A 127,529-nucleotide genomic window follows, 5' to 3' on the forward strand; every position below is an offset into this window, starting at 1 on the left:
CTCTCTCTCTCTCTCTAGCTGGGTGCTGTAATAAGATCAAGTGGCTGTTAGCCTGGCCTCTGTGCCTGCTGTTGTTCTTCACGGTGCCTAACTGTGCCAACCCTCGCTGGGAGAGATGGTTCATGGTCTCCTTCGTCAACTCCACCCTGTGGATTGCTGGCTTTTCCTATGTCATGGTCTGGATGGTGAGGACAGACAGACAGACAGACAGACAGACAGACAGACAGACAGACAGACAGACAGACAGACAGACAGACAGACAGACAGACAGACAGACACTGATGTGTGTCTATTCCCTTCAGGTGACAGTGATCGGGTTTACTCTGGGTATCCCTGATGTTATCATGGGCATCACCTTCCTGGCAGCTGGCACCAGTGTCCCTGATTGCATGGCCAGTCTTATAGTGGCACGGCAAGGTGAGGACGCACAGAGTACTTTCTCTACCAGGGCTGTTTGCATTGCTGCTCACCTGCCCCATGAACCAACACCCAGGATTCAAAGAGCTCCATACGGTCTGTGTACATGCTCAACAGAGAGAGGGGAAAGAGAGAAGGGATGAGGCAGTCTGGGTGTCACCCAGGACCCCTCCCAACCTCTGTGACAGAGTCGTGTGGCAGTGACTGAAGAAAACACAGTGTGGTTCCTTCCTCCATTTTCTTTTTATCTGTGTTTATTCCCACTCCCCCTGTCAAATATTCATCAGTCTGTCTGAGAGGGGGAAATGGGAACCACATTCCCTGACAGTCTGTTTGTTGTTGTTGTGTTTGTTGTTTGTGGCAACCTGAATACCTCAGCAAGGTGGAATTCTTTATTGATGTTACAGATGTTTACCAACAACTCTCTCTCTCTCTCTGCCTCCCTCTCCCTCCTCCTTCTGTCTTTTGATTTCTATTTCTCGGCCTATGCCTCATCTCTCTCTCTCTCTCTCTCAGGTCTCGGGGACATGGCTGTTTCTAACTCTATAGGCAGTAATGTGTTTGATATCCTTATTGGACTGGGACTACCCTGGGCCCTGCAGACCATGGCCATCAACTACGGCTCCTACGTAAGTTGTAAACACCATTTCTCCTAGCCCTGACTGGGTAAGGTCTTTAGTAAACCTCTACTAGCAATACACAATAAAAACTGGCATGTGCAACCCCTGTGACACTTAGACATGCTCGGCCTATTCTGAGAAGGTCATTTTGACGTTGCTTTATCATGTGAAAGATGACACAATTGATCTTCTGTCCAGAGCCCTCTCTGCTCATGTCACATGGTACCAATGTTAGGTAGGTTTCTATACAATATTAGTCACGCCATGCTAATATAGCCATTGGAGCATTTGTGATCTCTGTAGATAAACATATCTTCCAGCTTGGCATGAGAGGGAGATGGTCCTAACAGCTGAAAGAGGGAGGAGAAAAGTAGCTGTCGGCAGTCCAATTGAAATATAGAGCTGAGTGCACCTGTAGCCCATAACCCCACTAGATCAAACACACGTGGGGGGTGCTGTGAAGGAATGCCTACATACGGCTTTGCTGCTTTTGGAGCGTAACATGATTATTCTGAATGAAGGCTTTGACTGTGTGTTAGAGAATTGAGCTGTGTATTGAGGGTGTAGAATAGGATCCACAGAGAACAGCTGATATACTGTATTCATTTCAGGAGGGCTCGAATTCAAAAGAGATGGCGTCCTTCTAATGCATCCGTTTGGTCGTGTAAAGTTGGTGGTGTTTTTGAAACTGTTATGCTCTTTTGGAAATAGCAGGTGTACACTTTACACTGGTACAAAAGTGTTGTAAATCAGTTCCCAACCCCATTGTTTATCTTCTTCTGTTTAACCTGTTCTTCTCTTAGATTCAACTGAACAGCAAGGGGCTCATCTTCTCTGTGGGACTTCTGTTGGGGTCTGTCTTCCTCACGGTGAGTGACTTTTGAAGTACTTCTTAAAATACTCAAATGTACTTGTGTTTAGTATTTTACACAGTTTATGCACAATTGAATTTGAATTGAGCAACTATAGATATAATTTCTTCATCTCTTCCCACCTCTCTCTCTCTCTCTCAGGTCCTGGGGGTACATCTGAACGGGTGGAGACTGGACCGTCGTCTGGGCCTGGTGTGTCTGTTCATGTACTCCATCTTTCTCTGCTTCTCCATCCTCATAGAGTACAACATCTTCACTTTCGTCAACCTGCCCACCTGCAGAGACCGCTGAGGCTCGCTTCTCTCTCCTCTTTCTCCTCCCTGTCGCCCCCTGTCTGTCTGCGGCTCAGATCATTCTTTTTATTATTCAAAGCATTCGTTTTTGAATTTCGTCTCTTTTCTTTATGGTTAGTGTAATATGGAGCAGCCCTGGTGTGTGGGGGGTTTTTTTAAACAGGAGAGGAGATGATTGGGCACACACATGCGGGAGCACAAACTGACTTGTAAAAAGCTCTCACATGAGGACTCGTGAACAAAGCTATTTTTGTCGACTACTGCCTGCTTTGATGTGAAGATTGTTTTTGTTTGGGATTTTTTTGTAAAGGTGATCGAAACGCCGTTATATTCTACAGTGTGATCTTGATTATATTTTATAATGTAATGTGTTTAATAGCTGCTAACTGGCTTAGAGGATAGCCGGTCTGAAGAAAATTGATAGTCTACTGGAATAGTGTTGTTCTTTGAACAATATTAGCAATGGTTCTTACGGTTGATCATGTCAATGGAAATCATTTAAGGTGAAAGTGCCAGGTGACTTGATGTAAATAGTTGACAGAGGACATTTAGCTGAATGACACCCCAGACTTCTTATCATGATCTGTGGGCATTACCCCCCCCCCCCCCCCCCCCCCTCTACAAACACACACACAGACACTGTTGTTGAGCAGCAGTATGTACACAAAGATACTTTTTAAACATTGCTAAAGCAGCTTTTATTGAATCTGTCCCTTTTGATTTAATGTATAGAGTCGATTTCAGGAGAGGACAGGATAAATGGAGGGCATTTGGCTGGAATAGGCAACAGCAATATGAGGTCAGATATGCTATACTGTTGGAAAGTGAAAGGTATCTCTAAAAAATAATGAAATGCATTAAATTAGGGGTTTTGTAAATTCTTACCCTTTGTAAATACACCCAGATGACAGATTATTTTATTTATTAACTTATTGAACATTATTTATGCATATTTGGAGGGGGGGGGGGGGGGGTCTGCATTTTAAATCCAAACCAACCCACATTGGTCTCAAAGATTAGTTCATTTTGGAGATACTGTCTGCAGAGCTTAGTGACACCAATACTCCTTGGCATGTTGTGAGACTCAAGTCAAAAGTCACTTTTAGGAAAAACATCCTTTCAACCCTCTTTTGACTCTTGCAAGAGAGGAATTTCTACTTAAGTTATTCTGAACATTTACTTTATGATAGACTTGATTGAGATGGTAACAATTTATGGAAGAAAATGTATTGTTCCTTAGCAAGTCAAACCTCTTCAGTGAGAATTTATTTGCACTGAGGTATATTATATGTGGTACCTATCCAAGGTGGGAGACTCTGTTTCAATGACCATGAGTGTCCCTACTTGCTGATTGTTAGGACAATCTCCTGGTAAAATGAAGCAAGCGGTTGTGACAAACAGTGAACTCCTTTTTTTCCACTCATGTAACTCCAGAGAAGGAGATGTGCTGCTACCTAGGGGAACAACCGTGAACAACAGCACAATATTGGATTCCTACAGACTTTCTCTTATTCAAAGTAACTTTTACCAAATGTACATTGCCTGGAAGGACTTCCTGTTTAAAGGATGGATTTTCTGTTCCGCTGGCACACAGAGGAAATGAGGCGTATCTGTACGAATTACTCCTAGTGATATTATTCATAGGAGTAGAGATCATTGAGAATGACAGAGGCCTCTAGTGGCCAAAAAGTCATATTAGCATGGGCAGCGCCATTGAGGGCTTCCACCATTTCAATATAGTGAACTGGGTGGGACTTCCAACTTCATTGGCTGATCCCTCCTTGTGACCCTGTTGGCATCATGTCCACCCAGGTCATCAGGAGGGATCAGCCAAACATGAAGAAGAAAATGTACTACTTAAACATGGAGATGCGCTCATGTTGTCACAGATGCTATAATGGCACAGATACAAAGATTAGTCCTCGATCTATCTCTATGGTAGAGATGCACTTTGAATAAAGCATCTGAAATTTGACCTGGCCTGGTGTTGGTTGGGCTGTGGTAATTTGTGTTTTGTAATGCACAATGTTTAGATGTTGTGCTACATTTAAATCAATGCTTATGTCCTTTACGCCTTTAGTTTAAAGGGAATATATCAGACATCATCTGTTGACCTACAGGGGATTCTGAGAGACTGTTGCTCAAGGCAAGCCAACCAGCAAAGCACCATAATTACATTGGCCCTACAGAAAGTATTATATTTCTCTCTCTATCCTCTCCTGAAAGCAGGGGAACACTGTTAAAACACTGTTAAAATGTTGATGTTTCACCTGATGGATTTATTTCATAAATGCAAATAACACATTTATTGGAGGAAAAAAAACATTGTTTTACAAACTGCTCTGAATTACTTATCTTGTGAACACTCATTTCATGGACCAATAGCACAACATCTCAAATGCATAAGTTATAATGAAAAAAAGTCTCAGAATGTACAAAGTCTTAGGGTTGCATTTCTTTTTAAAGGAGGTTTGTTTGTTTTTGTTCATGTCATATTTATCATATTTTCTCGGGAGATTAGTATAGATAGAGCACAACTCTAATGTCAAAGGAAAACAGGGTTTATCGTTAAAATGTCAAATTATTTATAATGCAATAATTATGAGCTTTACAATGTAAATATGTTGTTTGTTTGAAGGCACATATGACAGTTTTCTAGATGGTACATACACGTACACAGTAGCACATCTCTCTGTCATAGAGGAAAATCTATCTTGTAGGACAGGCTAAGGCTAAATGGTTTACAGAAATCTGCACTGGAAGCTTGTTATGAAAATGGGAATTATCTAAATATCTACCAGCCTATAAGTTAAAGGCTCCCAACTCTCTTTTTTTGGCAAATATCATACAAATATCCCCATGCAGCATTCAATATACAGGTATTTATGTTGGAAAAAAAACTATATTCAGTGGCACATCTACTGTAACTGAAATGTAAACCAGTGACAAGTTCATCATATTAGCGTGGACAATATGGTCAGATGTCATGTGTTGCTGTTAATTTATCCCTGTATTACAGCTTCTACGGTACGTTTGAGGATTATGTTCTAAAAACATATACTATACGATCATGTGCTTGAAATGAACCAAACTATTGCCAAGAGCTCATCTGCAGATGTGAGTGTCTTGAAGAAAGGAATATTTTAATAATTGGTGATATAAACATGGTGATATATTGCTGATGTACATAGATATACATACATGTAAATGTATTTATATATTTAGTCAATCTATCTGTTGAATATATTTTCATAGATGTGATCCTACGTCCCCCTTGTTACCCTCCTTAGTCCTTGTTTTGTGTTTGAGATTTTATTGATATCACTGTATCCTTTGTTAACTCGCATGGATATATTTTAATATAATACATTATCTATGGTAATTATAATGTAATTGAATCATAGTTATATACAGTACCAGTCAAGTTTGGACACACCTACTCATTCTAGGGTTTTTCTTTATTTTTACTACTTTCTACATTGTAGAATAATAGGGAAGACATGAAACTATGAAATAACACATATGGAATCATATAGTAACCAAAATAAATAGTTAAACAAATCAAAATAGATTTTGGGTTTGAGATTCTTCAAAGTAACCACCCTTTGCCTTGATGACAGCTTTGCACAGTCTTGGCATTCTCTCAACCAGCTTTATGAGGTATTCATCTGGAATGTAGAAAAACCCTTGAATGAGTACGTGTGTCAAAACCTTTGACTGGTACTGTATATATATAAAAAGATGGACTAGACGCAGCTGTTAAACTGGATTTCCTAGATGACTGCATTGTTGCTGATAGGATTGCTGAGTTTAATGACATAATGTTAATCAAATGGCCCAAGGCATGCCTCCTGAACAGGGAGATCTAGACAGAATGGTTTACTTTGTGTTCTAATGTTTCAGATGTTTAGAATAATTTTGCTACTTGAGCATAAATAAAGTCATTTTTGCTTAAGGTAATGCATGTATCCTTGTGTTGCTTTTGAATCCACACTAGCTCCAGAAAAGCTGTTTTTGTTCAACAAAATCCATTATGTACCTTTTAGATGTGACCGAGAAAGGTACAGAGAGAAACTCACTAAAACTGTATTTTTGTGAGTCAATTACCTGATGTATAATTAAGCAATACGGCCAGAGGCGGTGTGGTATATGGGCAGTATACCACGGCTAAGGGCTGTTCTTAGGTGCAACATGAAGTGCCAGGATACAGCCTGTAGCTGTTGTGTATATTGGCCATATACCACAAACCACAGAGATGCCTTATTGCTGTTATAAACTGGTTACCAACGTAATTAGACCAGTAAATATTTTTTTTAAATGGTCATGCCCATGGTATATGGTCTGATATCTAGAAAAAAGAAACGCACACCTATAAAGGCGAGGTGCTGGCTAGCGGAGCAGAACACTAGAAAATAAAGGAAAGCCGCACACTCTAAGAGCTCAGATGCAAAAATGTAATAACCAACGTTTCGACAGCGAAGCTGTCTTCATCAGGGTATCATCACAAACACTGCGAGATGAGTCATTTATATAGTGTCAAGAGACACACAGGTGTTTGTAATCATGGCCAAGTATGGCCTAATATCATTGGTTAACTCAAATATTTAAAAAAATGGTATACAAAGAACATACAAAAAGACAAACAAATGGATAACATACGATCATAGCATTTGTAGTCTAAAATGTATCTAACAAACAATTACAATGGCAAAATCACAATAATCACAAGATTATTAGGTGCAAAAACCTGACTTACCCAGTTGCGGCCCACTTTTTGGAAGCAAACCATTCGATTTCGTCTCTGCGTTATATTGGCATCGAACATGTCACCCTCCCGAGGAGAGGGGGTGACCTTGATAATTTATTGTTAAAACGAGAGGCTGCCTGGATCTTTAATTTAAAGACCCTTGCTCCCTTCGGTCTCAACATAGACTTTGATCTGAAGCCATTCTTGTGATTATTGTGATTTTGCCATTGTAATTGTTTGTTAGATACATTTTAGACTACAAATGCTATGATCGTATGTTATCCATTTCATATGGTCTGATATACCATGGCTTTCAGACAATCAGCATTCAGGGCTTGAATCACGTGGTTTATAATTTCACAATACATACTGCCTCCTATATTGTGTACAGAGTTTTGGGGCATTCACAACTTTTGGAGGACACACTGGGACACATTAGCACAAAGTAGTGACCATCACTCTAGTCTGCAAAAATGCTATCAGACTCTCAAAATGCAGAATAGTATGTTGCTACTCCCACACTCAAGTAGATGTACCCCCAAGTAATCACTCTCAGCATATTATAATGTTTTTAACATTCCATCAGAGCTATGTGAAAACATTATAGAACGTTGCATCAACTAGTCCAAGCCAGGGGGGTCAGTCGGGCTCACTTGGGCCGACGATGTCTCATAGGGATTTTCTTGAAGGTCTATGTTCCTTGAGTTGTAAAATTTGTGATAGTCCCATCATTTTTCCCATAGGGATTTTACCCTATAACAAACAATGTCAGCATACAACAAGTTATTGCTCACGTATTCCCTTTATTGATATATAATTGAAAAGCTTAGAATCACAGCTATCAATCAAATACATTTCTGGAATTTGACCTCTAGAGTACATCTACACTACCGTTCAAAAGTTTGGGGCCACTTAGAAATGTTCTTGTTTTCTATGAAAACATAAATGAAATTACTTGTAAAATGAATAGGAAATATAGTCAAGACGTTGACAACGTTATAAATAATGATTTTTAATTGAAATAATAATTGGGTCCTTTAAACTTTGCTTTCATCAAAGAATCCTCCATTTGCAGCAATTACAGCCTTGCAGACCTTTGGCATTCTAGTTGTCAATTTGTTGAGGTAATCTGAAGAGATTTCACCCCATGCTTCCTGAAGCACCTCCCACAAGTTGGATTGGCTTGATGGGCACTTCTCATGTAACATACGGTCAAGCTGCTCCCACAACAGCTCAATAGGTGTGAGATCCGGTGACTGCTGGCCACTCCATTACAGACAGAATACCAGCTGACTGCTCTTCCCTAAATAGTTATTGCATAGTTTGGAGCTGTGCTTTGGGTCATTGTCCTGTTGTAGGAGGAATTGGCTCCAATTAAGCGCCGTCCACAGGGTATAGCATGGCATTGCAAAATGGAGTCATTGCCTTCCTTCTTCAAGATCCATTTTACCCTGTAAATATCTCCCACTTTACCACCACCAAAGCACCCCAAGACCCTCACATTGCCTCCACCATGCTTGACAGATGGCATCAAGCACTCCTCCAGCATCTTTTCATTTTTTCTGCATCTCACGAATGTTCTTCTTCGTGATCAGAACACCTCAAACTTAGATTTGTCTGTCCATAACACCTTTTTCCAATCTTCCTCTGTCCAGTGTCTGTGTTCTTTTGCCCATCTTAATCTTTTCTTCTTATTGGCCAGTCTGAGATATGGCTTTTTTTTTTGCAACTATGCCTAAAAGGCCAACATCCTGGAGTCGCCTCTTCACTGTTGACATTCAGACTGGTGTTTTGCGGGTACTATTTAATGAAGCTGCCAGTTGAGGACTTGTGAGGCGTCTGTTTCTCAAACTAGACACTCTAATGTACTTGTCCTCTTGCTCAGTTGTGCACCAGGGCCTCCCACTCCTCTTTCTATTCTGGTTAGAGACAGTTTGCGCTGTTCTGTGAAGGGAGTAGTACACAGCGTTGTACGAGATCTTCAGTTTCTTGGCAATTTCTCGCATGGAATAGCCTTCATTTCTCAGAACAAGAATAGACTGACGAGTTTCAGAAGAAAGTTCTTTGTTTCTGGCCATTTTGAGCCTGTAACCGAACCCACAAATGCTGATGCTCCAGATACTCAACTAGTCTAAAGAAGGACAGTTTTATTGCTTCTTTAAATCAGCACAACGGTTTTCAGCTGTGCTAACATAATTGCGAAAGGGTTTTCTAATGATCAATTAGCCTTTTAAAATTATAAACTTGGATTAGCTAACACAACGTGCCATTGGAACACAGGAGTGATGGTTGCTGATAATGGGCCTCCGTACGCCTATGTAGATATTCCATTACAAATCAGCCGTTTCCAGCTACAATAGCTACAATTTACAACATTAACAATGTCTACACTGTATTTCTGATCAATTTGATGTTATTTAAATGGACAACAACAAAAAAATCTTTCAAAAACAAGGACATTTCTAAATGACCCCAAACTTTTGAACAGTAGTATATATAACTCACATAAAAAAGGAAACGCTGATACATTTAACCTCTGTTTGACAAGTGGTTCTGAAAGGTCAGGAAATTACTTTTCAAATGATATATTATATAACCAACTTTGAAAACTTTGTTTAAAAATAACAAATTGTGCCATTGACAATAGAATGTTGGTACACTATATATACAAAAGTATGTGGACACCCCTCAAATTAGTGGATTCAGCTATTTCAGCAAAAGCTATTGCTGACAGGTGTGTAAAATCGATCACACAGCCATGCAATCTCCAAACATTGGCAGTAGAATGGCCTTACTGGAGAGCTGTGACTTTCAACGTGGCACTGTGATAGGATGCCACCTTTCTAACAAATCAGTTCGGCTAATTTCTGCCCTGTTAGAGCTGCCCCGGTCAACTGTAAGTGCTGTTATTGTAGAGTGAAAACGTCTAGAAGCAATAACGTCTCAGCCGTGTAGTGGTAGGCCACACAAGCTCACAGAACAGGACACCGAGTGCTGTTGCAAGTAATGTGTAAAAATCGTCTGTCCTCGTTTGCAACACTCACTAACGAGGTCCAAACTGCCTCTGGAAGCAACGTCAGCACATGAACTGTTCGTCGGGAGCTTCATTAAATGGGTTTCGATGGCCAAGCAGCCGCACACAAGTCTAAGATCACCATGCGCAATTCCAAGCGTCAGCTGGAGTAGTGTAAAGTTCGCCGCTGTTGGACTCTGGAGCAGTGGAAACGCGTTCTCTGGAGTGATAAATCACGCTTCACCATCTGAAGCTCGACGGACAAATCAGAGTTTGGCGGATGCCAGGAGAATGCTACCTGCCTGAATGCATAGTGTCAACTGTAACGTTTGGTGGAGGAGGAAAAATGGTCTGGGGTTGTTTTTCATGGTCAGGGCTAGGCCTCTTAGTTCCAGTGAAGGGAAATCTTAATGCTACAGCATACAATGACATTGAGGCAACAGTTTGGGGGAAGGCCCTTTCCTCTTTCAGAATGACAATGTCCCCATGCACAAAGCAAGTTCAATACAGAAATGGTTTGTCAAGATCAGTGTGGAAGAACTTGACTGGCCCGCACAGAGCCCTAACCTGGGGCAGCTATGTTTTTGGATTGTAACTTTGGTTATAGGCACCACATTTCACACACAGCTAGAACAGGATTTAAAAAATATTTGTAGATATAGGGCATCACAGGATATACATATTAACCCCACAGAAACCTTTTGCCATCAAACAACTCAATGGTGTCTTATTGGATCAATTTAGCATGACCATACCTGTGTGAAATATAATTGTAGTAGGCTCAATTATGTCTTAAGATGTTCATAGTGATGTAGAATACACAACCAAATGAGACAGGTGTGTCAGGTATGTAAAGATGATAAATTATTCACATAATTTAATCAATCTTCAAACGTTAAATGTATTTGTACATTTAAATAGTCATGGATGTGGGCAGATTAAAATGATAATCAATGTAATCCTTTAACTGTTTTCATCATGGGGACTATAAACATGCCCCGTACATTCCATTATAATGTAGTAAAATGGGACTGTTGAGGCCAATTATATTTATTTTAGTATTTTAGTAACCGGCCCATGGTAAAAATACATCTTAAATAAGACTAACTATGTGTAATGGTTTGCTGCTCTCATTAGGATATTAGGTTAAAACGTATTGTCATTCTTATGGAATTTTACAAGTTTCTAGTCCTCTGTTTTATGAAAACAGTTAATGGGATAACATTGAATACAATTTTATCAGCTCACAACTATGACTATTCACTTGTACATATCCATTTCACATGTTTAAGATGATGCTTGAAGAGGCCCGAGTCCCCGACTTGGAATTCCGAGTTGGATGACTGTTCAAAACGACTTTTCCGAATCTGAGCCCATTTTTTTTCTAGAGTTCCCAATTGTCTTGAACGCACTGAAGTCGGAAGTCGGAGATTTTCAAGTTCCCAGTTGTTTTGAACGCGGCAAAATATGCCGTCAACCCGTAGGAAATGATTGTTTTGTTGGTGCTATTGGGTAATGTAGTTATTCTGGCCTTCCCAACGAGGGGGCTCGATTAATCTGGCCCGGGGTACACCAAGCTATGGCCCGGTACGTCATCAGGCCTTCTCAAATTGAACAGTAATCTGCGCACCTTGGTAATGTTGTCAACAAGGCAGCATGGTGCATTGTCCAGAAACATACAAGTATTGTATACAATATATGTTTGAATTTTCAAACTAGTTTTAATTGGGAATGCCATTAAAGCAATCACTTTAACATGAGAAAACACAGTATCTTACTCATTACTACACCATTTTAATTACATGTCTTTTGTTTTGAACCGACTACGACGTCGGACAGAACGAGGGCACCTGGCTCACGCTCGAGAGGAAGCCCGATTCCAAATCGAATGCAATCAACTTTCAGCCGCTAAACGGACGCCCGGGTGAGATTAATCGAACTCCCTCAATGTTCTCGCAACATTACTGTGACGTTGTTGCAACGTGATATCGTGCTCTGGCTGTGGACTGTTTGATAACCACTTCCGTTTTTTCCCCTCACTAGTCCACATTTGCGTTTACCTTGAAAGATAGAAAGACATTGTAGAAAGGTTTTTGTTGGTTTAAACTAACGTTTAGGAGGTCGCCTGCTTGAGGAATTTTATGGAGCATAATAATGGAGATACTTCTAGCTGGGCGATGCAGCGACGTATGGAAGGTTTGGTCAACAAACACATGGCAGACATAGCTCTGGAAACACTCCAGCAGAGACTTTCAGCTGTGTCCGACGAAATGAACAATCTTGCGGAACATGTTTCGAGACGCTCGGAGGATATTCCCAAAGATGATATTTCAAGACGACCTGATGTCAACTTTGACGTTGAGTCGCTGAGTGCGACGTTTAGCACGGGTGGTGTTGGGGAAAAGTTGTTGATGCCAGGCACCTCGTCATCAGCAGGTAACGTTTTACCCTGATTAAATGTAGTTTTAATATTACCGAATTTCTCACTTTGTTTTGTATCTAGCCTACTTGGAAGTAACAAGCAGCGAAAAACCCCCGAAGAATTACATTAATTATTCAGCTGTGTGACCAATCAGATTCGCAGGATTAATAAAATCGATCTCAGGCTAAATGTTTTAATTGCTACAGTTTGTACGCCAGAATGTGATATAACCAAAGATGTTTGTTGTCCAGTACTGGAAGTTACAGGTTTGCCTATACAAAACGTCACCATCGATTTTTCAACTGATCAGGTGTTGCCGACACTCAATTCTCGATTCTGGAAAACATTAGTCTTATAAATGTCCAGTTGCAGGTGGTTCTACAAACGCCAGATAACTCTGAAAGATAATAAGTCCATGTTTTGAACCGCGCAAAGAGGTTCCTGACATGAACTGCTGCACGTCTAGCATTTCCCAGCATCTTTGCAGGAACTAGTCGTAGCAACAAAAGAAAAGTTGAATGAAGAGTTAGCTACAGTAGCCAATGACGCTTACACTCTGTTTTAGATTGATGGGGGAAATGACTAACTACACCAGGTCTGTTACTGTTCTAAAATGTGACACAATATGACAAATCAACAAACTAACTGACCAACACAACTTTTTGGGGCCCCTACCTTGACCCTGGTGTCACCCCAAATCCGTTCCGATCCACTGTTCCTCAGAGACGGCTGCCCAGCGTAAAATAATCTCCTTGCTGGTGGAGATCAAGGAGGAGCAGCAGAGACAGTGGGCAGTGTTGAGGGAGCTGCAGGCCAGGGTTCAGGGCCAGAGCTTTCCAGAGGTCGAGGAGGAGGTGGAGGCTCTAGACATCGACATCCCTCTGAGGACCATGGAGCAGCTAGATGACATCGAGAGGCACCTGGAGGATGCCGGAGCACAGAAGAGAATGGTAGGTGGACCGAGTGACCCGATAGGGCTTGAACCAGCAACAAGCACACTGCCTACTGTGTTATAATACTGTTACATAATGGTAAGTGATTGTGTTATTAATGGCGTGTGTATATATATATATGACAGGTGTCTCACCTTTCACGGATGGGCGGGGCCACGGTGGATGATGCGGTGCGAAGGCTCATGCAGGCTGTGCTATCTTTCGCTGTGGGCTCTGAGCTCAACTGGGTGGGCCGCGGCCAGAAAAGGAGCTTCAGAAACACCCGCCTCCAAGGGGTTCTCTTCCGTAAGACTCTATAAAAGATATATGTACACTACCGTTCAAAAGTTTGGGGTCGCTTAGAAATGTCCTTGTTTTTAAAGAAAAGCTATTAAAAAAAGGTACATTTAAAAATAACATCAAATTGATCAGAAATACAGTGTAGACATTGTTAATGTTGTAAATGACTATTGTAGCTGGAAACGGCTGATTTTTTTGTGGAATATCTACATAGGCGAATGGAGGCCCATTATTTTTATTTATTTATTTTATTTCACCTTTATTTAACCAGGTAGGCAAGTTGAGAACAAGTTCTCATTTACAATTGCGACCTGGCCAAGATAAAGCAAAGCAGTTCGACACATACAACAACACAGAGTTACACATGGAGTAAAACAAACATACAGTCAATAATGCAGTAGAAAAATAAGTCTATATACAATGTGAGCAAATGAGGTGAGATAAGGGAGGTAAAGGCAAAAAAGGCCATTGTGGCAAAGTAAATACAATATAGCAAGTAAAACACTGGAATGGTAGATTTGTAGTGGAAGAAAGTGCAAAGTAGAAATAGAAATAATGGGGTGCAAAGGAGCTAAATAAATAAATAAATACAGTAGGGGAAGAGGTAGTTGTTTGGGTTAAATTATAGATGGGCTATGTACAGGTGCAGTGATCTGTGAGCTGCTCTGACAGCTGGTGCTTAAAGCTAGTGAGCTAGCTATTATCAGCAACCATCACTCCTGTGTTCCAATGGCACATTGTGTTAGCTAATCCAAGTTTATCATTTTATAAGGCTAATTGATCATTAGAAAACCCTTTTGCAATTGTGTTAGCACAACTGAAAACTGTTGTTCTGATTAAAGAAGCAATAAAACTGGCCTTCTTTAGACTAGTATCTGGAGCATCAGCATTTGGGGGTTCGATTACAGGCTCAAAATGGTCAGAAACAAAGACTATCTTCTGAAACTCGTCAGTCTATTCTTGTTCTGAGAAATGAAGGCTATTCCATGTGAGAAATTGCCAGGAAACTGAAGATCTCGTACAACGCTGTGTACTACGCCCTTCACAGAACAGCGCTAACTGTCTCTAACCAGAATAGAAAGGCGTGGGAGGCCCCGGTGCACAACTGAGCAAGAGGACTGAGCAAGTACATTAGTGTCTAGTTTGAGAAACAGACACCTCACAAGTCCTCAACTGGCAGCTTCATTAAATAATACCCGCAAAACACCAGTCTCAATGTCAACAGTGAAGAGGCGACTCCGGGATGCTAGCCTTCTAGGCAGAGTTCCTCTGTCCAGTGTCTGTTTTCTTTTACCCATCATAATCTTTTATTTTTATTGGCCAGATATGGCTTTTTCTTTGCAACTCTGCCTAGAAGGCCAGCATCCCGGAGTCGCGTTTCCACTGTTGACGTTGAGACTGGTGTTTTGCGGGTACTATTTAATGAAGCTGCAGTTTCCAGCTACAATAGTCATTTACAACATTAACAATGTCTATTTCTGATCAATTTGATGTTATTTTAATGGACAAAAAATGTGCTTTTCTTTCAAAAACCAGGACATTTCTTAGTGACCCCAAACTTTTGAACGGTAGTGTGTATGTGTGTGTATGTATGTGTGTGTATATATATATATATATATCTTTTTGTTGCTTAATTCCGTTTAGTTTTAACTTTCACTTTTCTCTGTTTTGTTTTTCCAGGTTTCAGTTTTTCAAAATAAAATCTGGTTTTCACTTCCAAAGTCACATTTAAAAAATATATATTTAGATGCAAAGAAATTCCACAAATAACTTTTAACAAAGTTAAAAGGTTACTATATGATTTCATAGTTTTGATGTCTTCACTATTATTCTACAATGTAGAAAATAGTACAAATAAAGAAAAACCCTTAAATGAGTAGGTGTGTGCTTAAATCACATCAGGAGACCACTTTTGAGGTCTGGGAAAAATTGATTAAATTTAGATTTTTGGGTGTAGTTACCCTTTTTAATGCAAGTGAGCACCAGCAAGAGACCGTTGTTTGGTTAGCAACGTTTCTGTAGCGCTTGTGATTGCAGAGTTTGCGAAACAAATGGCAACTGGATTGTTGTAACTACTCATGATATAATTAGGCCAGGTAGGCATAGGCTACTTTGTAGTTAACATTTTATTGAGAATGTTTTGGGTAAAGCCTTTCCATCTACCAGAAGATGGTAGTCATTACGTTAGCATCATCATTAATGGCTACACAAAGTGGTAGACAAATGCGCACGCACAGACGGGCATTCCTGTGCCATTGCCTCTTCAGAAAGTTGAAGGAAAATATATGAATCACTGATTTATTTTTTTATTAATATCTTGTGATAATCTTGGGAAAATTCATGAATGTTCAATACATTTTTGAAAATATTGTTGCATTTTTTTGTCTCTGGATTCTGTGATTCTGTCTGCATTCTCCACAATGCAAATGTTATCAGTCCATACTATCATACCTTACACATACTGGGAGGGATGCATGGATAGATAGATAGATGGATCATTACAAGGATTCCGATCAGTCTCCATACAGACAAAAAGAGACATTTGGAAAGTAAACCTCGGAAGTTAATTTGGATGCAGCACTGACCTCTACTTCTCTGTCACTTTAGGTGCTCTGAAAAGAACCCCTGTGGGCAAAGAGGCCACACATCATCAGTTTGCAGACGTGGTGAAGAAATGGCTGCGGTACACCCCGTTCAGACAAGGAGGGAGTGGTCGACGGCTTTACAAACCACCTGTTGAGTTCCTGTGTCCAAATGAATGTGTAGGTCTGCCTACACATCCACAGTAACGCTCAACCAGCTTACCGTAAAACTTCAATTACATAGCCCGGGCATTTATTTGCTTAAATCACTTAACACAACAGGTGCTTATTAGAGACAGGCATTTATTTCCTTAATGCATACTGAGTTTTTTTTATTTATTTTTTTAACCTTTATTTAACTAGGCAAATCATTTTTTACAATGACGGCCTACCCCGGCCAAACCCGGACGACGCTGGGCCAATTGTGCGCCGCCCTATGGGACTCCCAATCACGGCCAGATGTGATACAGCCTGGAATCGAACCAGGGACTGTAGTGATGCCTCTTGCACTGAGATGCAGTGCCTTAGACCGCTGCGCCACTCGGGATCCCAACTAGCAGTTTCTTATTTACATAGTTAATTGTTTAATTTCAGCATTAATTTCCATCTTTTGAATAAATTTCAGCATTTCCTGCACTGTTATCATTTACACACCATGTTTTTTTTGTCTTAGTATACCTCTACAGTCGTGGCCAAAAGTTTTGAGAATGACACATATTCATTTCCACAAAGTTTGCTGCTTCAGTGTCTTTAGATATTTTTGTCAGATGTTACTATGGAATACTGAAGTATAATTACAAGCATTTCATAAGTGTGAAAGGCTTTTATTGACAATTACATGAAGTTGATGCAAAGAGTCAATATTTGCAGTGTTGACTCTTCTTTTTCAAGACCTCTGCAATCCGCCCTGGCATGCTGTCAATTAACTTCTCGGCCACATCCTGACTGATGGCAGCCCATTCTTGCGTAATCAATGCTTGGAGTTTGTCAGAATTTGAGCGGTTTTGTTTGTCCACCCGCCTCTTGAGGATTGACCACACGTTCTCAATGGGATTAAGGTCTGGGGAGTCTCCTGGCCATGGACCCAAAATATCGATGTTTTGTTCCCCGAGCAACTTAGTTATCACTTTTGCCTTATGGCAAGGTGCTCCATCATACTGGAAAAGGCATTGTTCGTCACCAAACTGTTCCTGGATGGTTGGGAGAAGTTGCTCTCGGAGGATGTGTCGGTACCATTCTTTATTCATGGCTGTGTTTTTAGGCGAAATTGTGAGTGAGCCCACTCCCTTGGCTGAGAAGCAACCCCACACATGAATGGTCTCAGGATGCTTTACTGTTGGCATGACACAGGACTGATGGTAGCGCTCACCTTGTCTTCTCCGGACAAGCTTTTTTCCGGTTGCCCCAACAATCGGAAAGGGGATTCATCAGAGAAAATGACTTTACCCCAGTCCTCAGCAGTCCAATCCCTGTACCCTTTGCAGAATATCAGTCTGTCCCTGATGTTTTTCCTGGAGAGAAGTAGCTTCTTTGCTGCCCTTCTTGACACCAGGCCATCCTCCAGAAGTCTTCGCCTCACTGTGCGTGCAGATGCACTCACCCCTGCCTGCTGCCATTCCTGTGCAAGCTCTGTACTGGTGGTTCCCCGATCCCGCAGCCGAATCAACTTTAGGAGATGGTCCTGGCGCTTGCTGGACTTTCTTCACAACAATTGAACCGCTCTCCTTGAAGTTCTTGATGATCCAATAAATGGTTTATTTAGGTGCAATCTCACTGGCAACAATATCCTTGCCTGTGAAGCCCTTTTTGTGCAAAGCAATGATGACGGCACGTGTTTCCTTGCAGGTAACCATGGTTGGCAGAGGAAGAACAATGTTTCCAAGCACCACCCTCCTTTTGAAGCTTCCAGTCTGTTATTCGAACTCAATCAGCATGACAGAGTGATCTCCAGCCTTGTCCTCGTCAACACTCACACCTGTGTTAACGAGAGAATCACTGACATGATGTCAGCTGGTCCTTTTATGGCAGGGTTGAAATGCAATGAATTTGTTTGGGGGGGGATTCAGTTCATTGCATGGCAAAGAGGGACTTTGCAGTTAATTGCAATTCATCTGATCACTCTTCATAACATTCTGGAGTAAATGCAAAATGCCATCATACAAACTGAGGCACCAGACTTTGTGAAAATTAATATTTGTGTCATTCAAAACTTTTGGCCACGAATGTAATCTCCTGATTGCATTTTCAGTTCTTACGTTCGCCACTAGAGGGCAATCAATATTTCTGGAGGTCTACTCCTGAAGTTGACTGTTTTTGTGCTTGCCAGTTAGCTAGCAGCTGTTTCTTACCAGCGATAAAAATGTATGATTACCATTTTTAAAAGTCATTTAAAGAATGATGTAATGTAACAAATCCAACGAATCCTTGTAAACAATTCATGGTAACCTCCATAAACAATTACATTTAAACCCAGCGTTTATTTGAAACAGGTGTTTATTTGCTGAAATGTGTCTTTGCCCTGCTATTTAAAGGGACAGGCGGCTGTTTGAGACTCAGCTTTTAATTGAAGTTTTACGGTATTTAAATATATTCCAGTGTTTAAAATTGATGTATTTTCTCTAAGTTTGTTACATTTCGTAAAATAAGACATAAATGAATACATGCAGGTTGGCCCATATTACTTCATACAGGGCCGAACCTGTGATCTACTTAAGTAACTTGGACCCCTGCATGAATCATGCATTGATATAAATTGAGGATTTCATCTCAAAGTCCAGTTTCTCACACAGTTCTCAAGATTCTGCCCACAATGCACAGTCTCCAATAGACACACCCCATGAAGCTCCTCACCATCACAGATCTGTCCGGTGTGGTGTGCTGTTCGAATCCCCGAGCTGACAAGGTACAAATCTGTCGTTCTGCCCCTGAACAAGGCAGTTAACCCACTGTTCCTAGGCCGTCATTGAAAATAAGAATTTGTTCTTAACTGACTTGTCTAGTTAAATAAAGGTAAATAAAATCCCTGTTAATACCTGTATAATTAATTCAAACCAAATATGCAGCAAAACCTGTTTGATAAAAGTTGTATTGCATTTAATGTTTTGAAGGTACTGATTAGTAAGCTTTCCTGCAGATTTCGACTAATTCTTGTAATGAGAGTATTGGCAAATATATAGTTAACCCAATTGGCCTGCATGGCTCATAATATGCCATGGACGTTACAGTTTGTAGTAGGCATATGTTTTCATCCTCATGAAAACCCAGGCTTCCAGGTTATTCAAATCACCACCTTTCTGCACATTGTCACTCAGTGTTATGATTGAATGTCAGAGACGCGAAAGCAATTTACTATATGTTAGTCATATAAATGTCCATATAAGCTTTCTTGTAACAAACATAATACATTGTAAATGTCCATAAATACATTTTTGAAAATACATATTTCTCATTCACTCCTGTTTCCTTGTTTTTGTAATGAAAATGTGGGTCTTTTGCTAGAAAATAATACAATCCCAACAAAGCGGGGTGAACGACCCTATCCGGAGCAATGGCATCAGCAATGTTTTTGTTATTCTGTTTGTAAGGAGTGGACGAAGGTGATAAAGAATAATGGAGCTAAAAGTTGTAAATTAACATCAGTTTATTGTTGGAGTGCGGTTCATCAAACTTTTTTTGGCTGACCTGTATGGAGTGAGATTTGTTTATTTTGCAAGTATGACTTCCAGGATCTGTGTGTATATTCAACATAACTCACAAATAAACTAACGATTCAACAACGCACAAATAAAACTACAATTTGAACGATTTGTGAGCAAATGATCAGAAATCCCTAACATTTACAACTGCAATGTTCATTTGCACATTCAAAAAGTGCTTGTACATTTGTATTCTACAGAATTGTGGAAAAAGTACTCAATTGTCATACTTGAGTAAAAGTAAAGATACCTTAATAGAAAATGTCTCAAGTGAAAGTCACCCAGTAAAATACCACTTGAGTAAAAGTGTAAAAGTATTTGGGTTTTAAATATACTTACATATCAAAAGAAAATGGAATTGCTAAAATGTACTTAAGTATCAAAAGTAAAAGTATTAATCATTTCAAATTCCTTATATTAAGCAAACCAGATTGCACAATTTTTATTTTTTATTAACGATAGCCAGGGGCTCACTACAACACTCAGACATCATTTACCAACTAAGAATTTGTGTTAAGTGAGTCCGCCAGGTCAGAGGCAGTAGGGATGAGCAGGGATGTTCTCTTGATAAGTATGCGTATTGGACCATTTCCCTGTCAAAATGTAACGAGTACTTTTGGGTGTCAGGGAAAATGTATGGAGTAAAAAGTACATTATTTTCTTTAGGCATGTAGTGAAGTGACAGTAAAAGTTGCCAAAAATGTAAACAGTAAAGTACAGATATCCCCAAAAAACGACTTAAGTAATACTTTAAACGATTTTTATTTCAAGTTTACACGACTACCTGTCGATGTTTAATGAACATAAATATGAACGCAACGTGCAACAATTTCAAAGATTTTACTTAGTCACAGTTCATATAAGGAAATCAATCAATTGAAATAAATTCATTAGGCCCTAATCTAATCTATGGATTTCACACGACTGGGAATGCAGATATGCATCTGTTTGTCACAGATGGAGTTGAAGTCGGAAGTTTACATACACCTTAGCCAAATATATTTAAACTCAGTTTTTCACAATTCCTGACATTTAATCCTAGTAAAAATTCCCTGTCTTAGGTCAGTTAGGATCACCACTTTATTTTAAGAATGTGAAATGTCAGAATAATAGTAGAGAGAATTATTTATTTCAGCTTTTATTTCTTTCATCACATTCCCAGATTATTTGGAACCAAAACAACATTTGTTGTTGAAGTAGAAGTCCTGGGAGTGCATTCTGACGAAGAACAGCAAAGGTAATCCAATTTTTCTAATAGTAATTCTGAGTTTAGGTGACCCCGAAGTTGGCGGATGTCAAAATAGCTAGCCTGTGATGGCCGAGCTATGTACTCAAGAATATTGCAAAATGTGCTTTCGCCGAAAGCTATTTTAAAATCGGACATAGTGATTGCATAAAGGAGTTCTGTATCTATAATTCTTAAAATAATTTATGTATTTTGTCAACGTTTATCATGAGTAATTTAGTAAATTCATCGGAAGTTTTCGGTGGGTATGCTAGTTCTGAACATCACATGCTAATGTAAAATCTGGTTTTTGATATAAATATGAACTTGATTGAACAAAACATGCATGTATTGTATAACAATGTCCTAGGAGTGTCATCTGATGAAGATCATCAAAGGTTAGTGCTGCATTTAGCTGTGGTTTTGGTTTATGTGACATATATGCTTGCTTGGAAAATGGCTGTGTGATTATTTGTGTCTATGTACTCTCCTAACATAATCTAATGTTTTGCTTTCCCTGTAAAGCCTTTTTGAAATCGGACAATGTGGTTAGATTAACGAGAGTCTTATCTTTAAAATGGTGTAAAATAGTTGATTATTTGAGAAAATTGAATTGTGGTATTTTAGTTGGTTTGTATTTCGCGCCGTGCGATGCCATTGGCTGTTGGCTAGGGGTTCCGCTAGCGGAACGTCTGTCCTCAACAGGTTTAACAGTCTGATGACCTTGAGATAGAAGCTATTTTTCAGTCTCTCGGTCCCAGCTTTGATGCACCTGTACTGACCTCGCCTTCTGGATGGTAGCGGGGTGAACAGGCAGTTGCTTGGGTGGTTGATGTCCTTGATGATCTTTTTGTCCTTCCTGTGACATCGGGTGCTGTAGGTGTCCTGGAAGGCAGGTAGTTTGCCCCCGTTGATGCGTTGTGCAGACCGCACCACCCTCTGGAGAGCCTTGCAGTTGTGGGCGGTGCAGTTGCCGTACCAGGCGGTGATACAGCTCGACAGGATGCTCTCAATTGTGCATCTGTAAAAGTTTCTGATGGTTTCTTCAGCCTCCTGAGGTTGAAGAGGCGCTGTTGTGCCTTCTTCACCACACTGTCTGTATGGCTGGACCATTTCAGTTTGTCTGTGATGTGTAGGCCGAGGAACTTAAAACTTTCAACCTTCTCCACTACTGTCCCATCGATGTGGATAGGGGGCGTGCTCCCTCTGCTGTTTCCTGAAGTCCACGATCATCTCCTTTGTTTTGTTTACGTTGAGTGAGAAGTTGTTTTCCTGACACCACACTCTGAGTGCCCTCACCACCTCCCTGTAGGCTGTCTCGTCGTTGTAAGACCCAATTGCACAGGGCGGGGTTGAGACCTAAGGCCTCCAGCTTAATGATGAGTTTGGAGGGTACTATGGTGTTGAATGCTGAGCTATAGTCAATGAACAGCATTCTTACTTAGATATTCCTCTTGTCCCGATAGGATAGGGCAGTGTTCAGTGTAATGGAGATTGCATCGTCTGTGGACCTATTTGGGCGGTAAGCAAATTGAGGGGGTCTAGGGTGACAGGTAAGGTGGAGGTGATATGATCCTTGACTAGTCTCTCAAAGCACTTCATGATGACAGAAGTGAGCGATACAGAGCGACAGTCATTTACTACGGAGCGATAGTCATTTAGTTCAGTTACCTTTGTCTTCTTGAGTAAAGGAACAATGGTGGCCATCTTGAAGAATGTGGGGACAGCAGATTGGGATAGGGAGAGATTGAATATGTCCGTAAATACACCAGCCAATGTATAGAATACTGCCTTATTCTAAAATTGATTAAATACTTTGTTTCCCTCATCAATCAAAAAAAATATTTGATCAAATAAACCTCAAATAGCAAATAAGCCATACTTTTTTTGCTGACCAAATTCGAAATTGTCTCATTGACGTCCATACAAAAATTTATGAAAAATAACTCACTTTTCTGTTGAGTTGGGCCTAACCCTCTCTCTTCCTCTTCTTCTCTGTCTGATTAAGGTATAAAATAACGAGTACCCCTGCCTAAGTAATTCCAGAACGTGGCTAGAATGGATACAGCTTTTGTCAAATTAAAGTCAAAAGTTAGATTTATTTTTTGCATTTTAGCTAACCTTAATCTAATTATCCTAACATGCTACAAAAAGTCAAATAGTCTGACAAAAACGATGTATTCCATCGAATCAAAACCACAATTCCAGGTGAAGACATGTGACGTGAAAGGCAACAGAGATTAAACTCTGGCCGTGCCTACGGATCACCGAGATATGCTACGATATGGAGTTTTCACATGACTGGGAATACAGATATGCATATGTTGGTCACAGATAGATAAAAATAAATGGGCCTCAGGACCCCTGTATATAGCACCCGCTATTGTTATTTTACTGCTGCTCATTAATTATTTGTTACTTTATTTATTTTTTGTATTTTTCTTAACTTCATTGTTGGTTAAGGGCTTGTAAGTAAGCATTTCATTGTAAGGTGCATGTTGTAGTCAGCGCATGTGACAAATACAATTTGATTTGATCTTGTCACAGTATTTCTGTGCATTGAAATTGCTATTGATAAAATGCAATTGTGTTCGTTGTCGCTTATACCTTTCACCATGGGGTACTCTGTTAACAACATTGACATCAGCAAATCGCTCAACTCATACACGTGGTCTGCGGTTGTGAGGCCAGTTGGAAGCACTGCCAAATTCTCTAAAACGATGCTTATACTAGAGAAATTAACGTTAAAGTCTCTGGCAACAGCTCTGGTGGACATTCCTGCAGTCAGCATGCCAATTGCACGCTCCCTCAAAACTTGAGACATCTGTGGCATTGTGTTGTGACAAAACTGCACATTTTAGTGGCCTTTTATTGTCCCCAGCACAAGGTGCACTTGTGTAATGATCATGCCGTTTAATCAGCTTCTTGATATGCGACACCTGTCAGGTGGATGGATTATCTTGGCAAAGGAGAAATTCTCACTAATATGGATGTTTACAAATTTGGGCACAACATTTTTGAGAAATAAGCTTTTTTTGCATGTGGAACATTTCTGGGTTCTTTTATTTCATCTCACGGGACCAACACTACATGTTGCGTTGATATTTTTGTTCCGTTTTTTAATATAGTTACAACCTTCTCTTTCTGTCTGTTGTAACGCATATTGCAGTTGCACAAGCAAAACACATTCCTTACACGGGACAAAAACAATCAGCGTTTTGTCTGATGATGTAGGCTAATCTTTATAGTTGTTACCAAATCGTAGTTATCGTAGCCCAGTGCCATATTTATGCCATATACGCTGATATCATGGCAGAGAAAATAACTAACACAGCAGCTAAGAACATGTATTCAATAGATTGCCTGTTTGACTCGTGCTTATGTTTGCAATGCTGAGAACTGTTTGTATAAACATGTTGATAATGTATGTTGTGTAAAACATGTGAATAACTTATCCCCTCATGAAAAAAAGAACATGAAATCGTTCTTATGCTTAATGAGGCATGGAATGCAATAGGTAAGAACAGTTTTGTGAACAACATCAAGTTTGTTGGAAATCGCACTTTTGCTTAGTAGCTTACTGAGGCAAGGCAATAGTTCGAACAGTTTTGTACAACATGAAGTTCTGTGATGAGACAAAGGCAATCAAGTACGTGGGCGGCAGCGGAGCACTAAGTGCAGCAGCTACGTAAAAACAAAAAGCATGCACATGCGCAGAAATCGCGTTTGCAAATGAACATACAAAACTCCTTATCCTGCCACTCCGTCAGGCTTTTGTTTTGTTCTCCAGACGTTGATGCCTGGAGAGGTCGCATGCGCGGTGGATGAAGGAAAGAAAATGGAAAGGCACTAGGGCAAATCTTGGACGGAACCGACTCGGGAAAGGAGCGTAGCCCAACTTTATACGATGAACTACACCGTAATTTCAATGAAACAGAAATAACTTTTTATTTATTTTTTACTTCATAATGATAGGCTATTATATAGGCCTACATACTGCTGGGTTGTCGGTTTAGGAGCTCAATTCTGCCGATTGGTCGTGCACCTATGAAAGAGGTAAGTTTTCAGTGTGTTGACAAATGGGGTTCAGCTCACACAACTTTTTTCTCATATTATTTCTCAATTTCCATGCTAGCAAGCCTGTCCGCCAGTCTAAAAGTGCAAGTTTGGACAGTAATAGGTCCTACTGTATTTGTTTGCCAGTATTGTCCCTGACAATCCTCCATGTATCCCCCTCTGAGTCAATGAAAACTGAATATTTCCTCCGTTACTGTCGAGACACTTACGAAATGGCGTGAAAGTGTGTTTATATATTTTCCATATAAAAAATGGCTTGTGGAAGCTGTAGGTTAGGACACAGTGGCGCGAGGCCGAGCAAGCCCCCCTCCCCCAGCTAATCTCATGCTATTTTGAAAGCGAATTTCACGCTATTCTACACATTTTGCAATGAGGCGGAGAATGAATTTAGCCGTTTTAAAGCTAATTTCCTGTAATATGAAAACAGCTAGGATGTGGTTATTCACCACCTATTGCCTGCTGTTTTAGCTTCGATAGAGAGATACAATGTAGTGAGCGCTGAGACACTTCGGTCAGGGATAGAGATATTGTAACTGTAAATTGAACAGTGGCCAACTTCATGTGCTCAATTACAGTGCCTTGGAAAAGCGTTCAGACCTTTTGGATGTCTTTACATTTGATTGTTGCAAAGTGGAATTAAAATGTATTTAATTGTCAACAATCTACACAAAATACTCTATTGTAAAAGTGGAATGTCAACCATAAAAATGGTTGACATTATTTTTTATTAATGACTAAACCTTCCTCTGTCCCCCATACATGCAACATATGTAATGTCACTCAGTCAATTATTGAATTCCAAGCACAAATTTGACTACAAAGACCAGGGAGCTTTTCGAAAGCTTCATAAAGAAGGGAAGTGATTGGTAGATGGCTAACAATAACAGATCAGACATTGAATATATCTTTAAGCATGGTCAGTTAAATAATTATGCTGTGGATTAAGGCTGGACGATATGGCCAAAAAGTCATATCCCGATATAGGTCATTTCATATCCCCATAATGATACATATCACGATATAGCACATTTTCTGTAAATTCAATTAATAAATAGTTTATATAAAATGACCACATGTAAAGGCCTTTTTCTTATTACATGTTGAATTATACTCAACAAATAAAAGGTACTTACTCATTTGATTATTTCTTTTTTATTTAGAACCTTTGGGCAAATTTTCAATTAAGCATGTAACAAAATCTAAAATATTAATGTATAAAAGGTAAATAGAAAACACTTCAACTATAGTTGCAAACAAAATAAATATAGGCCTAAAATATATATTTTTGGGGTCTTGCCTGTTTTGCATGTTATTTTGGCATTAAAACATCATACAGTTGAAGTCAGAAGTCTACATACACCTTAACCAAATACATTTAAACTCAGTTTTTCACAATTCCTGACATTTATTCCTAGTAAAAATTCCCTATCTTATGTCAGTTTGGATCACCACTTTATTTTAAGAATGTGAAATGTCAGAATAATAGTAGAGAGAATGATTTATTTCAGCTTTTATTTCTTTCATCACATTCCCAGTGGGTCAGAAGTTTACATACACTCAATTGGTATGTGGTAGCTTTTCCTTTAAATTGTTTAACTTGGGTCAAATGTTTCGGGAAACATTCCACAAGTTTCCCACAATAAGTTGGGTGAATCTTAGCCCATTCCTCCTGACAGAGCTGGTGTAACTGAGTCAGGTTTGTAGGCCTCCTTGCTTGCACACTCTTTTTCAGTTCGGCCCACAAATGTTCTGTAGGATTGAGGTCAGGGCTTTGTGATGGCCACCCCAATACCTTGACTTTGTTGTCGTTAAGTCATTTTGCCACAACTTTGGAAGTATGCTTGGGGTCATTATCCATTTGGAAGACCCATTTGCGACCAAGCTTTAACTTCCTGACTGATGTCTTGGGACGTTGCTTCAATATATCCACATACATTTCCTCCCTCATGATGCCATCTACTTTGTGAGGTGCACCAGTACCTTCTGCAGCAAAGCACCCCCACAACATGATGCTGCCACCCCCATGCTTCACGGTTGGGATGGTGTTCTTCGGCTTGCAAGCGTCCCTCTTTTTCCTCCAAACATAACGATGGGCATTATGGCCAAATAGTTTATATTTTTGTTTCATCAGACATTTTTGTTTCTTCCTTGCTGAGAGGCCTTTCAGATTATGTCAATATAGGACTCGTTTTACTGTGGATATAAATACTTTTATACCCGTTTCCTCCAGCATCTTCACAAGGTCCTTTGCTGCTGTTCTGGGATTGATTTGCACTTTTCGCACCAAAGTAGGTTGATCTCTAGGAGACAGAACGCGTCTCCTTCCTGAGCGGTATGACGGCTGCGTCGTCCAATGGTGTTTATGCTTGCGTACTATTGTTTGTGCAGATGAATGTGGTACCTTCAGGCATTTGGAAATTGCTCCCAAGGATGAACCAGACTTGTGGAGGTCTACAATGTTTCTTCTGAGGTCTTGGCTGGTTTCTTTTGATTTTCCCATGATGTTAAGCAAAGAGGTACTGAGTTTGAAGGTAGGCCTTGAAGTACACCTCCAATTGACTCAAATTGTCAATTAGCCTATCATAAGCTTCTAAAGCCATGACATTTCTGGAATTTTCCAAGCTGTTTAAAGGCATAGTCAACTTAGTGTATGTTAACTTCTGACCCACTGGAATTGTGATACAGTGAATTATAAGTGAAATAATCTGTCTGTAAACAATTGTTGGAAAAATGACTTGTAATGCGCAAAGTAGATGTCCTAATCAACTTGCCAAAACTATAGTTTAACAAGAAATGTGTGTAGTGGTTGTAAAATGAGTTTTAATGACTCCAACATAAGTGTATGTAAACTTCCGACTTCAACTGTATATCAATTTGCATTTGGTACTTTGGGTCGAGTGTTAGCACCAACTCATGAAATCCCTGTTTCTCGAACGTGTAAATTGGGGCCATGTCTTTGCAGATGTAAGTTGTAAAGGCAGCTGTTATCTCTTTCCATCTTTGTGATTCTTTGCCATATGGTGTGCCGCAGGCAAAAGCCTCTTGCAATGTCTGAGTTGGGGGTTTGTATTGAGCACTCAACTGTATTTTTTGGGGTCTCATCTGTAGAATCTCTACATATTTTTTCACATGATTCTTGCGTAGGTGGGAAAAGAGGTTAGTGGTGTTTGAGCCTCTTGTCGGGACCGGCCTGCGGCGTATTTTGCAGAGGACTATTTTCTGGTCCCTGTCAGACTTTTCATACCCAAACCACGTCCATGCGACGGAAGTAGCCCCTCTTTTAGGTACGAGCTCCACGTCTCTGTGCTCTGTGTCACTTTCACTCTCCTCCTTTTTAGTTTTTTTTTGTTGCAAATTGCCATGTGGAAGAACAAAGTGTTCGAAATAAGCGATAGAGCATAATATGAAACAATAGACGTTTTTCTATCATCACACGATATATACTGCTCAAAAAAATAAAGGGAACACTTAAACAACACAATGTAACTCCAAGTCAATCACACTTCTGTGAAATCAAACTGTCCACTTAGGAAGCAACACTGATTGACAATACATTTCACATGCTGTTGTGCAAATGGAATAGACAACAGGTGGAAATTATAGGCAATAAGCAAGACACCCCCAATAAAGGAGTGGTTCTGCAGGTGGAGACCACAGACCACTTCTCAGTTCCTATGCTTCCTGGCTGATGTTTTGGTCACTTTTGAATGCTGGCGGTGCTTTCACTCTAGTGGTAGCATGAGATGGAGTCTACAACCCACACAAGTGGCTCAGGTAGTGCAGCTCATCCAGGATGGCACATCAATGTGAGCTGTGGCAAGAAGGTTTGCTGTGTCTGTCAGCGTAGTGTCCAGAGCATGGAGGCGCTACCAGGAGACAGGCCAGTACATCAGGAGACGTGGAGGAGGCCGTAGGAGGGCAACAACCCAGCAGCAGGACCGCTACCTCCGCCTTTGTGCAAGGAGGAGCAGAAGGAGCACTGCCAGAGCCCTGCAAAATGACCTCCAGCAGGCCACAAATGTGCATGTGTCTGCTCAAACGGTCAGAAACAGACTCCATGAGGGTGGTATGAGGGCCCGACGTCCACAGGTGGGGGTTGTGCTTACAGCCCAACACCGTGCAGGATGTTTGGCATTTGCCAGAGAACACCAAGATTGGCAAGTTCGCCACTGGCACCCTGTGCTCTTCACAGATGAAAGCAGGTTCACACTGAGCACGTGACAGAGTCTGGAGACGCCGTGGAGAACGTTCTGCTGCCTGCAACATCCTCCAGCATGACCGTTTTGGCGGTGGGTCAGTCATGGTGTGGGGTGGCATTTCTTTGGGAGGCCGCACAGCCCTCCATGTGCACGCCAGAGGTAGCCTGACTGCCATTAGGTACCGAGATGAGATCCTCAGACCCCTTGTGAGACCATATGCTGGTGCGTTTGGCCCTGGGTTCCTCCTAATGCAAGACAATGCTATACCTCATGTGGCTGGAGTGTGTCAGCAGTTCCTGCAAGAGGAAGGCATTGATGCTGTGGACTGGCCCGCCCGTTCCCCAGACCTGAATCCAATTGAGCACATCTGGGACATCATGTCTCGCTCCATCCACCAATGCCACGTTGCACCACAGACTGTCCAGGAGTTGGCGGATGCTTTAGTCCAGGTCTGGGAGGAGATCCCTCAGGAGACCATCCGCCACCTCATCAGGAGCATGCCTAGGCATTGTAGGGAGGTCATACAGGCACGTGGAGGCCACACACACTACTGAGCCTCATTTTGACTTGTTTTAAGGACATTACATCAAAGTTTGATCAGCCTGTAGTGTGGTTTTCCACTTTAATTTTGAGTGTGACTCCAAATCCAGACCTCCATGGGTTGATAAATTGGATTTCCATTGATTATTTTTGTGTGATTTTGTTGTCAGCACATTCAACTATGTAAAGAAAAAAGTATTTAATAAGATTATTTCTTTCATTCAGATCTAGGATGTGTTGTTAAAGTGTTCCCTTTATTTTTTTGAGCAGTGTATATCGTCGTATCGCCCAGCCCTACTGTGGATGATTTATTAAACCACCCAGACACATCAAAGATAGTCATCCCTATGAAACAGGTATGAAACTGCTCAGGGATATTACTCCAAAACATGCATCTTGATTGCACCAAGGCACTAAAGTAATACTGCAAATGAATACACTTTTTGGCCTAAATGCAAAGCCTTATGTTTGGGGCAAACACAATACATCACTGCCCTCTTTTTTTACATTTTTTTTTATTGTTATTTTTTAGCATGCTTGAGATCGGCAAATACTGTGGTGTTTTTTAGTATAAAAAGAAACAGGATAGAGCTAAACACAGGTGAAATCCTAGAAAACCATTCCTCTGGGAGAGGAATTAATCTCTCAGCAGGACAATAACTTACAACACAAGTCCAAATCTACACTGGAGTTGCTTACAAGAAGACTGTGAATGTTCCTGAGGGACCAAGGTACAGTTCTGACTTAAATCTGCTTGAAAAGTTATGGAAAGACTTGAACATTGCTGTCTAGCCATGTTCCCCCAACATAATGACAGAGCTTGACTTTAAATAAAAAAAATTGTAATGAGCAAATATTGCACAATCCAGGTGTGTAAAGCTCTTATAGACTTACTCAAAAACACTCACAGCTGTAAAAGGTGTGTCTAACATGTATTCACTCAGGGAGCTGAATACTTATGCAACAACTATATTTTAGATATTTAATTTTTATGAATCTTTGAAAAATTAAATTTTTTCTTCCACTCTGACATTAGAGTATCTTCTGTAGATTGTTGACAAAAAAAAAGACAATTAAATCTATTTGAATCCCACTTTAACACAATAAAATGTGAAGAAGTATGAATACGTTTGCAATGCTGTGCAATTCAGGAGTATGGACTGTCATTAATGTGCTACAGTATAGGCCCTAAGCAAAGTTCAAAACGCTTGCCTAGCAAGGCAACGGGAATATTGTGTGAGTTGTTAAGCAAGGTGTGCTGCAATCAACAAGTGTAAACTGTACATTGGAATATTGACGTAAGCCTACTGTAGTGGGCCTGATAAGATATATGAAGACATAGCCCTCAGAAGGCTATAACCAACTTTTACTAATCATATAAATCGAATATAGATATTGTGTGTACTTATCCCAATTTACGCTCTTATCACCCTCTAAATTGCCCCTAAGTGATCAGTGGTGTGTTATTTCACCCTGTGAATTCAGAGAAAGTATGGAGAATACAAAGGAGTTCTACAGGTGGAACAAAGCTCATTGTGACTCAGTACTGGGAGGTTAGCTTTCTGTTCAGCTGGGTGAGTCATAAGAGGGAGTCACAGGTAAGTCCTTCAGTTGAATGTGTGATCTAAGGAGCGGTTCAATTTTTACAGAGGTCTTTTTTTTCTTTTTTTTAAGTAGTCCAGAGTTGGTAGCTGTCACCCTATAGATTTCCAAAGTAGACTGAAAACCTGTTTTCATTATTTTTCCACAGTCTTCTCAAACCTCTCACATTCTCTGCAAAAGAGTTACCTTTTTTTTTGACAATTACATACTTGCCAAGGTGCCAGTTTTCCAGTCTGCTCTAAAATATGTTAATATGCTTAAGCTTAGCTTTGGGGGAAAAACAGACTGGTGTTGTTTTGTAGAACTTCCGTCACCGGTTAGGAATTTAAGAAGTGTGCTAAGACTGGCTGTTCATTACTTAGAAAATAGTTTTTTTACCCTCTCTCCTTTAGAGACTAGCAGGTTCCCTGTGTTCAAAGCTCCCTGCATGGGCAATTTGTTTTAAATCATGTGTTGTCAAGGTTACAGTGTAGCTTAGGAGCAGATTGTGTGAGCCAAAGTGTGTGCTCTCGGGTTTCCTCAGTTGGCCAATGGCAAGGCAAGCTACGTAACGTTTCAAATATTGGAATGCACTGAACATTTTACAAAAACAAAAAGGTTGCTAACATAATTACGGTTTCCTTTGTATCTGCACAGAGACTTTGCATCTGCAGTTTTTCCAGCAAATGTTTTTTTGTCAATTGTTCAAAGTAGTCATTGTGCATAGAGTTGTATGTTTTTTGTTTTGGCATACATTTTTAAAGTGAAAAATGTGAGTCTGTGTAAATCCATTAACGTGGAATTGCCCAACTGCATAACATAGCCAGCTGTCTCTACGCATTGTTCCTGTCACTGTTGGACTGTTGCCCTATAACATTCTGACATATCTGCCCCTGGAACAGTTATTAGTGGTTATCTGCTCCCCCAAAACAGGCCACATAAAAAGGCACACTCAGCCTGATAGAGGCACACTCAGCCCCATATTACCCTCTAAGACAGTATTTATCCCCATCACCATAGTGTAACTGGCTGTAGCTTTCTTTCCCTTGTCTAGCACTCTCCCCCCCCCCCCCCCCTCCCCATCAGTCTGCTGTGGTTGTGCAGACTGATGGGGAGACTCCAACCACAGAAACCCCAAGATATACTTTACAAAACACACGCTTTATGGGAGACTCGGTCAAAAGTTGGAGTTTCTCAAGTTAGGATTCAGCCCTGAGAGAGGAAGAACGTTTCAACTTCTGAAAATAGTAGCCATAAATGCTGTCATACGGAGTTTGGTTTAAAGCCTACCATAACAAGCCGTGACAACACTCACAGCTCATTAACCTGTGGTCTTTCACCTCACCCATCTGTCCACTTGCCCCAACTAAGTATTACTGTAGATGTGCAGGAAATCTGTTGCTATCAGAGCAAGAAAACCAATCTGTTCACATTAGTTTGGGGTGTGGGTTGTTGGGGTGTGGGAAGAAGAGAGGGGTGGAGGGAGTTGGGTCTGGAGCTGAGATTTTAGGGTGTTGCATGGGATGCTTTGATAGCTGAAAGTGTCATCAGAACTTTAGAACGGGGGGGGGGGGGGGGGGGGGGGGGGCTCTTCCCGATCAGTAAAAATGCTAAGCTTTTGCATCTACTCTTTCAGCTTCTGAAGGAAAAGACTACTCTGTTGAATTTCAGTGATGAGTGGAGAATGGTGCTCGTCTAGTTAGGTCAACGCTGAATCAGTGTCTGCAAGTTCACATAATGATAGTATTCTACTTAACAGAACCGAATTAAATGGCATAGTATAACGTTACTGTAATTTCTCATGTGTCAAACTCAACAGCTCGCACCACTAGACAAAATGTGTTTTGATTGAAAGAAAACAGTTATGCTACAGTCTGTTAACACCATCTGCTCTAAAAGTGTGTGTGTGATTCCTGTGAATCTCTTTGGCTGTGACCTCCCATGCAAGTAGGTACGCACCCAAACCAAGTGATAAGATGCTGAATGCAACTTTTTGAGGGAGATGCATTTGGCTAAAAGCTTTGACAACCCAACACACAGTAATTATCAAACAGTTCCACATAGTTTCTTTATTTCTGTTTTTATTTATAGAGTACATCATATAGATTTAATGCTGAAGCACAGTGGTATTCAACTGAGGATCCACTCGGGTACTGCAGGGGTGTGCAAATATATGCAGTACCAGTCAAAGGTTTGGGGACACTTATTCATTCAAGGGTTTTTCTATATTTTTACTATTTTCTACATTGTAGAATAATAGTGAAGACATTAAAACTATGAAATAACACATGGAATCATGTAGTAACTAAAAAAGTGTTGAACAAATCAAAATATATTTTAGATTCTTCAAAGTAGCCACCCTTTGCCTTGACAGCTTTGCACACTCTTGGCATTCCCTCAACCAGCTAGTCACCTGGAATGCTTTTCCAACAGTCTTCTTGGTAAGCAACTCCAGTGTAGATGTGGCTTTGTGTTTTAGGTTATTGTCCTGCTGAAAGATGAATTCATCTCCCAGTGTCCTGTGGAAAGCAGACTGAACCAGGTTTTCCTCTAGGATTTTGCCTGTGCTTAGCTCCATTTGGTTTATTTTTTTTATCCTGAAAAACTCCCCAGTCCTTAAGGATTACAAGCATACCCATAACATGGGTGGTAGGTAGCCTAGGAGTTGGGCCAGTAACCCGAAAGGTTGCTGGTTCGAATCCCCCAAGCCGTATAGGTTAAACATTTGTCTGTGCCCTTGCTCCTGTAAGTCGCTCTGGATAAGAGCGTCTGCTAAATTACAAAAAATTTTAAAAAATGATGCAGCCACCACTATGCTTGAAAATATGGAGAGTGGTACTCAGTAATGTGTTGTATTGGATATGCCCAAACATAATACTTCGTATTCAGAATAAAAAGTGAATTGCTTTGCCGCATTTTTTGCTGTTTTACTTTAGTACCATATTACAAACATGATGCATGTTTTGGAATATGTATTTTTATTCTGTACAGGTTTCCTTTTCACTCTGTCAATAGGATTAGAATTGTGGAGTAACAACTGTTGTTGATCCATCCTTCCGTTAGCCTCATGGTGAAATCCCTGAATGGTTTCCTTCCTCTCCTGCAACTGTATTGATACACCATCCAAAGTGTAATCAGTCCATTTAATTCATTTGTAAAAAAAAATGGACAAAAGTTATTCCACTTTGATATTATCGGGTATTGTGTGTAGGCTATAGTGACCAAAAAATCTAAATTAAATCCATTTTAAATTCAGGCTGTAATTCAACAAAATGTGGAAGAATTCAAGGGGTGTGAAATATTTCTGCAGGCACTGTACATCTCAATGATAAAAAGACAGCACCAAGACACACTATCACATTATCAACCATATTGCTAACGTGTTGTTCATTATCCCATTTTCGTATTCTTCCTAAATATTTTACATGAAATATTTAACTTGTTCGGTCACAATTACTTCAAAAATAAAAATAAGCTCATAACATAATGGTACAGTCAACACAAGGTATAATCAAAAGACAATATTTTCAAATGTTTAACACATATGCAATGTCCGTTTATAGATTTACACAATATATATTTAATGTTGTAGAATTGAGACAGAACTAAACCAAAGCAGTGAAAACACAAATACATCTCAGTGATAAAGGAAAGGCACAGCACCAACTGTGTGCATTTGCTTTTGTGCTGCGAGTCTTTTCTTTATCATTGAGATGTCTGTTTTGGTTGAGTTCTGTCTCCAGGTTAGGTTATGACTAGTCTTGGTAATCCTCGACCTTGGAGCAACAGCACAAGGTCTGGAGAAGATGTCTGATTCTCTTGGGAGGCTTCAAACGACTTGCTACCAATTTTGTGTCTGGTGGTAGGCTAATGTTTACACCAGGACATGAACTGAAAGTCTCTGGACTGATTTCCTGCGTGAGTGTCATTTCCGCCTCCGGTCCAGCCGATGCAATGGATACATTATGGTAGGCAACCCGTCTGGTCAGTTTATGACTGGCAGAAAAATGAAGGGGTTGATGGCCTCCCCTTTAATTGTGGTGCTTACTTTTCCCGTCAAGGTAGGCATACTCTTAAAGAAAATGGAAGGATGAACTTCTTGATTTAAAAAGCCTTTGTCTTGGGATTTCTGTAGAAAGCATTCTTTTAAAAAAAGCATATTTATACTGAAATGCCAAGACAATAAAGGCTTAGCGAAAATGATAAACAAAGCCATAAATGGATAAATGGGGGGGACACATGTAATATTACAACAGTAAAACATTGAATCCAGTGACAGCCAGGAGAAAAGGTAGAGGAATCACATGGTAGGACATCAGAGTGGATGGAGAATGGATGGATCCCTGAGTATGGTGGTTGGATCGCAGGGGAAGCAGCCAGGTGGGTGGACTGGTGGTTGGATCCCTGACTGGGTGGCCCCACAAGCGGGGGATAGTGAGACAGGAAGGGTGTTATGGAAGCAAATGAAAAAGACTAAACAAAATAGATAAAACAAAGATGCACATTCTGACCGAGTGACAGCAAACTCATCTGCCTGTTTTAACAACACTCATACTCTAGACTCTTGATCTGCAGATTTTGTGCTTTCTACAAACGTGTGCAGATATTTTTAAGGCATTTTAAAATACGTACGTTTTTCAGATGATGAGTATTATCCGATCCGACTATCAACTGTCAATTTACGGATACGATTACGAGTATGGCCAGATCCGCACAACCCCATTACGGATCATATAGGCCAGCGGTTCCCAAACTTTTTAAAGTCCTCTACCCCTTCAAACACTCAACCTCCAGCTGCGTACCCCATCTAGCACCAGGGTCAGCGCACTCTCAAATGTTGTTTTTTGCCATCATTGCAAGCCTGCCACACAAGCTATACGATACATTTATTAAACATAAGAATGAGTGAGTTTTTGTCACAACCTGGCTTGTGGGAAGTGACAATGAGCTCTTATAGGACCAGGGCACTAATAATAATCAATCATTTTGCTCTTTATTTAACCATCTTACATATTCACAATTTTTGATTAACAAACAAGGTTTTATAACTCTCCACAGGTTAATGAGAAGGGTGTGCTTGAAAGGATGCTCATAACTCTGCAATGTTGGGTTGTATTGGAGAGTCTGTCTTAAATCATTTTCCACACACAGTCTATGCCTGTATTTAACTTTCATGCTAGTGAGGGCCAAGAATCAACACTCACATAGGTACTGTGGTTGCAAAGGGCATCAGTGTCTTAACAGCGCTATTTGCCAAGGCAGGATACTCTGAGTGTAGCCCAATCCAGAAATCTGGCGGTGGCTTCTGATTTTAAATAAAATTTTCACAGAACCGCTTGTTGAAATTTCAATGAGGCTCTCTTGTTCAGATATCGGTAAGTGGACTGGAGGCAGGGCATGAAAGGGATAACGAATCCAGTTGTTTGTGTCATCCGTTTTGGGAAAGTACCTGCGTAAATGCGCACCCAATTCACTCCGGTGCTTTGCTACATCACATTTGACATTGTCCGTAAGCTTGAGTTAATTTGCGCACACAAAATCATACAATGATGGAAAGACCTGTGTGTTGTCCTTGTTAATATAGATGGAGAAGAGCTCCAACTTCTTAATCATAGCCTCAATTTTGTCCCACACATTGAATATAAACTCAGCAAAAAAAGAAACGTCCTCACTGTCAACTGCGTTTATTTTCAGCAAACTTAACATGTGTAAATATTTGTATGAGCATAGCAAGATTCAACAACTGAGACATAAACTGAACAAGTTCCACAGACATGTGACTAACAGAAATGGAATAATGTGCCCCTGAACAAAGGGAGGGTCAAAAGTAACAGTATCTGAAGGAGGATGTCTTCCCTGTAACACACAGCGTTGAGGTTGCCTGCAGTGACAACAAGCTCAGTCCGATGATGCTGTGACACACCGCCCCAGACCATGACGGACCCTCCACCTCCAAATCGATCCCGCTCCAGAGTACAGGCCTTGGTGTAACTCTCATTCCTTCGACGATAAACGCAAATCCGACCATCACCTGTAGTGAGACAAAACCGCGACTCGTCAGTGAAGAGCACTTTTTGCCAGTCCTGTCTGGTCCAGCGATGGTGGGTTTGTGCCCATAGGCGACGTTGTTTCTGGTGAGGACCTGCCTTACAACAGGCTTACAAGCCCTCAGTCCAGCTTCTCGGCGTATTGCAGACAGTCTGAGCACTGATGGAGGGATTGTGCGTTCCTGGTGTAACTCAGGCAGGTGTTGTTGCCATCCTGTACCTGTCCCGCAGGTGTGATGTTCGGATGTACCGATCCTGTGCAGGTGTTACATGTGGTCTGCCACTGCGAGGACAATCAGCTGTCCGTCCTGTTTCCCTGTAGCACTGTCTTAGGCGTCTCACAGTACGGACATTGCAATTTATTGCCCTGGCCACATCTGCATGCCTCCTTGCAGCATGCCTAAGGCACGTTCACGCAGATGAGTAGGGATCCTGGGTATCTTTCTTTTGGTGTTTTTCAGAGTCAGGACACCAAAGAGGTCTTTCTACTAAGTTTTCTTAACTGTGGCCTTAATTGTCTACAGTCTGTAAGCTGTTAGTATCTTAACGACTGTTCCACAGGTGCATGTTCATTCATTGTTTATGGTTCATTGAACAAGCATGGGAAACAGTGTTTAAATAATTTACAATGAAGATCTTTGAAGTTATTTGGATTTTTACGAATGATCTTTGAAAGACAGGGTCCAGAAAAAGGGACGTTTCTTTTTTTGCTGAGTTTAGTTGCGGAGAGTCCCTGTAATTTTAGATTCAGATCATTCAGGCAAGAAAAATATCACCCAGATAGGCCAGTCGTGTGAGAAACTCATCATGCAAGCGGTCAGACAAGTGAAAATTATGGTCAGTAAAAATAACTTTAAGCTCATCTCTCAATTAAAAAACGTGTCAATACTTTGCCCCTTGATAGCCAGGACACTTATGTATGTTGTAAAAGCGTTACATGGTCGCTGCCCATATCATTGCATAATTCAGAAAATACGCGAGAGTTCAGGAGGCCTTGCTTTAACAAGGTTAACCATTTTCACTGTAGCGTCCAAAACGTCTTTCAATCTGTCAGGCATTCTCTTTGCAGCAAGAGCCTCTCGGTGGATGCTGCAGTGTACCCATGTGGCATCAGGAGCAACTGTGTGCACGCACGTTACCATTCAACTACAGTGGGGGGGGAAAGTATTTGATCCCCTGCTGATTTTGTAGGTTTGCCTACTGATAAAGAAAGGATTAGTCTAATTTTAATGGTAGGTTTATTTGAACAGTGAGAGACAGAATAACAACAACAATATCCAGAAAAACGCATGTCAAAAAGGTAATAAATTGATTTGCATTTTAATGAGGGAAATAAGTATTTGACCCCCTCTCAATCAGAAAGATTTCTGGCTCCCAGGTGTCTTTTATACAGGTAACGAGCTGAGATTAGGAGCACACTCTTAAAGGGAGTGCTCCTAATCTCAGTTTGTTACCTGTATAAAAGACACCTGTCCACAGAAGCAATCAATCAATCAGATTCCAAACTCTCCACCATGGCCAAGACCAAAGAGCTCTCCAAGGATGTCAGGGACAAGATTGTAGACCTACACAAGGCTGGAATGGGCTACAAGACCATCGCCAAGCAGCTTGGTGAGAAGGTGACAACAGTTGGTGCAATTATTCGCAAATGGAAGAAACACAAAAGAACTGTCAATATCCCTCGGCCTGGGGCTCCATGCAAGATCTCACCTCGTGGGGTTGCAATGATCATGAGAACGGTGAGGAATCAGCCCAGAACTACACGGGAGGATCTTGTCAATGATCTCAAGGCAGCTGGGACCATAGTCACCAAGAAAACAACTGGTAACACACTACGCCGTGAAGGACTGAAATCCTGCAGCGCCCGCAAGGTCCCCCTGCTCAAGAATACATATACATGCCCGTCTAAAATTAATCTGAATGATTCAGAGGACAACTGGTGAACGTGTTGTGGTCAGATGAGACCAAAATGGAGCTCTTTGGCATCAACTCAACTCGCCGTGTTTGGAGAAGGAGGAATGCTGCCTATGACCCCAAGAACACCATCTCCACCGTCAAACATGGAGGTGGAAACATTATGCTTTCGGGGTGTTTTTCTGCTAAAGGGACAGGACAACTTCACCGCGTCATTTGACGGGGCCATGTACTGTCAAATCTTGGGTGAGAACCTCCTTCCCTCAGCCAGGGCATTGAAAATGGGTCGTGGATGGGTATTCCAGCATGACAATGACCCAAAACACACGGCCAAGGCAACAAAGGAGTGGCTCAAGAAGAAGCACATCAAGGTCCTGGAGTGGCCTAGCCAGTCTCCAGACCTTAATCCCATAGAAAATCTGTGGAGGGAGCTGAAGGTTCGAGTTGCCAAACGTCAGCCTCGAAACCTTAATGACTTGGAGAAGATCTGCAAAGAGGAGTGGGACAAAATCCCTCTTGAGAAGTGTGCAAACCTGGTGTCCAACTACAAGAAACGTCTGACCTCTGTGATTGCCAACAAGGGTTTTTCCACCAAGTACTAAGTCATGTTTTGCAGAGGGGTCAAATACTTATTCCCTCATTAAAATGCAAATCATTTTATAACATTTTTGACATGCGTTTTTCTGGATTTTTGTTGTTGTTGTTATTCTGTCTCTCACTGTTCAAATAAACCTACCATTTAAATTATAGACTGATCATTTCTTTGTAAGTGGGCAAACGTACAAAATCAGCAGGGGATCAAATACTTTTTCCAGCCACTGTATGTCTCCCAGTCATGGATTTTGTGCCATCAGTGCAGATATCAGCACATCTTGACCACCAAAGTCCATTTGATGTCACAAAGCTGTCCAGTACTTTAAAAATAACCTCTTCTGCTGTTCTGGTTTCCAGTGGTTTGCAGAAGAGGATGTAGTCCTTTATTGACCCGCATAAACGTAACTGACATATACCGAGTCTGTTGACTCATCCAGCTGTAACGCATAGAATTCACTGGCTTGTATGTGAAGCAGTAATTGTTTCACTATCTCCTGCCATGTCATTGATGCATCGTGAAACAGTGTTGTTTGATGAAGGCATGGTCTCTCTAGTTTTTTTGGGGGCCTATTCCCCCAGCATTGTCACAGCCATATCTGCAGCAGCAGGAAGAATCAAGTCCTCCACAAGAGTATGGGGCTTGCCTGTCTTAGGTACTCGGTAGCTCACCATATAAGATGCTTCTAACCCCTTCTTATTAATGGTATCTGTTACTTTTATACATGTCTTACTACTCGAAAGTCATCTTAATTCTCGCTCAGAAAACTCCTGTGGCTTATTTTTCAAATTGGCATGTTTTGTTTATAAATGTCTGCGCAAGAGTGAAGGTTTCATCAAGTTGTGCTATAGTACTTCTGCACATATAACATACTGTGGCTGAGGAAAGGCACTACTCCCAATATAAGTGAACCCCAAATCAATGTAGTTCTCATCATATTTGCACCTCTTTGATGTCCAACGTCCCTGTCTGTTGTTCAGTGCTTTCCCGGGTAAGGGGGCAGTAGCTCTTCGGCTGCATCAGATTCACAACTGTCAGTGTCCATGCTAGCTGAGCTAACAACAAATGTAGAATTACTGATGCTAGCTTTTGGATGTGCTCGTGGAAGCAGAACAACTTGTGTCGTCGACAGGTGCAGGTGTAGTAGTGCTGGTAATGGCAGTACTATCAGCAGAGCTGGTATGTGTCTCTATGGCCTTACTAAATGGACTGTTTTGAAAATGTGAATTTCATTTTTTTTTATTACAATTTTTTGGTATTTAAAAAAAACATGTGAATCGCATTTTTTATTTGGTGTACCCCAGTTTGGGAATGCCTGCTATAGACAATTGGGCTGATGAATGGTGGTACAATGCTAAACAGTATAATTGTGATATGCTTCATACACTCTTGATGAGACAAGTGAAAGGACATAGTTTGCTCTAGTAATAGTATGCATGTTGCTCTGTAGATTATTGGCATCAGCTACAGTGAAAACATGACGAAATAGAAGGGTACAACCAGTTTTGAACAAGATTTGGAGAGCCACAGCCCTGTGTGCCTCCATGTACATGCATCCACAACAGAAGCAGAAGATTATTGAAAAGTCATGATTATAGTGGGAGGGCCATGGAGCAGTACCATTTCCATAGCACTGAAGCTCATAGATGCTTTCGCAATTCTAGGCTCACAGAGCAGCCCTGCAGTGGCTCTGTTAAAATGAATGCATCCTGTGGGTTGAGCAGGACAAGATGATTACTGCCAACGCAGCCACTCAGCACCCAGATTAGCCCCAAGGCTACACATGCCTGGGAGTTTTGCTTCGGTTGTGGATTCTTTGGAAAATAAACACATATTTCTATTGCCATGCGATCCATAGTCATCAGCTAAAAAACACAGTAACCATAACAAAAGACTGTACCGTGCACCATTCCCCTAAAATCACAGTACGTCTGAGCAAAAGATAGTAGATCACAGGGAACGCTATAACAAAGCTTTGCAAAAGACCACAGATCAATGAATTCTTAAAACAATGTGCAGGACTGCTGCCGTCCTTTAAGTCTCACCAATCTAATGAGTAGGTAGCTGGTAATCGAGAGAGGAGAAAAATAATCAGAAAGTACAAGGTTTTCCCTGAAATATTCCAGAAAACACAGGCAGACAGATCAAGCTCGCCTTGAAGAGTTGTCATGTTGAGATGTTGAGAGGGCACACAATATTACTGTTGAGCTTTGTTGAAGTCATAGTATAACTTGAGGTAAGGAATTTAAGAAGTGTGCTAAGACTGGCAGTTAATTACTTAGCTCATCATTTCCCCCCCCCTCTCCGATAGAGAATAGCAGGTTCTTTGTGTTCAAATCTTCCTGAATATTATTTAGAAGTAGAACTAGTCCTTGGATCTTGGAGGGATAGTTCAGATTGTCTGCTCCTCTAAATACAGTCCACAGTCTCAGATGTGTCATGTCTTATACTGTGTGCTGGCCAGTGGTGGGAGTTTACTCGCTCACAATTGGTTAACCACAATACTTATCAAAGCTTGTCCGCTCAGAGGAAGTGCAGATTTATGACAAGGCTGCCCTCTCACATAGAGAAGGGACATAAAGATACTGCAATTTTCCAGCCCTACCTTAACATTAGCATATGAATGGCTTGTTTTGTCTTTTCAGACCGCATATTCCACCCATTTATTACTATTACTACTACTACTACTAAATGAGTACCTTTTGCGTCCCTTTGATATTTTAGGTAGAAATTGTGCACAAATATTTCATTTTAAAAGCCTGTTATATTAAATGAAGTGCCCTTTTAATAAAGGCAAAATTCAATAAATCAAATCTATAATATGAATAAAAACTTGCTAAAGTGCCTAAATTCAGCATTCCTTCATTTTAACATTTCTCCCAAGTTTTCACCATCATTGTAAAGCCCTAGTTATTTTGTTGCTATGAAAAGTAATTCCTGAAGATTGATTTATTTAATGTGATTTAGTGATGTCATTTTAAGGTAAAAAAAAAATCAAATACAACCTGTCCCTCATTTTAAGGTCAACCCTGTTACGTGAACTGAACTATTTTTAATATGGTGAAACTATTCCTTAAAAAAAAATCCTTAAATCAACATTGAACATCTAAGAAAAGAGCTGGTTCTACTCTTTGGCCATTTTCTGGTGTTTTGTGGTGGAAAACTGAGCAGGTCGAGAATAACAAGTCAACCCTGTTACCCTTAGACAGGCTAGAAATATTTTAACAATACATTTAAAAAAAAAAGTTTGCGTTCAATTATCCCTCCATGTTGCACATAACACGCTTCCATTCCCCCTGTGACAAGGGGATTTATGTCGGATTTATGGCCGAATGTAAAAGTTGTGAAATCAACGTTTTTTTCCAGCAAGTTACACTACTCGAACTTGTAGTAGGCCTAGAAAGACACCTGGGCAGAGTTTGGTTGAATATACTGTATCCCTGAATCAGAAACTGCCAAGGGTGAAAGGCAGCTAATTGTTGGAACGAGCCGGCATTTTTTGCCTTTCGAGCAAAGGGTTTGTTTTGATGGATATAGTGCTCAGTACTTGCACTCAAATCATAAAAAGGAAAAAACAAGAAGCCTGAGATGCAAAAACAATAGAGCTGCAAGTGTAACCTTCTGGTTCTTACTCCTAACCAAGGCAACCAATCAGCAGGCACGAACATGATGGTATTGGAGCTCATGTAATTATTTTCTTCTGCGATGATGCACAACGATACAGGGCTCGATATTAATGCATGTCCGCTTGCCCGGGACAAGTAAAACATGTAAAGTAAAATAATCACACGTTACAATATCAAACAGTTACACTCAAATCAGAATTGGATCATGTCCTATGGATGTGATGTATTGCTGTTCTCCAAATTTCTGCAGAGCGCATCGAGGAGGACTATAGGCTATTGCATCGACAGGCAGGAACAGTCTTCCAATCATCGCCAGTTGCGAGCTTTTGAGATCACGTTATACATTATTGCACACAGTGAGTGCATGCAACTTATTATGACTTGTTAAGCACATTTTTACTCCTGAACTTATTTAGGCTTGCCTTACAAAGGGGTTGAATACGTATTGACTCGACATTTAAGTGTAAAAAAATTAAATAAAAATGTATAACATAATTCCACTTTCACATTATGGGGTATTGTGTGTAGACATTTTTTCCCCCCTCAATTTAATCCTTTTTAAATTCATGCTGTAACATGTCAAAATGTGGAAAAAGTCTAGAGGTGTGAATACTATCAGAAGGTACTGTATGTGATCGTATCCAAATGTAATCAAGGTTTGAAAAAATTCTGTTTTTGTCAAATGCTATATCTGGAAAAATCGGCTCATTACTGAATGTAATTGGGGACTAGACAGTACTGGAGGGCAGACACTAGCCTAACTGGATTTAAAATGTCACGACAGGCCTGATGGAAACAGCAAACTTACGGTAAACATTCCAAATGTCGACAAAACAAAATACGCTAGGGTGCGATCATTGTGTCGTTAAAATAAATCATGTGAGAAATTGCAATAGAAATATTGATATAATAACCATCATATGGAAGTAAAGTTGGAGTCACGCGATGACATGTTGTGTGGTCCTCCCACTACGACTCGGGGAAAACGTGCAGTTTGTTAGGTTACAGATGAAATACGTTATGATGATCTTCACTGGGTGGTGAAAGTGCACGATGATGAGCTTGATGCTACTTTCCAATAAATATCGAGGGTCTTATGCTGGTGACATGATGATTGATGCTTGACTGTCGTTTGACAATTAAAAATAATCTCGGTCTTTTGTCCTTACACTCATCATGTGGGGTATAACCGCACTGCATCTGTGAGCTGTTGGCTAGATAGGGCACACTCGCTACTTAACGCAACATTTTTACAGACAAAACCACCAGTAGAGTTGAAATTGCGACGAAAACCTATGTTTAAACTTGTATTTTTTTAAGTTATCTTTATATGCACTACGTCATCACGTGCATCCTTTTATCCGCAACACGTCAGTTTGATGTAAACACCCCGCTGGTGGGAAAATGTGCAGATTTTAAATTATTTGAATGAAAATCTGTTGTCAATTGTATGGAAACAAACCCAGCTAATGACATTTTTCTTCCCCACAGAAACAAACACAGGCACGACGAAGGACAGGAGGATAGCATGTCAACAAGCACACTCATCCAACCCAGCCTGAGGGAGAAGAAAGGGAGCTTCTTCAAGGTATGGAGGGAGAGAAGATAAACAAAGAAGGTTAGGAGGGGGGGGGGGGGGGTGGTAGATAGGAGGCGCCTTCCTGAAACTCCTTGTGGTTTGTTTTTGTTCTGTCCTTTAATGGCCTGTTCTAGTTGTGTTTTGTCAAGTTACTCAGTTGATACTTATTTGAGAGGAAGTTTGGGTTAGTTATGTTAACATTAATCAGTCCCCATGTTCTTTCTTTTTCTCCTCTCAATGTCCATGTATCAGATGTATAAATACCCTCCATCTGAAATGTGACGTCATAGGCTGAAGTGATTTAGTTGTAGTTTAGCACGCCTTACCATAGAGTCACGAACCCACAGCTCAGAGACTAATCTCTGTAGTAATGACATCTACCACATCTAAGCTGTGAACTCAGCGAGAAGCTCCTCTTTCAATAAATCTGGTGGTTATGTGCTGGGAACTTGCTGGGACTTTAGCTAGTGAGTCTCTTCATCCTAAAACTGCTTCTGGAGGTCAAAGGCCTCAAGGACTCATATCCCCAGCCAGGCATATATTATGGCTGAGTTAACTGTGTAAACCTTGCTATCTCACTCGGGGGAGAAAGAGTAATTATAGACCTACACACGGCACCACCACACCCCTTAGTGCTGTGAAAAGGGGTAGAAGATCTACTGATTCCAATAAACACTCGATAGATCTTCACTCTGAATGTGAGAGTAATAGGGTTACTCTCTTTTGAACTGTCTTTCCATAGAACACACCCACTCTATTTTTATACCATTCATTTCATATAGTAAATCAAAGGCTTCCATGGGGTTGTGGCGTTCAATAGGAAATACAGTAAGGCTGCTGTAACAGCCTATCGTACATGTGATTTTTTTAGCAGGGGAGGAGGGTAGAAGGGAAAGGGGATGAGAGGTAAATGACAGAGAAAGAAAGTGGAGATAACTAGAATTGCCCTAGCCAGACATATTAGCCTACTTAAGGCATCTGCATGCTAGGTTTGGTTTGCTCCTAGCAGACCTCGGCTAGGCGAAGTGAACATCTGTGCCTCGAATACTCCCTTAAAGAAAAACGTGAAAAAGCGGCAAAAGTACTTGTCGCTCGAGACACCGTAGCCAGTATACATTTCCTCAAAAATAATCTGAGTTAATCTAAAACAACTAAAGAAATCACATTTTTCCAAGGATGTCTTAGTGTTTGATGCAGTATTTATCAAGAGAGAAAATGTGCATGAAAACCAGTCGTCTCTTGTTGAATGACGACAAACACTTAATGGAAGAATCCATACTGTTGACAAATCAGACGAAGGGGCGTAGACTTCAGCTACAGGACTTCGGCTACCCTCAGGAAAAAACGTAAAAAACGCTTGCCGAAAGACCAAAATGTTGTCATAATATATGTAAGAACTGTTTCAGACAAGAAGCATGGGGACACCTTTAATCATTGCTTTGAACTGCTGAATGCTCAGTATTTGTGGCTGTTACGAAACCAATAACTAGCCTGCTAAAATTGTTGCACTCGCTAGGGGTCTTAGACCTAGTTAGCTGGTCTGTAACCTGATGTAAGATGGGTATTTATGTGAGAAATCAGCAGAATGCACCTAGGTGTTGAATGTTAATGTGCACCAGGGAGAGCGCAAACTTACTTTTGTCCAGTGTCAGCTACACTATATATACAAAAGTATGCGGACACCCCTTTAAATTAGTGGATTCGGCTATTCCAGCTGACAGGTGTATAAAATTGAGGACACCGCCTTGCAATCTCCATAGACAAACATTGGCAGTAGAATGACCTTAATGAAGAGATCAGTGACTTTCAACGTGGCATCGTCATAGGATGCCACCTTTCTAACAAATCAGTTCGTCAGATTTCTGCCCTGCTAGAGCTGCCGTGCTCAACTGTAAGTGCTGTTATTGTGACGTGGAAACGTCTAGGAGCAACAATGGCTCAGCCGCAAAGTGGTAGGTCACATTGCAAAGTGGTAGGCCACACAAGCTCACAGAACGGGACCGCTGAGTGCTTACAAAATTGTATGTCGTCGGTTTGAACACTCACTGCCGAGCAGGAGCTACCTCTGGAAGCAACATGAACTGTTTGTCGGGAGCTTCATGAAATGGGTTTCCATGGCCGAGCAGGAGCCTAAGATCACCATGCGCAATGCCAAGCGCCGGCTGGAGTGGTGTAAAGCTTGCCAACATTGTACTCTGGAGCAGTGGAAACGAGTTCTCTGGAGTGATAAATCACGCTTCACCATCAGTCAGTCCGACAGACAAATCTGGGTTTGGCGGATGCCAGGAGAACGCTACCTTCCCCGAATACATAGTGCCTACTGTAAAGTTTGGTGGAGGAGGAATAATGGTCTGGGACTGTTTTTCATGGTTCATAGTTTCAGTTTTATTTTAATTTGAGTTCACCTTTATTTAACCAGGTAGGCTAGTTGAGAACAAGTTCTCATTTACAACTGCGACCTGGCCAAGATAAAGCAAAGCGGTGTGACAAAAACAGAGTTACACATGGGATAAACAAACGTACAGTCAATAACACAATAGAGAAATATATATATATATATACAGTGTGTGCAAATGTAGTAAGATTAGGAAGGTAAGGTAATAAATAGTCCATAGTGGCGAAATAATTACAATTTAGCATTAACACTTGAGTGATAGATGTGCAGATGATGATGTGCAAGTAGAGATACTGGGGTGAAAAAGAGCAAAAAAAAAGAACAATATGGGGATGAGGTAGTTGGGTGGGCTATTTACAGATGGGCTGTGTACAGGTGCCGTGATCGCTTATAGTTAGTGAGGGAGATATGTCTCCAGCTTCAGTGACTTTTGCAGTTCGTTCCAGTCATTGGCAGCAGAGAACTGGAAGGAAAGGTGGCCAAAGGAGGTGTTGGCTTTGGGGATGACCAATGAAATATACCTGCTATGACTGGGTGGTGCTATGGTAACCAGTGGGGCTTTACCTAGCATAGACTTATAGATGACCTGGATCCAATGGGTTTGGCGCTGGATATGTAGCGAGGGCCAGCCATCAAAAGCATACAGGTCGCAGTGGTGGGTAGTATATGGAGATTTAGTGACAAAACGGATGGCACTGTGATAGACTACATCCAATTTGCTGAGTAGATTGTTGGAGGCTATTTTTTAAATGACTTCGCCGAAGTCAAGGATTGGTAGGATAGTCCGTTTTATGTGGGTATGTTTTGCAGCATGAGTGAAGGCGGCTTTGTTGCGAAATTGAATTTTGGGTTGGAGATGCTTAATGTGAGTTTGGAAGGAGAGTTTACAGTCTAACCAGATACCTAAGAATATGTGGACAACTACAAATACCAAGTCAGAACCGTCCAGAGTAGTGATGTTAGTCGGGTGGGTGCGGGCAGCGATCGGTTGATGAGCATACATTTAGTTTTACTAGCATTTAAGAGCAGTTGGAGGCCACGGAGGAAGTGTTGTATGGCATTGAAGCTTGTCTGGAGGTTTGATTAGTGTCCAAAGAAGGGCCAGATGTATACAGAATGGTGTCGTCTGCGTAGAGGTGGATCAGAGAATCACCAGCAGCAAGAGCAACATCATTGATATATACAGAGAAAAGAGTCGGCCCGAGAATTTAACCCTGTGCCACCCCCATAGAGACTGCCAGAGGTCCGGACAACAGGCCCTCCGATTTGACACACTGAACTCTATCTCAGAAGTCGTTGGTGAACCAGGCAAGGCAGTCATTTGAGAAACCAAGGCTATTGAGTCTGCCGATAAGAATGTGGTGATTGACAGAGTCAAAAGCCTTGGCCAGGTTGATGAAGACGGCTGCACAGTACTGTCTTTTATCGATGGCGCTTATGATATCGTTTAGGACCTTGAGTGTGGCTGAGGTGCACCCATGACCAGCTCAGAAACCAGATTGCATAGCGGAGAAGGTATGGTGGGATTCGAAATGGTCGTTGATCTGTTTGTTAACCTGGGCCGTATCATAACCGGCCGAGATCGGGAGTCCCATAGGGCAGCGCACAATTGGCCCAGCGGGTTAGGGGAGGGTTTGGCCGGGGGGGGGCTTTACTTGGCTCATAGTGCTCTAGCTACTCCTGTGGCGGGCTGGGCGTTTGTAGGCTGACTTTGTTCGTCAGGTGAACTGTGTTTCCTCCGGCACATTGGTGCGGCTGGCTTCCGGGTTAAGCGAGCGGGTGCTAAGAAGCGCGATTTGGCTGGTCATGTTTCGGAGAACACATGACTCGACCTTCACCTCCCGAGTGCGCTGGGGAGTTGCAGCAATGAAACAAAATCGAAAAAGGGGGTAAATAAAAAAAGTAAATAAAAGAAACCAACACTCGATCCCTCTGTCAAAAACTATAGACTGGAATCCCTCCTTTTCTTTCCAAAACACTTGAACGTGCCGTCTCTGAACAACTATCTAGTTCTCTCTCAGAATGATCTTCATGACCCTAATAAGTCAGGCTTCAAGACGGGTCAGTCAACTGAGACTGCTCTCTGTGTCACGGAGGATCTCCGCTCTGCCAAAGCTGACTCTCTCCTCTGTTCTCATCTTCATAGATTTATCCCTCTCCTCTTTTCTCTATACACCAAGTCACTCGGCTCTGTCATATTCTCTCATGGTCTTTCCAATCATTGCTATGTAGATGACGCTCAACTACTTTTTTCCTTCGCCCCTTCTGACACCCAGGGGGCGACACGCATCTCAGCTTGGATGTCGACCCACCACCTCAAGCTCAACCTCGACAAGACGGAGATGCTCTTCTTCCCGGGGAAGGCCTGCCTGCTCATGACCTCTCCATCACAGTCGACAACTCCAATGTGTCCCCCTGCCAGAGAGCAAAGACTACTGCATCTGTTGGCTGGGGTCACCGCTTGTGCCATAAAATCCTGCAACGAACGTTGCAACCCGTCTAGTGTGCAACCTTTACCAGTTCTCCCATGTCAACCCACTACTCCGTACACTCCACTGGCTTCAGTCTAAACCCACTACAAGATCATGGTGCTTACCTACGGTGCAGCAATGTGAACTGCCCCTCCCTACATTTAGGCAATGCTCAAACCCTACATCCCAACCTGAGCACTCCATTCTGCCACCTCTGGAACTGTTGGCCATCCCACCCTTATGGGAAGTCAGCTCCTGCTCAGCCGAGTCAAAGCTCTTCTCTGTCCAGGCACCTCAGTTTTGGAACCAGCTTCCCCTTGATGCTACGACGAGTCCCTGCCCATGTTCCGAAAACATCTGAAAACCTACCTCTTCAAAGAGTGTCTTTAAATAAGACATATGTTTCACCCCCCCACCCCCAAAAAATGTATTTAAAAAATAATAAATAACCTTGCACTTGTCTTTTTGTACTGTCACTGACTTTGCTGTACTTACTACAACAGTGATATAAGTGGTTGTTTCACCAAGCTATCTTAAGATGAATGCACTAACTGTAAATCGCTCTGGATAAGTGCATCCTGCTAAATGATTAAAATGTAATAGAGAGGAGGATGAAAAAGAAAGTGGGAAAAAAAGGGAAGTGTCACTAGGTCTACTCCAGACTGAAATTCCAGGAATCTGTCTGACTTCAACCTGAGGCTTATCAGTCCAGTCATAAATCAGTTCCTGTTCATGTGGCTTACCATACCAAGAGAAAGATGAAAGGCTATATACTGTATACTTTGGACAGTGAAGCTAAAATCTTAATTTTGGCTCTGTACTCCAGCATTTTGGTTATAAGATCAAATGATTACTATAAGGTGATAGGACAGAATGTCACTTTATTTGAGGGTATTTTCATACAGATCTGTTTGAAGAAATCATAAGTATTTGGACAAATTCACTTAGTGTATTCAATTAGTCTAAAGTTTAGTATTTTGTTTCATATCCCTTGCATGTAATGACTGCATCAAGGTTGTGAGTCATTGGGTTCATTTAAAAAAATATATATTTACCTTTTTATTTAACTAGGGAAGTTAAAAAATTCTTATTGTCAATGACGGCCTAGGAACAGTTCTGCCCACGACAGATTTTTACCTTGTCAGCTCAGGGATTCGATTTTGCAACTTTTCGGTTACTAGTCCAACACTAACCACTAGGCTACCTGCCGCCCAGTTTGTCTTGCCCAATGTCAGGTGTAATTTTGTATTGAAAAAATTGTAAGTGAGAATAGAAGATGTTTGAACTAGGGCTGTCAAACAATTTAAAATAATGAATCGTGATTAATCAAATGAATTTTGTTAGTTTTCGTGATTTAATCAACATTTTTGAATTTGCTAAAATTTGGTCCTAAAGAAAGATTTGTCCATTTAACAAGCAGTGCATTGCAGGGATGGAAACATAATTAATCTGTATCATAAACAAAATGCTCCCAATGTTTATGTAGGCCTACTCCACAGGAGGTTGGTGGCACCTTTTTACATTTTTATTTTTTTATTTTACCTTTATTTAACTAGGCAAGTCAGGTAAGAACAGATTCTTATTTTCAATGACGGCCTAGGAACATTGGGGAGAACGGGCTCATGGTAATGGCTGGAATGGTATCAAATACATAAAACACATGGTTGCCATGTGTTTGACGTCATTCCATTTGCTCCGTTCCAGCCATTATTATGAGCACTTCTCCCCTCAGCAGCCACCTGTGGCCTACTTCCTGTTATCAATGTTCTTGAAGGTTAACACTTGCACACACACGGCCGTAGCTACATATGAGGACCCAGAGGTCGGGACTTCGGAAATAAAACACATTTGTGTTTTTTTTTATTAAGGAACTCCGTTGGCGTCTCAACTTATTGTTGATCGTTAGAATAGTAGAATACACTGTGCAATTTCGAAACTTGGTTGTGTATCAGCAGTTTTCCTCTTATGTCACTCACTGACAGTCACTCAATTAGACAATGTCAGCTAAACATTTTTTTAGATTGGTAAATTAGTCTAGCCAGCTATTTAAACTTGTAGTAGTCATGGGCGAATTACCGACAGGGCATGTGCCCGGGGGCCCTAACTAACCCTGCGAGCCCGGTCGGTAATTCATGAGCGTTTACTCGGATGTCATATTAACATGGCATAAGTCATGGCGTATTGTGTAGAATTGCAGGAAATTAGCTTTTTAAAACTGCAAAAATGTCTCCCCACCCCAGGGCAAAATGTGTAGAATTGCAGGAAATTAGCAGTAAAACTGAAAAATAAATATTTCAAGCAAATGTATTTGTTCACCATTTGTTAATATCTTTTCTGCTAACTTTTCTGTACGTATTAAATTATAGTTTTTAATCCGGTGATGAGTTAATGTGAATTCATGTAGCAGCTAATAGGCTATGTGTTTGTAGATTGGTTGCTGTAGCTTCTTCATTCACGCCAGCCAATGTGATTTTTGCTTGTTTTTGAGATCTCCAAATAGCATTTTAACATTTTTAAATTGTATAGAAATGCAGTAAATGAGCTTCAACTTTATTATAATGTTATGGGTGGGGGGGAACCATTGTGGGAAATTAGAGCTATATTAAGAAGCATTCAGCCATGGCATAGTAAACAATCTTTTGGTTAGCTAGATAGCTAATGTTAGCTTAACTAGCTAGCTACTTGAGCACAAATGATGTTTTTGCTGTTCTCTAATGAAACGCCTGGGAACATGTTTATGGTTGAACTCTTAAGTTCTCCTTTAAAAATTGTTGCTCAAAGCTGCGCACATAGTGGATTTTTAAGACTGAAGGTGCTACATAACAGCAGCTGTCATCGAGTGCAGTGTGTGTGGTATAGGGTCCGTGCAGTAACATGCGTTTTAAGGTCAGTGCGGTGAAGAAATAGAGATGCGATTTAATGGAGTCAAAAATATTTACAGCATTAAAAATGTAACACAATGCGTTTTTAGTTTAACTTTGACAGCCCTAGTTTGAACACATACATTCACTTGGATGCTGCTATGATTATGAAAAACCCTGAATAATGGCAACGTGATACCCCCAAAAATGCTAACCTTCCCTGGTAATGGTTAGAGGTTAGCATCTGTTGTTGTAGCCTATGTAACTTTTATTAATTGTCTTAATCATTGCAGCATCAGGATGAATTTAGAAGTGTTCAGAAACATTGTCTCTGCTCTGTTAGAATGAAAATTACTCCAGGCACCATTCATAAGACATGTCCCATAAACATCCCAAAACAAACAGCAAATGCACCCAACAAGCCGCAAGTTTGTTGTCATTGGGTACAAGCAATATGGGATCAAATACTAACCTTACGCCGCAACATTTTCAAATCATAGGTCTCACACCTCATGTAGCACGCCTCATAAGGTTTGTATCACAACTAAAGTGGCCAAATAACTTCTTAAAATTAAACACATTAATCCACTTTACAACGGGTGTAGAGCCTAACTGGCATACAGTGGGGGAAAAAAGTATTTGATCCCCTGCTGATTTTGTACGTTTGCCCACTTACAAAGAAATGATCAGTCTATAATTTTAATAGTAGGTTTATTTGAACAGTGAGAGACAGAATAACAACAAAAAAATCAAGAAAAACGCATGGCAAAATTTTTATTAAATGATTTGCATTTTAATGAGGGAAATAAGTATTTGACCCCTCTGCAAAACATGACTTAGTACTTGGTGGCAAAACCCTTGTTGGCAATCAGAGGTCAGACGTTTCTTGTAGTTGGCCACCAGGTTTGCACACATCTCAGGAGGGATTTTGTCCCACTCCTCTTTGAAGATCTTCTCCAAGTCATTAAGGTTTCGAGGCTGATGTTTGGCAACTCGAACCTTCAGCTCCCTCCAGGAGGTTCTCGCCCAAGATTTGACGGTACATGGCCCCGTCCATCGTCCCTTTGATGCGGTGAAGTTGTCCTGTCCCCTTAGCAGAAAAACACCCCGAAAGCATAATGTTTCCGCCTCCATGTTTGACGGTGGAGATGGTGTTCTTGGGGTCATAGGCAGCATTCCTCCTCCTCCAAACACGGCGAGTTGAGTTGATGTCAAAGAGCTCCATTTTGGTCTCATCTGACCACAACACTTTCACCAGTTGTCCTCTGAGTCATTCAGATGTTCATTGGCAAACTTCAGACGGGCATGCATATGTATTCTTGAGCAGGGGGACCTTGCGGGCGCTGCAGGATTTCAGTCCTTCACGGCGTAGTGTGTTACCAGTTGTTTTCTTGGTGACTATGGTCCCAGCTGCCTTGAGATCATTGACAAGATCCTCCCGTGTAGTTCTGGGCTGATTCCTCACCATTCTCATGATCCTTGTAACTCCACGAGGTGAGATCTTGCATGGAGCCCCAGGCCGAGGGATATTGACAGTTCTTTTGTGTTTCTTCCATTTGCGAGTAATCACACCAAATGTTGTCACCTTCTCACCAAGCTGCTTGGCGATGGTCTTGTAGCCCATTCCAGCCTTGTGTAGGTCTACAATCTTGTCCCTGACATCCTTGGAGAGCTCTTTGGTCTTGGCCATGGTGGAGAGTTTGGAATCTGATTGATTGATTGCTTCTGTGGACAGGTGCCTTTTTACAGGTAACAAGCTGCGGTTAGGAGCACTCCCTTTAAGAGTGTGCTCCTAATCTCAGCTCGTTACCTGTATAAAAGACACCTGGGAGCCAGAAATCTTTCTGATTGAGAGGGGGTCAAATACTTATTTCCCTCATTTTTAAAATGCAAATCAATTTAACATTTTTGACATGCGTTTTTCTGGATATTTTTGTTGTTATTCTGTCTCTCACTGTTCAAATAAACCTACCATTAAAATTATAGACCGATCCTTTCTTTATCAGTGGGCAAACGTACAAAATCAGCAGGGAATCAAATACTTTCCCCCCCCACTGTACATATGCAGCGTGTGAGTTTCAATTTTGGGGAAGATAATTTACCATAAAAATACTCCTTTATAATAAAATCATTACGTGCATAATCGCATTTGTGGTCACTTTGGAGCGTGGTGTTTTTCTGCTAATGAAACATTTGTGATTATAGCCTACTTCTGTGTGCGCATTGCTGCGCTTATAATGTGAAGAAATAGCGTAATAGTTTATCAACATTATAAGCTAAATGTTCTCATCTTTGCGTCAGACTCATTGCTTAAAACAGGTTTTTTAATGCTAGTGGTTGTATTAATTTGGTATCTATCGCGTCCCACAGCTGTCGCAGACTGTTTGGAATATTTATTTCTGGCACAGAAGAGAATAGGTCAACTTTTGTACTAAGGGGATAGTAGATTGACACAGGCTGGAGCTTTTGCTGTTCATTAGGCCTACTCGTCTTGTCGGCTGAGAAAAAGTCAATGTGGACAGTTCTTCCACTATCTTCAATATGCGCCTCGCGCAGTTGCTTCCCGATGTGTCGGTCTTCACTTGTAGCCTGTGAGAAAGACCCATGTGAGTTAGAAGTGCGTCGGCACACAGCCAGGAGAAGGGAATTATAATTATTATATTCAGCCCAAGGGCACGACGTCCACTGGCCGCAAAAGGCATTGTTATTTTAGGGAGCATTACAACCACACACAGGGGATGCAGCCGGGAAATTTGAGGCATTATCAAGTGCTTGTCAAATTGTGAATAAGAGACTGATGAAGTGTGTACAGCCTTTCATGCAACTTTTTTCAAATCATCGTTAGTTGCATCATGCAGCTTTAGAATGTATTAAAACTCAGAACATATAGTCCAACATTTGTATCACAACTAAAGCTACATAAATAACTCTAAATTAAGCATATAGGGTACCTGTTTCTTTGTTAACCGCTCAACACAGAATAGCCGCATGTGCGCGCTCCCTCAAATCGTTAGGAGAAAATATCATTTCTATTTCATTCAGCTATTTAATTTTATTCTTCATACTATAAAATAATGCCACTGAATTCTAAGAAAATCTTGTCTGCTAAAGGAACTAGTGTAGCTCACAGCCATATGACATAGCCAGATCAGTGTGTGCTATTCTGTTCTTCTGAAATAGACTACATTTTCTTCATAACATGTTTCTTTAAACGTGTCTAAAATAAATAATGGATTTATTGTGTAGGATATATTACTTGGATTTATTAGACTTTAAAAAATGTAGATGTTCCATAGGTCTGCATCAGTAGCTTGTAGGCTATGCGTCGAAGCTAGGAGATGCTAAATGTGTTTGTTTATTACTGGTCAATTACCCTGAGACCGGCAGTTATTTGCTTGACAATCACCGGCTGACAAAATGGCATGACCGCTTCAGCCCTAGGTAGGGATGTAACACATTTTTTTTTTTTAATCTTAACGTTTAAATCATTTTTTTTAATTATAAATTAAATGATGTGAATTCACAATGCAGATACGGTCCTGGTGATGACCGTGAGGTTGCAGTGCAGTTCCATTTATCACGGTCAAGGCTACCAGACGGTGCTTACCGACCTTACTGCTGTCCCCCACACACAATGCTGTTTTTAGATGCTGTTTTTAGGTACTTTGCTGTGTGCCTCTTCCATGTTCTCAGTGGTCAGTACATAGGACTACATGTCCCACTTCTCAGCAATGTGATGGCTCATTGCAATGATATGACAGCGTGTTCATAGATGTCCAACAATCTGTTAACGCCATGTAGTGGCTTCCTTTCCTCTTTACCATAACCACTGCCCAAGCCTGAAGCGGGGTTGTTTGGTACGCATACAGTCCACACTCAAGGTTTCCAAAAAGCCAAACATTCAATGTGATCCAGGGATATGGTGCAACAAAAATGTTTATTCTTCTTATATATAACAGGAAAATGATTATCCAATCAACTTAAAACATAGATTACTTGATATGGAAAATACACAATATGACATGACCATACAGACATACAGACAAAAAACTATACCGCTCCCACGTCTAGCAAGGACTCCTCCCCCGAAGGCCCAACTTCCTGCCTTTATCCTAACACACTTACCGCAGTACAATGAATGGGCAAGAGGGGGGGGGGACAAAAACTAAGTTACACTAACAACAAATGAATACATCTCAATCAGGTAAATATAAATCATAAAGGTACGTACCTAATATTTCATCATATACATTCATATTTAATATATTTACACAAATATACATGGAGCTCTGTATGTTCTGTCTTTTATACAAATATGTCCGAATCGCCTCTAACATACCGGCCCCTAATTGTTAACTGCACTGAGTGGACAACAATTACTTAATATTCAAACGTAGAGCCAATACACAAAACATTCTATCCCAGAGCACTGTTACAGTTCATAGCTATGTACAAATATACAAGGTGCGATATAGGAAAATAGTCCATAGATCTGTCTGAGTTGAAGTGTTCAGGTGTTCAACTTCCAAAAATGTCAAGAGTATGACGTCCAAAAAATGTGAGACTACAACATCAAAGAATGTATGAGTACAACATCAACGAATCAGAGGTGCACGTGATTCAAAGATGGAGCACTGTGTGTGTGTGTGTGTGAGTGTGTGTGTGTCTCACTCCGCCGCCTCCAGGAGCAGACAGAGTTTATTGATAGGTCTCTGTAAGATATTGGTCTTGGTCTTAACCATGACGCTCCGGACAAGACCTTTGGCCCCTGGCAAAGCCTCCACCACACGCCCCATTAGCCAAGAGTTCCTAGGGGCGGTGTCGTCGACGATGACCACAAGGTCACCAGGACTGAAGTTTCTCTTAGTTTTGTTGCACTTGTTCCGCTCCTGCATAAGTGGAAGATACTCCCTGATCCATCTCTTCCAGAAGATTTATTGTACTTGCTTCCATCTCCTTCGTGAGTATAGGTCGCTTCTCTGGAATAGTCCTGGTGGCAGGACTGGCTTTGCTTTCAGATGAAGCAGATGGTTCGGAGTCAGGGGTTCTAGATCATTAGGGTAATTTGTTACAGTTGTGATTGGTCTGTCGTTCATGATCGCCTCAACTTCACACAAGGCTGTCTGCAAAGCCTCATCATCCAGAACTTGCTCTTTAAGGACTGAATAGAGGATCTTTTTCACTAGTCGGATCAATCTCTCCCATACCCCCCCATGGTGGGCTCCAGAGGGAGGATTGAATGACCATGTCACTCCTTCCTTCAGTAATTCATTTTGAATCTTGTTGTGATCCAGCTCTTTCAGAGCTTCTCCTAGCTCTCTGTGTGTTCCAACAAAGTTGGTGCCATTGTCTGTTCTGATACTTGTGACTGGGCCCCTTCGACAGATGAACCTGCGCAGGGCATTGATGCAGGAATCAGTATCCAGATAACTAGCAACTTCTAGATGGACAGCTCGACTTACAAGGCAAGTATAGATCACACCATACCGCTTCACATGAGCGCGGCCTCGCTTCACCTCTATGGGGCCGAAGTAATCTATGCCCACATGGGTGAAAGGCGGCAAATCAGGTGACACCCGATCTTGTGGAAGGTCGGCCATCTTCTGTTCTCCAGCTCTAGCTTGCATCCGCCTGCAGAAGACACAGCTCTTAAGGATCTTCCTTGCTAAGGAGTTGGCACAGGGTATCCAATATCGCTGGCAAAGTCTAGAAAGCATGTGACCTCTCCCAGAGTGGCCAACCTGCTCATGGATGTGGAGTAAGATCAGTCTTGAGATGTAGGAGTCTTTGGGTAGGATCATAGGATTCTTTAGTTCCGTAGGCATAGCAGCTTTGCTTAACCTTCCTCCCACTCTCAGAATGCCATTGTCAACAATTGGATCAGGCTTACAGATTGAGCCATTTCTCTTGGCACATTGTTTTCCTTTCACAACTAGTGCAATTTCTTGTTTAAAGTGCTGTCGTTGCTCAAATCGAATGATGGCCTTTTCTGCTTCATCTAGGTCATCCACAGACAGACTTTCTTTTCCAAATGTCAGTTTGAACTTGTCAATTTGTTCCTTCAGTGAGTTTGTCAGACTGATCTGATCCGAATCGGCTCTAACACGCCGCGTATGCAGGGCTCTAAATGTATTTTTTCATTGGTAGCACTGATGTTCCTAACTTCAAAAAGTAAGGAGGACCAGACAACATTTTTGTTAAATGTATTTATTTATTTTTTTACAGCAAATGACATTACTGTCATTCTCAATTGTCATCAGTTGTTATCTTGATTGTGTAGAACACATCATTAGAGAGTGGGCAAGACATTAGAATAAAAACAACTTTTTATAATTGTATTCAAAAGTACAACTGCAAACATATTTACATAGGTGATTTGTTTTGGATAAACATATGTAACATAACATTGATTGTATTCAAAAGTATAACACAGAACGGAACTGTTATCCATTACTGCATTTGGCTAACATGATGATGATCATCTTGTAACAAGGCAACATGCTGACTATGAACTGATACTTGGATAATGAAATAAATGTTTAGTCTCTCACAATAACTAATCAATGTCTTTGCTCTAGAATCTAGCTAATAAATAAAGTTGCTTTTAGGTTTAGGGTAGGGACGTCAAGGATCCCAGATAGCACTAACCCTCTTACCGGGTAGTGTCCGTGATGTTACCAATAACATTTGCGCAGGACACCATGCTTCCATATGTCGGGTTGATTTGTAATCCATTATTTTACTGGGTTGAGAAACATGGGCCTGAATTTGGTAAGAACCATCTCCTCTTTGGCAATGCAGTGTTTTTTATTTATTTTTTATTTCACCTTTTATTCAGCCAGGTAGGCAAGTTGAGAACAAGTTCTCATTTACAACTGTGACCTGGCCAAGATTAAGCAAAGCAGTTCGACACATACAACTACACATGGAATAAACAAAACATAGTCAATAATACAGTTGAAGAAAATCTATATACAGTGTGTGCAAATGAGGTAAGATATGGGAGGTAAGGCAATAAATAGGCCATGGTGGCGAAGTAATTACAATATACCAATTAGACACTAGAGTGATTGATGTGCAGAAGATAAATGTGCAAGTAGAGATACAGTGGTGCAAAGGAGCAAGATAAATAAATACAGTATGGGGATGAGGTAGTTGGATGGGCTATGTGCAGTGATCTGTGAGCTGCTCAGACAGCTGGTGCTTAAAGCTAGTGAGGGAGGTAAGAGTCTCCAGCTTCAGGGATTTTTGCAATTCATTCCAGTCATTGGCAGCAGAGAACTGGAAGGAAAGGCGGCCAAAGGAGGAATTGGCTTAGGGGGTGACTAGAGAGATATACCTACTAGAGCGCGTGCTACAGGTGGGTGCTGTTATGGTGACCAGTGAGCTAAGGCGGGGCCTTACCTATCAGAGACTTGTAGATGACCTGAAGCCAGTGGGTTTGGCGACGAGTATGAAGCGAGGGCCAGCCAATGAGAACGTACAGGTTGCAGTGGTAGGTAGTAAATGGGGCTTTGGTGACAACCAGCTCTGAAACCAGATTGCATAGCGGAGAAGGTACGGTGGGATTCGAAATGGTCAGTAATCTGTTAACTTGGCTTTCGAAGACCTTAGAAAGGCAGGGTAGGATAGATAAAGGTCTGTAGCAGTTTGGGTCTAGAGTGTCACCTCCTTTTGAAGAGGGGGGTGACCACGGCAGCTTACCAATCTTTGGGAATCTCGGACGATACGAAAGAGGTTGAACAGGCTAGTAATAGGGGTTTCAACAATTTGGGAAGATAATTTTAGAAAGAGATGGTCAAGATTGTCTAGCCCGGCTGATTTGTATGGGTCCAGATTTTGCAGCTCTTTCAGAACATCAACTATCTGGATTTGGGTGAAGGAGAAATGGTGGGGGCTTGGGCGGGTTGCTGTGGAGGGTGCCAGACAGTTGACCAGGATAGGGGTAGCCAGGTGGAAAGCATGGCCAGCCGTAGAGAAATGCTTATTGAAATTCTCAATTATAGTGGATTTATCGGTAGTGACAGTGTTTCCTAGCCTCAGTGCAGTGGGCAGCTGGGAGGAGGTGCTCTTATTCTCCATGGACTTTAGTGTCCCAGAACTTTTGAGTTTGTACTACAGTATGCAAATTTCTGTTTGAAAAAGCTAGCCTTTGCTTTCCTAACTGCCTGTGTGTATTGGTTCCTAACTTCCCTGAACGTTGCATATCACGGGGCCTATTCGACGCTAATGCAGAACGCCACAGGATCTTTTTGTGCTGGTCAAGGGCAGACAGGTCTGGAGTGAACCAAGGGCTAAAGCTATTCCTGGTTCTACATTTTTTTGGAATGGAGCATGCTTATTTAAGAAGGTGATGAAGGCACTTTTAAAGAATAACCAGGCATCCTCTACTGACAGGATGAGGTCAATGTCATTCCAGGATAACCAGGCCAGGTCGATTAGAAAGGCCTGTTCGCTGAAGTGTGTTCTTTAGTTAATCTTTAGTTCTGCCTGTTCACCGGCTTGGGCTATCACCTGCTGCCTGTCAAATATCCGTCTGGTAGCTAGTAGACGTAGTGATGTTGCTCCTACCCCGATGCACTTGATGTGCTTTAGGCTTAAGTTATGTTTTAGCAACGACTCGTGTTTTACGTTGTTGAACCCAGTGGCAAAAGAAGTCTTCCCTACTGCTATTACTCCACATTTTCGACAGTACTCACGGAACATTGTGTTGCAAGATTTGTCCCTCCTTAGCCACTTGAAATTGCGGCGCGACCCCTCGAAACATGTTCATCTTTTTCTGAGGAGGTGGATCGGTAGCAGCATCTCCGACACATCATCATCTTTTGGTTGTGGTTGATCATGTTAATTTGTTTTTTTTTAAAAGAAAAAGCTTAAATTACACCACATTTCATTGTTGTTCTTGCTAGCTAGCTTGATAGCTAAGGCTATTACTTAGCTGACAGAAAGGGGCGGCACAGTTCTGAGGGAAATTTGTGTGAAAAGGGATTGGTTGTGTGCCTGGCGTGTGATTGGTTTAATTAGCTACAATTAAACATTTGTAGCAATACTTTGTTTTTCTGTTATGTATTTTTTTCTAAACGTTAATGATTCCAGTTTTTGTTTAACGTTCACACATCTACTAAATGGTAAAACAGATATGTATTAAAATACCCTCAAATAAAAGGTGGCATTCTGTACTATCATGTAATTTTGCTAATTTGATCTCAAATCCAAAATACTGGAGTACATTCACGTTTTAGCTTCACTGTCCACATTATGTACATATGGTGAGGACTGTATGCTGACATAAATAAGAATGATTTATAGAATGGTCATTTTGGCCAAACGGTTCTATTTTTGTTTCATCAGACCAGAGGACATTTCTCCAAAAAGTACGATCTTTGTCCCCATGTGCCATTGCAAACCGTAGTCTGGGTTTTTTATGGCGGTTTTAGAGCAGTGGCTTCTTTCTTGCTGAGCGGCCTTTCAGGTTATGTCGATATAGGACTTGTTTTACTGTTGATATAGATATTTTTGTACCTGTTTCCTCTAGGATCTTCACAAGGTCCTTTGCTGTTGTTCTGGGATTGATTTGCACTTTTCGCACCAAAGTACGTTCATCTGTAGGAGACAGAACGCGTCTCCTTCCTGAGCGGTATGACAGCTACGTGGTCCCATGGTGTTTATACTTGCGTACTATTGTTTGTACAGATGAACGTGGTACCTTCAGGCATTTGGAAATTACTCCCAAGGATGAACCAGACTTGTGTTGGTCTACAATTTATTTTCTGAGGTCTTGGCTGATTTATTTTGATTTTCCCATGATGTCAAGCAAAGAGACACTGAGTTTGACGGTAGGCCTTGAAATACATCCACAGGCACTCCTCCAATTGACTTAAATGATGTCAATTAGCCTATCAGAAGCTTCTAAAGCCATTACCCCATTTTCTGGAATTTTCCAAGCTGTTTAAAGTCAGTCAACTTAGTGTATGTAAACTTCTGACCCACTGGAATTGTGATACAGTGAAATAATATGTCTGTAAACAATTGTTGGAAAAGTTACTTGTCATGCACAAAGTAGATGTCCTAACCAACTTGCCAAAACTATAGTTTGTTAACAAGAAATGTTGTGGAGTGGTTGAAAAACGAGTTTTAATGACTCCAACCTAAGTGTATGTAAACTTCCGACTTCAACTGTGAGAAGCTTAGGCCTATCCCCAGAGAGCAAGAGATATGTCCGTGGCATGCTACACCAACATGCATTTATTTATCCTTGTCAGATAGGCTACTGCGTCAGGAATACAGATAGGTGTGCAGAAGAGGGCTAAATCGTACATTTTTTTTTATCAGAATATTTTTTTAGAAAAATACAAATTATATTGTTAGATTATAGGAGTAACTCCGGTAGACCTAAGACATTCTTCTTCACTTCAAGTTCAACTGTCGGAGTCAGTTGGAGCACCGGTGCGCACTGCCTTCATATCATAGGTGTGCAGTATAATAGGCTAATAGCCACAACACACCAAACCTTTACAAAAGTTTCTAAACTTTATTAAGGTAATATCAAAAGTAAGTCAAGCTATTGTTTATAGGTTAAATATGAGCAGGATATTATATCACAGCAAACACAACATTAAGAGTTGGAACTTCATTTGGCCAAAGAAAATGGCTCAAGAGAATGAAACAAAACTGGTTTAAATCTTCAAAAGAAGGGTCAACACTGCAAATATCGACTCTTTGCATCAACTTCATGTAATTGTCAATAAAACCCTTTGACACTTATGAAATGCTTGTAATTATACTTCAGTATTCCATAGTAACATCTGACAAAAATATCTAAAGACACTGAAGCAGCAAACTTTGTGGAAATTAATATTTGTCATTCTCAAAACTTTTGGCCACGACTGTACATCCCAGCAAACAGCCTATTTTAGTACCAAAACCGTACTTTACATATTTCTTGATATATTAGATGTCCGGTAGTTACACTTCTTAAAAATACATGAAGATTTGTCAACTTGCCTGCAAATATTTTGGAGAAAATTAGTGGACTACTCACCATGTGGCCATTGTTGAGAAGGGTGCAATCCCATCACCAGGTGATATTTGTAGGGGTGTGGCTTAAGAAACATTCATTCTACAGTCTTTTAATGTGTGTTTTCAGTGCTGACATCAGAAGGTGTGACAATTTTTTTTGAAAGATGTTTAAAAATAAACAAAACTACTATTTAGATCGGTATCTTTCAAAAACGATGTTCTATTGAAATAAGTGTTAAAAAAATGCATTAATTGCTTTATTTTCAAACATGTTTAGGAGTCAGGGTTTGCTACAACCACCTTTTTAATAGAAATAGGTGTATAAACATTTTACTTTTTACTATATTAATTTAACAATATGTTTGCTATTGCCTTGGATTGAATTTTTTTTTTTAAATAGTTTTTGGGATGTTGGACTGCAATTTTACACTTCTTTAGAATCAACCATATATGTAATTGAGCAATCTTCCTGATTTTCAGGAAGACATTTGTCGCCTCATATGAAATGAAAACACCCAGAGGTGACGGTTGTCAAACTGGGGTCTTTGTTCGGTGGTAATGATGCTAGACCGCTGCTTATTTTACCTAACTCACTTTCAAGGTACGCAGAGATTTACACTAGATATTGTGAACTATTGCTAATGTAAATAATTCAGTATAGAAGCTGATGTCGTTTAAGCATGGCTAATGTGGTTATTTAGGGCAGGTTGTATTGTCTAAATCTATTGGATTCTAGGATTAAGCATGTGTTAAAGCTTCCGTTTGCTCTTCTCCGGCTGTGTGTCTTGGCAGTGAGCTGTAGTGGGAGAGTAGCAGGCGTGCATGTGTGTGTGGTTTGCTGACTGGTGTTCATTTATGGTTAGACTAACAAGGAGCAAGGAATGGCATAGACTCTGAGGATGGGGTATGGGTGCGTGTATGAGTCCAGTCAGATTTCACAGTGGTGTGTGTGTGTGTGTGTGTGTGTGTGTGTGTGTGTGTGTGTGTGAACTCAGTTCATTTTGTGTTCATGTGTTTGAAACAGTGACCTATACTGGATATGACTGGTCTGTGGAAAAATTCTAAATTGGACTATTTGTTTTGCATGGCTGGATTTATTTATCTTGTAAACTTCAGTATCAGCGTGAGATGTTTTAGGCTAGAGGATGTTATGTGAGTTTGGCGTCTCTTCTGGTTTGTTTTGTCTAGGAATGGGTATTTTTCTCTTTCCTTGTAGTCTTGGCCAGTCAGTAAAGGGGAAGTGGCTCTTCTGAGGAGAGGGTGGACGCGCACACACACTGGGAGGTGACTAACATTTTCCCAGCTCCTGAGTCTGCAGGAATAAGTGAAAAGTAGTCTCACACAAATACAAGAAATGTACACACACACTCTCACTCGGTTTTATTTTTTTCTCAACTTGGTTGCTTCCATCACTCTGCCTTTAGCCCTCATCACTGATCATTCTCCCGTCTTTCTGTACTGTAGCTGATCGACTCGTTTGCCTGGGAGATCGGGACTCTGAAGAGGGAGGTGGTGCAGAAGGCTGAGCCAGCAGAGAGAGACCCAGAGCCTGTCATACTACAGGGGTAAGTGTGTGTGTGTGTTTAAAACAGACAGGCAAACTGACTAACAAAATTGTTCTTTGTGTACATCCGTTTACTCTAGTACCGGTATGATGAGCAGACTTGCTTCAGCTTCCTTCATGGGCTGATGTAGAACTAACGTTAGCTGTTAGCATGTTAGAGGGAGAGGAAACGGTGGAAGACATTGAAACTGTGATTGTTTCCTTAAGGAAGGAGTAGAATATCCTTTCAGACCTCTGTTGCTTGTTCAAATGTCATAACAACAGTTGTTAAATTCATTGTTACTGGATGCTTGATAAGAATGATTGATGAGGATGAGTGCCAGTTGGAGTAACGTTGATTTTAGTTCCACTGTAATTCCCAGTGTCCACCAGCAGGTGTGGATAGTGTGCTCTGGTCATTCACGTAGCGGAGTTTCATCATGTCATTGTGTTGACAGGATGTCAGAGGGATCTGACGGTGGAAAGAGTATAGGATTTTCAAAGTGAACACCAAGCATATTTGTGTAAATTAGATTATGGGTTACGGGTTACCTGACATTAGGTACATAATAATGACATGTAGATTATAATAAAATATACCCAGTATCGGCATCATTTTGTAGATTGCTAAATATTAGTGCTGAGCCATTAGTCATTTTTGAGGTCGTTTCGGTTCGATTATAAAAAGGCAAACGTGTTTTTCTTACAGTTGTGAGTGCATACATTTTCGTACTGGTCACCTGTGGGAATTGAACCCACAACCCTGGTGTTGCAAGTGCCATGCTCGACCAACTTATTGTGTGGGTTGAATGCTGTAACAACACAGAATAAAATAACTAATAAAACTCCCATCATGGTAGTGACTGCCCATTACTGCTTTTCACTTATTAACCATCATTTATTCATATTGCTTTACTTTAATAAAATATTTCAGTTATTGTGTATATTACATTTGTTTTATTTGATGACTTTGTTATTTCATCCAACTCATCTCTATAGAGCTGCTGCCTACGCTGTCTGACAAAATCACTATTTAGTAGTTCTTTAAAGTAAATAAGGCATACTTTTATGACTGCTGAATACCAACTATCAATCACTTAGATCATAGATGGGCAACTCTGATGGGGGTTCGGGCCACAAAAAAAACAGAACTCCTAATGAGTGGCCGCAGTGGCTCGGGGGTCTGCGCACCCAGCACCCATTTCTGAAGAAGTATGAGTGGTGAGGGATACGGGCCTCAGTAGGCGTGCTTGCTTTGGGTCATTTCAATGTTAGATGTTGTTGGGTACATTTGTCCTTCTACACTGAAGTACTGTTCCTCCTGGGCCATTATGCTTTTCTCAGTATTGAAATCCATTTATAACTATGATTCATCTCAATATTACTAATTGGCTCTCATGCTAAACGTTCCAGTTTTTATTATTAGTCTGTATCTGTGTGTGTATTTGTGTATGTGCACTTGTGCGTGCTTGCTTTTCTGTGTGTGTGTGTGTGGGGGGGGGGTGTATTACTATCAGGAAACATATAGAGGATTTAAAGGTATATTTCTAATTCTATCTCTTCCTCTCACTCAGGCTGGATGGGGAAGTGGGAGGTCTGTTCCTACAGGCTCCTCCCTGTGTTGGTGTGGGGGCACGGCTGGCTGGAGCTAGAGATTCAGGCTACGACTCGTTGCGTAGAAGGATGAGTGTGCTGGACAGGCTGGTGCAGACGCACGTTGTGTGGCTGCAGCTGGGACTTAACCATGCAGACTCCACAAGCATACTGGAACCGCAGCCCACCGGGGTGAGATCAGATACACTCAGTCATTCTAATATTTCATTTTTGTTTTATTCTCCAAAGAACTGATTGTGAAACAGGAGTCGATCAAGTTTTCCATGGAGTTTCCATGCATAAAGCTTACACTGTTTTACAAGATAATCAATGATACATCTCATCTAAATACACAGTAGTATAAAGCTTACACTGTTTTACAAGATAATCAATGATACATCTCATCTAAAAACACAGTAGCATAAAGCTTACACTGTTTTACAAGATAATCAATGATACATCTCATCTAAATACACAGTAGCATAAAGCTTACACTGTTTTACAAGATAATCAATGATACATCTCATCTAAATACACAGTAGTATAAAGCTTACACTGTTTTACAAGATAATCAATGATACATCATCTAAATACACAGTAGTATAAAGCTTACACTGTTTTACAAGATAATCAATGATACATCTCATCTAAAAACACAGTAGTTTATTTTGAACACTTATAAAAATAAAAAAATGTTGATCCTTTATTTAACCAGAGAGGTCACACTGTGATTTCCATCTCTTTTTTAAAGCTGTATAGATAGTCAACACAACATTGAAACATCTCACATAGATAGTCAACACAACATTGAAACATCTCACATAGATAGTCAACACAACATTGAAACATCTCACATAGATAGTCAACACGACATTGAAACATCTCACATAGATAGTCAACACGACATTGAAACATCTCACATAGATAGTCAACACGACATTGAAACATCTCACATAGATAGTCAACACGACATTAAAACACCTCACATAGATAGTCAACACGACATTAAAACACCTCACATAGATAGTCAACACGACATTGAAACACCTCACATAGATAGTCAACACGACATTGAAACACCTCACATAGATAGTCAACACGACATTGAAACACCTCACATAGATAGTCAACACGACATTGAAACACCTCACATAGATAGTCAACACGACATTAAAACACCTCACATAGATAGTCAACACGACATTGAAACACCTCACATAGATAGTCAACACGACATTGAAACACCTCACATAGATAGTCAACACGACATTGAAACACCTCACATAGATAGTCAACACGACATTGAAACACCTCACATAGATAGTCAACACGACATTGAAACACCTCACATAGATAGTCAACACGACATTGAAACATCTCACACGGCTGTTTCATTCCATTTAAAGAGCAGAGCCATTTATTTGACAGCCATTTCCGTGTAGGTAATACAGAAACAAATTTTAGGTGCATCAGTTACTTGACCCTACCATTAAACTCCTATTCATGCAACAACAACCTCACAATACGCAAAGACACCTTGACAATCTCACACAATGGAAGACTAATGGAGACATATACTTTCGAAGTATCTGATATTCTCCATTTCAACGTTTTTATTGTTGTCTGTGTTTCTCAAGTTGCTTTTTTTTAACCCTGGCTGCAGACGTTTCTGGTGAGGAAGTCAACTACCCTGCAGAGGAAGGTGATCTCTCTGCGTATGCATCAGGACTCTGAGACACCCGTCAAAGACTTCCCTGTGAAGGAGAGTCAATACAGTAAGCACCTGGCCTGTTCATTCCCATTGACTATGGATCTTTATCATCCAAATGTATCCTGCAAATACATGTGGTTATTATAAGCTTATTCTCAACACAAAAAAAAGAAAACAATTTCCCTCTGATCATTTGAATATTCTATTGTATTCCTTTTGCTCTCTGTGGATTTCCCCTGGGGGTTTTCACCCTCCTGAATCAACACCAGTGCTGAAGTTGTCGCAGTTTACTGCTGTCTAGTACAATATGTGACGTCATCCTGGGCCTCAACATTCTCTTCTCTCTTTTTACATACATGTGGAAGGCATTTCAGTTGAATGCATTCAACTGACTAGGTATCCCCCTTTCACTTCCCTTTCCCTACTCCGAGGTCAATGCCGAGAGCATTTGGAGTTTCCCAAAAACCTATTTCCTAATACTTACCTAGTGAAAGTAGTTATGTGTTATGGAGTCACACAAAAGCTAACCTTAAACGAGGCTTAATATAGCCATGGCTTGTTGACGTTCTTGAAGTGAATAGAAACATCTTATTAGGCTATTTGTTGGGTGTGTTATCCCAGAAAATGTCTCACCAGGTATTTTTGCCTTTCTTTACTAATGCGATGTAGCCTGGTAAGTGTGATGGCCTGTTGCAGCTTGTAAATGCACCAAATGCCTACTAGTTGTAGGCACACCCACTCAGCCATGCCAGCATGCCAAGAAAACAGACTTACCCTTCTGCAAATATGTGAGCAACAGTTAGCTACTCATGATAATGCTAGTGGTGTGTGTGTATATAGTATGACATAGTAGTTCCCAAGTGAAAACATCACTCCAACTCCCTTCTTCCATCTAGGAATATTGCCATGCTTTTGTTCTGATTATGCAAATACAGCTTCTGATTTTGAAGTTCCCTAAATATAAATGTATCCCTTCACAGCATTCTCCTTGGAGGGATCGGGCCTCGGCTTCGCAGACCTGTTCCGTCTTGTGGCCTTCTGCTGCATCAGCAGGTAACACACACACACACTACCTTTCTCATCCTAGTTATAAATCACCTATTCCTTTTGAAGAGGAACACATGGAGCCCAGAAGTTACTGAAAGAACCATGCTTCAGTTGAAGTACAGAGAATGGCATTAACTGGTCACCTCATCACTTCATGTTATTGCACTGAGACTATTGCACTGTTTTCTTCGAAAGCTAACAATGTCAGTCGAGTCTGCACTATAACAATTCTAATTACATATTGACTTGGTTAGTTGAACAAGCTCAAGGCTTTTCAAACAATGCTATTAAAGCTTGGCTAAAACTTGGAGGTTGAGCTTGATTGAAAACATTCTTGTCTGGTGGTGGTGAATGGCAACATGTCAAGGCCACAAATCAACGGGGGTGGGGGGTGGAAAGCAGGAACTGTCTATGAGGAAGAAAACAGGCCTTGAACTGTCTGTAGCTTGTGTTTACGTATAGAGACCGGAACAAAACTGCAAACAAAACATAAGGGGTCAAAGATTATAATGAACTTTGTACAGTATGATTTCAACTGAGTGCATGGCTCAAAGTTCTCATTCTGTTTAGAATTTTTGGTATTTTATTAGGATCCCCAATAGCTGTTGCAGAAGCTACTCTTCCTAGGATCCACACAAAACATGACATAATACAGAAAATTAATGCTTTATCGGTTTTTTGAAACCAGGTTTTTTTTTTTTTTTTGTAATATGAGATGGAACGGAGTTCCATGCAATAATGGCTCTATATAGTACTGTACTCTTTCTTGAATTTTTCTGGATTTGGGGACTGTGAAAAGACTCCTGGTGGCATGTCTGGTGGGGTAAGTGTGTGTGTCAGAGCTGTGTAAGTTTCCTATGCAAACAATTTGGGATTCAACACATTAATGTTTCTTCTAAAAATAAGTGATGCAGTCAGTCTCTCCTCAACTCTTAGCCAAGAGAGACTGGCATGCATAGTATTTATATCAGCCCTCTGATTACAATGAAGAGCAAGATGTGCCGCTCTGTTCTAGGCCATCTGCAGCTTAACTAGGTCTTTCCTTGCTGCACTTGACCACATGACTGGACAATAATCAAGATTACACAAAACTAGAGCCTGCAGAACTTGTTTTTTGGAGTGTGGTGTCAAAAAAGCAGAGCATCTCTTTATTACAGACAGACCTCTCCCCGTCTTTACAACCATTGAATCTATATGTTTTGACCTTGACAGTTTACAATCTGAGGTAACGGCAAGTAACTTGTTAAACAGCCATACCATTCATTACCAGATTCAGCTGAGGTCTAGAACTTATGGAATGATTTGTACCAAATACAATGCTCTTAGTTTTAAAGATGTTCAGGACCAGTTTATTACTGGCCACCCATTCCAAAACAGACTGCAACTCTTTGTTAAGGGTTTTAGTGACTTCATTAGCTGTGGTTGCTGATGCGTACATGGTTGAATCATCAGCATACATGGATACACATGCTTTGTTTAATGCCAGGTCATTAGTAAAAATAGAAAAGAGTAGAGGGCCTAGAGAGCTGCCTTGCGGTACACCACACTTTACATGTTTGACGTTAGAGAAGCCTCCATTAAAGAAAACCCTTTGCGTTTTATTGGATAGATGGCTCTGAATCCACAATATGGCAGAGGTTGAAAAGCCATAACGCATATGTTTTTTCAACAACAGGTTGTGGTCAATATCAAAGGCTGCACTGAAATCTAACAGTAAAGCTCCCACACTCTTTTTATCAATTTCTTTCAATCATCAGTCATTTGTGTCAGTGCAGTTCATGTTGAGTGCCCTTCTCTATAAGCATGCTGAAAGTATGTTGTTAATTTGTTTACAGAGAAATAGCATTGTATTTGGTCAAACACCATTTTTTCCAACAGTTTGCTCAGAGCTGGCAGAAAGCTTATAGGTCTGCTGTTAGAACCAGTAAAGGCGCTTTACCACTCTTGGGTAGCAAGAATGACTTTGGCTTCCCTTCAGGCCTGAGGACAAGGACTTTCCTCTAGGCTCAGATTATATATATGACCGCCTATGACAAAATAGCAGCCTTATTCTGCTCTTGGAACGATGTTGGTTACATTTTCTTGCCATGATAATGTCAATTAGAGCTTAGTAAATGTGCACTTCAGACTCATAAGTTATCTGAGACACAGGAAGAAACAGGGTGGGGTGCTGAGCCTCTTGGCCTGTGTGTCTGTCTGGCTCTCTCTCGGTGTGTGTGTGTGTGTGTGTGTGTGTGTGTGTGTGTGTGTGTGTCCACTCCTCTCTAGCCCAAGGAACCACACATGGGACAAACACTAGTTAGGGAAGGGCTGTTTGGTCACCCCAATTAAATGACTCACTACAGGGACAGTGATTAATTCCCTATTTCTTACTCTCTCTCACTCCATTTTCTTTTTGTCTGTCTTTCTCACTCATTTTCATCTCACATATTGACTCTGTCTGCCTCTCTCTCTCTTAGGGATGTCTTGCCATTCACCCTAAAGCTTCCTGAAGCCATCTCTGCAGCCAGGACACCAACAGACTTGGAGGAGGTGGCCAAGCTAGGAGCAGGTGAGTGTCCACTAGACGGATACTGTGCGTTTGTATTGATAATGCATGTCTGAAGCATGAAGATTAAAAGTGTAGCCTCACTTTGTATCTGGATGGTCATTAACTGCCTGCTAGTTGACTGTAGTGGCTTTAGAAAAGTATTGTTAGTACCTTAGGTCTAATCCCACATCTGTTATGTTTAAAACCAAGCTTTTCTTCCTCAGGGTGTTCTCGTAAATCACATTTAACCACATTCTCCAAGTTAAACTAGTAAAAGCCCAAAGTGACATGGCTCAATGAGTCACCCATAAGAACAATGCCTCTCTGAGCCCCAAATCAGTGCTGCTCAGCTGGGCACATGATCAGGAGAGCACTGGGGCTCTGGAGCCTCTAAGTAGGCCTCACTGGGGTATTAAACCTCAGACTCGGTCATGAACCACTCTCTGTGCAATGTGCTCAAAGCCGTAATGTCACTCTGCCTGGCTGCATCTGAAAGAGTTGATATACAGTACAGGCATATACTAGCCTCTACAAAGACACTGATTTGATAACACCCTTCCTTTGGTGTGGTTTCGAGTGATCTTCACACACAACAGGCCCACTGTGTATTTTTCCCAATGAGGAATGTGAGCAGACTGCATTGAGACTTGAACAATGATTGTGTGTGTGTGTGTGTGGACGTAGATGAGCGTCAGTGAAGGTTCACATGGACTTTAATGACATTCATATAGGTGACCATGCTGGAGATGAGCTGTGTGTGTAGGTAGGCTATGTCGCGTCACTGAAATGTGGCTTTGGACCGAACAAAAGACACCAGTGCTGAGTTCTGACGTCTGGATGGGTAACCACACCTGTGACGTGGGTCTGATTCAATACAATGGGGATGTGTCCATCTATGCTTCAGAGAAAGTCAACTCTTTCTTTCATCCTGTCGGTCTCTATTCAACCCTTTGTCAGAAGATGAGCTTGATTGAAAAGAAATACACAGTAGCTGGACATACTAGCAAGGCTTGATAAAGAAGTTTTTTTCAAGCAGCGAACCATTAGCTGACATTTCTGGCTTTCTTTACCAAGAGGCTAAACTTTGGCCAAGAATGAATTCATTTTGTCTGTCATCTGTCTAAATTTCAGGTTTCCTCCCCTCATTGTCCTCAGCTCACCCTAGATTTTCCCAGCTGCCAGTTTTAGACAAAGACATTTTCCCCATTAGATCACACCCTCAGTGTCTCAGGGCAGTGTTCAGGATGAAAAGAATGTACTGCAACGTCGAATTAAACGGAAACGGTGATGTTCTGAACGATGAGTTGAAAAGCTGGGAGGGGTTGTGGTTTGGGGAACACTCCGCTGCCCTTTAAATACTTCACTTATTGCTCCAAGCCACACCCCACCAAACAGAGCAAACGCACCTCAGTCTGTTCAAGAAAACTGAAGAATGTTTTGGGGAAACGTTCATTACAAACCATCAAGCAACATAGCAAATGTTTAATCAAACTGAACTCAACAATACAGGGTTTCTGTTGCAACCAGTTTAACCCTTGCCTCCCCACTTCGCACCACATCAGTTATTGTTAACACTTTGTGGATAAATGTGATATTTTGGTCTAAGACAAGTGATTTTCCACCTATTATTTTATGTTTGGAACAGATGATCAATAATCAGATCATCAATAATAATATTTTCCACAACTCAACAAATATCAAAGATGAAATACCACTGCTATTGTTGACAAGGAACAAAAAATGACTTTAAAGGTAACCGGGGTGGAACTTTCACTAGGGACGGGAGGGTCATGTCCCCCCACAATGGGGACGGGAGGGTCATGTCCCCCCACAATGGGGACGGGAGGGTCATGTCCCCCCACAATGGGGACGGGAGGGTCATGTCCCCCCACAATGGGGACGGGAGGGTCATGTCCCCCCACAATGGGGACTGGAGGGTCATGTCCCCCCACAATGGGTTGGGGTTATCTTTGTATGCATTTCTTTGATTGTTTTTATACTTGTAATGACAAAATGAAATAAAAAGTTGGCCACAACGCTCACGTGTCACAGAGGACTCGTTAGAAGGGACTGACAAAATCTCACAGAATGACTGGGGGCAATTCATATAATGGAATTGTGATCTTCCTATGAATTTGGCCTCAGCAGTTGAACCATTTTGGCTATTTGCAATTATGACCCCATGCCTGAAAGCTATGACTCTCAGGAACACAGAATGGCTGGGGAAAATGAATTTATATTCTGTTCTAAGAAAGATGAAATACACAATGATTGCCTGATGATCTTTCTTCTGCTTTCCACAATCTTCCAATACCTGTATGATGCATTTCAATAACTTCTAAGCATACTTCATTCAGACTGAAACATCTTCTTTATTTATAAAGCCAGATTTAAAAAGAGTAATCAAATAATTACATTTGTTTCGGATACCCCCAAGTGTCCTAAAATAGTGTGACGGTCCGCGTTATCACTATCTTAAAGGCACAGCGGAGTCAAAATGGGATTTTCTTGTGTAGCTCCTGTTTTGAGCATATCATTTAAACATATGCTGAGGGTATGAAACTAAATGTTCCAGGGCTAATGTTTTTATAATTTGGTGTTTTGAGCGAACAAAATAAAATGTTAAAGGATATCATCACTTTTTAGACTTTTTTTTCTTCTTCTCCATTTGCCCTGAATTAAGTCTATGGGGCCAGGAGAGGCTGTCATCCACTGTGTTGTTTCAAAAGCCACTGCTAGCTTGAGCTAGATTAACCACAAACCATAGGGATAGTGGCAAGCTCACCGTGTTCAAAATTGCAAAACAAATCAACTCAAACACTTAGTTTGAAGTTACTTAGAGGTGAATTAGCCACAACATTTGAACATGGTGAGCTTGCCCCTATCACTTCCATTGTTTTTGTTTTTTGGTGTTATTGTTGCCTAAAGTTAGCTCAAGATGTCAGTAGCTTTTGAAACAAGATATCCTAGAGTCATAGAAACCTTAAATATTGTCTGGCTAATTAAGTTTGAAGACGTTTGATATAGAGGGAGTCTTCATTAAGACCATCAAAAGTTAAGTCTTTGTACTTAATGTTTGCTTTTCTTTTTTATGTTAATTTTGTTCACGGTGCAACAAAATATTGATTTGAATTACCGTTGCTCTAATTCAGTCTTATCACTTAAATTGTGTAGAAATGCAGGAAATTAGCTTTAGGTGGAGAAAATAAATTCTGGGAGAGTACCCCCTAATAGGTTTGGTCTCTAACCCACCTATAAAACCAAAGTTCACCCCAGAAAGAAACTGAAAAGTGCAAGAGCTGCCAAAATGGAAGAATAACAAAAACAGCAGAGAAAAGTAAGTCTTAAAGGAGGAGTGGGGCAGGAAAAACTTTGCCAGAAAGCTGACGAGGGAGGGAGAGATTGCGAGAGAGAAACGGGGGGAGGAGAGAGTGCTCTGTTGACAGTCCGCCCCCATGCTCTCGTTATCATGTGTGAGTCATAACAGTCTGTGTGTGTGTGAGACATGACAGCGAGGCTTCAGACTGGACGGCAGTGTGCTCTAGAGGTCTCTCACACTAGTGAACTAAAATCAGAGCTGGTCTTTGTCTGCTGATGTGAGAACAGTAAGTCAACGTTTCTCTGGTCTTACATTGTGATGTGACTTTGGCTGAATCTGTTACGGCTTTGTCTTTTATTGTTCTAGTCTCTGCGTTTGCTCTGTCTAGTACAGCTCTGTTGTATGTGCTCTTCAGTTGGACGTGTCTCTTGCAGTAGGTTAGTTCCGTCATATGCTGCTTTTCGACTGCAACACCAGTGTTACACTAGTGTATACGCCCTTATGTTAAACTAAGGACATTGTGTTTCCGTAGCTAGGGCTGACAGTGAGGACTTGTGAAGCGCCGAATCCACAACCTCTGCATAATCAAAACAGTTGCTTTGTGAGAAGGTGTTCAAGTTCACAGTTAGCCTCTTATGTAAATGAAAGCTGAAAAGTACCAGTGGCCTGGCTTTGGCCCCAAGTAAGAGAAGGTCCGCCGGAGCCAATGTCCAGTGATACTCGGGTCCTGGCCCGCGTAGTTGGAACAGAAATTTCGGAGCCTTTTGAGTAAAACACTGGGGTAAATCCTGTATGGAAATGCACCAATGGTGTCTTTGGTTGGTACATGGTTTTGGTTGCTAAGTTGGTGGCTGTGTTCAGTAGTGAGCAGCGCTGTTCTTTCTAAGTCCTCTATAGTTATATCATACTAATTTGGAATGTTATTGTATTGCTGTTATGTAGACTGGTATGGTTGTACTTATATGCAACAATGTGTTAATATGCTTTTGTATTAATACTGTGTAATGTAGGCATTGGCAACGTGGTATGATGACAGTAGCTTAATAGACTCGATGGTCTAATGTCGATGTTTATTGGCATTGTTTTATTAGCCTACTTTTCAGTTACTACGTTGTTGTTATTATCAGGTTATTGTAGCCTCTGTATTAATGTAGAACATCACTGCATGTTGCTTTGTGTTGATATTATATTACAGTATTATGCTATCCTAATGTTGCTCTGTAGTGTAATAGAATGACTGACTCCTGCAGCGTTTGACCAGTAATGTTATTGTGAGTTAGGGCAATATTGAAATAATGTAGGCGTAATATTGGCATGATGTTAGTGTTATCTTACTAGCGCTGAGCGATTTTAGGTTTTTACACAACTAATTGAGCAACGTCAGTTCAATTATTTGAATTCCATTTCGTTCTGTTTTTTTTCAGTGAGCTCAATGCACACATTGCACAGTTTCTCCCCCCAAAAATACTCAGAAATGTACACAAAATACCGCATAATAACAAAGCGAAAACAGGTTTTTAGAAATGTTTGCAAATGTATTAAAATTAAAAACAGATATACCATATTTACATAAGTATTCAGACCCTTTGCTATGAGTTTCGAAATTGCGCTCAGGTGCATCCTGTTTCCATTGATCATCCTTGAGATGTTTCTACAACTTGATTGGAGTCCACCTGTGGTAAATTCAATTATTTGGACATGATTTGGAAAGGCACACACCTGTCTATATAAGGTCCCACAGTTGACAGTACATGTCAGAGCAAAACCAAGCCACAAGGTCGAAGGAATTGTCTGTAGAGCTCTGAGACAGTATTATGTCGAGGCACAGATCTGGGGAAGGGTACCAAAAAATGTCTGCAGCATTGAAGGTTCCCAAGAACACAGTGGCCGCCATCATTCTTAAATGGAAGAAGTTTGGAACAACCATCTCTGCAGCACTCCACCAATCAGGCCTTTATGGTAAAGTGGCCAGACAGAAGCCATTCCTCAGTAAAAAGCACATGACAGCCTGCTTGGAGTTTGCCAAAAGGCACCTAAAGGACTCTGACCATGAGAAAGAAGATTCTCTGGTCTGATGAAGCCAAGATTAAAGTCTTTGGCCTAAATGCCAAGCGTCACATCTGGAGGAAACCTGGCACTCACAGCATGATGCTGCCACCATGCTTCACCGTAGGGATGTTTTTCAGGGACTGGGAGACTAGTCAGAATCGAGGAAAAGATGAACGGAGCAAAGTACAGAGAGATCCCTGTTGAAAACCTGCTCTAGAGCGCCCAGGACCTCAAACTGGGGTAAAGGTTCACCTTCCAACAGGACAACGACCCTAAGCACACAGCCAAGACAATGCAGGAGTGGCTTCGGGATAAGTCTCAATGTCCTTGAGTGGCCCAGCCAGAGCCCGGACTTGAACCCGATCGAACATCTCTGGAGAGACCTGAAAATAGTTGTGCAGCGACGCTCCCCAACCAGCCTGAGAGGATCTGCAGAGAAGAATGGCAGAAACTCTCCAAATACAGGTGTGCCAAGCTTGTAGCGTCATACCCAAGAAGACACGAGGTTGTAATCACTCCCTAAGGTGCTTCAACAAAGTACTGAGTAAAGAGTCTGAATACTTATATAAATGTTATTTCAGTTTTTTTTACTGTTTACTTTTTTACTGTTTTTGCTTTGTCATTATATGGGGTATTGTGTGTAGATTGATGAGGAAAGAAATCTGTTGAATCCATTTTAGAATAAGGCTTAACAAAACTAAAATGTGGAAAAAGTAAAAGGGTTGAATACTTTCCGAATGCACTGTAAATTAGATGTGCAATGTAGTAGGGAGTTGTAGTTTCCAGCAGGCCAATATTTTACATAATTACCACAGAAAACGTGGTAATTAACTACAATGACCATAATCTATTGCATGCCTACTTGTCTGTTTCTTTTATGCCTGCTACGTTAGGTTAGTGTGTGGGGGGCAGACACGGAGAGGGAGAGAACAGAGAGAGGAATGCGCGACAGAGCAATTGCTTCATTTCTCTCCGGGGAAAATACATGATCTAAGTGATTGAATGTTGGTGTAAAAGTATGCCTTATTTACTTTGAAGAACTACTAAATAGTGACTTTGTCAGACAGCGTAGGCAGCAGCTCTATAGAGATGAGTTGGATGAAATAATAGTCATCAAATAAAACAAATGTAATTTACACAATAACTGAAATATTTTATTAAAGTAATGTAAATAAATGATGGTTAATAAGTGATAAGCAGTAATGGGCGGTCACTACCATCATGGGAGTTTTATTAGTTATTTTAGTCTGTGTTACAGCATTCAACCCACATAATGCATAGTAGGCTTGTCAGGATACCAACATTTTACAAATGACACGATACCAGGCCATGTATCACAATACCAAGCAGTTTCACATTGAATTTAACTTCAGTGTTCAGTGTATAATAGAATACTGCATAGACTGGCTGATTTGCTCATATTTGCTAAGGCCTACCAGTTATTTGGCTGGAGGAATGGGAGGAAGGAATACTGTATACATGGATAATGATCTGCATGTCATTATGCATGTATAAGGGGAAAACGCTATCAAACCTTCTTTACTCTTCAGTTAACACACATACACACACACTCCCTCCCTTCCTCACACTCTCCGTCTCCCTCACTCTCATATAGACACACACCACTCTCTATCTCCCACAAATACATACACTGCTCCCAGCTTTTAAAACGATAGGCTTAAAACAGAATTGAAGGAGCACCAGAAAGAAATAGATTTTTGGTTTAGTTTAGGCTTACATTCGGCCTATATGAATCCTGCCTTTTTGAAGCACATCGGATTCTTTTCCTTTCTTCCTGTCAATTAAATTTTCCTAAACCTACTGTCAAGTTACCAGGTTTTTAGCTAGAACAACATTGTTATCAAACCAGTAATTAGCGACCAGTGATTAGTTTAAAACGGCCCATGACATGGTTTGTGAAATTATGTAAAATACGTGCGAATCACGGTAGGAGAAAAAAGGCATCTCCAGTAATATGGGTCATTATTTTTTTAACTGTTTAGACTAGAGACCAGCCGTTTTATTCGCTGTAAAGCTGCAAGCATGCCTTTCACAAAGCCATGCTCCATTTCCCCTCTGACACTGAGGCTGCATGACGGGGGAACTTGCAAAGTCTCCTCGGACTGGTCTGTGCTCTTGGTTATAACAGACGATGAAATGATACAATGCATCAGCTTTGCGCTGCTCCAATGTAGCAAATGTACAAATCTAACAGGGTCTGCATCCCCGCTCGCCATCAGTACTAAATTATATATTTTTAAAACTGATGGAGGAATCGACACAGATGGCTCCCGAGTGGCACAGCGGTCTAAGGCACTGCATCTCAGTGCAAGAGGTGTCACTACAGTCCCTGGTTCGAATCCAGGCTGTATCATATCCGGTCGTGATTGGGAATCCCATAGGACGGCGCACAATTGAGTGTCGTCCGAGTTTGGCCGGGGTAGGCCGTCATTGTAAATAAGAATTTGTTCTTAACTGACTTGCCTAGTTAAATACAGGTTTAAAAAAAAAGAGCGGACGGAGAGAAGCAGGTGAGCGAGGGCTGGTAGGGGATGGGGCTGGCTGATTACAGCTGCCATGTGATATGAGCATTAAAGTGAAATGGATATTATTAGACCTGTGCATATTAGAGACTAATGGCTGTTGCTTAAATTCAACTGATTTTATAAACCAAACTGACTTTCTAAACATTTTATAACAGGCGCCAGCGGGTTCTTTAGATTGGTAGTGCTGGAAAAAGAAACGGTACTGCGGTGTTCTAAAATGTTTATCATAAGTATCATACCGTGCAACTCTAATGCATAGTGCATTTAATGTTTAAAAAAACGTATGGAAATAGAAAACAGATTTTTATTTTATTTTTTTATAATCGAACCGACCTCAAATAGCACTAATCACTCAGCGCTATATCTTTCAGTAATGTTGCTGTTGTAGTGACTGTTCTGATTGTCTCCCTCTCCTGTCTCTGCCCCGCAGGTTTCTGGGACTCTGAGCATTGCTGCAAGAGTTCTGTCTCCCGGTTGTCCGGGACAACCATCCAGGACCAATCACCCAGCCCACTGGTCACCCGCACCCCGTCCCAGCTTGAGTGTTGCCAGTCCAACGGGGCTCTCTGCTTCATCAACCCCCTCTTCCTGAAGGTTCACAACCCAGAGGGGGGCAACCACACCCCTCCCTCCTCCACCAGCCACTACAACAACCCCCACCACCTAAACAACAATAGTACTACAGCAACAACGGTACAAGTTCAACAGCACTGTACCAGCAACCCAGAGCAACTTATCGACTGCACAAACAGCCCTCAACCCCCTACCGACAGCCCTCAGAGTCCTAGCCCTGGCAACAGCCCCCAGCATCATAACAACAGTGTGAGCCGGGCTAAGAGCGTGTCCCGCCCCCCACCGCCTCGCCCCCCACCTCCCCACTGTGCCCCCCGTCGCCCTGCCCCTCCTCGACGCCAGTGCAGCATGCCTGAGAAGATATCCTGGATCAACCCACCCAAAGAGAAGGACAGGGTGGGAGAGAGGGAGAAAGGAGGAGAAAGGGAGAAGGGCAGTAGCCTTCTCTCCCGCCTGGGCTCCTCTCTCAGCATCAGTCCATCCTCTTCTTTCCTCTTATCCTCCCCTCCTAAGAAGCTCAGCATCAGTGCCCCCATCTCTATCCCCTTGTCCCTCTCCTCCTCCCCAAGTAGGCCGAAACCCACGCCGCCAAGCGACGTCGACTGCCATCTTGCTCTCGATGACCAGACTATTGAGAACGCCATTTCTCTCAGTCTGGCTAAGCTGTCACTGAGAAACGCCACCACCCCTGACGACAACACAGAGGGAAACAGTCCGTCCACTCAAGACCCAGCCCCCTCCCGTCGAGAGGAAGGAGGAAGAGAAAGAGGAGGAAGAGGGGACAGTGTGCAGCGCTTGAGCGACATGAGCCTTTCTACCGAATCCTCTGCCGACTCACTAGACTTTTCCCAGGGCTTCTTCCCCCCTCTCTCTGAACCCAGCCCCCCCACCACCAACAACCTGGTCCTGCCCCCCCTCATCCACCCCTACAGCAGCATGGAGGAAGATGACGATGATGAAGACGAAGCAGACTTCGGCGGGAGCCTGGAGAGCGACCAAGACCAGGACCTGACCATCACCCCTCCCGGGCTGCACACCAAACGGCGAGCCAGCGCCGGGGCCATGGTCATCCAGCGGGCCCTCAGGGGCCACCTCCGTAAGATGAGTGGGGTGTTCAACTCGCTGATGACCCCAGAGAAACGGGCCATACGGAGAGTCCTGGAGCTGTCGAGGGATAAGGGCTCTTACTTCGGCTGCCTGGTGCAGGACTATCTGAGCTTCCTGCAGGAGGGAGGCGGTAGCCAGGCCTGGCAGTGCCATGCATCAGGACTGGAGCTGCTGCAGACGCTACGCCAGTTCATCACCCAGATGAAGAGCTACCTGCGGCAGAGCTCTGAGCTGGAGCCCCCCATCGAGTCACTCATCCCAGAGGACCAGATCGGTGAGTAGCAACGGGTGGGTTTTTACTGTTATACAACATTTGTGCAACTGTTGGACATCACACCGGTCAATGTTGGTTAACCGTTGCATAAAAGTTGATAGTTTGCTAAATGTTACAGTAAAAATGTAATATTTGACATTGAAACAACCAAACGACTAAAGAAAATCATAAACCGTCATATCTGAAAATATGCCAACTGGACAACACTATGTATGCCTTTAGCCAGGGCGAGAGCAGCTCAGTATGCAAGTCTGTGTGAGCTGGCGGTTTTGGTCAGGATGATTACAGTTCTTTGGAATGCGCCTCAGAATAGGAGTTGTGGTCGGTGAAGCAGCAGGAGTTGAGTTACAGACAAACCGGTTAACCAATGGGATACAAGAGATTGGGATACTTTATTGCTAGTGAGACAACAGTGCTAGCATTTAGATCGTGTTATTCTTGGCCTTTGACACACTGGCATGTCAAACACCTGCCCAGGGCAGGGGCTTAGAGAAAGGCCAAGGTATTCATGTGTGGGAATTATTGGGATTAGAAACTGGCCCAAATGTAAACAGTGAAAACAAATGTTTCAGCCAGAGAGGATCCTTCTGTGAACTAACCTGTTCCCACTGGTCCTTTTCAAAGTTGGCAGTGGAAGAAGACAATATACCATAGAGCTGTGAAGCAGTAACACATGGGAGGTGTATTTGATCCTTACAAAACCATTCTCCTGTTTACTGTGTGTCAGGAACAATCATCAAAGAGATGGCTCTCTTTAAGACAAAGACAGTAAAATCATTCTTGATTGACAACTAATCCAAGGATTTCATACATCACGATTAGTTTTCCTGCATTGTTTGGTAATCGGAATTGTTACGCAATGTTTTTGCTGCAGCATAAAGTGTTTTCAGTTTAGCTGAATTAATTGCCTCTCCAGATGTGTGGCTGTTTGCCAAGTAAGCAAACTTCTCCTGCTCGACCATCACTTCTCTTCTCTTTCTATCCTTCTCCAACTCGCCCACTTCCAATCACAGACAGTGTCTTTGTTGCAAACCGCTAAATCTCTCCCTCTTTTTCTATCCCTTTCTGTGTTGACAGCACTTGCATTTGTCTGTGGGTGTATGAGGCAAGAGCATGGAGAGGGAGAGGGAGGGGCGAAGAGGGAGGGGGGAGAATGGGACCCTTGTGTCTCCTTAAATTAACCCACTTGGCAGTTTTTCCTTCTTTTGGCTTCATTGCTATGCTCAGTGCCAAGTTGAGCAACAAGTTGTTTTGAAGCTCTGTTTATGGGCCTGTAAGGAGTTTGTGGAAGGGAGACTCTATTGCCCAATTCCAACTCCACCCCTAGACCCAAAGCACTTCATGTAGATCTGAAAGGATTGGACAGACATTAGCGATGGCTTGCTCCACATGGCCCTCTGTTAGGCTAGGTGGAAATTTCACCATATGAACACCATTCATTTAGGACTCACAAGTACTATGTAGGGGCTAGGGGTACATTTTCCTATAGATAAAAAACAATAGGGACATGAAAGGGGAAGAGTGGGGGCTGTTGGAAATGTACGAGGGGGTAGCCTATCTTCAGGCAGAGTACTCACGAGGAAGTAAACAGAGTCCATATCAGCTGCAGCCCTGAATTTGGCCACAGCTCAGATTGGATGACCTTAACATACCTCTAGATTACAGGGCTATTTTTACACACTGTGACTTTTGGGGAAATGTGACAAGAATAGTGTGAGCTATTAGAGATCTATTCAAAGTTGTGTTGAGAGCTATAGTGAATATACTGTCAGGGGATTTCTGTTTGCGCTGTGAGTGTAAACCCGTGTTAGCCTCAATGTGCGTCTCAGAGAGGCAATCTGTCACTATGTGGCGGCACGATGGCGCTGGAATGGTGTGGGATGTGAGAATGGATTCACTTCTCGTCTGTCCCTTCCTCCCTCCCGGTTCACGTGCAAGCTCTGCATGGAGGATGTGTTGAGTGAGATTGCGGGTGAGGGAGTTTGTTTTGGTGGGGATTTGAAGCGGAAGTGGCCCTCAGTACATACCGTACGTTTGTCTGTTAAGTGGCCTAATGGGAAATAAGTGTGTGACCATGGCTGATGAAAAGTCCCTCCTAAGTGGGGAAAGCTCCTCTGTGTCCCCTCTCACACCACTCATCAAACTCCCACTTACTCACATTCACCTCTGACTTCTCTAAAGACAACCTGCTCATCTAGTATTTACTCATCTAGCATGTGTTGTAAGCCATACAGTGAGTTTAACAACTGCATTCAGGGATGCAAACTAGTCACCTTTCGGCGAAATTCGCCGTTTTGAATCCAAAATAGGTGACTTACTTGATTCGTGTAGATCCGATGAGAAAAGTTGGGGGGGGATCACTACTGGCTGTAAGCGAACGAGTGATGCGCGTTTGGAGCTATACTGGCTGTATCCAAGGCTCAGCCAATCGTTCACATAACAACAGAATGCAGCGCAGCAAGCGACTGAAGAGAGAAGAGACAACCAATTTGCTAGTTACAGCATCAGCGCGCGCTCTGGAAAGACAGCAGAGTAGAATGCCAGTTTGACAGTTACAGCAGCGCGTCCCCTGAACGATAACGAAGAGGTAGCGTTAGGTGAGAAGCCTGACCACGGAGACGGGGGTGAGAAGGTGAGGAAGCGTACTTCATGAGCTGTAACTGAAAAATAACTGCTATTTGGAAAGTTTGAGGTGAGGGAGAAAGTGTGGTGGAACAAGTATTAGCATTGTTAAGAATCTTGCTAGATAAGCTGGATCGAATTCTCCATTAGCTAGCCAGAGAGATGTTGAGCAACATTGGCCAACTCATCTGATCAAATAATTGAGTTTATGGTGGGGAAATTATCTTGCTAATAAAGTCAGACACAACATCAGATGAGCTAACATTAGTAACCTAACCAATTCGCTATAGTAGTGTAACGACCCTGGGTTTATAAGCACGGATATCGACTCTGCCGCTTGAGCATGCTTTCACAGCACAGTCAATAGGGCGCTGGACTTCGGGCTACAAGGTCGAGGGTTCGAGACCTGCTCTCTGCCCCTTGGATTCAAGTTATAACGCGTTAGTTGCGCAATGCACCCTGACAATCTGTGAATTGTTAACTAGCTAACGAACTAACCACCATTAACTAATGTTTCCCTCTACAGTAACTTGTGGTTAATTTTCAGAATGAGAGAATTAGGTGAAAATGAGGCATTGCTTGTTAAACAAGTGGATTCAGGGATCAAGTGTAACTGGGCCAGGCTTAAACTGGATGCCACTAGAGGTGAAAGGAACACCACACACGTTCCCTCTTTCTCACTTTTGCTGGCATGTTGTAGAACAGATGTCCACAGGCAGAAAGTGTATAATGTGCAGTGTAGCCCAAAGATATTGTTTTTGTTGTGTTGAACTTGACAGTAACACGTGTGTGTGTGTGTGTGTGTGTGTGTGAGAGTGAGGGGGATTATATTTTTTGAACTCAGTGAACTCATTTTATGAACTCACTCACTTGAACTCAACTCAGTGAATCTTATTTTTGCACACATGTGCACTTGATCAATGTCTAGAGTGGCCACTATAATAGAGCAAAAATAGAATGCCTGTTTCATTCTATTTCTACTTTAAGATGTTTTTTCCCCAAGTGCAATATTTTATGTGTGTGTTCAAGTGTTATATTATAAAGGCTGTCATGGCTAACTGCAATATTAGTGTATAGTTTTTTTCTCAAGACCTTGAGTGTCATTTGCAGTAAAGTCCAGGCAACAAATAACATTGGATTGCTTTCTTTACATTTTTTAGCTGTGCGTCAGGTTCACATTAACCACCTTTTATTTTACACACAGACTGATCATGTAGATCACCTTCTTTGTTTAATTTAAAAAATCAATAAAAAGTGTCACCTTTTTGGGCCCTCACCAGTTTTCATCCCTGTGCATTAGTACACTACAGAATTGCATGCTAACCCTCCAGGTTTCCATGTTATTACATTCCACAGTGCTAATGGCCCGAGTTATGAGCGGTACCAGTATGTAAGGAAGGACAGTAGCTTGAGGCACATTGTTTTAAAGACCAGTCCAGTGAAACTTGAAAATAACGTGCATGCAAAAACAAAGGCCACGGGGGATTTTGTATGGGTGCGTGTGTGTGTACATGTGTGCTCCCACTGGGAAACATGCACTGAGCCCAACTGCAGGCCTGAGGTCTTTTAGTGCTGGCACTGCATTCCAGGGCTTTTAACCACTTTAACAGAACTACAAGGTACCAGGCTTGCTCTACCACAGTCCCCAGGTCCAGAACAGAGGCTGGTAAACGCACAGTATTAAATAGAGCCATGACTACATGGAACACTCTGCTATCCCAGGTAACTCAAGCTGGCAATAAAACCAGATAAAAAAAACCAGATAAAAAACCACTACTGCACAAAGTGGACTGGAAACACACACAGCCATTTTATATATCTTGTATTGTACTATGTATTAGACCTAGATATTGTCTGTATGTACTGATATGTAGACTGTGTGACGTTTTAATGTTTGTATTTCAGTCCTTGACTAATAATGTTCTGTACTGATGTATTATGTCATGTTTCATGTAGACATGAGAAGACAAGCTGATGCTCTTGCAGTGCCTAATGGGGATCCTAATAAATACCAGGCTTGTTCATAGAAGATGACAAGTTGACTTTGATCAAATCTGACTAATTGTCACAAGTCTAGTATAACCTGTTGGTTATTGCTTACTGGAAGAAATCTATTTCGTAATGCCAGTGTCTATTTTTAAACCATACTTTTGATAATGGTACAGTGATGGAACACCTACAAGGAAGGAAATGTGTTGCTGATCTTGACTTACGAGGAAGAAAGACACGTTTATATGCATTACACACATTCTCAGACGGAGTGGTTAGGCTACTTTGAGAAGTTTTGTCACACCTGAACTGCTGACCAGTTGTGTGGTCAGGTGCGGTAAAGAAGGACAAGGGCACATTGTAGTTGGTCCAAAACAGAGCAGCCCGTATTACACTTAGACGTACAAGGAGGGAGAATGTCTATGACATGTATGTCAATCTCTCCTGGCTCAAAGTTGAGGATCGATTGACTTTGTCACTATTGGTCTTTGTGCGAGGTGTTGATGTGTTGAAGATATTGAGCTGTCTGCTCAAGCAGTTGTCACACAGTCCGGACACTCTTCGGTATCACACAAGACATGCAACCAGAGGTCTCCCAAGTCCAGAACAGAGGCTGGGGAAACACACAGTATTAAATAGTCTAAATGGAACCATGACTAAATGGAACTCTGCCCACCCCAGTCTACTCAAGCTAGCAATAAAACCAGATAACAAAAACTGATAAAAGAACACTCTACAGCACGACAGGGACTGTGAAGAGAAACACCAACATTTTTATGTGTTGTATTATGTATGTGACACGTGGTTGGGGTATGACTGATGTGGTCGTCTCGCCTGGCTATCTTAAGATGAATGCTCTAGCTGTGGGTCACTCTGGATGGGAGTGAACATGTAACAATTTCAGCGATTTGACCGAGTTACAGTTCATATAATGAAATCAGTCAATTGAAATAAATTCATTAGGCCCTAATCTATGGCTTTCACATGACTGGGCAGGGGCACATCCATGGGTGGGCCTGGGAGAGCATAGGCCAACCATACAGAAGGGCTTTATTACAGACAGAAATACTCCTGAATTTCATCAGCTGTCCGGGTGGCTGGTCTCAAACGATCCCGCAGGTGAAAAATCTGGATGTGGAGGTCCTGGGCTGGCGTGGTTACACGTGGTTTTGAGGCCTGTTGGACGTACTGCCAAATTCTCTAAAATGACATTGGTAGAGAAATTAACATTCAATTATCTGGCAACAGCTCTGGTGGACATTCCTGCAGTCAGCATGCCAATTGCACGGTCCCTCAACTTGAGACCTCTGTGGCATTGTGTTGCTTGAAATGAACTTTTATTGTCCCCAGCACAATGATCGTATTGTTTAATCAGCTTCTTGATATGCCACACCTGTCAGGTGGATGGATTATCTTGGCAAAGGAGAAATGCTCACTAACAGGGATTTTAAACACATTTCAGCACAACATTTGAGAGAAATAAGCTTTTTGTGCATTTTTTATTTCAGCTCATTAAACATGGGGACCAACTATTTACATGTTGCATTTATGTTTTTGTTCAGTAAATATGTATTTTATTTGTGTAGTTTCCTGTTTGGACCCCAGGAAGAGTAGCCTCGAAAGCAGCTAATCTGACACAGGAGAAAGGAAAGCAAGAAAAGTGGGTCGAGACAATGTGGGAACGGGTTGAATATTCTGTTCCTCAGTCTGCAGATGTCTTCAGTATAATCCTGCTGAGTTTGCCCCATTCAACTGCACAGTCAGCTCTCTCTCTCTCTCTCTGCCTTATTCAGCTCTGTGGTTAGACTCCCACTCTGCATTCATCCTGTATGTATTATGATATCATGGTTCCTATTAGTCGGTCTCTTTGAGAGTGCTTGTAAAACCTGAGGTCTGCATAATGTCTTGATGATATGGATTGAATCCTACTCCTACCAGGAATCTATTAAGACTTCCTGCATTGAATTCATACAGAGTGGATGGTGCCTATCAGTATTTGCTGTCAAAATAATAGTATTTCTCTCCCCCAAACAGACTATGTCCTAGAGAAGGCCATGCATAAGATTGTCCTGAAGCCCCTGAAAGGTGTGGTGGGAGTGGCCCTCCAGGAGTTCCAGGTCCGCAGCGGGGCATGGCAGGAGCTTAAGGAGAATCTCTCATTGGCCAAGGTCCGGCAGCCCCAGGAAATGGGCGTGACCGAAGCACTCCCTCCGGATCCAGTCGCCATAGAGAAGATCCGGCACAAGTTTCACACTATGTGTAAACTCTACTCCCCTGAGAAGAAGGTGACCATGCTGCTGCGTGTGTGTAAACTCATCTATACCATCATGGAGGACAACTCAGGTACATAGTGTACAGACACATGCATAAACAAGACCAATTACTTATGTATAGACACACACAAACACATCGACTCTTTCTAATTGTAGTGTTGTGTGTGTGTGTGTGTGTCTCAGGTCGTCTGTACGGGGCAGATGACTTCCTGCCCATGCTGACCTATGTGTTGGCCCAGTGTGACATGCCTCAACTAGATAATGAGATCCTCTACATGATGGAGCTGCTGGACCCCTCTCTGCTCAATGGAGAAGGTACAGCACACACACATCTGCTTTATATGTACTGTATGTCCTTCCTAATCTTCCCTCTCTTCTTCCATTTTATTGTAGATCGTAATGTTCAAGTAAACTCAACTAAATCTTGAGTATCAATCATTGACCGCTGTTGCAGCAGTGTCAGGCTGCAGAGATGTTTGACCCCCCCCTCTCTCCTGTGTTGTTCCAGGTGGATACTACCTGACCAGTGCGTACGGAGCCATGTCCCTCATTAGGAACTTCCAAGAGGAGCAAGCAGCTCGTGTACTCAGCTCTGAAACACGCAACACACTCCACCAGTGGCACCGTCGCCGCACCACCCAGCGCACTGCGCCCTCTGTAGACGACTTTCAGGTAACACACACATACACACACAAACTGAATTCTTAACTCTTAGTCTCTTTGACTAAATGCATCTAAACAACCCTATCTTCTTCATTTACCTCAGAACTACCTGCGAGTGGCGCTCCAGGAGCTGGACAGCGGCTGCACGGCCAAAACCCTGCAGGTGCAGCCCTACGCCACCACAGAGGAAGTCTGCCAGATCTGTGCCTACAAATTCAAAGTTCCCGACCCTGAGAATTACGCTCTGTTCCTGCTCACTGAGGGCTCGAGCCAGCAGCTAGCCCCCGACACATACCCCCAGAAGATCAAAGCTGAGCTCCACAGTCGACCCCAGGCCGCACCTTTTCACTTCGTCTTCCGTCGCGTGGCTAACCTCAATGAACTGGACGTGACCTCTCTTGACCCCCAGTCCATCCTCAATGACGTAACCCTTACCACAGACTCTGAGCCCAATCGCAATGATGTAGCCTTAACCCCTCCGGACCCCCAGCCCAACTTCAACCTGGGTCTCAGTCCCAGTCTCAGCCTCAGTCTACCCCCCAACCAGCAAAATGGCAACTCCATATCTATCTGAGGCTGCAGGGCTGGAAACCCCCCATCTGGACATTCTTTCTGTAACCCAACAAAACTAATCTGAGCTGTGTTTAACTGGATTGAACTGGGCCTAACTGGGTTAAGCTGAGCCATGCTGAGTTTAGCCAAAACAAACTTCCCCTTTTGGTGAATCTTCTGTCTAGCAGGGCGTCCTCAAAGCGGAAAGGTTTGTCTAAGTACAGGAGGAAAGGAGAGGAAGAGGGAAGGAAATGCGACAGATGGGGTTATTTTGCAGCTCTATTTGTGAACCTTTGGGACATGGCACTCAAGGAGCACACGTGAGCGCAAACGCCACTCACATTAAGGATGGATAAAGGCTTTGAAATAGTCTTGTTACAGACACAGACAGACCGTCTATACGGTCATACTGCAAAAGTGTCTGGAAGTTCAGATTTGGGGTCAGTTTTTGGTTTGTAACTCCTAGTGGTGAAGCGAAGGATAAGTTGAGGGAAAGCTGATCTCAGATCTGTGGATAGGGGTAACTTTTGTCTGCAATGGTTCCATCTAGTGATGTACTCGTTCTGTCCATTCACTTTTTCTTCAGACAGAAAATAGCCTTTATAGCAAATATACAGCAATGACTTTATCTGGGTGATAGCCTACATCTATTATGAATTACTTGTTGCAGTTGCTGGTAAAATTGCAGGATGTGTGTTTTTATGGAATATTGTTTTATCATTGCATGTTCTTTTCTTTGTTAAATGTTAGAAGCAGGCATGTCTGCCAGTGACGAAATAATGAACGTCCTTAATGTTTATGATTATCCAGGAGATATGATACTGTACTTCCCTCATAGCTAATCCTTAGTTAACAGAGGTCATCGCTGCCATAGTGATTGTGTGATATATGATTGACTGGCTTGGTCTACAGTACCGGCGTCAAATTCCAGACAAGGTCATGAAATATTGTACTACTGACAAATATTAAAAGTAGGCCTAAATTGCCTTATTAAATTTAGTGTGTCAATTCTCAAGCTGGTCTGAGATTATGCACACACACACACACACACACACAAATGCACACTTGTGTGTGTTTTGGCTCTTGGCTGGTAAGGTTTTGAGTATCGGGTATGAGGGCATGAGAGAGAGATTTGCAAGGATGCAGATTTGAGAAAAAATAAGGAACCTGCACACTCCTCTTGCTAGGGTATCACTGCTCTTTTTTAAGCTTTGACAAAGGCCTTGAGGTCGATACGTAAAGCTTAATAAAGAGCAGTGATACTAGCAAGAGCAGCGTGCAGGTTTCTTTTTCAATTGTTACCATGCACCTGCAACAAAGATAGCTAAGATGTGCGAGTGCCTTTTGAATTTTGAAGGACACAGGTTTAAAAGACGGGTGAGCGAAAAGAATGAGATGTGAAGTAGAACTGAATCATTAATAAAATACAGGCTCTAATGTTGTTTCGTTAACTGAACACAAATCATGTTAAAACAAATTGCTTTCTATTAATGTATCAGTACTTCAATGTTTGCATTTTGAAATGTAGAGTTGGGCATTGCTGGTGCTGGAGAACGATAACAGGAAAGTGAAATGGTAGATGTGATTGAGGAAAGGTTGAGTAGGCAATAGCATTATTGTTAAACACTATAGCTTATAATGTTAGTTAAATATATTGAAATATGTTAAACTTTTTGGGGACTTAGGTGTTATCCTGTTTTGAATTTACTTATACTGTAATACAATTGCTACTCTAACAAGATATTTTAAATGATACACATTTTTTGTATTTATATGTATCTGTGCTGGGATTTTTCACAGATTGCAATATAACAGATATGGAAAAAGCAGTCTTCCAAGATCAACAAGAAATGTACTTATGTTCCTATGCTAAAGACTCTGTACGTATCATTGAATGATATTATTTTGCACTCAATAAATTTCGGTCATGAATTTGACTGCATATGTGCGTGCGGTGTGTGTGTGTGTTTGCCACTGAAGGGGCCACTTCCCTCCACATCCTTGGCCAACAAATTCACCTACTGGGATTTACCTACCCCCGTAGGAAATGGTACACTCATCTGCAGTGGAGGCATACAGTCTTGTGTGTGAACTTTAATTGCTATTCCTAAAAGTGTTCAGTAGGACTGATTCAAAAGAAAAGTGTAGTTACAGTATTTAATGCTGGCTTGGTCGTTTAGGGTCAGCATCAGTTTCGAGCAAATAGGCTATTTAGAATTAAATGTAATTTGACATTTCTATTTTTATGATGATTTTCCAATTTTTTTAATTTGAATGACCTCAACCAAACTTCCTCAAAGTTGTGATCTGATTTTATTTTTGACAGGAAATTAAGAATATCATGTGCCTACATTGCCATCCGGTGGATTAACTTGTCTCTTTCCTGTTCAAGTTCCATTCTGTTGTACAGTGTTTTCAGGCTCTGTGGTAGCCAAAATTCAACTTGAAGTGGCAGGGTGGTGGAACATAGTTGGCTCCCAGCAGACTTTGTTGACATTCTGGTGGGTGGAATTCTTTCTCTGTGTTATATGCTGCGCAGTAGTGGAAAAGGTACCCGATTTGTCATATGAGTAAAAGTAAAGATACCTTAATAGAAAATGACAAGTAAAAGTGAGTCACCCTGTAAAATACCACTTGAGTAAAAGTATGTTTTTGGTTTTAAATATACTTAAGTAGCAAAAGTAAATGTAATTGCTTAAATGTACTTAAGTATCATAAGTAAAAATTATTTCACATTACTTATGTTAAGCAAACAGGACCCCACCATTTTCTTGTTTATTTATGGATAGCCAGGGGCACACTCCAACACTCAGACATAATTTACAAACGAAGCATTTGTTTTTAGTGAATCCGCCAGATCAGAAGCTAGGGATGACTAGGGATGTTCTCTTTCTAAGTGCGTGAATTGGACCATTTTCCTGTCCTGCTAGGCATTCAAAATGTAATGAGTACTTTTGGGTGTGTGAAGTAAAAATGTAAATTGTGAAGTACAGATACCCCAAAAAACGACTTAAGTAGTACTTTAAAGTATTTTTACTTAAGTACTTTTCACCACTGATGCTGTAGAGAACTCCCACTGCCAGTGGTGCTGTCTCTATTCATCTCACTGCACCCATCCTCAGATGGTGCCAGAGAGACTGGGGTTCATTAACCTGCCCCTCATAATCCCAGTGACCTCTGTGACCAGGTCACTGATAGGTTTCTAGGGGGCTGGACACCTGCCAGTCTCTCCAAGTGCACTTGTTTGAGGGAGTGCATGGACAGAAGTGAGTGGTACTATTTTAACTGGCTTTGTTGTAAACATGCTCAGGAGCAGTCTCATATTTATAAAGTAATTTGCTTAGAGATTGCTCTAGTTTGCTATTCACTGTTTATGGGGCAACACAGTCAAAAATGAGATTTTCCTGTTTAAAGGATTTTTCCACACACTAGCTAGGTTTCCATCCAATTTGCAACAGATTTTCATGTGAATATTCTAAAATCTGTATAAAACTCTGCATAAATGTGACTTCCCACCAGAGATGTGTTTCCATCTAATTGATTTGTTGCTGATTGAAGGCTGTGCATGATGACGTAGTGCACATACTTTTGCAGTTAAATTCCCATGTACCGAATAAAAAAATACAAGTTAAATGAATTTCCCTTGCATTTTCAATTCTACTTATGATTTTGTCACAAAAAATGTGTTACATAGCGAATGTGCCCTCTGCACCCCTCTCTTGATTCTACACATTTTGCCATGGGGCATAGAGAAAATGTTGCCGTTTTAAAGCAAGTTTGCTGCATTTTGACATATTTTGCCACGGCGGAGAGAAGAATTTGTAATTTTATGACCCATTTCATGCAATTCTACTCATTTTGTCATGGGGTAGAGAGAAAAATCTTCAGAGCATGCGCAGACCAGCTGGCTGGTGTGTTTAAGGACATATTCAACCGGCCCCTATCCCAGTCTGCTGACCACACATGTTTCCAGATGGCCATCATTGTTCCTGTACCAAGAAGGCAAAGGTAACTGAACTAAATGACTATCACCCCATAGCACACACTTCTGTCATCATGAAGTGCTTCGAGAGGCTAGTAAGGATCATATCACCTCCACCTTACCTGTCACCCTAGACCCACTTCAGTTTGCATACAGACGATGCAATCGCCATCACACTGCACACTGCCCTATCCCATCTGGACAAGAGAAATACCTATGTAAGAATACTGTTCATTGACTACAAATCAGCATTCAACACCATAGTACCCTCCAAGCTCATCATCAAGCTGGAGGCCTGGGTCTCAACCCCACCCTGTGCAATTGGGTCCTGGACTTTCTGACGAGCCGCCCCCAGGTGGTGAAGGTAGGAAACAACATCTCCACTTTGCTGACCTTCAACACTGGGGCTCCACAAGGGTGCGTGCTCAGCCCCCTCCTGTACTCCCTGTTCACCCACGACTGCGTGGCCATGCACGCCTCCAAATCAATCATCAAGTTTGCAGATGACACAAAAGTAGTGGGCTTGATTACCAACAACGATGAGACAGCCTACAGGGAGGAGGTGAAGGCACTTGGGAGTGTGGTGTCAGGAAATCAACCTCTCACTCAACTTCAACAAAACAAAGGAGATGATAGTGGACTTCAGGAAACAGCAGAGGGAGCAGCCCCCTATCCACATCAAAGGGACAGCAGTGGAGAAGGTGGTAAGTTTTAAGTTCCTCGGCGTACACATCACAGACAAAGTGAAATGGTCCACCCACACAGACAGTGTGGTGAAGAAGGCACAATAGCGCCTCTTCAACCTCAGGAGGCTGAAGAAATGTGTCTTGTCTCCCAAAACCCTGACAAACTTTTACAGATGCACAAATGAGAGCCTCCTGTCAGGCTGTATCACAGCCTGATACGGTAACTGCACAACGCATCACCGGGGGCAAACTACCTGCCCTCCATGACACCTACAGCACCCGATGTCACAGGAAGGCCAAAAAGATCATCAAGGATAACAACCACCCGAGCCACTGCCTGTTCACACCGCTACCATCCAGAAGGCGAGGTCAGTACAGGTGCATCAAAGCTGAGACCGAGAGACTGAAAAACAGCTTCTATCTCAAGGCCATCAGACTGCTAAACAGCAATAACTAACTCAGAGAGGCTGCTGTCTACACTGAGACCCAATTACTGGCCACTTTAATAAATGGATCACTAGTCACTTTAAACAATGCCACTTTAAATAATGCCACTTTAATAATGTTTACATATCTTACATTACTCATATGTATACTGTATTTTATACCATCTATCGCACCTTGCCTATGCCGCTCGGCTATTGCTCATCCATATATTTATATGTACCTATTCTCATTCACTCCTTTAGATTTGTGTGTATTAGGTACTTGTTGGAGAATTGTTAGATTATTTGTTAGATATTTCTGCACTGTCGGAACTAGAAGCACAAGAATTTCGCTACACTCGCATTAACATCGGCTAACCATGTGTTTGTGACCAATACGATTTGATTTGAATTCTACACATTTTGCTGTAGGGTGGAGACAAATGTTTGCAGTTTTTAATATAATATCTGATGATCAATGGGGGGCGCTCCGGTTGGTAATTCAACCATAATTACTACAAGTTTAGACAGTCTAGAAGCAAGCTAACTCGCCAATCTATTTTATTTATTTTTTTGCTGACATTGAGTGACTGACATAAAAAGAGAAAAACTGCTGATGCACAACTAATTTTCAAAATTGCACATTGTGTATTCTACCTCTCAACAGTAAGTTAGATTTTCATTATTATTATGCATTCTATTGGACTGAGACTTCAAAACTAATTTGAAAGATATTAGCTGTAATGCGCAGGTTTGCTAGATCCTACACATTTCTACATGTTGCACTTTTTCTCTAACCGTCTGGAATAGACTACCAAATTAGAGCCTTGGTGTTACATTAAATGAAAAAAGGGATAACATACATCTTCCAAAATGACCGAACATATGGGAGACAGATGCATGCTGTCATCTTTCTGGAATACCAAGAATCTACAATGACTAGGCCTGTACTCAGTTAAGCATTCCCATTCCTGGAAAACGTTTGGTGGTGCCAGCATACTTAAAAGATTGCCTTGTAAAAGACTACCTAGCAGTTTACCTCAAGACATTATCAGATGTCACTGCTTTAAAAAGCATTATCAGTAGCATTCCCAAATGTCACTGCTTTAAAAAGCATTATCAGTAGCATTCCCAAATGTCACTGCTTTAAAGAAAAGAGCTACATTACTAGGCCCTACCATTTATCATACTGTTATTTACGTTAGTTCTATTACAACACAATACTGTATCTGTATGAATTGATAGTCTATAGATCTAACAGTGACTAGTTGACTACCCACCCTATTCATAAGCCATATCCAGTTTACATGTAACTCTCAAGGAGTCTATTCTTCCCACAATTCATTTGTGACATTTTTGTCTGCTACACATGCAAATTCCTAACTTATCAAAACCAGAGCATTCTCTCTGGATAAGCCTTCTCTCTGCCTTTGATAAGTGAGGAATTTGCAGATGTAGTAGAATTGTTTGTCACTTATGATGTGTGGGTTGGATTAACTCCTTGAGAGGAGGAGTCTAAGAAGAGTCTTCTAATCGGAGCCTAGAAGGCTTTGCTCAAAGTATTTTTTATCATCTAGACTGATTCAGACATGGATCTCGTGCTGAACGTTGCCGACCACTATGTCCTCACCCCCTACGTGTACCCGTTGTCGTGGCCCGAGGACACAGCGCTGCGACAGATCATTAGCCTGTTGATAGTCACCAACCTGGGGATCGCGGTCCTCTACCTGGGCCTTGGCTGGCTGAGCTACCGATTCATCTTTGACCACAACCTCATGAAACATCCACTGTTTCTAAAGGTATGTCCTTCTTTATTATACTCAATACTTGTAGCCTGGTCCCAGATCTTGTTTAATGTCGCAATACCTGGAGGACAGCACAAACTGATCTGGGACCAGGCTACAATAATTGTATGAAGTCGGTCTGCGACAAACAACTTAGGTTTATTAACATACTGTAAGGTTACTACTTGAGAGTTGGCATTTGCTTTTTGTTTATTATTCTTTCTTCCCAAGTGTTCTCTTGATGAAAATTGATGATATATCATTGTTGGTCCTCAGAACCAGGTGTGGCGGGAGATCAGACACGCCATGACCTCGCTACCCATTATTAGTATCCCCACCGTGGCATTATTTTTCATTGAGGTCAAAGGATACAGTAAGCTCTATGACAACGTGGAAGAATCTTCCATGGGTAAGACAATGCTGCGTTCACTGACGCTCAGACGTTCTGTAATGTTTGTCAGACGGGATTGTCATTTTGATACTAATGGTGGTTTGTTTTTTCAGACTGGCCCTTTGTGCTTTTCAGCATGATTTCCTTTGTGTTATTCACGGATGGGTGCATCTATTGGATTCATCGGTTTCTTCACCACAGGTGTATTTACAAGGTGGGCATTACAAAGTCTTGTTACCAATGGGAATGTGTGGTACTGGGTAGGTCCTTACTTTGTCAATTGGACATGGATTGTTGCTGTAGATGTGATGTTGGAGATGCACAGTATTACAAATCAGTCCACAATGACAGACAAATACTGTATATTAAGTCAACTAAATATCTTACTGAGATTAAGGCAGTAGCTGATTAACAATCTAACCGTTTTTCCCTCCACATCTTGGCATACATGTTGTTGCTAAGTTCTTGTGTATGTAATGTACAGAGGTAGAACAAAGCCAGCGCTATATCTTTGGTACAGTGTGTGTTATCGTCTGCTGGTCCTATCCTCAAACACATCCATATACAGTAGGTTTTATGTTTTGTATGTTATCTATTCCTCAGCAAATGTTTTTTTAAATACAGTTCCTTTTTTGAATCCCTTCACTTGAATGGACCATCTCTGTGACATGTTCCCTTCTCTCAGCACTTCCACAAGAAGCATCATGTGCTGAAGATCCCCACGCCGTTCGCCAGCCACGCCTTCCACCCACTGGACGGCTTCCTGTCGAGCCTGCCCTATCACGTCTACCCCTTCCTCTTCCCCCTGCACAAGGTGCTCTACCTGGCCCTCTACATCTTTGTCAACATCTGGACCGTGTCCATCCACGACGGCAACTACCGTATGCCCGGTCCACTGCAGGAGGTGTTCAATGGGGCGGCCCACCACACGGACCACCACCTCTTCTTCAACGTCAACTACGGCCAGTACTTCACCTTGTGGGACCGCATTGGTGGGTCTTACCAAAACCCCTCGGTTCTCGAAGGGAAGGGTCCCCTTGACTGCATTCGTAGACTGACGGCCGAGGGGAAGATTAGCTCTAATGGGGCTAATGATACTGGAAGTGGTACAAAGAGCAAGGAGGAGTAGTTGGTAGCAGCTAACCAAACTATTCTTTCAGAGAACCTCCCAGGCCATCAAGACCCATGCCTCAATCCATTGTGTGTTCGATAGCCAATGGGTTCTCAGCAAAGCTTTCACCGCCATGTCTGATGAGAAGCGGTCTCCCTGCCGCATCCAAGCAGTAAAGTAGCCAGCTGGATAACCTCGGCGTCGCAGGACTTTGCAGAAATTCAGCCAGCTGCGATTGACTCATAGATAGCAAGCTAAACACCATGCTATATGTAATCTGAAAAAAATATAACTAACAAATTAGATAGGGGTAGAATTACAGGTTTTCAGATATAAAAATGATAGTCCTGCTGATGGACTAGCTAATGGTGCTGTCTAGTAGCTAGCTACACATGACATTGTCCTCTCGGTTCTCCTCCACTTTGTCTGTATATGCATTGTGTCCTGCTATCATACTGTATGTCCCAAAAGACAATGATGTACATATGTTTAATCTTGGTTAACCCAGAATGAAAGTCTCACGTAATTGGTCAGCTGCTCGATTAAGTTCTGGGTCCATACGTGTTAAGAGAAGGGATTAAGAGAGCTCCACCCTCTCTTTTTGCAAGTTATGGGCCAAATGCCCCCTCCCCTTCCGAAATTCAAAAGATACTAACACCTGAGAAATCATGATTTGTCCTAATAATCAGTGATGAAAAACCCAAACAACGGAACTACTGCTGCTCGTTATCCCACGCATCCAAATCCTTCCCTACAGATTTTATGGTACAAGTTAATGTTTACATAGAGAGATTAATTTATGTTAAATAAAGCTGAATTGTTGTTGATTGATAGGACTCTTGAGTTGTCGCTGTTATTACTACAAACTTTCTGGTATGGGAGTGCTGTCAGAGTTATTGGAAGTACAGAGTTCCAAATGTGAAGTTTCTCTTGAACGACCCTCCAAATTACTAGTGGGAAACTCTGAGAAATTGTGTTACCTCAGTTGCCAAGTTGTGACATTTAACCACTGACCATTCCCATTTTCAACCAAAAAAATGACAACAAATCAGTTTGACAATTACAAACTTATTGTGGCTTGTTACATTCCCCAGCAAGAAAACCAAATGTCACTCAAACAGAAGGGGGAACTAACAAAGAGTCACAGACAACAACCGACACAAAACAGGTTGGGTTTATAGGAGGTGTTCTGAAAGACACTAACGGGGGTGTCCACTGAAAGTTGCATAGCAACAACAATTGGAACCTAAAAGACTCCCACCATGAGTGCCCACTAAATTTGCCCAACAACAGGCAAGCAAAATTAAAACACACACCAAATTTAAAAGACAGGAAGCAAACCAAAAAGATGCAGTAAAACAAAATCAGTTTTTTTAGAAATCAAATAGGGAGCGCTAACTAACGTTGTTGACGCGCCACTTCTCTCACAACCAAAGTAGCACTGGGACAGCCAATCTTAAATAGCACCTGGGCCAGCACAGGTGAAACACCTTCCCACGAACGAGACGGCAACCAGCACAGGTGTAAAACATACTGACTAGGTGACACCAAATGATGTGACAGCAATCGGTGCTCCCTAAGCGCTAACAAGCTATACTTGCTAAAGTCCAACCTCAAAACATAAATGGAAAAACAAAAGCCTGTAGATGGTTGAGCATAATTTTGCCAATTCTAAGTCAGCTAGCTAACTGTATTATTATCAACATTAGCTAGCTTATCTAGATAGCTAAAAACTTATTGGTTGAAGAATTGTTCAGACTTTTAAAGCACTTGAACACAATCATGTTGGACTTACAACCTCCTTTTTGGGGAAGTTTCTGCTTTTGCTTCTTGCTTCTGCTATGGTATAATGGTGTTCGCAACAATTAAATGTGCATTCTGCGACCTACTGTGTGGGTGGATAATAAGGATCCCAAAACCATTTGGGTAAAAATAAATAAAATATCATACAAACTACCAAAATAGAAATTAGCTAAACAAAATCAACCTGCTTTTCTGTAAAAAACATATTCCAATCAGGTTCCAACACAGGCTCATAAGCCTCTTATGAGGGCGGAACATTTCCTAGCAACAAAAGTCCTTGTATTGCTTCTGCTGTGAAGTCTTGGAGCCTCAAAAACTTCTCTGCTGCCGATATAATGATATCCAGGTTCTTGGACTTGTTAGACACTTGTGCTGTACAATTAATCACTGTGGCTATAAATGCCACAAAATCTACTTTCTTCACAATGAGTGTATACAGATCACTCGATTGACTGAAAACACTAGCAACTGGTTGCAATGCATCTACCTCCATATCTTCAACACTGTTGGAGATCTGCTGCGCAGCCTGATCCTTGACCCCTCGACCTCCTTCACCCTAACAGGGCACTCAAGGAAGTCCAGAGTATGACCACAGTTACAACATTTAACATTCACAGAATATTCAATATCATACTTCTCCCATCTGCAAACATTTGACACGTCACCATATCCTTTACAATTTCCACACTGTAATGGTTTGGACACAATTTCTCCCATCGCATACTGTGCACTGACCACTCCTGGGATTTTCTGACTAAGGTACTCATCATCTATATCCAATACATGTTTCTTCTGACATGGACAATTTTGCCAGATCCAGTGAACGCTTCTTTTGTTCTTCGTCAACACAATTAACCAAAACAAGGCCACTTCTAGTCACCTTGATTGGATCTACCTTTCCCACGGCTTTCTTCACAGTCCTTAATATTACAAATGGATTTCCCAAATGAATCTCCTTGTCCAAAAAACCAATATGTTAATTTGTAATTTGGGTGAACTATCCATTTAAAGTTGAGAGTCTGAGGTTAATATAAAGCTGCTGAAGAATAGGCCTAGAAGAGTGGATTTAATGCAGCATTCATGATATCTCGGAACTAGGAAACTCAACAATTTCCGACTTGGAAACTCATTGTAGAAAGACGATACCTGAGTTCCCCAATTGGACAGTATCTGAATCAACCAATATGAAGCTCTATGCAAATAAAGTATGTTCATTTTAACTCAGAAGTTCAGAGTTTCCAACTTGTCATGAATGCAGTGTTATTTTAGTGTTATTTTACTATAAGCCCATTGAAGATTCTTACTTACAAAGATAATCATTATTTTTAGATGATTTCTTTAACCCGTTTGCTTTACACTGTAATATGAAACAATTCAATTATAATTCTAACAATGTTTAAAATTGCATACATGGCACAGTTTTGTTAAATAGAATTACAATCGGAGTTGTACTTTTTAGGCGTAACTGCACAAGAAAGCTCTTAAAGGGGCAACAAGGTCTTAAAAGGACAATAGCCTTTTCTCAATTAGATTTGCTCACCTCCTGCATCCTCTCTCCATCCTTTCTCACCTACTTTTGAAAAAGGTTGAAAGGTAATCGAGGAGAGGCGGCTTGGAGAGAAATCCAATTCTATGAAATGAGACCCTCCTCCACTCGTGCTTCATCAGGCAAATTATGTTTACACGGGTGGATCCCATAATAAATGTGTATATTTATACAAATTAAGCAAGACATTTTATAGATAAAACAATACGTTGCATATTGTTTTTGAACGTATGCCAAACTCTTCCACGGTAGGATACACTTGTGCTTCCTCGCCAAAAGGAGGCCATCAAGCGGCGCCTGAGACAGCGTTTTCCACCACCATCAACAAAAGACCAAATGATGGGAATTTCTTGTGAAAGAATGAATCTATGCCAAGGTGCCTTATAGCTGTTCTGGTGGCCTAGCCCAATATTGGAATAAAGGAGCCTAACGTTACTCCTAGTCCAAGCACTAGCGGTTCTGGGGGGGCAGTGCCCCTGTGACAACAATTTTGAACCCCCTTGTGGCCCCCCTAAATGTGGAGTATGAAATCATTTTTACATAACTAATTTTTGCTATCGTTCTTTTTTTACATCCGTTATTAGACAGTGGCAACGATGATGATTATGAACATGGTCTTTTGCCTGCTAATGTCTGCAATGCAGTGAAGAAAACGATATGACAACAACAACGTCTAATGTAACTGGCCCCTCTAACAGTACAACTGGCCCCAGCTTGGCCCCCCCAGTTGAAATGGTCTAGAACCACCACTGAGTCCAAGGACCTTACATGTTCTGTTTAAAGGGTGAATTGGCCCTGGAAGCCAAAACAGCCAAATACTCCATCTAAATGTGAATCGATACTCAATTGCGGTACAGTTCTAGAAACATGAATCCCTCTACTTTCATATCACATCAAAATAATTTCACAAATGCAAAATACACACTTACTGTACACTGTTTTAGCACGTTTGTGGGGTCAGTTTTCCGGTTACACACTGGTGTTTAGAGATGCAGAAAGTTAATTAGCACAGGTAGTCCACTCTGTCTTCCATCTCTTTTACGTAAACAAGCGCTGTAATATGGAAATATGGCCTTGTGGGAACCCTAGCCCAATAAAGTTGTGTATCAATTTAACCTTTAGTTTTTTCACAATTATTTCTTGCCGATTTGAAAGATAAGTTCCTTATGCTTCCAAAACTGTACCGCAAGCGATGCATGTTAATGTTCAGACCCAGCGTTGCGGCTCTGAACAAAACTCTCCCCTACAGAAGACACCTTCGTCCAATGACTCTGATGTGTAATGTAATGGAACTGAGAGTCATGATCAAGGGGCTAATGGTGGCCCAACTCCCTATTAAGACAATATGTTGGTGCTTCCATTATTTCTTCAGTCATCTGTAATAGAAACACACAAAAAACTGTTTTGATAGAATATTCTTGATATTCTGAAAGCACTTTTATTGATTTAATTTTTTACGAATTGAGTTGCATGTTATTAAGTTATGCAAAGTATGATTTAAACCCAAATGTGGGAGCTTGAAATTATTGTAGTGTTCACATAGGCCTACTGTCGGAGTTATCGGAAGCTCTCAGTGGCGATTTTAGCATGTGAATCTTGGTGGGGCAACAAAAACAAATGTGGGATACATGCCAGCAACGCCACTACACAACACAACACAACACTAAACAATACATTAATTGCACTATAACGGTGACAAACGGAGCCCACAAACTGTTAGGGCCAACATAAAGTTGTGCAGACCGCACCACCCTCTGGACAGTCTTGCGGTTGTGGGCGGTGCAGTTGCCGTACCAGGCGGTGATGCAGCTCGACAGGATGCTCTCAATTGTGCATCTGTAAAAGTTTGTGAGGGTTTTAGGTGACAAGCCAAATTTCTTCAGCTTCCTGAGGTTGAAGAGGCGCTGTTGTGCCTTCTTCACCACACTGTCTATGTAGGTGGACCATTTCAGTTTGTCTGTGATGTGTACGCCAAGGAACTTAAAACTTTCCACCTTCTCCACTACTGTCCAGTCGCTGAAATGTACAGCGACAGAATTCAGAACATGGGCCGTTCTTACAGTGTACTGCTATCAGTAGCACTGTCAAAGCTGTACAAAAAAAGTTTGCAAACAAGCACACACCGGCCACGAACGATGTGTTTACAATACCACGTTGGTGAAAATAGACCAAATTATTAGGGTGAGGCACATGGGCTACTAAAAGCTTACTACACAACATACACTTAGTATTACTTTCTTAGCTACAGTATACATATCTCTCTGGCATCCAACATAATTTATGAAGCAGCATAAGACATTTTTGGACTCATGTTGTTGTGATGTGCTTGAACAGGAAAGTGGCGCGGCGGTCCTTCGTGGGCAAATGTTGTCATCAAAGAGAAAGATGCCGGGTTTACAATTCTGAGTTGATTGACCGTTCAAAACGTATTATTCCCAACTTCCCAGTAGCAATGCTTGCAGTTAGCCACTGTCACCGATTCCTTACAAACCACTCATTGTTGAATTTGCAATCTCCAAAAAGTTTTGTAATGTTTATGTCCAATGGCCGATGAGCACCGATACGTTTTATCTGTATTTTCTCTTCACTATTTCTCTTCATATGACAAGGATTGAAAAAGATTTGCCAGTAGACTTGATTCATGATGACTGCTAGCTAAGATTATGAAGGTAAGACGTTGAGATGATCAGTCCAATCAAAGTTACTGTACATATAACGTGATTTAACGTCATATATATACACTACCGTTCAAAAGTTTGGGGTCACTTAGAAATGTCCCTGTTTTGAAATAAAAGCAAATGTTTTGTCCCTTAAAATAACTTCAAATTGATCAGAAATACAGTGTAGACATTGTTAATGTTGTAAATGTCTATTGTAACTGGAATATCTACATAGATATCTACATAGATATATCTACAGAGGTCCATTATCAGCAACCATCACTCCTGTGTCATGACGTGCCCTGGGGGGAGGATCATAGCCCCCATCTCTCTCTCTCCACAGTTTTATGACTTTACGACAGGTCATAAATACCTGGTAGAAACTGCCATGCAGTATTGAGAGAGTCCAAGAGAACAAAGACCCTCTCTTGGCCAAACTCCTAAATCCCCAAAATGGAGAATTAAACAATATTTCCACTTTTGAAAATGTGGGAATGGTCCGTGGACACTTAAGGGACAGTTATGACGAGTGTGTTTCATTTGGTGATGTCATGAAGGACAGGAAACACACATAACGGTATCTCTTAAAGTGTACATTTCCCAGCTGTCAGGTTTATATCTAAATATTGTGAAACGTATGTGATTAAACATTAAAATATTTGTGAAAAAATGTAATGTGATGTTAACCTTCTAAATGAGAGTATGGATTTTCATATAAAGATTAACTAGTCAGTGGCCACGCCCACGAGAGCATAGACATTACGTCGGCATCATGGAACCACCCTTTTCTACTGAAATGTATAAAACCCACTCCTGATGAAATTCACACCAGACCACAGTGTAAGCTAAGGTTGCAAATGGTTGAATTTCTAAGACTAGAAAACATGAGACTGATGAATCCTACAGGACGATCGAGGATTCCAACAGAGAAGACAACAATGACATACGGGCGTAAATATATACATTGCAATTATTCTCGACTGAGCAAAGGATTAGCATTTCAATTAATATAATTATAGACTGTGTGGAGTGAATCCATTTTGTCTTTCCCCCTCTTTCTCAGTCCCCACCCCTTTCCTTTTGTCTACCAAGCCGTCATATCGGCTTAGCCCACTAGGGACTTTTCTATCATTGTTAGTAACCAATATCTACTGTTTGTTAATGTATTTCTGTGATTATTTTGTTAGTTAGTAAATAAATAATTAACCCATTTCTATATTGATGATTCATTATGGAAACGAGGGTTTGTGCAGATAACCAATAATTTTACGACTTTTGGAATGAGACTAATGAGGTAGCAATTAATAATCATTTAATGGAAGACTAATTGATAAGATATGAAAATATCTGAAGAGTCGATTCGGGAATTAGAGACTCTATAAAAAAAATTCCGTGGTGCCCCGACTTCCTTATTAAAGTTACATGATTCGTTTAATCACGTAAGAATAATTACACGTAGAGACTTGATTTGATAAAATAACAGTCTTCACATTTAATGATAGTCACAGACACAACACCAATGTTCCAATGGCACGTTGTGTTAGCTAATCAAAGTTTATCATTTTAAGAGGCTAATTGATCATTGGAAAACCCTTTTGCAATTATGTTAGCACAGCTGAAAACTATTGTTCTGACTAAAGAAGCAATAAAACTGGCCTTCTTTAGACTAGTTGAGTATCTGGAGCATCAGCATTTGTGGGTTCGATAACAGGCTCAAAATGGCCAGAAACAAAGAAGTTTCTTCTGAAACTCGTCAGTTTATTCTTGTTCTGAGTATTGAAGGCTATTATTCCATGCGAGAAATTGCCAAGAAGCTGAAGATCTCGGACAACGTTGTGTACTACTCCCTTCACAGAAGAGAGCAAACCGTCTCTAACCACAATAGAAAGAGGAGTGGGAGGCCCCGGTGCACAACTGAGCAAGAGGACAAGTACATTATAGTGTCTAGTTTGAGAAACAGACGCCTCTGTTACGACTTCAGCTACACCCACCGGTGACAGCCTCACAAGTCCTCAACTGGCAGCTTCATTAAATAGTACCCGCAAAACACCAGTCTCAACGTCAACAGTGAAGAGGCGACTCCAGAATGCTTGCCTTCTAGGCAGTAGGAAAGTTGGAGTCGGTCAGAGTGACCAGAAGTGGTTTTGATTTCCTGTGTGTTGAAAGAGTAGAAGGAAAAGGCGTTGTGACTTAACAAGTTAACACTGAAGTCATCATGTGATTTATCATCATATGAAGTGGAGAGCCTTGATTTTCGGAGCAGGTGTAAAGTGTAATCTCTGGTGTCTCATCGGAAATTGAGGCAGATTTTCTCAGGCGGAACATTCCAGGAGCCGTGGATGCACGTCACTTGACCCGAAAGGTGGATGGATAGGAGGTAAGCCTATTGGTTTTATTGATGCTTGATGAGTTTCTCGTAAAGCTGGGGTATGTGAGATATGCGGTAAGAGTGTTTGTGCCCAAACCATTACAATATCGCTAGTGTAAAAAGTTTGGCCGTGTGTCAAGTGTTTGGAGAAGGAATGAGTACGTTGTTGAAGAGTCTGACACCATGGCCAAACTTGACGCGTGCGCATAAATTGATTTGCCCCCCCCCCCCCCCCCACACACACACACCAAACGCGATCACGACATGCAGGTTAAATTATCAAAACAAACTCTGAACCAATTATATTAATTTGGGGACAGGTCGAAAAGCATTAAACATTTATGGCAATTTAGCTAGTTAGCTTGCAGTTGCTAGATAATTTGTCCTGAGATATAAACGTTGAGTTGTTATTATACCTGAAATGCACAAGGTCCTCTACGCCAACAATTAATCCACACATAAAACGGTCAACTGAATTGTTTCTAGTCATCTCTCCTCCTTCCAGGCTTTTTCTTCTTTGGACTTTATATGGCGATTGGCATCTAACTTTCATAATAAGGTGAACTACCACAACCGACCGACCGACCTCAGTTCATCTTTCAATCACCCACGTGGGTATAATCAATTGGGAGATGGCACGTGGGTATATGCTTCTATAAACCAATGAGGAGATGCGAGAGGCAGGACTTGCACCGCGTTCAGCGTCACAAATAGAACTGACTTCTATTTTAGCGCTTGGCAACGCAGACGCTCGTTGGCGCACGCGAGCAGTGTGGGCAGTGTTGCCAACTAATTTTCAGGGAAGTTGCTAGAGGCAGGTCGATTTGTTGCTAAAAGTTGCTAAATGATGTTGTGATGTCATTGCGTGATGATGTCATGACGCAATAACGTAAAACTGCATCATTACGTAGAATACACAATAATGTTACTCAAATTGACTGGCCATCTCGGCGAAAAATATGATTTGACATTTGTTAGTTTAGATTTGTTTGTTTATTATCATATATTTTTATTTGTAAAAGTAATATAAACAAAACACATTTTATATGATCAGATATTTTTATTTTTAAACACAACACATTGAATTATTGAACAATTACACATTATTGAACAATTACATTTGATTTATTTTATTTTTAACTAGGAAACTTACACATTCGGAACAATTATAGTTTTAAGCAGTGTATTGGTAGTTAACATGCTACCTAACTGATCAGCAATTATAGGTACAAGCTAATAACAAGGTATATATGCTATCTTATTGAACACGCAACTTAACTCAAATAATGATGTGTGCTCTAGGCATCTCTCTCCAGCTCTCTCCAGGTTTTTGTGCTGCTTGGCTGGCTAGCTGCTCAATGGTTTCCTCCAGATATTGCCACTTCTCGCACACACTGCAGTACACACTGCCACCATCAGCTGTGTGTCTCCACAAATTCCAGAAAGTCCACTCCTTGCATAAGTACTGTAAATATGATGAATCATAGATTGGGAAGGAAATCCTCTTCATCTTCACTGTCCAACTGCATTGTCACGGAACTGGAACCAGCAGTAGAGGATGGAGTGGCCTTAAAGCTGTATGCTGCTGTAGTGCCAAACTGCTGCAGAACTTCACTTGGTAGTTTATGCTGGTAACAGGTATCACCAGCCAGCTTCAGTCCGTACCACACCAGGAGTATGGAGTTGAGTGTGTGCAGTGACATTCTATTTCTTAACTTTGACTTGACCACACTCATTTGGATGAATAGCCGTTCAACCTCCGCATTTGAGTGGGGCAAGGAGAGGGCAGCGAGTGCAGCTTTGCAAAGTTCTTCAAATGGATTTGACCCAGAAGAGTCCGTGTAGTTATTCACTTCACTCCAAAACTCGACTGTATTTTCAGTTGAGTCCCACCTAAACAAATGGATGTTTCTCCATTGGGAAACAATTTTATCAATTGTTTGGGGCTGGTACCCCAGTAGCTCAGCTACTTTAATCATTTCAGTGGTGCCTTTATTGTGCTTTAGCATTTCCTTAACACTGAATAAGGCCATGTTTCGCAAGGCTTCAAGGTTGTCTGGGAGCCTTGCTTGCAGCTCCTTGCTTAAAGCAACAATGTAGTTGATGCACTGTCTCCGAATGACCTTTTTGTCCTCTGGCGCAAGACTGAGTTAGTACACTGTGCCCTCTCGAAAAGGTACCCAAGGTATGGTGATGGACTGAGATGTCCATTAATGGCATCCTTCAGGACACCAATTTTTGCCATAGGGTTGACTACTCTGCTGCAAATTGATGTTAAGAGGTGTACCAGATTATCCAAAAGCTTGACAGGATCTGTTTGCTCTCCCTCATATTACTTCACTGCAACTTGTACGTCGGAAAGGGATTGATTTCAAGAATGTCAGGTAGACATAGTTGGTCTTGTCCATGTGCATGGCGGGGAGCACATCCGCCATGTAGCAATGCTCACTGGCCTTGGTCACCTCAAAGTGCAGTTTCAGTTCTTCCCACTGGCTTAATATACGAGTTACCGCAGGCTCAATCGATTGCCAACGCGTGGCACACACTTTGGTGATCTGCAGGGGTTTCTGGCCACAATTAATGGTGGCATACACTGCTTTGTACGCCTCACGCCATTTTGTGGAAATTGAAAACCAGTTGTAGGTTTCCCTGATTAAGTACTCAACACTCCTAGGGATGGTTTCTTTGGATGCTGCACTGACAGCCAATTGTAATGAATGGCACACACAGCGGATGAGTATCAAATTGGGCAATGCACAATCTTCCTTTAAAAACGTTGTGCACCCCGTTGTGCACTCCAGTCATCACGGACGCATTATCAGTGCCAATACCCTGAAGATTCTCTTTTTTAAGGTTACACTTTTCAAGAAACTCAACTACCGCCTTTGCTATTGATCTGGCATCGCCCCCCTCCAATTCAACCAACCCGAGAAATGTGGACACAACGGTTATTTTTTAGCACTGAAATACCGATTCACCACACCCAGGTATTTCGAAACACTGACATCAGTGGACTCATCCAAAAGGAGACTGAACTTCTCATACCCCATATCTGATGTTATCCTTTTGAGAAAATAAGGAGCCAGTACTCCCTTAATCATTTCTGTGCACTTGATGCGGTGCATTTGGAAGTTTGCTGCTGCCACAGAATCTGAAAAGGCAGCTTTGCAAGCCATACCTAAATGGTGGCATGCTAGCAGCGAACAATGCTCCGCAATGGCCATTGCCATAGTAGCTTCTGCACTTTTGCAGTTATCCACTTTCTTAACCAACTGTGGTAATGTAGACTGCGTTTCAGGGTTATACAGTTTTGATTTATATGCTTTGCTGTAGCACATTGTTTTTTGATGTCATACATTTTTGCAAGCATATCTGATTTGCAGTATGCACAGTATGCCCAACAATCATCCCCAATTACTGGCTTCAGCCACCCTTTAAATTCAGGTACAGACTCCCACTCTTTTCTGTACTTCTGGCTGTACAATTTTGATTGAGAGATGTTGATTGATGTTGTAAGTTCTGTTCAAGATCAAACATTCGTGACCAACTATATTCATTGGGTTTGTCTCGTCGAATGCATACTACTGCTGCTGCAGTCAGCCAACAATGATTTGCAATTTGCTGAAATTGCTGCTGGCCTGCTGCTGCCTGTGCACGAGCTGAGCGCCTGCTGCTGACGTCACTCACAATGCACTTTTGCAGCCAGGCACGTGTGTTGTGACTGAGTGTGTGACAGAGAAAATTGGGATTTGTGTCATTTAGAGGGAAAATGCATGCATTTTATCGTTTGAGTCTCTTTTCAAAAGTTGCTAAAAATTCCAAATACATTTATAAAAGTAGCTAACTTCACTGCTAGGTGCTGTTTGAAAAAAAAGTTGCCTGGGTACTATGAAAAGTTGCTAAATCTAGCAACAAAATTGCTAAGTTGGCATCACTGAGTGTGGTTGCAATGATTGAATAACATGTACAGTTGAAGTGGGAAGTTGAAGTGGGAAGGAATCACAACAAACAGACAACAGTAACTTGATTATGCCATTCTTAGTGCAAATTTAGAAAAAATAAAAAGACCTAGCTAGCTAAGACAAAGTCAAACAGTTCCTTTAAAAATTGTAATTCATTTTCTCAAATCAATCTGGGATTGATTTGCACTTTTCGCACCAAAGTACGTTCATCTCTAGGAGACAGAACGCGTCTCCTTCCTGAGCAGTATGACGGCTGCGTGGTCCCATGGTGTTTATACTTGCATACTATTGTTTGTACAGATGAACGTGGTACCTTCAGGCATTTGGAAATTGCTCCCAAGGATGAACCAGACTTGTGGAGGTCTACAATTCATTTTCTGAGGTCTTGGCTGATTTCTTTGGATTTTCCAATGATGTCAAGCAAAGAGCCTCTGTGTTTGAAGGTAGGCCTTGAAATACATACAAAGGTACACCTCCAATTGACTTAAATTATGTCAATTAGCCTATCAGAAGCTTCTAAAGCCATGACATCATTTTCTGGAAAAATTTATGGAGTGGTTGAAAACCGTGTTTTAATGACTTTTACATACACATACAGATTATTTCACTTATAATTCCCGGTATCACAATTCCAGTTGGTCAGAAGTTTACATACACTAAGTTGACTGTGACTTCAAACAGCTTGGAAAATTCCAGAAAATTATGTCATGGCTTTATAAGCTTCTGATAGGCTAATTGACATCATTTGAGTCAATTGGAGGTGTACCTGTGGATGTATTTCAAGGATTAATTTGACAGATGGTCTCAGAGTAAACATGGCTTGGGTGGCTGGAGTCTTTGGCAATTTTTCGGGGCCTGATATAGAAGTCCTGGATGGCAGGGAGCTCAGCCCCAGTGATGCACTGAGCTGTCCGCACCACCCTCTGTATCGCTTTGCGGTTAATGGCGGTGCATTTACCATACCAAGCGGTGAGGCAGCAAGTCAAGATGCTCTCGATGGTGCAGCTGTAGAACTTTTTGAGAATCTGAGGGCCCATGCCCAATCTTTTCAAAGTCCTGTGGAGGAAGAGGCGATGCCGTGCCCTCTTCACGACTGTGCGGGTGTGAAGTCCTTTGTGATGTGAACGCCAGGGAACTTGAAGCCTTGACCCGCTCCACAACAGACCCGTCTATGTGGATGGAGGCATGCTCTCTCCTCTTTCTCCTATAGTCCACGATCAGCTCCTTGGTCTTACTGATGTTGAGGTATAGGTTGTTTTCCTGGCACCACATTGCTAAGTCTCTGACCCCCGTCCTATAGGCTGCTTGTGTATTGGGAAAATCATCAACAGGGGATCATAGATTTTACCTGGTCAGTCTGTCATGGAAAGAGCATGTGTTCCTAATGTTTTGTACTCTCAATGTATAGAGCGTGTGAGCATGTGAGCTGAGCAGACATTTAACAGATAACACAAAAAAACTAAAAGCAAAGTATTGCAGCTTTTCAAGTCTCTCTGATAGGAGACTCTCGAACGAAGCTCATCCATCTCATTCTCGAGTGACTGGCCATTTGCCAATAGAATGGAGGGGAGCGCTGCCGTTCAGTTTTCTCTTCGCCTCAATTTCACCAGGACTCCACCTTGTCACCCACGTCTATGCCTGCAGTATTTTGTTAGCCCATGGAACAAAGGATTAAGGTCCAGTTTGAACAGTGGAACAGCCAAGTCGTATTTAAAGTTGAAATCAAAGTTAGTAACTGTCGATCTGATGTCCAGAAGTGCTTGGCGGTCATATGTGATAATAGTATGAACTCTCTGTACAGAAAAAGTAAAGATAAAAATGATAAAAGTCACTATATAGCAAAGTTAGGTTGGAACTCGTAAGATGTTGCCCTTCTCCATCGGCGCCATTTTATCGAACTAGAACCATGAAAAAAATGCTAAACTCCAATGTAACGCCCAGGAGGCAACCATCATGTCAGATCGTGAAATGCCCATTCAAATACATTTTTACATGGCCAAATGATTAATGGCCTGCAAAAAATGGAGATGAGGAAGATATGGCAGTGGATGCCCCGCAGAGAATGTCAATCATCAGTTGAGGGATCCTGAAACAATGATTGTGAAGATGGTGGATTTTGTTGCGTTTATTGCGCAGGTGCTAAATTGTAGTGGCAAAACTAACAAGAAATCAAAGAAATTGGATATCATTGTAAATGCGGTAAAGGGTTTTTGGATCTCCAGGACTTCATAGCTGAGACATTGCAGGGAATACTATCTGAAGATGTTCCCCCCTCTCGGGCACCATTTATTTCATTTTTATTTAAGCATTATTTAACTAGGCAAGTCAGTAAAGAAGAAATTCTTATTTACAATGACGGCCTACCAAAAGGCTAAAGGCCTCCTGCGGGGACGGGGGCTGGGATAAAATATATAGGACAAAACACACATCACGACAAGAGACACCACAACACTACATAAAGAGAGACCTAAGACAACATAGCATGGCAGCAACACATGACTTCACAGCATGGTAGCAACACCACATGGCAACAACATTGTAGCAGCACAACATGGTACAAACATTATTGGAGCCTGTGTAGTGATCTGAGTAGATGTTTGAGTAAGACTGAGTATGTTTTGTGTGTTTTGTTTGTGTTTTATAGGGGCTCCTGAGTGGTGTAGTGGTCTAAGGCACTGCATCTCAGTGCTTGAGGTGTCACTACAGACACCCTGGTTCGAATACAGGCTATGGAGTCCCATTGGACGGTGCACAATTGGCCCAGCGTCTTCTGGGTTTGGCCGATGTAGGTCGTCATTGTCAATAAGAATTTGTTCTTAACTGACTTCCCTAGTTAAATAAAATATTATGTTTTTCAAGCTTCCCCCTTTTTTTGGAGTTAACGCTGCTTAGTTTTCACTCCACCCAATAGATGGCGGCAATACACCATTGGAGGATATAGTCTGCCGTAAAACCCCACCAAAGAAGAAGAAATGGACCTCACACCGGTTCCTTTCCGAACTTCCGTTCACAGTTCTCGTGATTCAATCGTTCGTATAAATAGCTAGCTCAGTACATTAAATTCTAACTGCAGGTATGGCAACTCAAAACATTGAACTCTGATATGCAATGGACCGATATATATCGGACACGGAGACCGATGACCAAGAACAACCGTTGTTGCTCAGTCGACAAGATGATAAAGTCGAAAAAGGTGAGTGTCAGCTGAAACACCTGCCTTGTTAGATAGCTAACTAATATTTACAATCGGAGTACTTAAATTGACATAGGCTACAGAAAAAATGTCTAACTTACTAGTTAATTTCGAAACATTCGGATAAATTATCTGCGTAACTAACTAGTTACAGTAGCAAACTAATGCCTCTGCTGCTTGCATACTGCCTCACCCATTTCTTTGTTTACGAGAATCAGGTGATGGAAAGAAAGCGTACCCTAAACGCGCTTCAGCCCAGCTTCAACCAAACATTTAATCAGGTGCTCCGCTAAGAGACTTAAAAATCCCAAAAATATTCCTTACCCCCAGGGCACTTTAAAAAACAAAACGTATTTACACAGGTAATATGAGAGAACTGTTCATAAAGAATGTTTCGGTTCATATGTATGATTTACTGTAAACCATAGTCTTTAGCAACTTGTTTGATCAGCCCATGCATGTCCATTTGCTATTAGTGACATGTATTATTGAAATGGTGGGGACCATAGTCCAAGGGCCACCAACCAAAAAATGTGTTGTCCCGTGACCCAGAAAAACAGGTATGGGTAACTGCATACGTGGGGTGTGTCTGAAAGTGAGCGTTGCAAAATAAGTGGGTGGATCGACATAAGCTAGTGTATGGAAACCTAACGTAGCAGGCGTAGAAAGACAGTTCCCACTAGTTACCACAAAGCCATCTATATCGTAAAAATTCATGAAAAATAAAATGTACTTTTTGGTCTTACCGGTTAGGCATAAGGTTAGCAGTGGGGTTCATTTGAAAATACAATTTTAAGATAAATTGTGGAAATAGGCGGGGTTTAGGACTTTGGCTGTAGTAACTAGTGATGACCTACAAAGATACCTGAGGTGGATTGAAAATACTGTATCCCTGACCCGGCTGTTGCCTATTTAGCTAAACCGGTTAGGAGAATGTGTTAGGCTTAGCTGAAATGCTACAAGGAAGCAGCAAGCAGCCATGCAAAACGGTCTTGCGTGGCAACCAATCTGCCAAAAAATACATGTAATATGTTTCAACAGTATCATATCCCATATGATTATGTGACTTCCTCCGGTCCAGTACCTGCTATAATATCTATCTGCAGACTGCGGTTACTACATGCCCTGCCCACGACATGCCACACACAATGTGTGTCACTACAGGCCGGGCACACTGCCATTGAGGCTGCTAGCGCTGTCTCTGGTCCACCCACCAGGTGGCGGTAATGCACCAATAACGTTGGATGCCAACCGCCAAAAACCCCCACGGAAGGAGGAGGCTGCTAGCTCGCTAGGACACCGGTACACATTGTCCTTCGCCCCCGCCTGCCGAGCACTGCTCTCCCGCAGTTCTGTTAAGGTTACTGCAGTGCAAGTAGCTAGCTAGTGTAGCAAACCCAACTGTTGTGTGGCACTACCCTCGCCGTAATGTTAATAACAGCAGGAAAGCAGTGCTCGTCAGGCGGGAGCAAAGGACACCCACCAATGTCCTAGCTAGCTTGGAGCTTCAATAGCAGTGGGAACAGTATGTAGAAACTGCAGTCCCTAGATAGGGTAGGCCGTCATTGTAAATAAGAATTTGTTCTTTAACTGACTTGACTAATTAAATAAAATAAAAAGTAGATCTAGGGCTAGGCGGTATACTGTACCTGACGATATACCGTTATTGATGCACGGACCGGTTTTTACTTTACCTTCTATAACGGTATTTGAATGTTTTGGTTTGTGATACGCCTGTAACGTCCATTTTTGGAGTTCGCTACTTGGAGTCATCTCCGCTCTCTCCATGCTGCTTTCCAGACAGACCTAGCCTCGCCCCCTAGCCTCGTCCCCTGTCACTCAAGGAGAGCATTTGTTCCTCATCCAGGTTGCATGGGCAATGCAGCACATGCAACAATGTTGATGACAACGATGCTGTTTTCATTTTGCTTCTTACTATAAATCCACCAGCGTTCTATAATTACACTATTGGTTTGTGTTTCTTACATCTGTAAACAGCTAGTTTGGTCTTTTCTTATCAAGTTGGGCCGCTAATCGCTAGCTAGCTAATAAATGTACTGAGCGTAATTAGCTATACAGCCTGATAATACCAGGGATGGTGTAGACCTAAATCAGTACGTTGTCTAAATTAGAGGAATATGCGAAGCAAGAATATGTTAGCTACATGAAGTAGCTAAGAGAGAACATTAAATGTAGCCAAATAGTATAGGGTCCCCTAGTAAACACTTATCAACAGTTCCTACCCTGTCACAATAACTCCTCCCTGGCATTTTCATTCGTTGACATACATTGAATTCAAATTGCCCACTATTATATTCTAACTATAGAATTAGAATAATCATTATATTTCCATGATTCCAACAGTTCACCAAAGTGTTTTGATCTAATCATAGGTCAAATCGCAGTTGCAGCATTTGGTTAAAAATCAGGTCTAGATTGTTTGCCCATATCGTGCAGTGTGGAAATGAGTGCAACAAATACAGAAATTGATGAAAATGCTGACATTGTTTTGGTTGAAGTTGAATTGAACAGTAGAAAACAATCACAATGGTGAAAGCCCCATAGAAATCCCTTAGAATGTATGTGTTGCCACCCTGGGTCACGCACTACTCATGAAGAAAATGGTGAACTTTTATTATTCAAAAACATTAAATGCTGTAAAAAAAATTGTTGAAATTTTGGCCAATTTTTTTTGATTTTTTTCAATGTAACCTTTATTTAACTAGGCAAGTCAGTTAAGAACAAACTCGTAATTACAATGACAGCCTAGGAACAGTGGGTTAACTGCCTTATTCAGGGGCAGAATGACAGATTTTTACCTTGTCAGCTCAGGGATTCGATCCAACGCTCTAACCACTAGGCTACCTGCCACCCCAAAAGTTGTAGGCCATATCGCCCAGCTACCTGCCGGCCCAACATGTTGTAGGCCATATCGCCCAGCCCTAGATAGACCCTACTCGGTACATGCGTTGCTTTCTGCAATTATGAGAAAGTGTGTAACAATTGTAACCAAGGGAGAACTTACCCAAAATGCACTATGATTTCAAAATTGTACCTTTTTAATTTCTAATATTTAATGTGCAACTTTTTTACAAGTTGTAGATCACAAATTCTTAATAAAATGATCTACAAAAAGCTCTGACGAAGGCCGATACGTAAGCTTATTAAATATCAGTGATACTATCAAGAACAGTGTGCGGTTTCCTTTTTTCCTTCATCCTGTTTCAACTGTTGCCATGCACCTGCAACAAGATTGCTCAGATGTGCGAGTGCCTTTTGAATCTTGTAATAAAATTATCTATAAAATGATGCAGACATTTTACGGTTTTGTTTTCTAGGTCACAAAACACTTTTTTTGGTTGGTGGCCCTTGGACTAATGGTGGGACATTCCCCTGTGAGACAGATGTTCATTCAGGGCTCTCTAACTGGTGTCTGTTTTAAACGGTCCTTAATCACTAGTGATGGGGGGGGGGAATAGTTATATATCGGGATATTATTTTTGAGGATCGTATTGTATACTCCTTGACTCCACCTCTCCTTTGGCCCAGGAATCGACCTGGGTATGTATACATAAGGTTGATTAGCCTACTGGGGATGCGCTTCTCCTGTAGCAAATTGAAGCCAGCAAGCAGGAATCAACACATCCATTCTCAATCTGTTAAAAGGCCATAACGTTTTTCTTCTGAACAGATCAATATTGGTTAAGCATATTGAGTTTGAGAACTACGCAAAATAGCATATGGAAATGAACTCAAGTGCGTTACGTAAATGGATATCTGCCGTCCTGTCAGGTAAGAATTTAGGCATAGTCAGCCTGTTAGGCCTATGTTACTGTCTGGAAGTTGCCCCGTAGTTTTTTTGTGTTGTCTTGATATAATTTGGAGTGGGGAGAGTGGTAGTCGTGGGAGAAGTAAGGCTAATCTAGTGTTTCCCGAACAAGAGTGGGGCCTACAAGCAGTCTACCATGTGAACAGCAGCTGAATATGGGGGGGACAGTCTCATCTTTCAGCTAACCAACCACCCTACCTTCTCTGTGTAGTCAGTGCCACGGTTTTAATATTTCTCCACGGTCTCGAGATTTGGATTTTCTTCATGCCAGCAGTTTATTGCTTGTGTCACGGGTTGTAGAACAAGTGTCATTTACAACTGTTGCAGGTTTATTTTAAAACAGGCATTTAAAAAAAAAAACTGTTTTACCAAGCATTTGTTTCCTATGCACTATTTACCAATATTACCATATTCATCTGTCAAATATTTATTCTAGACCTGCTGGTGCCTCAACTGTCAGAAGTAGCCTATAGGCCTAACCATTTAAATGAACGAGGCGCCATCCCCTTCACTCTGACTTGCATGTCTTGTACCTTCAGGTTCCAGGTTTAGATACTCCATGGTAAAGAGTAGACTGACACCATTTCATTCCCACAGACATATCGATTTTGAATGGTGGTCATGAGAGGAATATTTGTCAGGCTGCATGAAACGAGCTTCTGTTCTGGAAGGAATGCTTTGGGTAATAAAAGTATGTTATTGTTGAATCATGGCAATCTTCAGTCTCATAAACTGCTCTCAGCCATAGTTAATGGTACTAAAAACAGAGATATGCTGTAGAACAGTGTTTACTCTGAAAAAAATGTGTAGCGGTGGATCACAAAAGGGGTCCAAGGTCCAGGCCTGGAATTTTGTGATTTTAGGCGCAAGGCCATTTGGCCTTCAAGAGGTTCCCAGTTAACCAAAATAGCCAATTACATTTATTTGACAACCAAAAAACAGTAGCTTATTCTCTTAAGAGCATATGGTATGCAAATGTACATAAATATTAGCCTACATGTTGAAGTGTAGGGGATAGCCTTTGGCTACATCCTGTCATGTCCAGACCTATGCTGACATGAGGGAGGCGCCTGAAAATGTAGCCAAAGTTTTTAATGAGACTTTTAATTACATCTACAGTACCAGTCAAACGTTTGGACACACCTACTCAGTCAAGGGTTTTTCTTTATTTTTACTATTTTTGACATTGTAGAATAATAGTGAAGACATCAAAACTATGTAATAACACATGGAATCATGTAGTAACCAAAACTATTTGAGATTCTTGAAATAGCCACCCTTTGCCTTGGTGACAGCTTTGCACGTGTTTGGCATTCTCTCAACCAGCTTCATGTGCCTTGTTAATTTGTGGAATTTCTTTCCTTAATGCGTTTTAGCCAATCAGTTGTGTTGTGACAAGGTAGGGGTGGTATACAGAAGGTAGCTAGCTATATGGCAAAAGACAAAGTCCATATTATGGCAAGAACAGCTCAAATAAGCAAACAGAAGCGACAGTCCATTACTTTAAGACATGAAGGTCAATCAATTCTGAAAATTAAAGACTTTGCAAGTTTCTTCAAGTGCAATCGCAAAAACCATCAAGTGCTATGATGAAACTGGCTCTCATGAGGACCGCCACAGGAAAGGAAGACCCAGAGTTACCGCTGCAGAGGATAAGTTCATTAGAGTTAACTGCACCTCAGATTGCAGCCCAAATAAATGCTTCACAGAGTTCAAGTAACAGACATATCTCAACATCAACTGTTCAGAGGAGACTGCGTGTATCAGGCCTTCATGGCCGAGTTGCTACAAAGAAACCACTACTAAAGGACACCAATAAGAAAAGACTTGCTTGGGCCAAGAAACACGAGCAATGGACATTAGACTGGTGGAAATCTGTCCTTTGGTCTGATGAGTCCAAATTTGTGATATTTGGTTCCAACTGCTGTGTCTTAGTGAGACGCAGAGTAGGTGAACGGATGATATCCGCATGTGTGGTTCTCACCGTGAAGCATGGAGGTGTGAGGGTGCTTTGCTGATGACACTGTTGGTGATTTATTTAGAATTCAAGGCACACTTAACCAGCATGGCTACCACAGCATTCTGCAGCGATACGCCATCCCATCTGGTTTGCGCTTAGTGGGACTATCATTTGTTTTTCAACAGGACAATGACCCAAAACACACCTCCAGGCTATGTAAGGGCTATTTGACCAAGGGGAGGGATGGAGTGTTGCATCAGATGACCTGGCCTCCACAATCACCTGACCTCAACCCAATTGAGATGGTTTGGGATGAGTTGGACTGCAGAGTGAAGGAAAAGGAGCCAACGAGTGTTCAGCATATGTAGGAACTCCTTCAAGACTGTTGAAAAAGCATTCCTCATGAAGCTGGTTGAGAGAATGCCAAGGGTGTGCAAAGCTGTCAAGGCAAAGGGTGGCTACTTTGAAGAATCTAAAATATTAAATACATTTTGATTTGCTTAATACAAATCTTTGTTTAATACTTTGGTTACTACATAATTCCATATGTGTTATTTCATAGTTTTGATATCTTCACTATTATTCTACAATGTCGAAAATAGTAAAAATAAAGAAAAACCCTTGAATGAGTAGGTGTGTCCAAACTTTTGACTGGTACTGTATATATACAAAGTATGTGGACACCCCTTCAAATGAGTGGATTTGGCTATTTCATCCACACCCGTTGCTGACAGGTGTATAAAATCGAGTTTTTCATGGTTTGTGCTAGGCCCCTTAGTTCCAGTGAAGGGAAATCTTAATGCTACAGCATACAATGACATTCTCGACGATTCTTGGCTTCCAACTTTGTGGCAACAACAGTTTGGGGAAGGCCATTTCCTGTTTCAGCATGATAATGCACAACGCGAGGTCCATACAGAAATGATTTGTCGAAATCAGTGTGGAAGAACACAACCCTGACCTCAATCCCATCAAACACCTTTGGGATGAATTGGAACGCCGACTGCGAGCCAGACCTAATACCCTCACTAATGCTCTTGTGGCTGAATGCTGCGGGGACTTGCTTCCAATGTTCCAACATCTAGTGGAAAGCCTTCCCAGATGAGTGGAGGCTGTTATAGCATCAAAGGGGGGGGGGGCATATTAATGCCCATGATTTGGTATGAGATGTTCAAAGAGCAGGTGTCCACATACTTTTGGTTTTGTATGTGCTAAACGCCAGTCATGTTTTGCAAATATAATGTAATTACTCGTATCTAAAGGCTTGCTTCTGTGACATACTAGAGGCATTGTTCATTCCGATATTGTTCACACAGATCACACGATAGGAGAGAAAGGGCAGTGCCTGTTGCGCTTTGCAACATCACCCTCCTTGTAATCTGAGCCGAGGCAGTCAACATTTAGATCAAATTTATCCATAAACGTAATTCCTTTTTTTTTATTTTTATGAGGCATGTCTTACCATGTTCCAACCATAGGAATGTTTAAGGGATTCTTTTATAAACCCTTCCTCATTGACACCAGTATTTCTCATGTTCTCAACTTTTGTTGTCCAGCAGCCAAAGACACAATCCTAGTCATATTAAGAACCCATGCTTGTTGATGCATCTTTAGCGCTTCCCTCTTTCTACATTTGAAAAGGATATTTTTATCTCATTTGAAACCGCTCACATTTGCGGTGTACTTTTGGGAACAGTGTTTTCCCGCTTACTGCATTTTGGAACGTTCGCGCTTATAGCCTACTGCGGTGTGCACATTGCTGAATTTTTATAATGTAAAGAAATAACCTAATAGTTTATTACAATTTTAAGCTAAACATTCTGATCTGTTGCATCAGCCTCATTTCTTTAAAAAAAAGTTTATATATCTCACACACACACACACAGTGATTTGTATTAATTTGGGATCTATTGGGTCCCACAACTCTCCCAGAGGATGTTTGGAATATTTATTTCTCACACATTTATTTCTCACACCAATAGAATAGGTCAACTTTTGTTGGGAGATAGTAGATTGAAATAGGCTAGTGCTTTTGCTGTTCGTTAGGCCTACTCATCATGTTGGCTGTTGAAAAGTAAATGTGGACAGTTCTTCTAACATCTTCAATATGCGACTCGGAATTCAATAAGAAGGACTCGCGCTGTTGCATTCCTGATGTGTTGGTCTTCACTTGTAGCTTACTTCAGATCTGAAATGCCTGTGAGAAGGACCTGATCACGTGACAGGCATTGGCTAATAAGAATTGAGATATCTGAGAGACCCATGTGAGTGAGAGGTTCTTTGGAGTAGGCTATGCTGATTGGCTAGCCGGGAGAAGGGAATTATAATTATTATATTCAGTCCAAGGGCACAACCGCCACTTTTGCCACAAGGCATACATTATTTATAGAGGACATTGTGGCCACGAGGGCCACAATCCCCCCGGGATAATTTTTATGTAGGACTGAAAAGGTCAGTTCTGGTGACTTTTTAAAGGACATTATTAAAAATATATATTGAAAATAAAATTATACTGACACTATTTACAATATCATTTCTCCCTCCAGAAATGAGCCCAGTAACATATTTTAGTAAAATTATTATTATATATTTTTTAAACATATTGCACTGTGCATGGCTTTCTGTGGTTGCCACTACTCTTGCCCAATTTAAAAATGTAATCTGTCTCATCACAAATGAAATCTCTCTAAAGTAAGTTTTGAGGTAGGGTGGCCTTTTTAACAAAGGCCATTAAAACAAAACAAAAATCCCCCACGATTGCAAGAATTGTTATGCTTTGACTGCCTGTTAGAATGCATGTTTCCCTCCCTATGGCACTTGTAACTTGAATGCGCCTCAAGGAAATATTTATCTCGCATAAATCAAATTGTATTGATCACATACACACGTTTATCAGATGTTATTGCGGGTGTAGCGAAATGCTCGTATTCCTTGCTCCAACAGCAGTGTGCACACAACAACAAGCCGACTAGGTAAATAGATTACCCCATAGTAGAATAGTTTTCTGTTCTTTACTCGTTTTGTTTTGTTAATGTGGACTGTTCTAGCATCTTCAAAGTGCGCCTCGACTGAAATATATCTTTCACTTCTGTTGAATACTGTGAAGGACAAAAGATGTAGCTGTCAACATTTAGCAATCTCATAATGTATTATCTATCCTGTGATATTGTACTGTGCCTGATCCAATGAATTATAGCACCTCACAACTCTCTCTGTTTCTCTGTGGTCTCCCCTCTCTCCCAGCCCCTGCGTGCTGCTCTTCGAGGTACGGTCTGTCCCTGCTCTCCTGTTATGGTTTCTTTGTGGCCTATGCCCTTAGGGTCAACCTCAGCGTTGCCATGGTGGACATGCTTAACAACACAGACGCCAGCGGCAACACCAGCAAATCAATATGTCCTGCACACTCCAGCCCTGCTCGCCCCATATACAACCACACTGTGAGTACCACCAGCCCAGCCCTGCTCGCCCCAAACACAACCACAATATGAGTAACCATGTAATACTACGACCACTATGACTGCACACATTACACAACCACACTATGACTGACTGTAACACTTAATCACAAAACCACATGATTAGCAACCACATCTGTGTTGACTGTCCTGTTTGCTCTGGCCAGAAAGAAAGCATTATCTGTGTTTTTGTGTGTCTGGCAGGCCAGTGTGTATGACTGGGACTCTGAGACCCAAGGCTGGATCCTGGGCTCCTTCTTCTACGGCTACATCCTGACTCAGATCCCAGGGGGCTACCTGGCACGCAAGTATGGGGCCAAATGGCTACTGGGCCTAGGAATCCTGGGAACTGTGGTTTTCACCCTACTCACCCCCGTGGCTGCCGACATGGGTGCAGGCTACCTTATCGCTGTCAGAGTACTGGAGGGTATCGGAGAGGTAGTGTGCGTGTGTGTACACGCAGGATTGCTATAAGCTCTGTCGAGTACTCATGAGAACTCACACTTTAGCATCTTTATGACCTCTATTCACAAAAACAAAAAAAAGTGGGTTATTTTGCTCATAATGTTTACCTGATTACTTCTCAGTGTGTACCGAGTCTGTAACCCAGGAATATTTTTTTTTTTCTCAACAGGGAGTGACGTTTCCAGCCATGCACGCCATGTGGGCATTTTGGGCCCCGCCAATGGAGAGGAGCCGATTGCTCACCATCGCTTACACTGGTAATGCTCACTCTTATCCCACTCTGCACACACACCCTTTCTTACTCTGGGAACTCACTCATGTGTGACTTATACCTTTCCTAAATTGAGGTGATATTTGTATTTTTTTTCTCCACAAGGAAGTTTACTAAAAAAACACCTCTCTCCAGGTGCTCAGCTGGGTACAGTGGTCGCCCTTCCCCTGTCTGCTCAGATCTGCTTCTACCTTGACTGGACCTGGGTCTTCTATATCTTTGGTAAGGCTAGCAGAGGGTTTTCCGTAGTGTCAGCTTTGTGCAGAGAGACAGTTTTGTCTGTTTTCATGCTTACACATGCAATGAATACAGACACTGTTTCCTTGTTTATACAATCTTTTTTTACAGAACATGAAGGGAAAAACAGTTAGTGGAAAATTTGAGTGGGGGAAATTTAAGTCCATGACACAAGCAATGCTTGTTTAAAAAAAAAATAAAAATAATGTATAGTTGAGTTATTTAGCAGACACACTTATCCAAAGCAACTTAGTTTGTGCATTATTTGACTGTGTGTGTTTAGGTATTGTGGGAATTGTGTGGTTCATCCTCTGGGCGCTCCTTGTCAGTAACACTCCCAGCACACACCCGCGGATCACAGAACAGGAGCGACTCTACATCACTTCCTCCCTGAATAAGGAGGTACGTTGCAAAGGCAGCTGGGAATTGTAGTGTCTGAACTTTAAGGCCCAATCTCTTGGTCAAATGGCAGACTGGTTGTGTCAGGCTCGTGAGGATTTAGTTCATAAATGTAGAATACAGTGAAGTTATGTATAGTACATCTGAGAAGAAAATATAAAGTCATTGTTACAGTGTAAAATGTTAAACTATTTGGTGTAACAACATTCAACTGGAGGAACACCTTTTTATGCAAACCTTTTACTGCAGTCATAACTTTTTTATTATATTTTACTTCACATTTGTTATACAACACTTGGCAGACATTGGCTAGAAACACTCCTTTTTTCCCCCCTTTTTTTATATTTTTTAACATCCACAAAGCGCTTTTCTCAGCCACCCTCAAATAAGCCTGTGAGAACAGTAATATTTCACGTGCAAGTCAAGTGGTATTTTAAGATGGCAGTCTTTTTGTTCTCTTGTTCAGCTCACTTTGTCGGGTGACCACATCCCCTGGGGGTCCATCTTGACGTCCATGCCGCTGTGGGCCATTGTAGTGGCTCACTTCTCCTACAACTGGACGTTCTACACACTACTCACTTTGCTGCCCACATACATGAGTGATGTCTTGGGCTTCAGCATCAAAGAGGTGAGTTTATACACTTGTTCTGAGTTTATACACACCCACAGACTCTTGTTATTAACCCAGTGTTTTCCCATATTAGAATGGTGCCCTGTCGGCTCTGCCCTACATTGGCTGTGGGCTGCTGGCCGTGCTGGGAGGCCAGCTGGCTGACTACCTGAGGGAGAACTGCTTCTACCGGACTGTGGTTGTCAGGAAGGCCTTCAGTCTCGTAGGTGAGGAGAAGCATCATCGTAACACACACATGCAGTCATGCTTACACAAGACACATCTCTGCTCACAATCTGCCAATTCAAACACCCACATGGTCTGTCTTTTAGCTGGTTACCGCTACATTTGGATAAATCACATTTTTGTTGTCAATGTCTTCTATCCACGTAGCCTACGTTTACCATGTTCGGTCTGTGTATGTAGGTATGATTGGGCCGGCAGTGTTCATCGTGGCTGCTGGGTATACAGGCTGTAACTACATCCTGGCAGTAGCCTTCCTTTCCATCTCTTCCTCCCTGGGAGGAATCGTTGCCTCCGGCTTCAACATCAACCATCTCGACATTGCCCCATCGTAAGACTGGTCATCACTATTGATACTGTTACTATGGTAGTGCTTAATTTTAAGCAAGAGAAATTACCAGAAATGTACTTAAATGGCATAGTAAAATGGTAACACAGATATAACCATCAAATTGTCTTGTTGTGAGATGTATGATTGTCTAGTGTGAATGTTCCTTTTCCCTTTTAGTTATGCTGGAATTTTGTTGGGAATCACCAACTCCTTTGCCACAATACCTGGTATGGTGGGACCAGTCATAGCAAGAGCCTTGACCAAAAATGTAAGAATCACATCTGGTTTCATCATATCTTTCAGACAATGAAAGCACCGTGTTACAAAACTCATGATTGTTGGAAGTGTAGGGTGTGTGTTGGGCTCAGGATGTGGGGAAAAGTTGCCACATATCTAGGATCAGCTTAGCCTTAACTAGTATTTGGGAGAAAAAAGGCAGCACTGACCTTAAACCAGTGTATAGATGGGGGCAACTTCAACCTACTTTATTGGTCTCACAGATGGCTCTGCTTCCTATTGTAGAACACTATAGAGGAGTGGCAGACAGTGTTCTACATCTCTGCTGGGATCAACCTGTTTGGAGCAGTTTTCTACACTGTGTTTGGTCAAGGCGTGGTGCAACCCTGGGCTGTCCACAATCCCCATTCCCATGGCAACTGAGGGGGATAAAGGGTGACCCCCTGTGGACCAAAATGGACTCACAGCCACGGGACCGTTTCAACCAAGCTATTCTACACACAACCCTAGTGGGGAAACAGCATTCTAAAGTAACCTGTAATATTTTAATGTTTTTAGTTTTGGTAAGTGGACCCAATAACGGGTATAAGTGCATTTTTTTTAAATCAATTAATATTTTACTCTTTGTAAAATTTTACTCTTGTGATATGATAACCACATGTAGTGTTTAACTTTGTTTGCTTGTTTTTAAAAATCCGTTACATTTCAAGTTTTACATGGACTGACATCAGACAAGTAGCATTTCCCCTTTGTCATTTGTTGCTCCTCTGTTAGATGCTCAGGTGACAAAAAAGCCATATAAATTAATTTTTTTTTGTATGTAGCAGAGTTATTGCCAACTGAAAGAGCACAGTCACCCAGGATAGAATCCATGTGGGTTTCTTAACTTGTGAGAAATTTGTTTTTTTTGGCCTTCCGCTTGTGCCTAAAGTATAGAACTATGATCATCAACCCAGTATATTTCATCTAATCAATACATGTGACAGAATACTCATAAACGGCAGTATTCCCTGTGTAAATTTGTCTATCATCCAAATCTGTCTTTTATTATTTTTTTACTGATCAGTTATGTTTACTTGCTGGACCAACTACAATGAAGGAGTTAAAGGGACTTGTCTACTTGATTTATTTTTAATGACGATGTTTCAATGTTTATCAGAAATTCTGCCCG

At 41.5% G+C, this 127,529-nt stretch overlaps 5 protein-coding genes and 1 non-coding gene across 7 annotated transcripts in view; all 6 read left to right on the forward strand.

The window, feature by feature from the left end:
* The window catches only part of slc24a3 (solute carrier family 24 member 3), an 89,283-nt gene extending 84,373 nt beyond the window's left edge, over nucleotides 1-4,910 (forward strand). The window contains exons 13-17 of the mRNA XM_029752794.1: nucleotides 19-185; nucleotides 303-417; nucleotides 934-1,046; nucleotides 1,841-1,906; nucleotides 2,051-4,910. Coding sequence (XP_029608654.1) covers nucleotides 19-185; nucleotides 303-417; nucleotides 934-1,046; nucleotides 1,841-1,906; nucleotides 2,051-2,200 — 611 coding nt within the window. The 3' untranslated portion in view covers nucleotides 2,201-4,910. The remainder of the gene's footprint in view (nucleotides 1-18; nucleotides 186-302; nucleotides 418-933; nucleotides 1,047-1,840; nucleotides 1,907-2,050) is intronic.
* A 7,023-nt stretch (nucleotides 4,911-11,933) lies between these two features.
* On the forward strand, nucleotides 11,934-16,590 carry LOC115193797 (uncharacterized). 2 transcript variants are annotated; one of them, XM_029752797.1, is made up of 5 exons: nucleotides 11,934-12,398; nucleotides 13,108-13,334; nucleotides 13,463-13,622; nucleotides 16,224-16,378; nucleotides 16,562-16,590. In XM_029752797.1, exons 1-5 carry the CDS (start codon nucleotides 12,104-12,106, stop codon nucleotides 16,580-16,582), a joined length of 858 nt encoding a protein of 285 aa, XP_029608657.1. In that variant the 5' UTR covers nucleotides 11,934-12,103; the 3' UTR covers nucleotides 16,583-16,590. The 2 variants fall into 2 exon arrangements, with proteins under 2 accessions (XP_029608657.1, XP_029608655.1); XM_029752795.1 differs by lacking the exon at nucleotides 16,562-16,590 and having other exon boundaries at nucleotides 11,936-12,398; nucleotides 16,224-16,550.
* An 8,045-nt stretch (nucleotides 16,591-24,635) lies between these two features.
* rin2a (Ras and Rab interactor 2a) lies at nucleotides 24,636-92,357 on the forward strand. Its single transcript, XM_029752798.1, has 12 exons — nucleotides 24,636-25,174; nucleotides 45,186-45,282; nucleotides 65,484-65,584; nucleotides 67,137-67,347; nucleotides 68,819-68,930; nucleotides 69,847-69,919; nucleotides 72,373-72,464; nucleotides 80,788-82,311; nucleotides 88,957-89,265; nucleotides 89,379-89,510; nucleotides 89,704-89,867; nucleotides 89,962-92,357. The coding sequence occupies exons 2-12, from the start codon at nucleotides 45,223-45,225 to the stop codon at nucleotides 90,430-90,432; spliced, it is 3,249 nt and encodes a 1,082-aa protein (XP_029608658.1). The 5' UTR covers nucleotides 24,636-25,174; nucleotides 45,186-45,222; the 3' UTR covers nucleotides 90,433-92,357.
* A 4,700-nt stretch (nucleotides 92,358-97,057) lies between these two features.
* On the forward strand, nucleotides 97,058-99,623 carry LOC115193389 (lathosterol oxidase-like). The gene is made up of 4 exons (XM_029752107.1): nucleotides 97,058-97,302; nucleotides 97,564-97,696; nucleotides 97,792-97,892; nucleotides 98,364-99,623. Exons 1-4 carry the CDS (start codon nucleotides 97,093-97,095, stop codon nucleotides 98,805-98,807), a joined length of 888 nt encoding a protein of 295 aa, XP_029607967.1. The 5' UTR covers nucleotides 97,058-97,092; the 3' UTR covers nucleotides 98,808-99,623.
* LOC115195055 (small nucleolar RNA SNORA57) lies at nucleotides 98,108-98,242 on the forward strand. The gene has a single exon (XR_003878594.1). It is a non-coding gene; the product is annotated as a small nucleolar RNA SNORA57 (small nucleolar RNA).
* Nucleotides 99,624-114,075: 14,452 nt separating the features above from the next.
* slc17a5 (solute carrier family 17 member 5) overlaps nucleotides 114,076-127,529 on the forward strand; it is a 14,258-nt gene continuing 804 nt past the window's right edge. The window contains exons 1-11 of the mRNA XM_029752799.1: nucleotides 114,076-114,321; nucleotides 123,354-123,547; nucleotides 123,770-124,003; nucleotides 124,200-124,287; nucleotides 124,437-124,523; nucleotides 124,822-124,940; nucleotides 125,404-125,565; nucleotides 125,642-125,774; nucleotides 125,974-126,121; nucleotides 126,299-126,389; nucleotides 126,644-127,529. The exon at nucleotides 126,644-127,529 is cut by the window's right edge and continues 804 nt beyond it. Of these exons, the coding sequence (XP_029608659.1) occupies nucleotides 114,237-114,321; nucleotides 123,354-123,547; nucleotides 123,770-124,003; nucleotides 124,200-124,287; nucleotides 124,437-124,523; nucleotides 124,822-124,940; nucleotides 125,404-125,565; nucleotides 125,642-125,774; nucleotides 125,974-126,121; nucleotides 126,299-126,389; nucleotides 126,644-126,781 (1,479 nt within the window). The 5' untranslated portion in view covers nucleotides 114,076-114,236 and the 3' untranslated portion in view covers nucleotides 126,782-127,529. The remainder of the gene's footprint in view (nucleotides 114,322-123,353; nucleotides 123,548-123,769; nucleotides 124,004-124,199; nucleotides 124,288-124,436; nucleotides 124,524-124,821; nucleotides 124,941-125,403; nucleotides 125,566-125,641; nucleotides 125,775-125,973; nucleotides 126,122-126,298; nucleotides 126,390-126,643) is intronic.

This window comes from Salmo trutta, chromosome 5, assembly GCF_901001165.1.
Source record: "Salmo trutta chromosome 5, fSalTru1.1, whole genome shotgun sequence".
NCBI classification, from domain to species: domain Eukaryota; kingdom Metazoa; phylum Chordata; class Actinopteri; order Salmoniformes; family Salmonidae; genus Salmo; species Salmo trutta.

Bases quoted from the DNA above. Each gene is read 5' to 3' on its own strand.
- LOC115193797 (XM_029752795.1), top strand. From the start codon at position 12,104: ATGGAGCATAATAATGGAGATACTTCTAGCTGGGCGATGCAGCGACGT. The intron at 13,335-13,462 runs GTAGGTGGACCG...TATATATGACAG, and splicing joins CCGGAGCACAGAAGAGAATG to GTGTCTCACCTTTCACGGAT. The intron at 13,623-16,223 runs GTAAGACTCTAT...CTGTCACTTTAG, and splicing joins CCTCCAAGGGGTTCTCTTCC to GTGCTCTGAAAAGAACCCCT.
- rin2a (XM_029752798.1), top strand. From the start codon at position 45,223: ATGTCAACAAGCACACTCATCCAACCCAGCCTGAGGGAGAAGAAAGGG. The intron at 45,283-65,483 runs GTATGGAGGGAG...TCTGTACTGTAG, and splicing joins AGAAAGGGAGCTTCTTCAAG to CTGATCGACTCGTTTGCCTG. The intron at 89,868-89,961 runs GTAACACACACA...CATTTACCTCAG, and splicing joins CCTCTGTAGACGACTTTCAG to AACTACCTGCGAGTGGCGCT.
- LOC115193389 (XM_029752107.1), top strand. From the start codon at position 97,093: ATGGATCTCGTGCTGAACGTTGCCGACCACTATGTCCTCACCCCCTAC. The intron at 97,697-97,791 runs GTAAGACAATGC...TTGTTTTTTCAG, and splicing joins CGTGGAAGAATCTTCCATGG to ACTGGCCCTTTGTGCTTTTC. The intron at 97,893-98,363 runs GTGGGCATTACA...CCCTTCTCTCAG, and splicing joins ACCACAGGTGTATTTACAAG to CACTTCCACAAGAAGCATCA.